Genomic DNA, 144,179 nt, shown 5'->3' with positions numbered 1-144,179 from the left:
GCAGCCCACGTCATCAGAGCGCGCCGGAGCCCTCCATTTTGCGCCTGACAACCGAGCCGACATTTTACACAACTCCAGCGGAGCACGGGAAAATCTCTCCGACGTCGACGACGATCGGGTCCTCCAGCAAAGATTGCCCGCGCTGTCGGCGTTCAAGGCGGATGGGGGCGACTGGGGAGCCTTCCAACGAAGGTTCCTCGCTCATCAGGAGATGTCGGGGTGGTCCGACACCACTGTCCTGCGTGCGTTGCCAGCGATGCTTGACGACGACGCGCTTGCAGCCTTCACATCTGCTGCAAGGTCGTCCCGCTCTACGCTCCAGGCCGCACTACACCTGATGGCGAAGGTGTTCGGGCCGCCCTCCACGTGTCGCCACCAGTTCTACGATCGGCGGAAGGTGGCTGGGGAAACGACGCTAGCCTACCGCACGGCACTACTCGCCTTGGCGGACGCAGCTTTTCCCCGCATGGATAAGGAGGGGAAGGACGCCATGGTGACGGAGCAGCTGCTGGTGTTGGCCCACGAGTTGGGGGTCCCCATCAACGTGGCAGACGAGATGGAGATCTGCTCCCTGGCGATCGCCACGAGCATTCACGCGTACGAGGTCCTCAAACGCAAGCCGGGGGTCGTCTGCAAATGGCCGGGGAACGCGGCACTGGCCGCCACGATCGCCGAACCTCAGCCAGCTGCGGTGCAGGAGCAGGCCTTCGCTGCATCGCGTCCGGGGGAGTGGAGAACGGGAGGTCGTTCGCCCACACGTTCGCCCCGCAAGCTGGAGCAACCGAAAACCTACGACGTCCGTCGTCTGCTACAACTGCGGCCTTCGGGGTCACGTCGCAGCCGGGTGCCGGGCCCCGCGTCAGCGCGCCGCAGGACCACGTCGGGACGACGACCAGGGCCACAAGTCATCCCAACAAAACCCGGCAAGTCGCGGCACCTCACACGTTCGGTCCACAAACACGGCACATTCGGGTCGCCGCTTCGCGGTGGGGGGTTCGCGGCTGGGTGCCGGGGGTTCAATTCGGCGAGGGGGGTCCGTACGCTACCCGCAAGCAGTCGAGTGGTCCGAATTGGCCCACAGGATCGTGGCTGCGTCGGCCGGGTCGTCCGTGGTAACGGGGTTCATTGACGGGGTTGAGGTCCGGGTGCTTGTTGACACGGGTGCGTCGGCCACCATCATCTCGGACCTTATTTATAACATTCTTCCCGTCCAAAGTAGACCCCTTCTGCCGGTAGACGTGCCATTTTATGCGGCGAATGGGGGATCCCTGGGGATCATCGGCCAGATTCGGGCGACTATTAGTATTGGTGACATTAAATTAGCGGGCCCTATTTTTGTATCATCATCGCTGGCCGTTCCCTGTTTGTTAGGTACGGACTTTTTGTCAAAAATGCCCATCAAAATTCTTATAGATCAGGCCTGCATAGAGCTTCCGTCAGGTCGGCGGGTTGCCTTCTTGTCGAGCCCTACCAAAGTGCGCACGGTTTGTGCGACGGTGCAGGCGCTGGCGACTCACACTGTACGGGTGCCCCCGGGATCGCAAATGTTAGTACCCCTTCGGTTCAGGAAGCCACTCGAGGTGGGTGCGGAGGCACAGGGGGTGCTGTTGGGGCCGTCAAACAGAGCCAGTAAGGGCCTCGACTTAGCGGTTGCTCAAACCATGGTGAGAGGGGACAGTGAGCCGTTCGTAATGGTCCTGAATACGGGGTCGCGGCCGGCCGTAATTGCGCAGGGAACGGTGCTGGCTCACGCCGCGCCGCTACCCGTTGAGGAACGGCTCGTGGCTCAAGCAGATTTCACTGTCGAGTCGCATCCTCAAAGTGATGAGGGGACTGAGTGGTTGGACTCGCTGTGTGCGGGTTCAGATAACTTGTCCGGGGTGCAATTGGGAGCATTGAGGGGTTTGCTCATCGAGTTTGCTGACGTGTTCAGCAAACATAAGTACAATATCGGCTGCACTGACCTGTTGCGCCACCACATAGCTACAGGGGACGCGGCCCCTATTCGTCAGAATCCCTTCCGGCTCAGCCCGGCCGAGAAGGAACATGTGCAATCGGCGGTTAATGATATGTTGGCGGCAGATATCATTTCGCCCTCTTCTAGTCCGTGGGGTGCTCCTATTGTCCTAGTAAAGAAACAGGACGGGTCCTTGCGGTTTTGTGTCGATTTCCGCCGCTTAAACAAAATCTCGATGGCGGATGCGTATCCGCTCCCCAGGATGGATGAGTCGCTGGATGCCTTGGCGGGAGCGCAGTTTTTTTCCACACTCGATCTGCTTTCTGGATTTTGGCAATTGCCACTCGATAACGAGTCTAAACCTAAAACTGCTTTCCGAACACCTGGGGGCCTATTTGAATTCAACCGTTTGCCCATGGGCTTACATTCCGCTCCCGCCACGTTCCAGAGACTCATGGAATTGGTTTTGTCGGGGCTCCAATGGGATACCTGTTTGATTTATCTTGACGATATTATCGTCTTTAGTCGGACTTTCGAGGAGCACCTCCAGCGACTGAGAGCGGTGTTCCTCAGGATGCGTTCCGCTAAGCTTAAATTTAAACCGGCTAAATGTTTTCTGCTTCGGGAATCGGTCAGGTATTTGGGCCATATCGTGAGTCGTTCAGGGATCTCGACGGACCCTGCTAAGACGCATTGCGTCAGCTCATGGCCAACGCCAACCTCGGTCACGGAGGTTCGTAGTTTCATTGGTTTTGCCTCCTATTACCGTCGTTTTGTCAAGCAATTTGCCACCATAGCCAAGCCCCTGCACGCTTTGACGGCTAAGGGTGTGAGGTTTCACTGGGGGGCGGAAGAGGAGGCTGCGTTCTGCTCCCTCCGTGACGCTTTGGTGCAGGCTCCCCCCTTGTGTTACCCCGATTTCACACAACCGTTTTTGCTTGACACGGACGCCAGCAATACGGGTATCGGGGGGGTGCTCTCACAGGTGGTCGGGGGGGTTGAACGGGTGGTCGCCTACGGTAGTAGGGTTCTTTCCCCCGCAGAACAACGCTATTGCGTAACTCGTCGTGAATTGTTAGCCATTGTGGTTTTTACACAGCAATTCAGGCCGTATCTTTACGGCCGTCATTTTACGGTCCGGACGGACCATGCGGCTCTACAATACGCTATGCGCGTGGCACAGCCATCGGGCCAATTGTCCCGATGGTTGGAGGTCCTTCAAGACTACCAATTCACGACGATTTACCGAAAGGGGTTGCGGCACTCAAACGCGGACGCCTTGTCGCGGTTGCCGCCGTGCACGGACTGCACATGTTTGTTGGGATCAGCGCGGTGCAAACCCCCGGTCGCCGGCACGCCGGGAGTTGCGCTCGCCGCCACTGACACCCCGGGAGAGGACGCCCCCACGGGGAGGGATTCGCTGTTGTCGTTGCCCCTCATTGAGTGGGGCCGCCTCCAGATGTCCGACAGCTCCCTACTTACGCTGCGTCGGAAAGTTGGCGCTCCCGAAGAAGGGGAGGCGCGGGTCGGTTCCTGGGTGTGCAGACAGGGCCTTTTAATGAGGTGGGACAACATGTCCCGGCGTCACGTGCTCGTTGTGCCTGTTGCTATGCGGGGTAGGGTTGTTCTGGCAGCTCATGAACGGCTCATGCATCTGGGTTTTCACAAAACGCTCGCCCTAATCCAGCGAGACTATTATTGGCCGGGGATGGGTAACGACGTGGCGAATATTCTTAAGGGATGCGTAGGGTGCGCCAAAAGGAAACCGCCACCATTGGCAGCTAATCCACCGCTGCAATCCATTCAGGTTTCGCGTATAAACGAATTGGTAGCGTTGGACATCTTGGGGCCCTTTCCGGTTACACCAAGGGGAAATAGGTTCCTGCTGGTTGGCGTGGAATACTTCACCCGATGGCCTATGGCATGGCCGCTCGCCAACCAGTCGGCTGCGGCGGTGGCGGACGCCTTTGTCCAGGGTTATGTGTTGGACAAGGGCGCCCCCGAACGCTTGCTGACGGATCAAGGGAAGAATTTTTCGAGCGTTTTGTTGCGCGAGGTGTGTGACCTGTTGGGTACAAAGAAAGTGCGTACTTCCCCCTACCACCCGCAGACTGACGGGATGGTTGAGCGTCTGAACAGGACGATTACGTCTATGTTGTGCCAACAGGTCTGCGACGATCAGGTTGATTGGGACTTACAGGTGCCGGGGGTACTCGCGGCCTATCGAATGGCCCCTCACGCGGCGACGGGGTTTTCCCCATTTTTTCTTATGTTTGGGCGGGAGGCCGATCCGGCCATGGACGTCCAACTGGGGATTTCCCAGCCACGTGCAAAATCTAAATTGGCAGACCACATCAAATTTAATATCGCCAAATTGACTGAAGCGAGGGAGGCGGCAAGGTTGAATTCGCGGTCGCGGCAAATTGCAAACGAGAAATTGCATGAGCGGAGGGTGCATACGCATGATTGGAAACCAGGCGATAAGGCCTGGCTGCATTGTCCACATGCACCGTTGGCTACGTCCCCCAAGTTGTTGAGACCTTGGAGGGGACCGGTGGAAATTGTGCGGGTTGCACGACCCCAGAGTATACAGATTAAATGGGGGAAACGCCGTTGGTATGTGCACCCCTCCCGACTGAAGCCCTATGCGGCACCGTGTGACCCCGTTCTGTGCCGTGACGACCGGGCGTGTGATGTGACCGTCGACTCGGGGAGGGAGGTGTCGCAGGCTGCTCCTCACGTGTCTCCACCTGACCCACCCCCAGGTGCCTCGGGCTTGACGGCTGCTGACCGTCGGGAGCCTGAACCCCGGGGCGCGCACGAGTCCTCGATGCCTGGCCGATGTCTTCCTGAACCGCCGGCACCACCGGACGTTCAACCGCGTCTGGTGCCGTACGACGGACCGGCAAGGCGGACTCGGGCTAGGTCTCAACAATTTTCATGAAGACGGTTTTTTTGCTCTACACCGAGCTCGCCCGGTGTTCCCCTCTGCCGGGGTAATGTCCCGTTGTAGGGACGCTCGGAAGAAAAGGGGACACTGCACGAGTCGAAAGAAAAAAAAAAAAATTTCCATTTATTTTTTTTGCATACACATTGCTATTGTCACTCGCCGGTTTGTATATATTGTTCTATTGTCGCGGTGGCATTGGTTGAGGGTTGCGGATGGTAGTGTTCGCGTCGTGTTGTGTTGTTAGCTTAGTTGTTGTTCTTGTTGTTGTGTTGTGTTACGGGGCACACAGGGGGGGTTTGTATATTTTTATAGCAGCCGGGGCGGCTGCGAGCTATGTGGTAGGGGGTGATGTAGTGGTGGTATTGACGTGCGCCGACTGTGACAGTGATGGATCACGGGGCGGCGCGGGGTGCGGGGTTGGGCACGCGTTGTGGGCGTGGTGTGGACGCGCGCGCCGGGAGTGACAGATGACGGGGCGGCGCGGAGTGAGTGGTGAGGCACGATGAGATGTGGGAAAAGAGGATCGTAGCCAGCGCCCGGCGATTGGTCGAATAAGTGGGGGCTCGCAGCGACGTCCGCAGGTGGGGTATAAAGGGGGACGCGCGAGAGCACTCGGGGAGAGTTACCCAGTTGAAGACCCGAAGACGGAGCTGACGACCTAGTGCATCCGAGTAGCTCAGTGGCGTTAGTCGCCGAGTAGCTAAGTGGATGTTGGTCAGCCGAGTAGCTCAGTGGCGTTAGTCGCCGAGTAGCTAAGTGGATGTTGGTCATCCGAGTAGCTCAGTGGCGTTAGTCGCCGAGTAGCTAAGTGGATGTTGGTCATCCGAGTAGCTCAGTGGGCGTTAGTCGCCAAGTAGCTAAGTGGGTGTTTGTCACCCGAGTACTAAGTGGATGTTGGTCATCCGAGTAGCTCAGTGGGCGTTAGTCGCCAAGTAGCTAAGTGGGTGTTTGTCACCCGAGTACTAAGTGGATGTTGGTCATCCGAGTAGCTCAGTGGGCGTTAGTCGCCAAGTAGCTAAGTGGGTGTTTGTCACCCGAGATACAAAGTAGGTGTTAGTCACCTGTAACCAAGTTTGATAAAATAAAGAGTGTGTTACCCGTGAAGTCGTCTCCCGCCGAGTTACTACATTACACATACATAGACTGAACAAAAGCAACCGCCATTCGCCACTAAGTGGCGGTAACATCACAACAACGCTTGTGCCAGGCAATGTGCACCTTGAGGCCACGTGAAGTGTCGAACGCCTGCTGGCAAGAGGTCACGGGGCAAACCCAGATGACACAGGTCGACTGAGACGACTGGCTGATGCACCACCTGTGGCCCCTACTGTGGCAACTTTCTGTGCTTTAGCCACCCGGCGCTCCGCTCGTTGTTGTGAGCGTCGCTCCTCCGCCCTCCGTTGTTGTTGGAGGGTGACTGCCTCCAACTGGCCAGTAGCGTCCTTCAGGAGCCTCCTCCACAGTGGCCGATCTTGACACGGCTGGTACCAGTCATCCGCAAGTGGACTCAGCTCCAAGTCCTCCTGTAGCACATGACTCCATGTCTTCTCCAGCCCGTGCCGCGCCCGTTTAGCCCCCTCGATCCGGCGGAACAAAAGCTGTTTAGGCATGCAGTGGCTGGCCATGCGGGCTACATGACTCAGGCAACGCAGCCTTGCCTGCCGGAGGTCACCGATTGGACTTTGTCCACATATTTCAAGGATTTGTGAGCTCATCACACAATGCAGCCTGGTTCAACCCAGGATGGATCGTAGGCAGGCAAGCCTAACTGTTTCTAACCGGCGAAGATGTTCCATTAGGGGGGTCCAAGTTTCGCAAGCGTAGAGAGTTGAGGGAATGACTGTGGCCGAGAAGACCTGAAGCTTCTTACCGAGTGATAGACCAGGTAGCTTCCACACAGCGTTACGCAGCCAATGAAAAGATACTGCAGCTCGACTGATTCGGAGTGAGACCACTGCTGTTAAACCGGAGCCGGTCATTAGCACACTGGCCAGGGAAACTCCCCACTGTCTCCACAACTGCCCCATCACCAATTGGGAGTTGTGGGGGTGGAGTGTCCGATGGTATAAAATAGGCAGGCAGGTGCTTAGCTTTGGTTGGCCTGATGGTAAGGCCCCACCTGTTGGTGGCAAGCTCCAGGTTCAGAAACAGCACCTCGAACTCCTCCTCCGAGTGAGCAGCCATTAGCAGATCATCAGCATACATAACGTGGTTGAGCAATAGGGAGCCATCCCTTGACCGCACCCGGGCATTGATCAGCCTCCCATTGTATCTGTAGCAGATGGGAATTCTTCCGGTAGAAGCATTGAAGGCTTGACGAACTACGTGGTCCAATGTGGAAGCCAGAGGACATCCCTGTTGCACCCCAAGGTGTAAAGGGAATGGCTCTGACTCACGGCCACGTAGTTAAGACGCGGGGCCTATCACCATCATGAAGGTCCTTAAGGATGGTGATGAGTGGGTTCAGGACTCGGAAAGCACGAAGAGCAACCCCGAGGCCAGGCCTACTGATGGTATCATAGGCCTTGAGCAGGTCAATATAGCACACGCATGGACTAAGATGCACACATGGACCTACAGACACGCAAAGAAATGGAGTTACACTGACTAACATGGAGGTATGCACACACAGCGACTAACACACACACACATGGACTGAGACACACACATATGGACTGACACACACAAACATCGACTTACAGACACACACACATATGGACTGACACATACATAGACATTCACTTGAGATACGCACACATGGAGTCACACACACATATCGACGTACACACATGCAGCGACACACACACATACATAGAGTAACACACACATTGCCGTACACACACATACACATTTGGACTGTCACACAGACATCCACTTGAGATATACACACATGGAGTTGCACTCACATATATGGACGTACACACATACAGCGACTCACACACACACACACCGACTCGCACACAGCAATACGTGGAGTAAAACACACATTGACGTAAACACACATATGTACTTACACACACACATATGGACTAAGACACACACACATGAACTTACACATACATAGACTGACACACACATAGCCCTACACACATATGGACTGTGACACACAGATATCTACTTTAGATACACAGACATGGATTAACACACATATGGACTCACACACAGACGCATTGACTTACACACACACATCGAGTGACACACACATGTATAGACTTACACACATGTGGACTAACATACACATATATGGACTGACATACACATCGACGTACAGGCACACAGATCGACTGACACACACACATGGACTAACACACACACATAAACACTTTGACGTTGTCCGTTCGAAAAAGACACCCACATGGAGTTCAAGACACGCATGGCTGTACACGCACACACATGGACTTAAAGACACACACATGGACTCACACACACATCGACGGGCACAGCAATCCCCGATGATGGCACAGCTATCAGTATCGCAGTACTATGTATGAGTAAATAGCGTGACGTGAGCGATGGAAACAATAGAAATGCATTGAAGAAATAAGCAGAAATCACAGACTGGCAGTAGACCGTGGCAGCGTTATAAAAGCGCAGCAAAAAAAGGGGAAATAGAGCAACCCAAAAATCCAAAAATAGTTTTGTGTACGCAAACATAATTATTGTAACATGTCAACTTGTTTCATAATGGTAAACAATGAACCTGAGTTGTTATCTTCACAAAAACATAATTATTGTAACATCTGTGAACTTGTTTAATAATGTTGAACAATGAAGCTGAGTTTTTATCTGCACACAAACATTATTATTGTAATGTTTGTCAACTAATGTGTTTATGAATAGTAAACAATGGACTTGAGTTAGCGTAAGAAGCAAGGAACTATGTACTTACCATGGGCGTGTTGAGGCCTTGTGCCACGCGTAGCCCCCGTCCTGGCCTACATTGGCGAGGCACGGAGTTGGCACTTTGGCAGGCTAGGGGCTGGGCCGCTACCCCCCCTCCCCAGCATCCCCTGCCCGTGCAAGAATAATGCTATGTAAGCAGTAAAATATTATTATCTACGGAGTCTGTAGTATCAACTGGACGCATCGTGTTGGGGGGGGGGGGCGAAGAGGACATGACACTGAAGAAATATCCGCAGCGTCATGTGTGTATGTATTGGCTGTTAAACGCGTGAAAGGAAATGTCCCCGTGAGCTGCAGCGAACGCTCGTCACTTGGCAGGGTCCGTCCCCCCCACGCAATTGGCGTCACTTGGTACGGTCGACGTCGTGCAATAAGTAAATAATGAATAATAGAAACGGTACAAATGTGTTAATTAAACTACTTTAAAGTTTACGGATGGGAAAACATAATAGCCTATTCCCACCACAGGGCTTAGGGCATGCCGCCTGGCAAATTATTTCGGTCTTAAGCCCCACCGTCCGAGAGCCAAATCCCCCGCAAGCGCGAGCGCGCGGAGACTTTTATATATAAAATAGATAAACCTAACATTAAATTACATACTGTATTGCTATAAACCACCCTATACCTTGTACAAATTCACCGGTCAGGTGGTGTTTGTCAGAAATGCCATGGCATTTCTGACAAACACCACCTGACCGGTGAATTAAGACATGTACATCGGGCCCTCAGGATGAACGGATACTCTGACCGTACTATCCGCCAAGCTGTCTCTCCCACCACACAGAAACAGCCACATGAAACTCCGACCAAAACCATCACGTTACCATACATAGCAGGCGTGACCAAAAAGATCTCCAAAATTCTAAACAAACATAAGATCCAAGTCCGATTCAGTACAGTGCATAAAATCCGTGATCTGATTCCATCTGTGAAGGATGTCGTTCCTGATTTACAGTATCCTGGAGTCTACAAATTGAGTTGCATTTGTGGTGATTGCTACATTGGAGAAACGAAACGTCATGTTTCTGATCGTGTCCGCGAGCACAAGTCAGATCTGAAACACGGCAGAACTGATTCTTCTGCCGTTGCCGATCATTGCTACAACTCGGTGGGCTCTCATGAAATTGTCTTTTCCGAGACCAAGGTTCTCTGCAAACCTCCCGGCTACCATCAAAGGTTTGTACACGAAGCCATACAAATATACAAACACAGACATAATTTCAACCGTGATGATGGGTACAAACTTAGTAATCATTGGAAAGATGTTATCAACCACGCAAAAAAGACTTAATTACAAAAAAAATAAAAATTTTGGACCATCTTGTCTGACAGGCACTATTTTACCTTACTTTGCTCTCTTCATTGGTCAGCCAGCATTGGTATAAACATGGGCATTTTCGTTCTTTTGTCTATCATGTGTATTCAGACCTCCCCTAAACCTCTTTGTCCATTGTGTTGTCGTGTGCAGTAGTTTGTCGCTTGCGCACAATCGCTTCCACGCCGTCGCCCTCCCCTCCCCCTCTCTGTCCAATGCGTTGGCGTGTGCGGCGCTTTCGCGCCGTAGATCACATCGTCTAGCACATCCTTTTGGCCCCGCCCCCCTCCCCCTCCCGATGCGTTGTGCCTGGCGCCCCTCTCCTTCCCCCGCCCCCAACTTGCTTTTAAGGGATTGCATCTTGAATCATTGCCTCACTTGATGTAGCTAATCTGGCTGTGACGGTCCCACCTGATGACGGAGACTTGTGTTGCCTCCGAAACGTCGTGATTTTTTGTTTTTTATTTTATTTTATTTTCATTAATTTTGATGTTCTACCTACGTGACTTTACCGAAAAAACCTAAGAATATGATTCCTTGCAGTCACGAAAGCTTCAAATCTAGAATTCAAATCTAGAATTATACCTTAGTTTTCTACGTGGTTGTTTAGTAACTGCAGCTACATATCATTAACATTCCTTTCCTTTGTTAATGCTACTCCCTGCACCCCCCCCTTGGTGCGGCTGATCCTGCATAATGCATGGGCATAATATGACTTTGAAACCCCACCTCCTACGCATTTCCCATGAATATGCAAAATTCCTCTTCATATGCACATTCCTTTTGTTAAGGCGCTCTTCCACCTCCAACCCAGTTTATATATAAGCTCCTAGCTTGTAGTGTCTCATTCTTCACCTGAAGACGGCTGCTTGCGTTGTAGCCGAAACGTCGTGAGAATTGTTTTATTATGTTTTATTTTTATTATTTTATTACTTCCCTTCTACGTGTCTTTACCGAAAGAACCAAGAAGATGAAAGGAGACAGCCTAAGAAACAGTGGAAGAAAGCCTCGGAAGTGGAAAAGGAGGGCATAGAGGCACTTCAGGCTGACATCAAAACCCGGTTGGCATCCCTCCGTAGAGCAGAAAACCTACGGAAGCGCAGAAGGAAGAAAGAACAAACCAGAACTCGATTCTATAAAGATCCCTTCAAGTTCCTTTAAAGTCTCTTCACGAAGGAAAAAAGTGGAGTTCTAAAAACAACAAAGAAAGACCTAGAAGAGCACCTGAGAACAACAAACTTTGACTCAAAGCAACATGAACATCTGGCCATCCCATCAGATATCCCACCCATTGAACCCCCGGAACATCATATTGAGACCAGCCCTCCGACATGGAAAGAGGTGGAAAACACAGTTCGAAGGGCAAGAACAGCATCAGCGCCGGGGCCAAATGGAGTCCCGTACAAAGTGTATAAGAACGCACCAGACGTCCTGAGGTACCTCTGGAGGCTTATGAGAACAGCTTGGCAGAAGAAGATAATACCCAAAGTGTGGCGTAGGGCAGGCGGAGTCCTGATCCCTAAGGAGAAGGATGCAGTGAACATCAGCCAATTCCGCCCAATCTCCTTACTGAATGTCGAGGGTAAAATCTTCTTTAGGGTCATTGCCCAGAGGATGGCCGAGTACCTGCAAAGGAATGCGTACGTCGATACATCTGTACAGAAGGCAGGAATATCAGGGTTCTCTGGCTGCTTGGAACATTCCAGCATGATCTGGCACCTGATCCAAATGGCCAAGGTGGAGAAAATGGACCTCCATGTAGTCTTCCTCGACCTCGCCAATGCATTTGGCTCTGTGTCCCATGAACTCCTGTGGTCTACCTTCAGATTTTTCCACATACCGGACACCATCACAACCCTGGTGAAGTCGTACTTTCAGGATCTGCAGTTCTGCTTCACCACCTCAGAGTTCACCACCTCATGGCAATGCCTGAATGTAGGTATAATGGCGGGATGTACCATTTCTCCATTGGCATTCATAATGGCAATGGAGGTTATCATCAGATCCTCAAAATGGGTTGCTGGTGGACAGCGAGTCGACTCTGGTTTTCGCCTCCCTCCACTCAGAGCCTACATGGACGACATTACAACATTGACCACCACTGTCCCATGCACCAGGAGACTGCTCAAAAAACTCGAGGAGAACATCAGCTGGGCCCGTATGAAGATTAAACCATCCAAGTCACGCAGCATCTCGATTGTGAAGGGAGTACTCTGTGACCTGAAATTCTTCATCGGAGATGACCAAATCCCAACAGTGTCTGAGCAGCCGGTAAAAAGCCTTGGAAGGTGGTATGATGCAAGCCTGAAGGACAAAGACCAGGTGCAACAGCTGCGCAAAGACATCCGTAGTAGCCTACAGTCCATCGACAACACCCAGCTACCTGGAAAGTTAAAGGCCTGGTGTCTGCAGTTTGGTCTCCTACCCCGGGTGTTGTGGCCCCTAGCAGTGTATGAGGTTCCAATCTCAACAGTGGAGAAGATGGAAAGAGGAGTCACGAGCTACTTAAAGAAGTGGCTCGGAGTTCCACGATGCCTTACCACCATAGGCCTCTATGAAGATGGTGTCCTCAAGCTGTCCCTCACCAGTCTAACCGAGGAATTCAAGTGTGCAAAAACCAGGCTCCAAATGACACTGAATGAATCTCGAGACCCAGTGGTGAGCAACAACGCGCCGACCTTGGCAACTGGGCGCAAATGGAGGCCAGGAAAAGCAGTCCAGGAGGCAACAGCAGCGCTCAGACATGCTGACATTGTGGGTCATGTTCAGCAAGGGAGAGGAGGCCTTGGACTAACTAGCCGTGCTGCTTGGAGTAAGGCTACTGCACCAGAGCGGCGGAAGATGGTAGTGCAGGAAGTACGCCATCAGGGGGAGGCTGCAAGGTGGGCCAAGGCAGTCTCTCTTGCCAAACAGGGACAGTGGACTCGATGGGACAGTGTGGAGAAGAGGAAGATCAGCTGGAAGGATCTGTGGGCCATGGAAGCGAGGCGGTTGAGCTTTTCCATCAGAGCAACATATGACATCCTTCCAACACCAGTTAATCTTCACCAATGGTATGGTAAAGATCCGGACTGTGCCCTCTGTTCCATGCCAGCCAACCTCAGGCACATTCTCACAGGGTGTAAAACAAGCCTCACCCAAGGACGCTACACTTGGCATCACAACCAAGTCCTTAAAAACCTTGCGTCCGCCCTGGAGGACAAGCGAGCTGCCACCAACTCCCTACCACCCCCAGCAGCATCACACCCCTTACGGACGACCTTTGTCCGCGAAGGGGCTAAACCACCGAAGAGCGGCTCTACACCAATAGAGCGAGACCAGCTGCGCTTGGCCCGCGACAGGAAAATGCTAGCTGACATTGGCCGGCAACTTGTGTTTCCTCCGGAGATCGCAACCACCACCCTAAGACCTGACATGGTGCTCTGGTCCCGTTCGCTCAAGAAGGTCTTCATCATTGAGCTCACAGTACCCTGGGAGGACTCAGTAGATGAGGCTTATGAGCGAAAACATCTGCGCTATGCCGATCTAGCTGCCGAAGCATGGCATCATGGCTGGAACACAGAAGTCCGACCAGTGGAGGTGGGCTGCAGAGGTTTTGTGGCAACATCTACAACCAGACTGCTTAGAGACCTGGGAATTAAGGGCCAGAGCCAGCGTTCGGCAATCAGAGCTGTATCGGAGGCGGCAGAAGGCAGCAGTCAGTGGCTCTGGATGAAGAGGAAAGACCCCAGCTGGGCCCCAAAGTGAGAGGGCCAGGAGGTATGCAGTCAACAATGCTTGACTCAGGGAGGAGGACACCCCTGCCATGCATAGTCCCATGGGATGTTGGCTATCAACAACAAGGCAACTCCTATGACTAATTGGGAATGGGACGCAAGCGTAGGATTGATCACCCTGTCGCTGGCCGCCTTTGGGGAGGGTGTATAGTATGAAAGGCCGAAACACCCTAGGAACCAAAGGTTCACTACTGACGATGCGCTCCCCAAATTTCACCAGGCTCACTGTTCATGAACTCTTGGAAGTGCTTGCACAAAGGATAGTAACATCTCATCCTGTGTTCTTTGGAATCATCTATTACAACTTGAATCGTGCTGTTTGTTGCTGGCCGCTTTGCGTTATTGGCCATTGTGCCTGCACTTGGCAACCGCGACTTAAGACAAAATGCCGATTTGTTTTTGGCTATAAAGTAGTCTCACCCTCACACTGTGTGAGTGTGTGAACTGTTATACGTGTAGGTGTGTATGCGTTTGACACGTGCACGGTTATAAATTCCCCCACGTGCACAGCTCACGACTCCAGTGCAAAACCACTCCTGTTGTAATCGTTACATTTTTACCCCAAGTTACATCGCATGCATTGCTATTTAAATCCTTCTGTACTCTCCCAGATCAATGTCGTTCAACTCGCTGTTTTTATATCTTTCAAAAAGTTTCCTCGCGACGTCCAGTTGCTGCTCGCGGTGCTGTACATCGCCTGTTTGGGCACTGTAATAGTGTCCCCAATAATTTTAAGATCATTATGGGAATTTTACATTTCAAAATAAATGTTATTCTCATTAATATATTAATATCGTATATATGTATATATGCCGGGTTCTTAATTGTGCTATGATGTTATTGTTTTTATGTTAGGTTAGTAAGACGTAGGTTGTGCTGCTCTCCAGTTGACTGGTTGATAAGTGGGATATTTTGCCAAATCCTATTCAGAGGCCTCAAACTTATATATATATATGGACTAAGAATTAGTCACTGAATCAGAATATTTATTTTTACTGCAGGAATCCGATGAGCTATCAAGCTCTTTTTCACAGATGTGTGTGCAATTGTGGTGACTCATTGCAAACACAGAACGTTGCAACAACAATCCCAAAACATGATAGGAGTGCAAAGTATAAAAAAAGATAAATACCTCCCTGTAAAAATAAATATACACATTCAACTAAACTCTATTATCTTATATTCTTTGGTTCTTTCGGTAAAGTCACGTAGGTATAAAATAAAATAAATCACGACGTTTCGGGCGCAATACAAGCATCTGCCATCAGGTGGGAAAGCTTGGTCTATTTATCTTACCCGGTAAATCGCATTTGTCTATTAGCTTCTTTTTAAGAAGCGACCTGGCCACAAATGATAGCTTAGCAAATTGGCTGATCATGTGGAAATTTATAGCAGCAACAATCTCGAAGGATAGTTTTTAATGTGGAAGGAAAAACAGTAGGACCCTGAGAAAAAAATTCGATCAAACTCCAAATATACAGGCGTCACAGTTGGGATCGAACCCCCAACCTGCTGCATACTCTGCATCCTTGCCGAGCCACAGTGTACGACTTTTTGATGCAAAGAGAGAAGGGAGCATCGCAACGTCTGTCTGATCCACCAACCATCGCTGCTGCCTCAACAGTGCTGGATTACAGGCGGGCGGCACCAAAACAACACATTTCCTACACTGTGTATTTTGTTGTGCGTGTCCTTACGCTGCACACACACATGTTGATCTTTGTGTTTTGCGTGGCCATGGGCACACACATTGCTGACGCTGCTGCTCTCTATGCGGTGTTGCTGGGACGGAATCTCACATTCCAATTTGATTAAAAAAAAAACAATTATTAGTAAAAACATGATCTGAGAAACTTAACTTTTATATAATTCCTCCCCCCCACAAAAAAAAATGTTGACGGATTTTAGTCACTTACACTCCAGAATCTATCAATACCCATGAATGAATTTGTCGAGTGGGAATTTTACGAGAAAGATTTCTTCATTGCCCTTTAGTGTCCATCACTTAGTGTGTTTCTGCAGCCACCTATCAACATCCAAGTCTGCTTATTGAAATGTGGTTTATTATCGCTTTGAGAATTGTAATTGCAAATCCGGTTAATATATGCTTTAATAATTCATTAATTTGCCTTTCCACTAAATGTTGAGTTGCACCCAAGACTAATTATGTGATCCTTTGCGTTATCTGTCGTCCCTTCCTCAGACGAATCTAGACAGCAGAGGGATGCATCCACAGGATGCCTTACTGCTTTCCTCTCAGCACATTCCAGAAGGGCTAGGGCAGCGCTTTCCAGGAGTTCATCAAGTGCTCCCTGTGGAAAGTGTCCTACGCGGTGAATGTCCCTTGGCATTCGCTCACAAATTTACGTCAGTTTCGATTTCACCGCCTTCAATATTCAATAGAGAAGTGGGTAGGAGCAGTTGGGGATATTCCTGCACTCTCCCCACCTAGCAGACTGAACTCATCGAGAGAGGGGGGGGCAGCTTCTCCACTAAGACGCCCTCCCTGTCACCCGCTACCCAAATGCCCCTCGTGCACCTCATCCTCCCCATCCCCTCGTCACGACATCACTTAGCGCTTGTAACTTGGCCGTGCCGTCCTGATTATCACTGCGGGTGTAATAACCATGGCAACACTCCGTGTCCCTCTGCGCTTCAAAGTGGACGTTAAAGATTCCGTGACATCCATCACAAGTGTGGCCATTTTTGGGCAGGCGTCAGAGTTCAATTTAACACGTAGGCTTTCGCGACCAATATTGTTCATAATCAACGATTTTTGGGTTTAGATCGCGTTATTTATAAATGTGTCGTAACCCTCCACCACCCGACACGGCCAATCAGTAAAAAAAGTGTCACGTTGACAAAAGACAAATAGTTCACTGCTTTAGCCCACCGGTGTGTTGAAGCGTGGAACCACAACATTTACAATTTGAGTACGACGTTTCGCTGGTAATTGCATCCAGCATCATCGGGCAATTCGCCAGAATGGTGAGGCTCTGCTGTGTCTCCCGTTCTTATATAGAGCAGCAGCAGGGTGACGTCATCATTAACTCATTAACTCATCAGCAGCAGCAGGGTGACGTCATCATTAACTCATTAACTCATCAGGTTCAAGTTTGTCAATTGAAAAATGTGACACCGCCAGTGACTCAATTGGGATTGTTACACACAGCAGCAATCATCGCTCACTACCGGCAGCAGACCAACGCCATAGACTCAGATTCAAAGGATCAGAGACTCAACGACTCGCATAGATACTGACTCACGCACTCATACTCACATAGACACAGACTCACACGTAGAGACAGACTAACACAGACACTGACTCAAACACTCACATAGACACATAGACTCACACGTAGAGACAGACTAACACAGACACTGACTCACACACTCACATAGACACATAGACTCACACGTAGAGACAGACTAACACAGATACTGACTCACACACTCACACAGAAACATAGACTCACACGTAGAGACAGATTAACACAGATACTGAATCATACACTCACACTCTCATAGACTCACACGTAGAGACAAACTAACACAGACACTGACTCACACACTCACAGAGACAGACTCACACGTAGAGACATACTAACACAGATACTAACTCACACACTCACATAGAAACAGACTCACACGTAGAGACAGACTAACACAGACACCGACTCATACACTCACATAGACACATAGACTCACACGTAGAGACAGACTAACACAGCAACAATTACCCCTGGCATAGCAGACTGATGTCCCAGGTGGCTCTCATAACTTAGTTTATCCTAGTCTCTTGAGTTCTCGCCTGTTCACAAATAAAAATTAAATTGGAACTAAACTTAGACCATTCCTATTTACACGAGCGACCACATTGTCTGTCATTCTCGTGCTGTTATCTCTGTTATTGATTGAAAATACATAACTCGTCTGTCATAAGTTTCCATTCCAAGTAAAACGTGAAAAAAATCTGATAAAAATGATCTCTGTTATAAGTAGCAGCATATTCGAATAAAGAATACATAGAATTAACATAAAGCAAGCACCATAAACTTGCCACAAATGAGCTTCCAGCGCTTATCACGTCTCTCTGTAGAGATCTTTACCGTCCACTCACTCAGACCCCAATCTCCCTCTCGTGCACGGCCCCTCACCCTCTGACTCGCTCACCCTCCTCACCTATTAATTCTCCTCATTAACTCACTCACTCACCTCACCTATTAATTCTCCTCATTAACTAACTCACTCACCCTCCTCACCTATTAATTCTCATTAACTCACTCTCCTCACCTATTAATTCTCCTCATTAACTCACTCTCCTCACCTATTAATTATCCTCATTAACTCACTCACTCTCCTCACCTATTAATTCTCCTCATTAACTAACTCACTCACCCTCCTCACCTATTAATTCTCATTAACTCACTCTCCTCACCTATTAATTCTCCTCATTAACTCACTCTCCTCACCTATTAATTCTCCTCACTAACTCACTCACCCTCCTCACCTATTAATTCTCCTCATTAACTCATTCACTCACTCTCCTCACCTATTAATTATCCTCATTAACTCACTCACCCTCCTCACCTATTAATTATCCTCATTAACTAACTCACTCACCCTCCTCACCTATTAATTCTCCTCATTAACTCATTCACTCACTCTCCTCACCTATTAATTATCCTCATTAACTCACTCACCCTCCTCACCTATTAATTATCCTCATTAACTAACTCACCCACCCTCCTCACCTATTAATTCTCCTCATTAACTCACTCACTCACTCTCCTCACCTATTAATTCTCCTCATTAACTCACTCTCCTCACCTATTAATTATCCTCATTAACTCACTCACTCTCCTCACCTATTAATTCTCCTCATTAACCCACTCTCCTCACCTATTAATTATCCTCATTAACTCACTCACTCTCCTCACCTATTAATTCTCCTCATTAACTAACTCACTCACCCTCCTCACCTATTAATTCTACTCATAAACTCACCCCCCGCCCCCCATTACCCGGCACTCAACACCTCTCCCGTGCCTACAACCACAAACACCACCACCACCACCTCTCCCGTGCCCTCAACCACAAACACCACCACCACCTCTCCCGTGCCTCCAACCACAAACACCACCACCACCTCTCCCGTGCCTCCAACCACAAACACCACCACCACCTCTCCCGTGCCTCCAACCACAAACACCACCACCACCACCTCTCCCGTGCCTCCAACCACAAACACCACCACCACCTCTCCCGTGCCTCCAACCACAAACACCACCACCACCTCTCCCGTGCCTCCAACCACAAACACCACCACCACCTCTCCCGTGCCTCCAACCACAAACACCACCACCACCTCTCCCGTGCCTCCAACCACAAACACCACCACCACCTCTCCCGTGCCTCCAACCACAAACACCACCACCACCTCTCCCGTGCTTTCCAACCACAAACACCACCACCACCTCTCCCGTGCCCCCAACCACAAACACCACCACCACCTCTCCCGTGCCTCCAACCACAAACACCACCACCACCTCTCCCGTGCCTCCAACCACAAACACCACCACCACCTCTCCCGTGCCTCCAACCACAAACACCACCACCACCTCTCCCGTGCCTCCAACCACAAACACCACCTCTCCCGTGCCTCCAACCACAAACACCACCACCACCTCTCCCGTGTCTCCAACCACAAACACCACCACCACCTCTCCCGTGCCTCCAACCACAAACACCACCACCACCACCTCTCCCGTGCCTCCAACCACAAACACCACCACCACCTCTCCCGTGCCTCCAACCACAAACACCATCAGGTATAATGAAATAGCGACATAAAATCTAACCAGAAAACTATAGACAGACATATAAGCAGACAGACATCACCAAGATACATAAGGTACAGAGAGGGGTGATAATCTCTGTGGGGTGGCCTTAAATAGACAGAGGGGGGAGGAGGCAGAGAGAGGGAGGGGTTAGAGAAAAAATGTGCATATCAATGAGTGGCGAAGGACACACTAAAATTAAATAACCTAGTAAAATATCGAAATGTAATGTAATACAACACAGAGGGTCGATCAACACACAATTAACGCATAGCCTGGTTGATTGCGTATTTCAAAGATTGCTAAGTTAGAATGTAAGTGTGAAAATTCCAAAGAGAGGACACAGGCAGAGAGAACAAGTAGCCAGAGATAGAGAAAAAAGATAAGCTTAAAACTTCCCCGTAGAAGTGGTTCAATCTTAATTTTAGAACGTTCGTGACTGCAGGAATTATTATTTGCTTCTTTCGGTTAAGTCACGTCTAAAGATATAATAATAAATTAAATAATAGCATATTACGACGTTTCGATTGCAACACAAGCAATCATCACCAGGTATAATGAAATAGCGACATAAAATCTAACCAGAAAACTATAGACAGACATATAAGCAGACAGACATCACCAAGATACATAAGGTACAGAGAGGGGTGATCATCTCTGTGGGGTGGCCTTAAATAGACAGAGGGGGGAGGAGGCAGAGAGAGAGAGGGGTTAGAGAAAAAATTAGCATATCAATGAGTGGCGAAGGACACACTAAAATTAAATAACCTAATAAAATATCGAAATGTAATGTAATACAACACAGAGGGTCGGTCAACACACAATTAACGCATAGCCTGGTTGATTACGTATTTCAAAGATTGCTAAGTTAGAATTTAAGTGTGAAAATTCCAAAGAGAGGATACATGCAGAGAGAACAAGTAGCCAGAGATAGAGAAAAAAGATAAGCTTAAAACTTCCCCGTAGAAGTGGTTCAATCTTAATTTTAGAACATTCGTGACTGCAGGAATTATTATTTGGTTCTTTCGGTTAAGTCACGTCTAAAGATACAATAATAAATTAAATAATAGCATATTACGACGTTTCGATTGCAACACAAGCAATCATCACCAGGTATAATGAAATAGCGACATAAAATCTAACCAGAAAACTATAGACAGACATATAAGCAGACAGACATCACCAAGATACATAAGGTACAGAGAGGGGTGATAATCTCTGTGGGGTGGCCTTAAATAGACAGAGGGGGGAGGAGGCAGAGAGAGGGAGGGGTTATAGAAAAAATTAGCATATCAATGAGTGGCGAAGGACACACTAAAATTAAATAACCTAGTAAAATATCGAAATGTAATGTAATACAACACAGAGGGTCGGTCAACACACAATTAACGCATAGCCTGGTTGATTACGTATTTCAAAGATTACTAAGTTAGAATTTAAGTGTGAAAATTCCAAAGAGAGGGCACAGGCAGAGAAAACAAGTAGCCAGAGAGAGAGAAAAAAGATAAGCTTAAAACTTCCCTGTAGAAGTGGTTCAATCTTAATTTTAGAACTTTCGTGACTGCAGGAATTATTATTTGGTTCTTTCGGTTAAGTCACGTCTAAAGATAAAATAATAAATTAAATAATAGCATATTACGACGTTTCGATTGCAACACAAGCAATCATCATCAGGTATAATGAAATAGCGACATAAAATGATGATGATTGCTTGTGTTGCAATCGAAACGTCGTAATATGCTATTATTTAATTTATTATTTTATCTTTAGACGTGACTTAACCGAAATAACCAAATAATAACTCACGTGGTAGTGACGCTCACGGCATAGTGACGTCACACGTGTGCGTGTATACACAGTAGTGATGCTACAATCACTACACATGTTTGTGTCAAATCAGCCTCAAATAAGTACCTGGTGTGGCGTGTAAACATCGCCATTAGGAAGATAAAGGCGGCCGGGCGTGGTGTTGGCCACCCAACCCATCGTGTGCCGTGTAGGCCTTCATAGGTGCTCGCTAACAGCACTTGGTTCTACAGTCTGTTAAGGCTACACGAGGGATCGTTGTCTTTGTGTGTGAAAACGCTTGTGGGGAGCGGTGGCGCCGCGGTTATCGCACTGCGCTATGAACCACTCATGTTCGACATTGTTGACGAATATCTGAACTGGTCTTTGGCCTTCTTTAAGTCGACTCAGCATATTATCACAATTGAGGAGCCAAAGGCGGCTGGGCATGGTGCTAGCCAGGTACCCCTTCGTTTGCCTTTCTCTCCTTCATATATACTCACTACTCTATGGGACGTCTGGCAAAATAATACTAAGCTGCATCATTTACAAAACTCTTTGGTACGTGTCGTGACCAGTAGTGCAAGGTCTGACCATGTCTGTCCAGTGCTCGCCGAGCCACATTGGCTTCCTGTTGCCGAACGAATAGATGTAAAGGTCTCACTCATTACACACAACGTGATTGCCACAAATGAACAACAATACCTTGCTGATCTCGTTAAGAGCATAAACTAGCACGCGAATCCCAGTCACCATCGCAGCATCTTTTGACTCGCCATCGAACAAAGATGGTAACTGCTTCGCGCGCTTTTAAATGCGCTTCTGCGGCCGTCTGGAACGCTCTTCCGTCCGATATTGTAACTTTAAATCTAGATTGAACTCTAATTTCTTTAGAACTGCTTTTTGCGTTTAGTTTGGTCTTACGCTGCACCTCCGATTATCATACGGTGCGAAAGAAGTTCAACATATATACATAAATACTCACAAACTGAACTTTAACCAATATCCTGTACAAAACTATATTTGTCTTTTGTGAATGTTTGCGTGTGTTTAAATGAGTGAAGCAGGTGTGCACTTACACCACTTAGTGATGCTTTTCGCGTTGTTAATCATAACTCCTGCCAGACATTTACACGAGACCCACTAAACAGAAGCTCTCGCAGTAACGCTCACTAAACGCCACGGTTATAGTGAGTGTTGTGGAAAACGGAGATTTAAATAGCAATGCATACGATGTAACGTGGGGTAAAAATGTAACCATTACAACAGGAGTGGTTTTGCACTGGAGTCGTGAGCTCTGTACATGGGGGGGGGGGGGAATTTATAACCGCATACACACCTACACCTATAACAGTTCACCACACACTCACACAGAGTGGGGGTGAGACTACTTCATAACCAAAAACAAATCGGCATTTTGTCTTAAATCGAGGTTGCTGAGTGAAGGCACAATGGCCAATAACGCAAAGCGGCCAGCAACAAACAGCACGATTCAAGTTGTAATAGATGCTAGTTAACACATAGACTTGTGTTGCCTCCGAAACGTCGTGATTTTTATTTTATTTTACTTTCATTAATTTTAATGTTTTACCTACGTGACTTTACCGAAAAAACCTAAGAATAGTTAACACGTTTCTAGACATTGACCCATTATGTATCAAAGAACTTGGGACAAAGACGATGGGAGGGAATTTCCAAGTGGAGCAGTGCGAGGGAAGACGTGGACTATGGTGAGGCCACGTTGGTCGAATGCCGACGATATCAGCTGGGATACAAGTTCTGCTTTGTGGAGGCACAACGGGCTCAGATATTCTACATTTAATATTTAGCGTGATTTTAAATATGATAATAATTACATGTTAACTAACTGGCCTGCTATCTCAGTAGAGGAGTAAGCGGCTTCAAAATCAGAATGTTGAGTTCAAACCCTGGTTGGGGTTGACTCATCCCATCATCCTTAATGGGTCGATAAAATGGGCACTACTTTGTGGAGAAGTCCAGTCAGGTGAAGTCAAGTCAGTCTCATTTGCAAGTAGCCCGGGTTCAGAAGAATACTACATTCTTATTGAGCAATGATTGCTACACTGCCGCTGTCTTCCCAGCCATAAAAGCTCCACACGATATCAATGCTGCTTGTCTTGAGAATCAACTCGTCACCGTCATAGGAACGTGGAATAATTATCTCCACTACCGGAACAGGGCTCTAAGCAGGAGATAAGCACCACCTTAATATTTATTTTAGGAACATCACTTCACTTTAGTCAATTATAATGTGTGTCTCAGACTGCATCAGTGCATTGCACGAGTTGCGTGCCGCGTGAGCTGATCACATTGGTGGTTATCGTGAGTTGAGCTCACCGACCAATGACAAGTCACCTGGTGTGGAACTGGCAATCAAAAACACGTTCCTTCGGAGTGGGCAGGTAGGAACTTGGTTGGACAGCGCATTCGTGCACGACAGCCAGATGCACGACAGCCAGACAACTCATACCTGGTGGGCAGTGTGGAACCTGTTGTTCCTACCTGTATAAAAGATGACTTGAGGTAGCCAGGCAGCCAGCCAGGTAGCCAGGCAGCCAGCCAGGTAGCCAGCCCCCTTAACTATCGGCCCCTCCCCCTTGCTTAGGCCCCTCCCATTACCCCCCTCCCTTGACCAACCCCCCATATCCTTAGGCCCCTCCCCTGACCACCCCTCCCTTAGGCCCCTCCTCTAAACCCCTCCCCCCTCAGGCCCTTTTCATGACTCCCCCCTTCCTTAGGCCCCTCCCCTGACCCTCCTCCCTTAGGCACCTCCCCTCTCCGTACCCGGCAGTAGGTCTCCACCAATCAAAGAGCTGTGTGTATTATATATTTATTTATGCACGACAGACAGACAGACAATAAATCCCTGGTGGGCAGTGTGGAACATTGTTCCTACCTGTATAACCAACATTGTCTCAGTACAATTCTAATACTCGCTTAACGAGCGAGATCCGTTCCTTGGAAAATGCTCTAAGCAAACAGTCATACCATGCTAAAAGCTGAGTTACGTTTCAGCCTTAACATGTTCCACTCTTGAGCAACTTTATTATCGTGAGAGATACAAAATATAATTTGTAAAATAAAGTAATAGAACAACAAATGTAACACCACACATAAATAACCACAGTGCTTGCAGAGTTGCAGGTGCCACCGTTCCCCTCTCCCCACCCCTTTCCCGCTCTCCCCACCCCTCCCCAACCCTAACCCCTCCCCTCCCCAACCCTAACCCCTCCCCTCCCCCAAACCCTCCCCCCAACCTTCCCCTTACCCCTCCTCCAACCCCTCCCTCACGCCTCACTCCACCCCTCTCCATCCTGCTGCTGCTGGAGGAGACTGCCACTGACTTCCTGATGCCACAGGGCCTGAGACTGAGAAAGCAGCCACGGGGAGCCGTGCCGCGTTTGCGCGTGTCAGGGGCGAGAGACGCGAGGCGACTCAACACTTCACATTGTGGGTGATTGTGGGGAGTTTGTGGTGTGTGGGGGACGGTGGGTGGTGTGACACTTCACATTGTGGGTGAGTTCAGGGAGTTTGTGGTGCGTGGGGGACGGTGGGTGGTGTGACACTTCACAGCGTGGGTGAGTGTGGGGAGTTTGTGGTGCGTGGGGGACGGTGGGTGGTGTGGTCCAGACTATAAAACTGCCTGTGTAGGCTACAGAGCAAATGTTTTAATTGGCGCATAAATGTATGTGTGTGTGTGGAAGATGGTGTAGCACGTGTGAGTGTGGGCGCGGTGTCTCACGAGCGAGGCCACTGTGTGTGGAACTAAAATGAGTATCTGGGGCGGTGTGTAAATATGACACATTGGGGAGACAAAGGCGGTCCCACGTGGTTCTGAACACCCACCCCATCGTGTGCCATTCCGGCCTTTAAGAGGGGCTCAATAAGGGTACTGCCCCACCAGTCTGTGGAGCTACATGGGGGATGTTTGTGCTGGAGCTCGTGCTGTAGGCGTTGAAGACGCGCGACCGTGGATCCTCTGTAGGGAGCGCGCGTCTTCTGTGGGTTGCGTGGAGCTGCACGAGCGAGACACCGACGCAGATATTCCCTTCGCGAGTCACGAGATACGCGCTGGAAAGCAATCGCGCTGAAGTGTGTGGCTGGGTTGATGAAGCGAGCACCACCTTGGTGTGCTTGGCTTGTATGTTCAGTCGTGATTCATCATTTTCATCCACCATGTCATGGAAGTTTTCAATTTTTCTGTTTTCCTTAATTGCACCTTTTTCTTTAATTTCATAAAATATTTCGCCTGCAAATTTTATTGAGATTGAATGTCTCATGCGCAAGCATGCTCAGGGCATCATGCTAATTTCTCTGCTCCATCAGCTGCCCCAGCAGACCCACCTCTCTCTCTGCTCCCCCCCCCATCTCTCTATTTAAGGCCTCGACACAGGCATTGGGTCTCTGTGTGTCTATGTTGTGTGTCTCTCTCTCTCTGTGTGTCTTTGTATTGTCTCTCTCTCTCTGCTTGTGTGTGTGTCTGTGTGTCTCCGTGTCTGTGTTTTGTTTCTCTCTCAAATTTAGTTCTACCTTATGATGGTTGCTTGTGTTGCAATCGAAACGTCGTATTATATTATTTAATGTATTTACTTTCTACGTTACTTTACCGAAAGAACCAAAGAGTACCATCATTTGTTGCCAGGTAGCTTCTCAAAAATAGCTTAATAGCTCCAGTGGGCTTTACCTGATGAATATACAAAAAACAGGACCCTGCGGGGTGGGCTGGTAGGAACGACTAACCAAAGAATATAAACATAATGTATTATTACACTTGTTTAGCCAGGAAAACCCCAATGAGTCTAAAGGTTTTTGTAGGGTCCTGGCAAGTGTTTGCAGTAGGGGGCGATGTTGCTACACCTAATCGGACGATACGAAGGGAGAGTTTGAGGCCTAATTCTAGGCTTTAGGCCTAGCTGTAGGCTTTAGGCCGATGTGAGTTAATTTTTAATTTAAATGTTTTAATTATTTATGTAAAAGCTTTAAATGTAAATGTTTCTATTTAAAAACATCAGGGAATGTAACATTGTGAAACATTAACTCCCTTTCACACACGCGGGGGTACGATACGAAGGGAGAGTTTGAGGCCTAGTTCTAGGCTTTAGGCCTAGCTGTAGGCTTTAGGCCCCTGTGAGTTAATTTTTAATGTAAATGTTTTAATTAAAAGCTATATCAGGGAATTATAATTTTTAATTATAATTCACTTCGTTCCTACCAGTAATATTCACTCCTCTCCTTTAGCCTTGCTCTCCTATTGCCCCTCTCATCGTTGTCTATTGCCCTCCGTCCTCTCTGCCCAGCAAATAAGGGAGTTTTTCGTCAAACTTCACTCATTATCAGGGCACTTAATCTTCCCTTCTGGCACAATTCTCTGAGCCTGTCTCTCACCATCCACCCACTTCTCCTGTGCCCATGACTGTCTGTTCTCTCTGTATGAATGTATGCAGTCTATGCACGCCTCCTTGTTCCCCATGATGCTTGTCTGATTGTTCTGCACTGAATTTTATTATTCAGATATATTCGAGATGCTCTGTAAATGCACTCTCCATTGTATTATTTTCCACTCTGTTCCCTCCACTGCCTGTGTGTGACAAGGCTGGACGGGCACATCCCGAGCTTGACGCAGATTTAGTTGTTGTGCCTTGGGCGTAAACATCAATGGGTGTCCATTTGACAGTTATCTTTTTTTTCTCAAATATTGTAGACTAGCCCGTTTTCTATCAGACACTCTACTTCCCTTCACAGGCAAGACCTCTTCGGCAGTACTCAACTCAACCCAACTAGTCTCTTTGGTCAAGGACATAGTACTATCTCCTGATGATATCCTCGTTAGTTTTGATGTAGTATCTCTGTTTACCAAAGTTCCAGTGCCTGATACCCTAACAATAATTGAGGACTTGGTCCAACATGGATTGAATTCGGATGTACTTGCGCTGGTTAGGCATTGCCTCACCAACACTTATTTTACCTGGAATGGCACCTTCTACAAACAGAATGAGGGTACCCCTATGGGCTCCCCCTTGTCACCAGTGATAGCCAACATGTTCATGGAAAAGTTTGAATTAGACGCCATCCAGACATCCACCCTGCATCCTTCCCTGTGGAAGAGGTATGTGGATGACACTTTCGTCATTTGGCCACATGGCCTCCCAGCATTGAACCACTTCTTGGACCACATCAATTCCAGACATCCATCCATCAGATTCACCATGGAAGTGGAGAAAGATGGCAAACTACCATTCTTAGATATTCTGTTTGAGAGGAGACCTGACGGATCCTTGGGACATTCTGTTTACAGGAAAGCCACCCACACAGATTCCTACTTGAAACCGGATTCTCAGCACCACCCATCTCAAAAGAATTCTCTCATCAAAACGCTATACCACAGAGCTCATGGCATTTCTGACCAACACCACCGGGCCAGTGAATTAAGACATGTACACTGGGCCCTCAGGATGAACGGATACTCTGAACGCACCATCCGCCAAGTTGTTTCTCCCACCATACAGAAACAGCCACTTGAAACTCCGATCAAAACTGTCACGTTACCATACATAGCAGGCGTGACCAAAAAGATCTCCAAAATTCTAAACAAACATAAGATCCAAGTCCGATTCAGTACAGTACATAAAATTCGTGATCTAATTCCATCTGTGAAGGATGTCATCTCTGACTTGCAATACCCTGGAGTCTATAAACTGAGTTGCAGCTGTGGTGACTGTTACATTGGGGAAACGAAACGTCATGTCTCTGATCGTGTCCGCGAGCACAAGTCAGATTTGAAACACGGCAAAATTGAGTCGTCCGCTGTTGCCGATCATTGCTACAACTCGGTGGGCTCTCATGAGATTGTTTTCTCCGAGACTAAGGTGCTCTGCAAGCCTTCTGGCTACCATCAAAGGTTTGTACACGAAGCCATTCAGATATGCAAACACAGACATAATTTCAACCGTGATGATGGGTACAAACTTAGTAATCATTGGAAAGATGTTATCAACCATGCAAAAAAGATTTAATTACACATTTTTGGACCATCTTATCTGACAGGCACTATTTTACTTCACCGAGTGTTAACATCCCTAACGTTTAACAGTACTCTTTATTGTCAGCCAACACTGGTATAAACATGGGCATTTCCGCTCCTTTTCTATTATGTACATCCACAGTTACTTGCGCAACACGTCCCTGACCACGAGTCCATTCATCCCACTGTGACTTGCGCACAAACAGCATAACAAAGAGCGGCTTAATCGTATCTAATTCATTTACCCACCCAGCAGTATAACAAAAGCAGTAATTGACCACTTCACAACTCCTCCTCCCCCGCTGCCCTTCCTGGCTCCTCCCCCCTTAACCACTATATAAGGTACAGATATTTTGCTGTGACGGTTTCACCTGAAGACGGAAGCTTGTGTTGCCTCCGAAACGTCGTGATTTTTATTGTTTTATTTTTATTAATTTTAATTTCATTTTTTACTTACGTGACTTTACCGAAAGAACTAAGAGTATGAATCCTTGCAGTCACGAAAGCTTCAAATCTAGAATTAAAAAGAATTGGCCACCAAGAATCAGTTTGACGCCTGGTGACAAGAACATCAAGAATGAGCCTCTGGTTGATAGGAATAAAATTGTATTTCCCCCACTGCACATAAAACTTGGGTTAATGAAGCAATTCGTCAAAGCTCTTGGTCACACTGGAGACTGCTTCAGCTATATATATGTTCAACCTTTTCAAGTCTCAGTGCCGAGAAGAAAAAGGCAGGAATATTTGATGGCCCTCAAATAAGAACACTCATCAGGGATCCACACTTTGTTACAACAATGACTGCGGCAGAGGCTAGAGCTTGGAATGCATTCTCTGATGTGGTGCGGAATTTCCTTGGGAACAGGAAAGCGGACAACTATCGAGAGATTGTGGAGGAGCTGCTCTTGAGTTTCCAAGCACTTGGATGTAGAATGAGCATCAAGGTTCACTACTTACATCGTCACTTGGCCCAGTTTCCAGAGAACATGGGTCACGTGAGCGAAGAGCAAGGTGAACGCTTTCATCAAGACATTAAAGTTATGGAAGAACGTTACCAAGGCCGATGGGACTCAAACATGATGGCAGGCTACTGCTGGTCCTTGATGAGAGACATTCCACAAGCTGTACATCGGAGATCGTCAAAGAAGAGGTCGTTTATGCAGATGTAACATCACTATTGTGAATGACCTTTTTGTACATATTTTTCTTATCTTCACAATTCAGTTCTTACATGGTAATATGCATTCACTCACATTGATATGCAGTCACTCTCACAACTTTGTGCTACGGCTCATTAAATTTTTGTTTCATTATTATTGTATATTGTATATTATCTTATTCTTGTATGGATGTCTGTTTAGCTATTCGTATATGAGCATAAATTTGCTGTTTTTATTGAAAATGCAATATTTGATATCTCAAAAACCTGATGTGATAGACAAAAACTGATGCCAGATTTGGAATCAGCACCCCAAAATTACATTAAAACCGTTCGAATACCTTATGCCAGAAAAAGTGTGTTGACCAATGTAATAGAGTAAAGCCCTGCTGGATAATTGGGACCCTATGTCCTGTCTGTCGTGTTGTTTTTTTTACCATACTTCACCACGCTGCCGAGTGCAGGTTGGTGAAGCGAGGGGGGCAGGATTGATTAATTTGTCACTCGCCTCTGGATTTAGTCCATAGGTGTGTAGTGATGTACGGCAAGCACTGTGCAATTGGTCGACCCCACATGCATGCCCTGGGCACCCTATCGCATGAGATATTCAATCTCAATCAATTTTGCTGGTGAAATATTTTCTGGAATGAAAATACAATAAAGGAAAAACGGAAACTGCCATGACATGATGCACAGGTGTGCTCTCTTCATCCACCCAACCATACACTTCAGCGCGATTGTTTTCCAGCGCCTATCTCGTGACACGCTATGGAAATCGCTGCGTCGGTGTCCGCTCGTGCAGGTCCACGCTACACACAGCAGACGCGCGCTCCCCACAGAGGATCCATGGTCGCGCGTCTTCTACGCCTACAACACGAGCTCCAGCACGAACATCCCCCATGCAGCTCCACAGACTGGTGGGGCAAGTGCTGTTATTGAGCCCCTATGAAGGTCAGCATAGTACACGAAATGGTAGGTGGTCAGAACCACGCCCGACCGCCTTTGTCTTCCCAATGTGTGATGTTTACACACCGCACCAGACACTCATTTGCGTTACACACACATTGACCTCCCGACCCACCACCGCACACACACTCACACACTACACCTTCTTCCACACACACACAGACATTTAGGCACCAATAAAAAATCCCCCGTGTAGCCTACACAGGCGGTTTATAGTCTGGACCACACCACCCACCGTCCCACACGCACCACAAACTTCCTACACCCACGCTGTGAGATGTCACACCACCCACCGTCCCCCACGCACCACAAACTCCCCACACTCACCCACGCTGTCAAGTTTCACACCACCCACCGTCCCCCATGCACCACGAACTCCTCACACTCACCCACGATGTGAAGTGTTGAGTCGCTGTATTTGTTCCACCTGAGGACGGTCGCTTGTGTTCCGATCGAAACGTCGTGATCTATTACTTTTCTACCTACGTGACTTTACCGAAATAACCAAAGAGTATGGATTCCTGCAGTAACGAAAGCTTCAAATCAAGAACATAGATAACCCGTATAGTTTGATCAGGATATTGGTGAAAGTTCAGTTTGTGAGTATTTCTGTATATATGTTGAACTTTTTTCACACCGTATGCAGCCAACCCTGATAATTGGAGGTGTGATGTAAGGACAACAAACGAAAAATAAAAAGCAGTTCTAAAGAAATTAGATTTCAATCTAAATTTAAAAGTGCATAGCTCCCAGTGGCTTCATAATATCGCACGGAAGAGCGTTCCAGATGGCCGCAGAAGCGCATATTAAAGCGCACGATGCAGTGACCGTCTTTGTTCGATGGCGAATGAAAAACTACTGCGATGGTGACTGGGGTTCGCGTGTAAGTTTATGCTCTTAACGAGATCAGCAAGGTATTGTGGTTCAATTGTGACCAGCATTTTGTGTGTAATGAGTGCGACCTTATCATCGATTCGTTCGGCAACAGGAAGCCAAATTGGCTCGGCAAGCACTGGACAGACATGGTCAGATCTTGCACTATCGGTCACGACACGTACCAAAGAGTTTTGTAAATGCTGCAGCTTGGTTAATATTTTGCCAGACGTCCCGAAGAACAGTGAGTATATATGAAGGAGAGAATGGCGAACGAGGGGGTTCCTGGCTAGCACCATGCCCAGCCGCCTTTGGCTCCTCAATTGTGATCATATGCTGAGTCGACTTAGGGAAGGCCAAAGACCGGTTCAGATATTCGTCAACAATGTCGAACATGAGTGGTTCATAGCGCAGTGTGATAACCGTGGCGCCACCGCTCCCCACAAGCGTTTTCACACACAAAGACAACGATCCCTCATATAGCCTTAACATACTGTAGGACCAAGTGCTGTTAGCGAACACCTATGAAGGCCTACACGGCACACGGTGGGTTGGGTGGCCAACACCACGTCCGGCCGCCTTTATTTTCCTAATGGCGTTGTTTACACGCCACACCAGGTACTTATTTTGAGGCTGATTTGACACACACATGCACACACACACGCGTTTACAAAGACAACGATCCGCCATTTAGCCTTAACAGACTTCTTCTTGGTTCTTTCGGTAAAGTCACGTAGAAGGGAAGTAATAAAATAATAAAAATAAAACATAATAAAACAATTCTCACGACGTTTCGGCCACAACGCAAGCAGCCGTCCTCAGGCGAAGAATGAGACATTATCAAGCTAGGAGCTTATATAGGTGTAGCGAGGAGGAGCGCCTTAACAAAAGAATGTGCATATGAAGTGGAATTTAGCATACCAATGGGCAATGCGTAGGAGGTGGGCGGAGGGGTTTCAAAGTCCCATTATGCCCATGCATTATGCAGGATCAACAGCACCACGGGGGGGCGCAAGGAACAGCGTTAATAAAGGAAAGGAATGTTAATGATATGTAGCTGCATTTACCAAACAACCATGTAGAAAACCAAAGTAAAAAAAAAACTACATAAAAAACTAAAATATAAACTGATACTTACTATACTCTACAATAAGCTGAGTTACTAACAACAAATAATAAATTACAATTCTACGTCGTAAGAAGTATATAATATACTTCCATCTAAACTTTATTCTCTTAGCATATACAGTACTATATACTGCCATAGATAAACCCAACATTAAATTATATACTGTATTTCTGTAAACCACCCTATACTTTATACATTTTAATATAACACTATGTATTATTCAACTCACCCTAATGTGTATCGAAATGGTTTATTACGTCCTTCCAATGATTGCTAAGCCTGAATCCATCTTCTCGGTTAAAATTGTCTCTGTGTTTGTATATGTGGATCGCCTCATGAACGAATCTTTTATGATAGCCAGATGGCTTGCAGAGAACCTCCGTCTTGGAGAAGTCAATGTCATGTGAGCCCACTGAGTTGTAGCAGTGGTCTGCCACGGTTGAGGTGTTTGTCCTACCGTGTTTTAGATGTGTCGTTTGGTTTCCCCAATGTAACTGCTGCCACAGAGGCAACTTAGTTTGTAGACGCCAGGGTACTGTATGTCTGGAATCACATCTTTTACAGACGGTACCAGATCACGGATTTTATGTACTGTGTTGAATCGGACCTGGATCTTGTGTTTAATCAGGATTTTGGAGATCTTTTTTGTGACCCCAGCAATGTAGGGTAAGGTGATGGTCTTGAAAGGCTCCTCAACAGGATCCTTCTTGATGGTTGGAGTGATGGCTTTGCGGATTGTGTAGTCGGAGTAACCATTAGCCTTAAGAGCTTGGCGTACGTGTTTGAGTTCACTGGAAATGTGTTCATGGTCGGAGATGCATTGGGCTCTATGATATAGAGTCTTGATGAGGGAATTCTTCTGGGATGGATGGTGGTGGGAATCCGGTTTTAGATAAGCATCCGTGTGGGTGGCTTTCCTGTAGACAGAGTGGCTCATTGAACCATCAGGTCTCCTTTTGATTAGGACATCCAAAAAGTGTAGCTTGCCATCATTTTCGACTTCCATGGTGAATCTGATGGCTGGGTGTATGGAATTGATGTGGTCGAGAAATTGGTCTAGAGCAGGCCGGCCATGTGGCCAGATGACAAAAGTGTCGTCTACGTACCTCTTCCATAAGGTCGGGCGTAGAGTGGCAGTCTGGATGGCGTCCGTCTCAAATTTCTCCATGAAGATGTTATCTATGGCAGTATATAGTACTGTATATGCTAAGAGAATAAAGTTTAGATGGAAGTATATTATATACTTCTTACGACGTAGAATTGTAATTTATTATTTGTTGTTAGTAACTCAGCTTATTGTAGAGTATAGTAAGTATCAGTTTATATTTTAGTTTTTTATGTAGTTTTTTTTTACTTTGGTTTTCTACATGGTTGTTTGGTAAATGCAGCTACATATCATTAACATTCCTTTCCTTTATTAACGCTGTTCCTTGCGCCCCCCCGTGGTGCTGTTGATCCTGCATAATGCATGGGCATAATGGGACTTTGAAACCCCTCCGCCCACCTCCTACGCATTGCCCATTGGTATGCTAAATTCCTCTTCATATGCACATTCTTTTGTTAAGGCGCTCCTCCTCGCTACACCTATATAAGCTCCTAGCTTGATAATGTCTCATTCTTCACCTGAGGACGGCTGCTTGCGTTGTGGCCGAAACGTCGTGAGAATTGTTTTATTATGTTTTATTTTTATTATTTTATTACTTCCCTTCTACGTGACTTTACCGAAAGAACCAAGAAGATGAATCCCTGCAGTCACGAAAGCTTTAAATCGAAACCTTAACAGACTGTTGGGGCAAGTGCTGTTAGCGAGCACCTATGAAGGCCGGCACGGCACACGAGGGGGTGGGTGGCCCATATCACGCCCGGCCGCCTTTGTCTCCCTAGTGACGATATTTACACACCGCACCAGGTACTCATTTGAGGCTGAGTCGACCTAGGGGAGGCCCGGGACTGGTTCAGATAATCGGCATTGGTGTTGGCCGTTTACAAACACATACACACACACAACAACAACAACCGCCATTCGCCACTAAGTGGCGGTGACGTCACTACGACGCTTGTGCCAGGCTATGTGCACCTTGAGGCCACGTGAAGTGTCGAACGCCCGCTGGCAAGAGGTCACAGGGCAGACCCAGGTGCCACGGGTCGACTGACTGAGATGGCTGGCTGATGCACCACCTGTGCCCCCTACTGTGCCAACTTGCTGTGCTTTAGCCACCCGGCGGTGATGGTCTTGAAAGGCTCCTCAACAGGATCCTTCTTGATGGTTGGAGTGATGGCTTTGCGGATTGTGTAGTCGGAGTAACCATTAGCCTTAAGAGCTTGGCGTACGTGTTTGAGTTCACTGGAAATGTGTTCATGGTCGGAGATGCATTGGGCTCTATGATATAGAGTCTTGATGAGGGAATTCTTCTGGGATGGATGGTGGTGGGAATCCGGTTTTAGATAAGCATCCGTGTGGGTGGCTTTCCTGTAGACAGAGTGGCTCATTGAACCATCAGGTCTCTTCTTGGTTCTTTCGGTAAAGTCACGTAGAAGGGAAGTAATAAAATAATAAAAATAAAACATAATAAAACAATTCTCACGACGTTTCGGCCACAACGCAAGCAGCCATCCTCAGGCGAAGAATGAAACACCCCAAGCTTGGAGCGTATATTTAAGCTGGGTTAGAGGGGGGGGAGGTGGGAAGAAGAGCGCCTAAACAAAATAATTTGCATATCAAGAGGAATTCAGCATATGGAAAATGCGTAGGAGGTGGGCGGGGGGGGGTTCCAAATCAATACTATGCCCGTGCATTATGCAGGATTAGCAGCATCAAAGGGGGGGGGGAAGTGGGGGAGCATTAACAAAGGAAAGGAATGTTAATAGTATGTAGCTGTAGTTACTAAACAACCACGTAAAAAACTACAGTATAAACTGCATGACAAACTAAAGTATAAACTACATAGCATCATCAGTAAACTTACTATACTCTACAATAAGCTGAGTTACTAACAGTAAGTAATACATGAAAAATTCTACGTTGTAAAAAATTATATAATATGCTTCCATCTAAACTTTATTCTCTTACATCACACGCGTCTATACCGTACTATATACTTCCATAGGCAAAACCAACATTAAATTACATACTGTATTGCTATAAACCACCCTATACCTTATACATTTTTAATATAACACTATGTATTATTCTACCCACCCTAATGTGTATCAAAATGGTTTATTACGTCCTTCCAGTGATTGCTAAGCCAGAATCCATCTTCTCGGTTAAAATTGTCTCTGTGTTTGTAAATGTGGATCGCCTCATGTACGAATCTCTCATGATAGCCAGATGGCTTGCAGAGAACCTCTGTCTTGGAGAAGTCAATGTCATGTGAGCCCACTGAGTTGTAACAGTGATCTGCCACGGCTGAGGTGTTTGTCCTACAGTGTTTCAGGTCAGCTTTATGTTCACGGATGCGGTCCGAGACATGTCGTTTGGTTTCCCCAATGTAACTGCTACCACAGAGGCAACTTAGTTTGTAGACACCAGGGTACTGTATGTCTGGAACCACATCTTTTACAGACGGTACCAGATCACGGATTTTATGTACTGTGTTGAATCGGACCTGGATCTTGTGTTTAATCAGGATTTTGGAGATCTTTTTTGTGACCCCAGCAATGTAGGGTAAGGTGATGGTCTTGAAAGGCTCCTCAACAGGATCCTTCTTGGTGGTTGGAGTGATGGCTTTGCGGATTGTGTAGTCGGAGTAACCATTAGCCTTAAGAGCTTGGCGTACGTGTTTGAGTTCACTGGAAATGTGTTCATGGTCGGAGATGCATTGGGCTCTATGATATAGAGTCTTGATGAGGGAATTCTTCTGGGATGGATGGTGGTGGGAATCCGGTTTTAGATAAGCATCCGTGTGGGTGGCTTTCCTGTAGACAGAGTGGCTCATTGAACCATCAGGTCTCCTTTTGATTAGGACATCCAAAAAGGGTAGCTTGCCATCATTTTCGACTTCCATGGTGAATCTGATGGCTGGGTGTATGGAATTGATATGGTCGAGAAATTGGTCTAGAGCAGGCCGGCCATGTGGCCAGATGACAAAAGTGTCGTCTACGTACCTCTTCCATAAGGTCGGGCGTAGAGTGGCAGTCTGGATGGCGTCCGTCTCAAATTTCTCCATGAAGATGTTGGCTACAACCGGAGATAAGGGGGAGCCCATTGGGGTGCCCTCAATTTGCTTGTAGAAGGTTCCATTCCAGGTGAAGTATGTATTGGTTAAGCAGTGTCTCACCAGGGGGGGTACCCCAGCATTCAGTCCTTGATGAACCAAGTCTTCAATGATTGCGATGGTGTCAGGCACAGGCACCTTGGTGAACAAGGAAACCACATCAAAACTGACAAGCAGGTCGTCTGGGGACAGGGCAATCCCCTTGATTGTTGATACCAGGTCAGTAGAGTTTAGTACTGCAGAGGTGGTTTTTCCAGTGAAAGGCCGTAGGATTTCGGACAAAAAACGAGCCAGTTTGTAAGTCGGGGAGTTGATAGTAGAGACAATGGGACGAAGAGGTGTATCTTCTTTATGTATCTTTGGCAAGCCGTACAATCTTGGTGGCCTGGCTGCAGAAGGTTTCAACGAGAACTGTTTGGTCTGATCAATTAATGCGGTTGAAGCAGAAATGATGTTGTTGGTTTTGGAGACGAGGCTGTTGGTGGGGTCTCTTTTTATTTTTGTATAGCTGCCATCGGTGAGTAGTTCTTGAATTTTGTTGTTGTATTCTATTTTGTCCATGATGACAGTGGCATTGCCTTTGTCGGCTGAGAGGATGACAATGTCATCCTTCTTTTTTAATTGAGCTAATTCAAAACGCTCATCTTTGCTGATGTTGCTAGCTGGCATCTTAGCGTTTTTGAGGGTTACAGAGATTTCCGATCTTGCTACGTCTGCAGCGATGTGACTCAAGCCCTTGAGAGCTACATCTACTCGAGCAATTATATCATTAACTGGTATGTGTCTAGGTGTGACTGCAAAGTTTAGTCCTTTAGCTAAAACGGATTTCAAACCTTCAGAAATAGGACTGTTACTGCGATTAATTACGACTTTGTTAACATCTAGCTTTTCAATGTGTGGGTCCGGTTTCTTGTTTGAGAGGCGGTTGAATTTGGAAATCAAGTTGTCCTTACATTTAGTCGACATAGCGGCAGCTGAAGAGGCAGTCATTTTTTCCACATGTTCCCAATCCGATGTGGACATTGTTGCACTCAAGGATAAGTGTGATTTGTAGAGTGTCTTGTCTAACTGATCTAGTTCGGTGCGCGTAAGTCTGATTTTCTCTGAGATAAGAGCTAAGCTAGTTCTAGACAGAATTCGTTTCGCATTAGAAGAAGTTACAGCAGCAGATGTTAGTGTAAATGCGTTCGGTATTACCTTAGAGTCGCGGCATCTCTTCAGAAAGGTGAGAGACTCGATTAGCTGAGCCTTCTTGTCCCGGAGCTTGTTGAAGGATCTCAAAGTTATGTGGAAACCCTCCCCGTAGAGGCGGTTAAATTTCGATTTAAAGCTTTCGTGACTGCAGGGATTCATCTTCTTGGTTCTTTCGGTAAAGTCACGTAGAAGGGAAGTAATAAAATAATAAAAATAAAACATAATAAAACAATTCTCACGACGTTTCGGCCACAACGCAAGCAGCCATCCTCAGGCGAAGAATGAAACACCCCAAGCTTGGAGCGTATATTTAAGCTGGGTTAGAGGGGGGGGAGGTGGGAAGAAGAGCGCCTAAACAAAATAATTTGCATATCAAGAGGAATTCAGCATATGGAAAATGCGTAGGAGGTGGGCGGGGGGGGGTTCCAAATCAATACTATGCCCGTGCATTATGCAGGATTAGCAGCATCAAAGGGGGGGGGGAAGTGGGGGAGCATTAACAAAGGAAAGGAATGTTAATAGTATGTAGCTGTAGTTACTAAACAACCACGTAAACAACTACAGTATAAACTGCATGACAAACTAAAGTATAAACTACATAGCATCATCAGTAAACTTACTATACTCTACAATAAGCTGAGTTACTAACAGTAAGTAATACATGAAAAATTCTACGTTGTAAAAAATTATATAATATGCTTCCATCTAAACTTTATTCTCTTACATCACACGCGTCTATACCGTACTATATACTTCCATAGGCAAAACCAACATTAAATTACATACTGTATTGCTATAAACCACCCTATACCTTATACATTTTTAATATAACACTATGTATTATTCTACCCACCCTAATGTGTATCAAAATGGTTTATTACGTCCTTCCAGTGATTGCTAAGCCAGAATCCATCTTCTCGGTTAAAATTGTCTCTGTGTTTGTAAATGTGGATCGCCTCATGTACGAATCTCTCATGATAGCCGGATTCCCACCACCATCCATCCCAGAAGAATTCCCTCATCAAGACTCTATATCATAGAGCCCAATGCATCTCCGACCATGAACACATTTCCAGTGAACTCAAACACGTACGCCAAGCTCTTAAGGCTAATGGTTACTCCGACTACACAATCCGCAAAGCCATCACTCCAACCACCAAGAAGGATCCTGTTGAGGAGCCTTTCAAGACCATCACCTTACCCTACATTGCTGGGGTCACAAAAAAGATCTCCAAAATCCTGATTAAACACAAGATCCAGGTCCGATTCAACACAGTACATAAAATCCGTGATCTGGTTCCGTCTGTAAAAGATGTGGTTCCAGACATACAGTACCCTGGTGTCTACAAACTAAGTTGCCTCTGTGGTAGCAGTTACATTGGGGAAACCAAACGACATGTCTCGGACCGCATCCGTGAACATAAAGCTGACCTGAAACACTGTAGGACAAACACCTCAGCCGTGGCAGATCACTGTTACAACTCAGTGGGCTCACATGACATTGACTTCTCCAAGACAGAGGTTCTCTGCAAGCCATCTGGCTATCATGAGAGATTCGTACATGAGGCGATCCACATTTACAAACACAGAGACAATTTTAACCGAGAAGATGGATTCTGGCTTAGCAATCACTGGAAGGACGTAATAAACCATTTTGATACACATTAGGGTGGGTAGAATAATACATAGTGTTATATTAAAAATGTATAAGGTATAGGGTGGTTTATAGCAATACAGTATGTAATTTAATGTTGGTTTTGCCTATGGAAGTATATAGTACGGTATAGACGCGTGTGATGTAAGAGAATAAAGTTTAGATGGAAGCATATTATATAATTTTTTACAACGTAGAATTTTTCATGTATTACTTACTGTTAGTAACTCAGCTTATTGTAGAGTATAGTAAGTTTACTGATGATGCTATGTAGTTTATACTTTAGTTTGTCATGCAGTTTATACTGTAGTTTTTTACGTGGTTGTTTAGTAACTACAGCTACATACTATTAACATTCCTTTCCTTTGTTAATGCTCCCCCACTTCCCCCCCCCCCTTTGATGCTGCTAATCCTGCATAATGCACGGGCATAGTATTGATTTGGAACCCCCCCCCCGCCCACCTCCTACGCATTTTCCATATGCTGAATTCCTCTTGATATGCAAATTATTTTGTTTAGGCGCTCTTCTTCCCACCTCCCCCCCCTCTAACCCAGCTTAAATATACGCTCCAAGCTTGGGGTGTTTCATTCTTCGCCTGAGGATGGCTGCTTGCGTTGTGGCCGAAACGTCGTGAGAATTGTTTTATTATGTTTTATTTTTATTATTTTATTACTTCCCTTCTACGTGACTTTACCGAAAGAACCAAGAAGATGAATCCCTGCAGTCACGAAAGCTTTAAATCGAAATTCCATCAGGTCTCCTTTTGATTAGGACATCCAAAAAGGGTAGCTTGCCATCATTTTCGACTTCCATGGTGAATCTGATGGCTGGGTGTATGGAATTGATGTGGTCGAGAAATTGGTCTAGAGCAGGCCGGCCATGTGGCCAGATGACAAAAGTGTCGTCTACGTACCTCTTCCATAAGGTCGGGCGTAGAGTGGCAGTCTGGATGGCGTCCGTCTCAAATTTCTCCATGAAGATGTTATCTATGGCAGTATATAGTACTGTATATGCTAAGAGAATAAAGTTTAGATGGAAGTATATTATATACTTCTTACGACGTAGAATTGTAATTTATTATTTGTTGTTAGTAACTCAGCTTATTGTAGAGTATAGTAAGTATCAGTTTATATTTTAGTTTTTTATGTAGTTTTTTTTTACTTTGGTTTTCTACATGGTTGTTTGGTAAATGCAGCTACATATCATTAACTTTCCTTTATTAACGCTGTTCCTTGCGCCCCCCCGTGGTGCTGTTGATCCTGCATAATGCATGGGCATAATGGGACTTTGAAACCCCTCCGCCCACCTCCTACGCATTGCCCATTGGTATGCTAAATTCCTCTTCATATGCACATTCTTTTGTTAAGGCGCTCCTCCTCGCTACACCTATATAAGCTCCTAGCTTGATAATGTCTCATTCTTCGCCTGAGGACGGCTGCTTGCGTTGTGGCCGAAACGTCGTGAGAATTGTTTTATTATGTTTTATTTTTATTATTTTATTACTTCTCTTCTACGTGACTTTACCGAAAGAACCAAGAAGATGAATCCCTGCAGTCACGAAAGCTTTAAATCGAAACCTTAACAGACTGTTGGGGCAAGTGCTGTTAGCGAGCACCTATGAAGGCCGGCACGGCACACGAGGGGGTGGGTGGCCCATATCACGCCCGGCCGCCTTTGTCTCCCTAGTGACGATATTTACACACCGCACCAGGTACTCATTTGAGGCTGAGTCGACCTAGGGGAGGCCCGGGACTGGTTCAGATAATCGGCATTGGTGTTGGCCGTTTACAAACACATACACACACACAACAACAACAACCGCCATTCGCCACTAAGTGGCGGTGACGTCACTACGACGCTTGTGCCAGGCTATGTGCACCTTGAGGCCACGTGAAGTGTCGAACGCCCGCTGGCAAGAGGTCACGGGGCAGACCCAGGTGCCACGGGTCGACTGACTGAGATGGCTGGCTGATGCACCACCTGTGCCCCCTACTGTGCCAACTTGCTGTGCTTTAGCCACCCGGCGGTGATGGTCTTGAAAGGCTCCTCAACAGGATCCTTCTTGATGGTTGGAGTGATGGCTTTGCGGATTGTGTAGTCGGAGTAACCATTAGCCTTAAGAGCTTGGCGTACGTGTTTGAGTTCACTGGAAATGTGTTCATGGTCGGAGATGCATTGGGCTCTATGATATAGAGTCTTGATGAGGGAATTCTTCTGGGATGGATGGTGGTGGGAATCCGGTTTTAGATAAGCATCCGTGTGGGTGGCTTTCCTGTAGACAGAGTGGCTCATTGAACCATCAGGTCTCTTCTTGGTTCTTTCGGTAAAGTCACGTAGAAGGGAAGTAATAAAATAATAAAAATAAAACATAATAAAACAATTCTCACGACGTTTCGGCCACAACGCAAGCAGCCATCCTCAGGCGAAGAATGAAACACCCCAAGCTTGGAGCGTATATTTAAGCTGGGTTAGAGGGGGGGGAGGTGGGAAGAAGAGCGCCTAAACAAAATAATTTGCATATCAAGAGGAATTCAGCATATGGAAAATGCGTAGGAGGTGGGCGGGGGGGGGTTCCAAATCAATACTATGCCCGTGCATTATGCAGGATTAGCAGCATCAAAGGGGGGGGGGAAGTGGGGGAGCATTAACAAAGGAAAGGAATGTTAATAGTATGTAGCTGTAGTTACTAAACAACCACGTAAAAAACTACAGTATAAACTGCATGACAAACTAAAGTATAAACTACATAGCATCATCAGTAAACTTACTATACTCTACAATAAGCTGAGTTACTAACAGTAAGTAATACATGAAAAATTCTACGTTGTAAAAAATTATATAATATGCTTCCATCTAAACTTTATTCTCTTACATCACACGCGTCTATACCGTACTATATACTTCCATAGGCAAAACCAACATTAAATTACATACTGTATTGCTATAAACCACCCTATACCTTATACATTTTTAATATAACACTATGTATTATTCTACCCACCCTAATGTGTATCAAAATGGTTTATTACGTCCTTCCAGTGATTGCTAAGCCAGAATCCATCTTCTCGGTTAAAATTGTCTCTGTGTTTGTAAATGTGGATCGCCTCATGTACGAATCTCTCATGATAGCCAGATGGCTTGCAGAGAACCTCTGTCTTGGAGAAGTCAATGTCATGTGAGCCCACTGAGTTGTAACAGTGATCTGCCACGGCTGAGGTGTTTGTCCTACAGTGTTTCAGGTCAGCTTTATGTTCACGGATGCGGTCCGAGACATGTCGTTTGGTTTCCCCAATGTAACTGCTACCACAGAGGCAACTTAGTTTGTAGACACCAGGGTACTGTATGTCTGGAACCACATCTTTTACAGACGGTACCAGATCACGGATTTTATGTACTGTGTTGAATCGGACCTGGATCTTGTGTTTAATCAGGATTTTGGAGATCTTTTTTGTGACCCCAGCAATGTAGGGTAAGGTGATGGTCTTGAAAGGCTCCTCAACAGGATCCTTCTTGGTGGTTGGAGTGATGGCTTTGCGGATTGTGTAGTCGGAGTAACCATTAGCCTTAAGAGCTTGGCGTACGTGTTTGAGTTCACTGGAAATGTGTTCATGGTCGGAGATGCATTGGGCTCTATGATATAGAGTCTTGATGAGGGAATTCTTCTGGGATGGATGGTGGTGGGAATCCGGTTTTAGATAAGCATCCGTGTGGGTGGCTTTCCTGTAGACAGAGTGGCTCATTGAACCATCAGGTCTCCTTTTGATTAGGACATCCAAAAAGGGTAGCTTGCCATCATTTTCGACTTCCATGGTGAATCTGATGGCTGGGTGTATGGAATTGATATGGTCGAGAAATTGGTCTAGAGCAGGCCGGCCATGTGGCCAGATGACAAAAGTGTCGTCTACGTACCTCTTCCATAAGGTCGGGCGTAGAGTGGCAGTCTGGATGGCGTCCGTCTCAAATTTCTCCATGAAGATGTTGGCTACAACCGGAGATAAGGGGGAGCCCATTGGGGTGCCCTCAATTTGCTTGTAGAAGGTTCCATTCCAGGTGAAGTATGTATTGGTTAAGCAGTGTCTCACCAGGGGGGGTACCCCAGCATTCAGTCCTTGATGAACCAAGTCTTCAATGATTGCGATGGTGTCAGGCACAGGCACCTTGGTGAACAAGGAAACCACATCAAAACTGACAAGCAGGTCGTCTGGGGACAGGGCAATCCCCTTGATTGTTGATACCAGGTCAGTAGAGTTTAGTACTGCAGAGGTGGTTTTTCCAGTGAAAGGCCGTAGGATTTCGGACAAAAAACGAGCCAGTTTGTAAGTCGGGGAGTTGATAGTAGAGACAATGGGACGAAGAGGTGTATCTTCTTTATGTATCTTTGGCAAGCCGTACAATCTTGGTGGCCTGGCTGCAGAAGGTTTCAACGAGAACTGTTTGGTCTGATCAATTAATGCGGTTGAAGCAGAAATGATGTTGTTGGTTTTGGAGACGAGGCTGTTGGTGGGGTCTCTTTTTATTTTTGTATAGCTGCCATCGGTGAGTAGTTCTTGAATTTTGTTGTTGTATTCTATTTTGTCCATGATGACAGTGGCATTGCCTTTGTCGGCTGAGAGGATGACAATGTCATCCTTCTTTTTTAATTGAGCTAATTCAAAACGCTCATCTTTGCTGATGTTGCTAGCTGGCATCTTAGCGTTTTTGAGGGTTACAGAGATTTCCGATCTTGCTACGTCTGCAGCGATGTGACTCAAGCCCTTGAGAGCTACATCTACTCGAGCAATTATATCATTAACTGGTATGTGTCTAGGTGTGACTGCAAAGTTTAGTCCTTTAGCTAAAACGGATTTCAAACCTTCAGAAATAGGACTGTTACTGCGATTAATTACGACTTTGTTAACATCTAGCTTTTCAATGTGTGGGTCCGGTTTCTTGTTTGAGAGGCGGTTGAATTTGGAAATCAAGTTGTCCTTACATTTAGTCGACATAGCGGCAGCTGAAGAGGCAGTCATTTTTTCCACATGTTCCCAATCCGATGTGGACATTGTTGCACTCAAGGATAAGTGTGATTTGTAGAGTGTCTTGTCTAACTGATCTAGTTCGGTGCGCGTAAGTCTGATTTTCTCTGAGATAAGAGCTAAGCTAGTTCTAGACAGAATTCGTTTCGCATTAGAAGAAGTTACAGCAGCAGATGTTAGTGTAAATGCGTTCGGTATTACCTTAGAGTCGCGGCATCTCTTCAGAAAGGTGAGAGACTCGATTAGCTGAGCCTTCTTGTCCCGGAGCTTGTTGAAGGATCTCAAAGTTATGTGGAAACCCTCCCCGTAGAGGCGGTTAAATTTCGATTTAAAGCTTTCGTGACTGCAGGGATTCATCTTCTTGGTTCTTTCGGTAAAGTCACGTAGAAGGGAAGTAATAAAATAATAAAAATAAAACATAATAAAACAATTCTCACGACGTTTCGGCCACAACGCAAGCAGCCATCCTCAGGCGAAGAATGAAACACCCCAAGCTTGGAGCGTATATTTAAGCTGGGTTAGAGGGGGGGGAGGTGGGAAGAAGAGCGCCTAAACAAAATAATTTGCATATCAAGAGGAATTCAGCATATGGAAAATGCGTAGGAGGTGGGCGGGGGGGGGTTCCAAATCAATACTATGCCCGTGCATTATGCAGGATTAGCAGCATCAAAGGGGGGGGGGAAGTGGGGGAGCATTAACAAAGGAAAGGAATGTTAATAGTATGTAGCTGTAGTTACTAAACAACCACGTAAACAACTACAGTATAAACTGCATGACAAACTAAAGTATAAACTACATAGCATCATCAGTAAACTTACTATACTCTACAATAAGCTGAGTTACTAACAGTAAGTAATACATGAAAAATTCTACGTTGTAAAAAATTATATAATATGCTTCCATCTAAACTTTATTCTCTTACATCACACGCGTCTATACCGTACTATATACTTCCATAGGCAAAACCAACATTAAATTACATACTGTATTGCTATAAACCACCCTATACCTTATACATTTTTAATATAACACTATGTATTATTCTACCCACCCTAATGTGTATCAAAATGGTTTATTACGTCCTTCCAGTGATTGCTAAGCCAGAATCCATCTTCTCGGTTAAAATTGTCTCTGTGTTTGTAAATGTGGATCGCCTCATGTACGAATCTCTCATGATAGCCGGATTCCCACCACCATCCATCCCAGAAGAATTCCCTCATCAAGACTCTATATCATAGAGCCCAATGCATCTCCGACCATGAACACATTTCCAGTGAACTCAAACACGTACGCCAAGCTCTTAAGGCTAATGGTTACTCCGACTACACAATCCGCAAAGCCATCACTCCAACCACCAAGAAGGATCCTGTTGAGGAGCCTTTCAAGACCATCACCTTACCCTACATTGCTGGGGTCACAAAAAAGATCTCCAAAATCCTGATTAAACACAAGATCCAGGTCCGATTCAACACAGTACATAAAATCCGTGATCTGGTTCCGTCTGTAAAAGATGTGGTTCCAGACATACAGTACCCTGGTGTCTACAAACTAAGTTGCCTCTGTGGTAGCAGTTACATTGGGGAAACCAAACGACATGTCTCGGACCGCATCCGTGAACATAAAGCTGACCTGAAACACTGTAGGACAAACACCTCAGCCGTGGCAGATCACTGTTACAACTCAGTGGGCTCACATGACATTGACTTCTCCAAGACAGAGGTTCTCTGCAAGCCATCTGGCTATCATGAGAGATTCGTACATGAGGCGATCCACATTTACAAACACAGAGACAATTTTAACCGAGAAGATGGATTCTGGCTTAGCAATCACTGGAAGGACGTAATAAACCATTTTGATACACATTAGGGTGGGTAGAATAATACATAGTGTTATATTAAAAATGTATAAGGTATAGGGTGGTTTATAGCAATACAGTATGTAATTTAATGTTGGTTTTGCCTATGGAAGTATATAGTACGGTATAGACGCGTGTGATGTAAGAGAATAAAGTTTAGATGGAAGCATATTATATAATTTTTTACAACGTAGAATTTTTCATGTATTACTTACTGTTAGTAACTCAGCTTATTGTAGAGTATAGTCAGTTTACTGATGATGCTATGTAGTTTATACTTTAGTTTGTCATGCAGTTTATACTGTAGTTTTTTACGTGGTTGTTTAGTAACTACAGCTACATACTATTAACATTCCTTTCCTTTGTTAATGCTCCCCCACTTCCCCCCCCCCTTTGATGCTGCTAATCCTGCATAATGCACGGGCATAGTATTGATTTGGAACCCCCCCCCGCCCACCTCCTACGCATTTTCCATATGCTGAATTCCTCTTGATATGCAAATTATTTTGTTTAGGCGCTCTTCTTCCCACCTCCCCCCCCTCTAACCCAGCTTAAATATACGCTCCAAGCTTGGGGTGTTTCATTCTTCGCCTGAGGATGGCTGCTTGCGTTGTGGCCGAAACGTCGTGAGAATTGTTTTATTATGTTTTATTTTTATTATTTTATTACTTCCCTTCTACGTGACTTTACCGAAAGAACCAAGAAGATGAATCCCTGCAGTCACGAAAGCTTTAAATCGAAATTCCATCAGGTCTCCTTTTGATTAGGACATCCAAAAAGGGTAGCTTGCCATCATTTTCGACTTCCATGGTGAATCTGATGGCTGGGTGTATGGAATTGATGTGGTCGAGAAATTGGTCTAGAGCAGGCCGGCCATGTGGCCAGATGACAAAAGTGTCGTCTACGTACCTCTTCCATAAGGTCGGGCGTAGAGTGGCAGTCTGGATGGCGTCCGTCTCAAATTTCTCCATGAAGATGTTATCTATGGCAGTATATAGTACTGTATATGCTAAGAGAATAAAGTTTAGATGGAAGTATATTATATACTTCTTACGACGTAGAATTGTAATTTATTATTTGTTGTTAGTAACTCAGCTTATTGTAGAGTATAGTAAGTATCAGTTTATATTTTAGTTTTTTATGTAGTTTTTTTTTACTTTGGTTTTCTACATGGTTGTTTGGTAAATGCAGCTACATATCATTAACTTTCCTTTATTAACGCTGTTCCTTGCGCCCCCCCGTGGTGCTGTTGATCCTGCATAATGCATGGGCATAATGGGACTTTGAAACCCCTCCGCCCACCTCCTACGCATTGCCCATTGGTATGCTAAATTCCTCTTCATATGCACATTCTTTTGTTAAGGCGCTCCTCCTCGCTACACCTATATAAGCTCCTAGCTTGATAATGTCTCATTCTTCGCCTGAGGACGGCTGCTTGCGTTGTGGCCGAAACGTCGTGAGAATTGTTTTATTATGTTTTATTTTTATTATTTTATTACTTCTCTTCTACGTGACTTTACCGAAAGAACCAAGAAGATGAATCCCTGCAGTCACGAAAGCTTTAAATCGAAACCTTAACAGACTGTTGGGGCAAGTGCTGTTAGCGAGCACCTATGAAGGCCGGCACGGCACACGAGGGGGTGGGTGGCCCATATCACGCCCGGCCGCCTTTGTCTCCCTAGTGACGATATTTACACACCGCACCAGGTACTCATTTGAGGCTGAGTCGACCTAGGGGAGGCCCGGGACTGGTTCAGATAATCGGCATTGGTGTTGGCCGTTTACAAACACATACACACACACAACAACAACAACCGCCATTCGCCACTAAGTGGCGGTGACGTCACTACGACGCTTGTGCCAGGCTATGTGCACCTTGAGGCCACGTGAAGTGTCGAACGCCCGCTGGCAAGAGGTCACGGGGCAGACCCAGGTGCCACGGGTCGACTGACTGAGATGGCTGGCTGATGCACCACCTGTGCCCCCTACTGTGCCAACTTGCTGTGCTTTAGCCACCCGGCGCTCCGCTGATTGTTGTGAGCGTCACTCCTCCACCCTTAGTTGTTGTTGGAGGGCGACTGCCTACAACTGCCCAGCAGCGTCCTTCACGAGCCTCCTCCACAGAGGCCGATCTTGACACCGCTGGTACCAGTCATCAGCAAGTCCACTCAGCTTCACGTCCTCCTGTACCACATCACTCCATCTCTTCTCTAGCCCGTGCCGCGCCCGTTTAGCCCCCTCTATCCGGCCGAATAAAAGCTGTTTAGGCATGCGGTGGCTGGGCATGCGGGCTACATGACCCAGCCAATGCAGCCTTGCCTGCCGGAGGAGCTCACCGATGGGATTTTGCCCAGATCTTTCAAGGATTTGTGAGCTCCTGACACAATCCAGCCCGGTTAAACCCAGGATGGATCGTAGGCAGGCCAGCCTAAATGTTTCTAACCGGCGTTGATGCTCCGTTAGGGGGGTCCACGTTTCGCAAGCGTAGAGAAGGGAGTTCAAGTTCATGTATTTTGTACTAGCGGTAAATACCCGGCGTTGCTCGGTCGAAAAAGGCAGACACACACATGGACTTACACAAAGACATTGACCGACACACATAGAAACACATCGACTTAGACGCACACACACACACACATATATGGTTAAACCCAGGATGGATCGTTAGCAGGCCAGCCTAAATGTTTCTAACCGGCGAAGATGTTCCATTACGGGGATGCACGTTTCACAAGCGTATAGAAGGGAGGGAATTACCATGGCCGAGAAGACCTGAAGCTTCGTGCGGAGCGACAGACCAGGTAGCTTCCACACAGCGTAACGCAGCCGATGAAAAGATAATGGCGCTCGACTGATTTGAAGTGAGACCTCTGCGGTTAAACCGAAGCCGGTTATGAGCACACTGGGCAGGTATGGGAATCTCGGCAATCTCTCCACAACTGGCGCATCACGAATTGTGAGCTGTGGGGGTGGATTGTTCGATGGTACAAAATACCCAGGCAGGTGCTTAGTTTTGGTGGGGCTGATGGTAAGGCCCCACCTCTTAGTGGCAAGCTCCAGGTTCAGCAGCAGTGAGCAGCAATCACCAGAGCATCGGCATACATAACATGGTTGAGCAATAGGGAGGCATCCGTTGACCGCACCCGGGCATCGATCAGCCTCCCATTGTATCTGCACCATATGGTAATTCATCGGGTACAGCCATTGAAGGCTTCACGAACTACGTGGTCAAAAGATATGTTAAAAAATGTGGAGCCAGAGGACATCCCTGTCACACCCCAAGGTGTAGAGGGAATGGCTCTGACTGACGGCCACGTAGTTTGACGTGGGGCCGCTCACCATCATGTAGGTCCTTAAGGATCGTGAGCCAAGTTTGTGGGACTCCGAAAGCATAAAAAACAACCCAGAGGCCAGGCCTACTGATAGTATCATAGGCCTTGAGCAGGTCAATAAAGCACATACATTTGTAATAAGAGCCTATGTCAGATTCACGTGGTGATCGGCTTTGCCGGTCCCGCTTTACAGCCAATGGGGGGAGAGCCTGGGAGCATGGCCCCGGCATGATCACGGGATGTCAGCTAGGTGATTGGTTTCGTTGGTCTTGGTCTCAGCCAATGGGAAGACAAGTCGGGGGCGTGGTCCCGGGAGTTGATGGGGGATCTGGAACATTCGGCGCAGGCTATTGAGGATTGGCTGGAGTGTACCACGTGACCCAGGCATTAAATAAGGGAAGAGAGGAGAGACACGGGGTCAGACATGGAACTAAGAGAGGGAGAGGCCACGCACGAGTGGGGCTCCAGGTGCCACGTGGTGGTGGGTCTCTGGTGAACTGTCTGCCCGCTTCCCGTTGCCTGCCAGCAACGGGGAGTGTTTGTGAACTGCAAAGGAAGTGAAATAAACACACATGTACAGACACACATGGACTCACACACAGACATGGACCCACACACATAGAATCCCATCGACTTACATGCACACAAAGACATATGGACTCACACACACAGACATCGACTTTAGGGACACACATGTAGTTTCTGCACACAAACATTATCATTGCAATATTTGTAAACTTATTTGTTTAATAATAGTAAACAGTAAACCTCAGTTGTTTGCGAAAGATGCAAGAAAATTGTACTTTACATTGGCGTGGTGACGCATCGTCCCGTGCAGAGCCTGCGGCCTCGCCTAGATTGGCAAGCCAGAGGTGAGACGTTGCCAGGCTGCGAGCTGGGCCGCTACCCCCGCCCCCCCCACCATCCCCCCGCCCGAGGCAGAATAATACCATGTAAGCGTTGTCATAATATTAAATTAATATGTAAGGGCTTTATAGCAGTAACGGCACGCATTGTGGTGGGGGGGGGGGGGGAAGACGACATGACACTGTGAAGAGAAATCGGCAGCGTGATGTGGATATTTATTCCATGTTAAACGCGTAAAATAAAATATCTCCCGTGAGCTGGAGCGAACGCGCTTCACTTGGTAGGGTCCCCCCCCACGCAATTGTCGTGAGTTGGTACGGTCGATGTCGCGCAATAAGTAAATAATGAATAATAGAAACGGCACAATTGCGTTAATTAAACTACTTTAAAGTTTACGGATGGGAAAACGGAATAGCCTATTCCCACCGCGGGGCTTAGGGCGTGCCGCCTGTCAAAAACATTTCTACGTGAAGCCCACCGTCCGAGAGCCAAATCCCCCGCAAGCGCGAGCGCGCGGAGACTTTTATATATAAGATGTGTGTGCTGTATGAGAGAGCTCGTGACTGAGACCACGTCCCTATCCCTCCCATTACATTCTCCCCTCGTACTATTTGACTGCTCAGCAGATCAGCAGAAAATGTCAGTCAACTCTGCATGTCAAGACTTTCTCGAGGCGAATTTTTGCTGGTCAAATCCAGAAGAGTGTGGAGAAGTATGGTCCAACAACCTTTACGACTGCGACGGCATGGGGACGACGGCCTGCAGCAGTGATTTGAAAATACTTCATTATTGTTGTTGTAAGAAGGAATTAACTGATGTACAATATCTCGTTTCAAAATTACAACCAACACCATCAACAGTATAAACAGCACCATAAAAATTATAACCGCAATGAATGATTCTGAATATCGTTATTAATTTCAATTTGTGTGCTTTACTTTTTTTACCATCCGAAGTATATTCCCCATCATAGACACTATAGCAACAATTCATGCTGTCTAACAAGTAACAATTTTCATTAAAAAAAAATCCTTATTCATGTTTGTGTGGGGATATGGAAGTTACATTTACTGTAATTGAAAGTTTGGCTCCTGCATAAGAAAGATATCTAAATTTAAAAGGTTAACATGACTAAAGCTGTGGATTGCATGAGCTCTTTAAAGCGGTATGACACAGCGATTTTGCAACTGGTTGTATAATTACTTCTAAATTGAGAGCAGTGCAATAGCATGCACCTCACTCGACAAACTGGACTAATTAATTAAACATCTGCGCAACAAATATGTTGGTTTGTTTTCAGTTGACCTTTTTACGTTTTTTCTTGAACCCTGAACAAAACAGACGGTAAACAGATTTGTGCACGGGTAACGTGACTAGGAGCCATGCCCTCTGGGTGTTTACGCTCCCCCTAACGGGGGCTGTTTGGGGGTTGTCGTGTTCCTTTCCCTCCTAAAGGTAGCGCTCGAGATCGGGAGAGGAGTATTAGAGGGGGGAGGGGAAGGGTGGGGAGGGATATTCGGGACAGGGGGGTTAGAACCAAATCAATGAATGGGAAAATAAAATAATATAAAGAACAACATAAGTGTGGAGCCTGCTTCTGCCTTTATCCCTCCTGGGGACCACTGTCAGTCAGAGAGTGGTAGAGTGGTGTGATTCCTGTCACCCATTCCTCTTCCTCACCCGCCGCCCACTGGTTACTGTCTTTCCTCATCACATCCAGAAGTTTTATGTTACGTGGGATTCTGAAGGAATAGGGTACATATCGCCTCATGTAGTATTTTTTTTCTTCCTCCCTTAATCTTGTAGCTGAGGTGCTCCATCACTCCAAATGCATATAGAGATCTATAACAAGGCCTCCAGTTTCCCAGGACAGTTTGTATTACCTTGGTATCGAAGGCTTGGAGCAATGTGTGTTGGTGTGTGGATACCCCCAACAGTTTCATGCCCCAGAGGGATGAATCCACTTAAGGGCCGACCTTGGTGCCACAGATCGAGTAGAAGTAGGTGGCGATGTTCCGGTAGAAATCGGCAATGTCTGAGGATATCCACAAGGCATGCAAACATGCCTGTGTAGTGCTTTGTGGACATCTGAGGCAGTCTGGGTAGGAGATTGAGGTTTTATATTGGATCACTTTCAATGGGAGCGACGTAGAATCAGCTGTCCATGCTCACCATATCCCTGCCCCCCCTTTTTTTTTGGGGGGGGGGGGCGGGATGAGATGTCATACCCCAGCAGTGCTTCCCACAGTTTATTTGCTTTTAGTCTGATCCACTCTTTGCCTGAGTCGAGGAGATGGCACGCTTCTGCTCGTTTGTACGTCTCCTTTTTCTCCACGAGACAGTCCACAATGGGGTGGGTGCTCTGGGCAAAGTTTTTGGTTGGTTAACTCATGATGATGGCGTCCCTGATGTGTAGATAATTGTAGAAGTGTGACTGTGTGACTGTGAGACATCGTGACGTGCCTGTATCTGATGGAAATAATAAATGTGCCCTTCTTCGGTCAACAGGTCCCCTATCTTGTCAATATTAGCAGATGTTCCATGCTGGCAATAAATTAATTGACTCTCTATTTTAAGGGATGCATTGCCCCATACTGGCTATGCAGAGAGAGAGAGAATGGGATCTGTCGATCTTTGCAGACTCCGAGGATGGTGGAAACGGTCCAGTGTGGCTTGAGGCCCCGTGGTTTATCTTTGGAGGATGCAAGAGAACAATCCCGGCGAGCGACCAGAGACTAATGGAAAATGCTCCCCACTTCTTCCATATCCCCCTCTTTTCTGAGTTAATCCAGTGTTTGATGTTCAGTGTTATCCTTAATGCATATCGGCAAGTGGTTATTTGATTAAGAATCCCATTAGAAATCTCGGAGAGCATTTACGCATGTATGTATGTTGAACTTCTTTCGCAACATATGTAGCCAACCGTGCTAATCAACAAATCTTGTGGTAGAGAATGGCAGCACAAGAATTTCCACCGATCATCTTCTGGAAACCGCTCAGGGTGACCTTACTATCCGTACCCACGAGGGACCACACTTCCCCACACTCTCTGCTGGGAGATCGGTACTCATCACATGGTAAAAAAAAAAAACACATCACAATATTTTATCTAACCTATATAATTCATTTTTTGTCTATCTGTCTGTCTATCTGTCTCTCTGTCCGTCCGTCTGCGTACGCTCCCTTGCGGGGGATGTAGCTCTCGGACCGTGGGGTTCGCCGAGATTAAATTTTGCAGGTGGGCACGCCCCCGGCCCCGCGGTAAACTTAGGCATTTCCGATTTTTCGTCTCTAAACTTTAAATGGGACCGATTATCGATTTAGTGCGATTTCTCTTTATTTATTTATTTTAGATTGCCGACCGGCGCGGACCACGGCGGTTGCCCCTGGCAACGGGTAGCAACGCGTTCGCTGCGGGGTGGACGCCATTTTGAATTCCCGTTAAAAATATGCGCACGCATTAACACGCGACTCTGAGGTAAATTCATCAAAGTTTCACGTCCTCTTCACTCCCCCCCCACCCCAATGTGTGCAATTACTATGATAGGGTCGGTAGATAATAAAATTATAGCGATTAGACAGTATTATTGTAGCGCGGGGGGGGGGGGGATAACGGCCCCAGTACCCAACCTCAGCTGGGTAGGCAATCTAGGCGAGGCCGGAGGCTCTGCACGGTACTAGGCCTCGACACCCCACCCGTGTCAAGCGACGACTTTGTGGTATAAACTCGATATACCCGGCGTTGCCCGGGGGTAAAATACATTTAAAATCTTCTGAAAACTTTAAAACATTACATACCAATGAAAATACAACTGTGTAATTACTTTTAAACCCGACGCGCCAAGAATCGATTCTCTGAATCGCGCAAAAGAATCGAAGGTTGTAGATTCCTTTATAATCGGACGATTTCAGTTTACTATAAGTTGGTTATAGTCGATATATACTGCTACGAACGGGAAATATCCGGCGTTGACCGGGGCAAAAATGTAATTAAAAACTCCTGAAAACATTAAAACATAACATTCCAATGAAAATAAAACTCTGTCATTCAAAATGTAAACCCCCAACATGCCAGGAATCGATTCTTTGAATCGCACAAAGGACTAATCGAAGGTTGTAGATTACTTTACGAATGGGAAATATCCGGCGTTGACTGAGGCAAAAATATAATGGTGAGGGTGTGATTGGTGAGGGTGAGTGGTGAGCGTGAGTGGTGAGGGTGAGTGGCGGTTGTGAGTGGCGATTGTGAGTGGTGATTAGTGAGTGGTGAGGGGAGGTTGAGTGGTGAGGGTGAGTGGTGAGGGTGAGTGTTGAGGGTGAGTGGTGAGGGTGAGTGGTGAGGATGAGTGGTGAGGGAGAGTGGTGAGGGAGAGTGGTGAGGGTGAGTGTTGAGGGTGAGTGGTGAGTGGTGATTGGTGAGGGTGTGATTGGTGAGGATGAGTGGTGAGGGAGAGTGGTGAGGGTGAATGGTGAGGGTGAGTGGTGAGGGTGAGTGGCAAGTGGTGAGGGTGAGTGGTGATTGGTGAGGGTGTGATTGGTGAGGATGAGTGGTGAGTGGTGAGGGTGAGTGTTGAGGGTGAGTGGTGAGGGAGAGTGGTGAGGGTGTGATTGGTGAGGATGAGTGGTGAGGGTGAGTGGTGAGCGGTGAGGGTGAGTGTTGAGGGTGAGTGGTGATTGGTGAGGGTGTGATTGGTGAGGATGAGTGGTGAGGGAGAGTGGTGAGGGAGAGTGGTGAGGGTGAATGGTGAGGGTGAGTGGTGAGTGGTGAGGGTGAGTGGCAAGTGGTGAGGGTGAGTGGTGATTGGTGAGGGTGTGATTGGTGAGGATGAGTGGCAAGTGGTGAGGGTGAGTGTTGAGGGTGAGTGGTGAGGGAGAGTGGTGAGGGTGTGATTGGTGAGGATGAGTGGTGAGGGTGAGTGGTGAGCGGTGAGGGTTAGTGTTGAGGGTGAGTGGTGATTGGTGAGGGTGTGATTGGTGAGGATGAGTGGTGAGGGAGAGAGGTGAGGGAGAGTGGTGAGGGTGAATGGTGAGGGTGAGTGGTGAGGGTGAGTGGCAAGTGGTGAGGGTGAGTGGTGATTGGTGAGGGTGTGATTGGTGAGGATGAGTGGTGAGTGGTGAGGGTGAGTGTTGAGGGTGAGTGGTGAGGGAGAGTGGTGAGGGTGTGATTGGTGAGGATGAGTGGTGAGGGTGAGTGGTGAGCGGTGAGGGTGAGTGTTGAGGGTGAGTGGTGAGTGGTGATTGGTGAGGGTGTGATTGGTGAGGATGAGTGGTGAGGGAGAGTGGTGAGGGAGAGTGGTGAGGGTGAATGGTGAGGGTGAGTGGTGAGGGTGAGTGGCAAGTGGTGAGGGTGAGTGGTGATTGGTGAGGGTGTGATTGGTGAGGATGAGTGGTGAGTGGTGAGGGTGAGTGTTGAGGGTGAGTGGTGAGGGAGAGTGGTGAGGGTGTGATTGGTGAGGATGAGTGGTGAGGGTGAGTGGTGAGCGGTGAGGGTGAGTGTTGAGGGTGAGTGGTGATTGGTGAGGGTGTGATTGGTGAGGATGAGTGGTGAGGGAGAGTGGTGAGGGAGAGTGGTGAGGGTGAATGGTGAGGGTGAGTGGTCAGGGTGAGTGGCAAGTGGTGAGGGTGAGTGGTGATTGGTGAGGGTGTGATTGGTGAGGATGAGTGGTGAGGGAGAGTGGTGAGGGAGAGTGGTGAGGGTGAATGGTGAGGGTGAGTGGTGAGTGGTGAGGGTGAGTGGCAAGTGGTGAGGGTGAGTGGTGATTGGTGAGGGTGTGATTGGTGAGGATGAGTGGTGAGTGGTGAGGGTGAGTGTTGAGGGAGAGTGGTGAGGGAGAGTGGTGATGGTGAATGGTGAGGGTGAGTGGTCAGGGTGAGTGGCAAGTGGTGAGGGTGAGTGGTGATTGGTGAGGGTGTGATTGGTGAGGATGAGTGGTGAGGGAGAGTGGTGAGGGAGAGTGGTGAGGGTGTGATTGGTGAGGATGAGTGGTGAGTGGTGAGGGTGAGTGTTGAGGGTGAGTGGTGAGGGTGTGATTGGTGAGGATGAGTGGTGAGGGAGAGTGGTGAGGGAGAGTGGTGAGGGTGAATGGTGAGGGTGAGTGGTGATTGGTGAGGGTGTGATTGGTGAGGATGAGTGGTGAGGGAGAGTGGTGAGGGAGAGTGGTGAGGGTGTGATTGGTGAGGATGAGTGGTGAGGGTGAGTGTTGAGGGTGAGTGGTGAGTGGTGATTGGTGAGGGTGTGATTGGTGAGGGAGAGTGGTGAGGGTGAATGGTGAGGGTGAATGGTGAGGGTGAGTGGTGAGTGGTGAGGGTGAGTGGTGATTGGTGAGGGTGTGATTGGTGAGGATGAGTGGTGAGGGGTGAGTGGTGAGCGTGAGTGGTGAGGGTGAGTGGTGAGGGTGAGTGCTGAGTGGTGAGGGTGAGTGGTGAGAGAGTGGTTAGTTTTGAGGGTGAGGTTGAGTGGTGAGGGTTAGTGGAGAGTGGTGAGTGGTGATTGGTCAGTGGTGATTGGTGAGGATGAATGGTGAGTAGTGAGGGTGAGGTTGTGTGGTGTGGGTGAGTGGTGGTTGTGACGGTGAGTGGTGAGGGTGAGTGGTGAAGGAGATTGGTGAGGGTGAGTGTTGAGGGTGAGTGGTGAGGGTGTGATTGGTGAGGATGAGTGGTGAGGGAGAGTGGTGAGGGAGAGTGGTGAGAATGAGTGGTGAGGGAGAGTGGTGAGGGAGAGTGGTGAGGATGAGTGGTGAGGGAGAGTGGTGAGGGAGAGTGGTGAGGGTGAGTGTTGAGGGTGAGTGGTGAGTGGTGATTGGTGAGGGTGTGATTGGTGAGGATGAGTGGTGAGGGAGAGTGGTGAGGGAGAGTGGTGAGGGTGAATGGTGAGGGTGAGTGGTGAGGGTGAGTGGCAAGTGGTGAGGGTGAGTGGTGATTGGTGAGGGTGTGATTGGTGAGGATGATTGGTGAGTGGTGAGGGTGAGTGGTGAGGGTGTGATTGGTGAGGATGAGTGGTGAGGGAGAGTGGTGAGGGAGAGTGGTGAGGGTGAATGGTGAGGGTGAGTGGTGATTGGTGAGGGTGTGATTGGTGAGGATGAGTGGTGAGGGAGAGTGGTGAGGGAGAGTGGTGAGGGTGTGATTGGTGAGGATGAGTGGTGAGGGTGAGTGTTGAGGGTGAGTGGTGAGTGGTGATTGGTGAGGGTGTGATTGGTGAGGGAGAGTGGTGAGGGAGAGTGGTGAGGGTGAATGGTGAGGGTGAGTGGTGAGGGTGAGTGGTGATTGGTGAGGGTGTGATTGGTGAGGATGAGTGGTGAGGGGTGAGTGGTGAGCGTGAGTGGTGAGGGTGAGTGGTGAGGGTGAGTGCTGAGTGGTGAGGGTGAGTGGTGAGAGAGTGGTTAGTTTTGAGGGTGAGGTTGAGTGGTGAGGGTTAGTGGAGAGTGGTGAGTGGTGATTGGTCAGTGGTGATTGGTGAGGATGAATGGTGAGTAGTGAGGGTGAGGTTGTGTGGTGTGGGTGAGTGGTGGTTGTGACGGTGAGTGGTGAGGGTGAGTGGTGAAGGAGATTGGTGAGGGTGAGTGTTGAGGGTGAGTGGTGAGGGTGTGATTGGTGAGGATGAGTGGTGAGGGAGAGTGGTGAGGGAGAGTGGTGAGAATGAGTGGTGAGGGAGAGTGGTGAGGGAGAGTGGTGAGGATGAGTGGTGAGGGAGAGTGGTGAGGGAGAGTGGTGAGGGTGAGTGTTGAGGGTGAGTGGTGAGTGGTGATTGGTGAGGGTGTGATTGGTGAGGATGAGTGGTGAGGGAGAGTGGTGAGGGAGAGTGGTGAGGGTGAGTGATGATTGGTGAGGGTGTGATTGGTGAGGATGAGTGGTGAGGGTGAGTGTTGAGGGTGAGTGGTGAGGGTGTGATTGGTGAGGATGAGTGGTGAGGGAGAGTGGTGAGGGAGAGTGGTGAGGGTGAATGGTGAGGGTGAGTGGTGAGTGGTGAGGGTGAGTGGCAAGTGGTGAGGGTGAGTGGTGATTGGTGAGGGTGTGATTGGTGAGGATGAGTGGTGAGGGGTGAGTGGTGAGCGTGAGTGGTGAGGGTTAGTGGAGAGTGGTGAGTGGTGATTGGTCAGTGGTGATTGGTGAGGATGAATGGTGAGTAGTGAGGGTGAGGTTGTGTGGTGAGGGTGAGTGGTGGTTGTGACGGTGAGTGGTGAGGGTGAGTGGTGAGGGAGATTGGTGAGGGAGATTGGTGAGGGAGATTGGTGAGTTGTGAGGGTGAATGGTGAATGGTGAATAGTGAGTGGTGAGTAGTGAGGATGAGTGGTATGGGTGAGTTGTGAGTGGTGAATGGTGAGGGTGAATGATGAGTACAGTCAATATGCACTGCTGTAATCATAGCAGGTACCACCACCACAGAATGTACTGCTGTCACCATAGCAGGTACCACCACTGTATGTACTGCTGTCGTCATAGCAGGTACCAACACAGCAGTATGCACTGCTGTAGTGATAGCAGGTACGACCTCAGTCGGTATACACTGCTGTAGCGATAGTAGATACTGCTATCGAGTTGGTAGATACCGCTATAGTAAATACTAAAACAGTCAGTATATACCGCTACAGTCAGTCAATACTGCTACAGTCAGTATATACTACTATACAGTCAGTACATACTACCACGGTGAGTAGCTACTAGAGTCAGTAGATACTATTATAGAGTGAGTAGATACTGCTATAGATTTTGTAGTTACTACTATAGTCAGTGGATACAACTATAGAGTCAGCAGATACTATACAGTTAGTCGTTACGAGTATATAGTCGGTAGATACTACTGTAGGCCCAGTAAATACTACTATGGTCAGTAGTTATTCCAGTCACTAAATACTACTACACAGTCAGTAGCTACTACTGGCTCAGTAGATACTACGGTACAGTCAGTAGATACTACTACAGAGTCAATAGATACCACTTCCTCTGTTGTATGTGTAATGTAGTAACTTGGCGGGAGACGACTTTACGGGCAGCACACTTTTATTAACACCAAACTTAGTTACACGTATGGCCACTGTAGCCTAAGTTGCGCGGGTTCCCCGGCTACACACCCACAGGCTCTTCCGCCCCGTAGCTTCTCGGGAAACCACCCCAACTGGGGTATCAGTCTCGACCCCTGGGTCCCACAGTCTTGGCCCACATGGACGTCAAGACCGCGGGTCCCACAGTCTCGCCTCTGAGTCGCACAGGGCCCCGGCCCTTACAAGGACAGCGGGACTAGGGGTCCCAGGGCCCTATCTCTTCAACTCCGTCTTCGGTCTTCACTGGTTAACAACTCGCCGAGTGCTCCCGCGCGTCCCCCTTTATAGTCCTCCGCTCCCGGGGGAGGCGGAGCCCATGCGGACGTCGCTGAGAGCACCCACCCCAGTTGCCCAATCACCACGCGCTGTCCCATGATCCTGTTTCCCATCTTGTGTCAGCGCACACAACCGCACACCACGCGCTGCCCCGTGATCCATCACTGTCAGCGCGCATCACCGCTATACCATGTGATGTGACCACCCCCGGCGCGCTCACACACGCGCCCCCGTTGTCCGCGCGTACCGCCACTACATCACCCCTTACCACATAGCTCGCAGCCGGCCCGGCTGCTAAAAATATTTTCCTCTCCGTGTGTGTGCCCCGTAACACCAACAATAAGCATGCAACACAACAACATAAGACAACAACACAACACAACAAGGACTCCGCAAGCCCGTAGGAGTCAGAACACGCCACCGTAACAACAGAACAGTATGTACAAAACCGGCGAGCGACAACAATAAACTATGTACAAAAAAAAAAACCCTGTGTAGCGTCCCTTCATTCCCGATCGCCCCTTGAACGGGACATTAGACCGGGCCGAAGGGGAACGCCACGAAGAAATGCAACCCTGGCACCCTCTCTCTATTCCTCTTTAAAAAAAAAAATTTTCAGGAAAAGTGTTGCGTCTTAGCACGAGTCCGCCTGGCCGGTCCGTCGTACGGCACCAGACGCGGCAGACCGTCCGGTGGCACCGGCAGTCCAGGAAGGCACGGGGCAGGCATCGGAGATCCGCGCGTGCCTCGGGGTTCCGGTTCCCGACGGTCAGCAGCCGTCAGGTCCGAGACACCTGGGAGTGGGTTAGGCGGAGACACGTGAGGATCAGACTGCGACACATCCCTCCCCGAGTCGACGGCCACATCGCACGCTCGGTCGTCCCGGCACAAAGGGAGGCCATGTGGTGCCGCGAAAGGTTTCAGACGGGAGGGGTGTACGTACCAACGGCGTTTCCCCCATTTAATCTGAATACACTGGGGTCGAGCAATACGCACGACTTCCACAGGTCCCCTCCATGGTCTCAACAATTTAGGGGACGTGGCCAATGGTGCATGTGGGCAGTGCAGCCAGCCCTTATCGCCTGGTTTCCAATCGTGCGTATACACCTTCCGTGCATGCAATCTTTCATTAGCGATCTGGCGAGACCTCGAATTCAACCTCGCAGCCTCCCGCGCTTCAGCCAATTTGGCGATATTAAATTTGATGTGGTCGCCCAACTTAGATTTTGCACATGGCTGGGAAATCCCCAGTTGGGCATCCATGGGCGGATCGGCCTCTCGCCCATACATGAGAAAAAATGGGGAAAAACCCGTTGCCGCATGGGGTGCCATCCGATAGGCCGCGAGGACCCCCGGTACCTGTAAATCCCAGTCAACCTGATCGTCAGAGACCTGTTGACACAACATAGAAGTAATCGTCCGGTGGAGACGTTCAACCATTCCATCAGTCTGCGGATGGTACGGGGAGGTACGCACTTTCTTCGTACCCAACAGGTCGCACACCTCGCGCAACAAGACGCTCGAAAAATGTTTCCCTTGGTCAGTCAACAAGCGCTCGGGGGCACCTTTGTCCAGAACATAGCCCTGGACGAAGGCGTCCGCCACTGCTGCAGCCAACTGGTTGGCGAGCGGCCATGCCATGGGCCATCGGGTAAAGTATTCTACGCCAACCAGCAGGTACTTGTTGCCCCTAGGTGTAACGGGAAAGGGCCCCAAGATGTCGAGCGCAACCAATTCGTTCGTGCGCGAAATCTGGATGGACTGTAGCGGTGGATTAGCCGCTACCAGCGGCGGTTTTCTTTGAGCGCATCCCACACACCCCTTGAGGATGTTCGCCACGTCGCTCCCCATACCCGGCCAATAGTAGTCCCGCTGGAGTAGGGCGAGCGTTTTGTGAAATCCCAAATGCAGGAGTCGTTCGTGAGCAGCCAGAACGACCCTACCTCGCATAGCAGATGGCACAACGAGCGCATGATGCCGGGACATATTGTCCCACTTCATCAGGAGGCCCTGCCTGACCACCCAGGAGCCGACCCCCGTCTCCCCTCCCCCGCAACGTGAGTAGGGAGCTGTCCGCCATTTGGAGACGGCCCCACTCAACAAGAGGCAACGCGAGTAACGAGTCCCCGCACACGGGAGCGGCAGGCACGTCGACCCGTGGGGCGTCAGTGGCGGCGAGCAGAATTTCCGCAGGGATGGCGACAGGGGGTTTACACCGTGCCGATCCCAGAAGACATGCGCAATCCGAGCGAGGCGACAACCGCGACAGGGCATCCGCGTTCGAGTGCCGCACACCCTTACGGTAAATGGTCGTGAATTGGTAGTCTTGGAGGACCTCCAACCATCGGGATAATTGACCCGAGGGTTGTGCAACCCGCATCGCATACTGGAGTGCCGCGTGGTCCGTGCGAACAGTAAAATGACGGCCGTAGAGATACGGCCTGAATTGCTGGACAAAAAAAACGACCGCTAGCAGTTCATGACGCGTCACACAGTAGCGCTGTTCCGCAGGTGACAAAACTCCGCTACCATAAGCGACCACTCGTTCGACACCCCCGACCACCTGCGAGAGCACTCCCCCGATACCCATGTTACTGGCATCCGTGTCAAGCAGGAACGGTTGCGTGAAATCGGGGTAACACAAGGGAGGAGCTCGCACTAAGGCGTCCCGAAGGGAGCAGAACGCAGCCTCCTCCTCCGGCCCCCAGTGAAACCTTACCCCTTTAGCCGTCAAAGCATGTAGGGGCCTGGCTATGGTGGCAAAATTTTCAACGAAACGGCGGTAGTAGGAGCTGCGGACCTCAGTGACCGAGGTTGGCGTTGGCCACGAGCTGACGCAGCGCGTCTTAGCAGGATCTGTAGAGATTCCTGAACGGCCAACGATATGCCCCAAGTACCTCACCGATTCCCGAAGCAGGTGACATTTAGCAGGTTTAAATTTTAATTTAGCGGAACGCATCCTGAGGAACACTCCCCTCAATCGTTGGAGGTGCTCCTCGAAAGTCCGGCTAAAAACGATGATGTCATCGAGGTAAATCAAGCAGGTGTCCCATTGGAGTCCTGACAAAACCAATTCCATGAGCCTCTGGAACGTGGCGGGCGCGGAATGTAGCCCCATGGGCAATCGATTAAAATGAAATAGGCCTCCAGGTGTCCGGAAAGCGGTCTTTGGTTTCGATTCGTCATCGAGGGGCAATTGCCAAAACCCCGAAAGCAGGTCAAGCGTTGAAAAAAACCGTGCCCCCACCAAGGCATCCAGCGACTCATCCATCCTGGGGAGTGGATACGCGTCGGCCATCGAGATTTTATTTAGGCGGCGAAAGTCCACGCAAAACCGTAAGGACCCGTCCTGTTTTTTAACAAGGACGATGGGAGCACCCCAAGGACTGGAAGAGGGCGAAATGATGTCGGCAGCCAGCATGTCATTGACAGCCGACTGCACATGCTCCTTCTCGGCTGGGCTCAGCCGGAAGGGATTTTGCCGAATTGGGGCCGCATCACCCGTCGCTATGTGGTGGCGCAACAGGTCCGTGCAGCCAATATCGTACTTATGTCTGCTAAACACATCAGCGAACTCGAGTAGCAGGCATCTCAATGCTCCCAACTGCACACGAGACAGGTTACTAGACCCAGCACACAACGAGTCCAACCATTCTGTATCCTCCTTTGATGGAGGGTGCGGATCAAGGTTAGAATCCACGTGTGCAACGAGCTGCTCATCCACAGGTAACGGCGCCGCGTGAGCAAGCACAGTGCCCTGTGTAATGACAGCCGGTCGCGACCCCGTGTTCAGAACCATAACGAACAGATGGCCGTCCGCCCGCACCACGGTTTGAGCTACCGCTAAATCGAGGCCCCCAACAGCTCGGTTTGACGGCCCCAACAGAACACCCTGTTCCGCCGCATCCCCCCCAAAGGGTTTCCGCAATCGAAGGGGTACCAGCATCTGCGATCCCGGGGGCACTCGCACAGTCTGAGTTGCCAGCGCCTGGACCGTCGCACAAACCGTGCGTATTTTGGTAGGACTTGTCAAAAATGCAATACGCCGACCCGATGGGAGCTCAATGCAAGCCTGATCTACGAGAATCTTAATGGGCATTTTAGCCAGAAAGTCCGTACCCAGTAAACAAGGAACTGCCAGGGATGATGAAACCAAAATAGGACCCGCCAATTTTATATCGCCAATACAAATTGTCGCCCGAATCTGTCCGACAATTCCCAAAGAGCCCCCATTCGTCGCATAACATGGGACGTCCACCGGGAGTAGGGGTCGACATTGTACGGGGAGGATGTTATAAATAAGGTCGGAAATGATCGTGGCCGACGCGCCCGTGTCCACCAGCACCCGGACCTCAACCCCGTCAATAAATCCCGTTACTACGGACGACCCGGCCGACGCAGCCACTATCCTGTGGGCCAACTCAGACCATTTGACTGCTCCCAGGCCGTGTACGGACCCCCCTCGCCGAACCGAATTCCCGGCCCCAATGCGCGGTCCCTCCACCGCGAAGCGGCGACCCGAGTGTGCCGTGTATGTGGACCGAGCGTGTATGGTGCCGCGACTTGCCGGGTGTGGCTGGGATGACTTTGGCCCTTGGTCATCGTCCGGACGTGGTCCCGTGGCTCGCTGACGCGGGGCCCGGCACCCGGCCGCGACGTGACCCCGAAGGCCGCAGTTGTAACACATGACGAGAGACGCCGCAGGTTTCGGTAGCTCCGGCTTGCGGGACGATCGCATAGGCGAGCGACCTCCCGATCTCCAATCACCCGGTCCCGCCACTGTGAAGGCCTCCTCCCGAGCCGGAACAGGCTGAGGCTCGGCGACCACCGAGGCAGGCGTCGCGATCCCCGCCGATGCACAGACGACAGTCCGCTTTCGCTTGAGGACCTCGTGTGCATGTATACTTGTAGCAACCCCCAAGGAGCAGATGTCCATCTCGTCAGCCGTATTAATGGGGACCCCCAGGTCGTGGGCCAACGCCAGCAACTGCTCTGTCACCATGGCGTCCTTCCCCTCCTCGTCCATGCAGGGAAAGGCGGCGTCCGCCAGAGCGAGCAGCGACGTGCGGTAGGCGAGCGTAGTTTCTCCGTCCCCTTTTCGCCGTTCGTAGAACTGGTGGCGACAGGTCGAGGGTGGACCAAACACCTTAGCCATGAGGTGCAGCGCGGCCTGGAGCGTGGAGCGGGACGATCGCGGGGCGGATGTGAAGGCCGCGAGTGCGTCGTCGTCCAGCGTTGCCGGCAGCGTACGCAGGGCAGTGGCGTCGGACCACCCCGACATTTCTTGATGTGCAAGGAACCTTCGCTGGAAGGCCCCCCAGTCGCCCTTCTCAGCTCAGCCTTGAACGCCGTCAGCGCGGGCAGTCTCTCCGATGGACGATTTTCCCGCGCGCCGCTGTGGTTGAGAAAAATGGCGGCTCCCTCGGCAGGTGCATGGTGGAGGCTTTTGGCAAGCGCTGATGACGCGGGCTGTGTGGAGTGGAGGTCCCCGACCACGTGGTGTCCACGCTTCCCGCCAATCGATGGCGGATCATCAAAATTGGCGCCAATCTCAAAATTTGAGACGCGGAGCGCATTTTGGCGGGATCGTTCGGGCCCCGCTTCCTCCTCCAGCCTCGCCGTCGTCCTCCCGCCTCCAGAAGCCGTGATTTCTGCCAAAATAGAAGCGGCGGCGAGCAGCAACTCCGCCAGGCGGGAGTGTGCATCCTGGAAGCCGTTGTCGGGCCCGAGCGGAGCGTCAGGCATCGCCGCGGGATGCTGCCCCGTCGGCATCTCCTCGTCCTCCCCTCCTGCGGCTTGTAGCCCCGGTAAGTCGTAGTCGTCTTCCCGATCTCCCTCGTGGGTACGGGTAGTCTTCCTTGTATCCATCCTTTTGAAGACAGGTTTACTTCTGACGCCAGTTGTAATGTAGTAACTTGGCGGGAGACGACTTTACGGGCAGCACACTTTTATTAACACCATAACTTAGTTACACGTATGGCCACTGTAGCCTAAGTTGCGCGGGTTCCCCGGCTACACACCCACGGGCTCTTCCGCCCTGTAGCTTCTCGGGAAACCACCCCAACTGGGGTATCAGTCTCGACCCCTGGGTCCCACAGTCTTGGCCCACATGGACGTCAAGACCGCGGGTCCCACAGTCTCGCCTCTGAGCCGCACAGGGCCCCGGCCCTTACAAGGACAGCGGGACTAGGGGTCCCAGGGCCCTATCTCTTCAACTCCGTCTTCGGTCTTCACTGGTTAACAACTCGCCGAGTGCTCCCGCGCGTCCCCCTTTATAGTCCTCCGCTCCCGGGGGAGGCGGAGCCCATGCGGACGTCGCTGAGAGCACCCACCCCAGTTGCCCAATCACCACGCGCTGTCCCATGATCCTGTTTCCCATCTTGTGTCAGCGCACACAACCGCGCACCACGCGCTGCCCCGTGATCCATCACTGTCAGCGCACGTCACCGCTATACCATGTGATGTGACCACACCCGGCGCGCTCACACACGCGCCCCCGTTGTCCGCGCGTACCGCCACTACATATGTAAGGTGTTGTTAGTATATATACCTACGAGGGGTAAATATATTTTTTGAGGGGGGGGGGGAGACCACAATTTTCGGAAACCTTTTGACATCAACTATTTACCCCACACTTTCTACAACTTTTTGGACTTGTGAAAGCCTCTTATATATTTGTTGGTGGAGAAATGTACAAACAGCCCACCGGGCTTTGATAATACCTTAGTATCTGTGTATAGTAAAGTTTTTAAGAAATATATTTTTCACCCGGGCAAAGCCGGGTACTTCCGCTAGTCTATATATAAAAGTTAGTAGTTTTGTGGGTGTGTGTATTTGTCTCATGGTACTCACATCCAAAATGTAACGCCGTTTCTTTTCGGCCTGTTGGTTTGCCAAAACAAAATTCACAATCGGGGATGTTAACACAAATTATTGTTTTCCATTTGAAACATATTTTAAAGTTTCATTACCATAGAGTAAAATAATTTCTACACAATTCCTGTTGTGAAAACCCACGGAGAGGGAAGCCATAATCAACAACAGGTGGGATTTGATTCCATATTTAACAATTTTACAAATAAAACGATTGACATTAGCAAAATGGTAAAGTCAATCGTATTTTAGCAGGAACATTGCTAATTTAAAAGTCACCGTTTTTGTTGTTCAAATTAACTCTTGGCTTCTACCTCCCTGTTCACAGAGATTGTAAATAGAGGCTGAAGTCTGTTACTCACGCCCAGTCCATCGACGGAGCGATAGACCCCCCCCCACTGTCCCCTTCATCCCGTGGTGTTGCCTATGCGACTCGTCGTTATATAAAAGCCTGAGTTCACGTCAATTGAACCGAAACCTCTGTTTAATAATAATACATCAGATAAGTTAGGGAGAGGGTCCGCGATTGCGTGTGTCAGGGACAAAAGAGGCAAGCGACTCAACACTTCACAGCGTGGGTGAGTGTGGGGAGTTTGTGATGTGGGGTAGGGGGGTGAGGTTAGGGGGCCATAATCATAGCCTGGGGCAAGTGGTGTTAGCGAGCGCCTATAATAGCCAGCATGGGGGACGATGGGTGGTGTGGTCCAGACTGTAAACCGCCTGTGTAGGCAACACGAGGGATGTTTTGTTTGTGTATCAATGTCTGTGTGTGTGGAAGATGGTGTAGCACGGGTGGTCAGTGTGTGTGTATGTGTGACTCAAATGAGTACCTGGGGCGGTGTGTAAACATCATACATTGGGGAGACACAGGCGGTCCGGTGTAGTTCTGATCACCTAACCCCGCATGTACCTTGCTGACCTTTATAGGGGCTCAATAACAGCACTTGCCCCACCAGTCTGTGAAGCTACATGGGGGGTGTTTGTGTTCCATCATCATGGCTTGGTTTCGCGAACGAAGATCTAGGAAGGACTCCCACGTCTTCTACAGGCACGCTGGTGGCTGAAGAGGCCTATGTGGGACAAGCAGGTCCTGCCACAACAGCTGCAAGTATAGGTCTGATTTGGGATGGGTGCTGAGGGATCATGGTTCCTCCTCCTTTTGTCCTCCATACGGGCCCTGCGAGTATCTTCGAAGAAGGAGGTGGCCTGGTGGACTGTGTGCCGCCAGGAGTTGCGATCAGCTGCTTGTGTTGCCCACTGACGGTGATCGATGCAGCAAGCAGTGAGGGACTTCTTCAGGGAGTCTTTGTATCGCTTTCGTGGTGCCCCTATGTCGCGATGGCCAGAGGACAGTTCCCCATACAGCACAATCTTAGGTTAGCGGTGGTTCTCCATCCTGGCAATGTGCCCTGCCCAATGAAGCTGTGTCTTGAGGACCATTGCCTCGATGCTGATGACCTCCGCTGACTCGAGGACGTGTTTGTGTTAGAGCTCGTGTTATAGGCGTAGAAGATGCGCGACTGTGGATCCTCTGTAGGGAGCGCGCGTATGCTGTGGGTAGCGTGGAGCTGCACGAGCGAACACCGATGCAGCGATTTCCATAGAGTCACGACGTATGTGCTGGAAAACAATGGCACTGAAGTGTGAAGCTTGGTGGATAAAGCGAACACCATCATGGTGTGCTTGGCCTGTACGTTCAGTTCTGATTCATCATTTTAATCCATTGTATCTTCCACCTATCCACCGTGTCGTTGCACTTTCCAATTGATCTATGTTTCTTCATTGCACTGTCATTTTTTAAATTATATATTTCATCTGGAAATTCCATTGAGATTGAATTCTCATGCGCGGGGATGCCCAGGGCATATGGGGTGGAACAGTTGCACAGCGCTTAGCGCACTGCACTACGAACCCATGGCCGAATATCAGAGGCGAGTGACAAATGAATCGGTCCTGGCGCCCTCGCTTCACCAACCTGCACTGGCCAGTGTGGTGAAGTATCACAAAACAAAACAAGCAACTACGACCGACAGGGAATAGGGTGCCCATTATCTAGCAGGGCTTTACTTTATTATCATATCCAGGTCTGGTTGTGGATGTGATTATTTGTCTATAGTTGTCTCTTTGTTGCATATGTAATGGGTTCCGGAGACACTTGTAGAGGTAACTTCTTTATTAAAATACAACACTCCAACAGTCCTGATACTCTGTTACAGCCTAGGTACACAGCCTAGGTACACAGCCTAGATACACTACTCTGGCTACGCTCTGGGGTCCTCCGGCTACAATTACCCGAGGGGAGGCTAATTGACCGGACCCAGCCAAGGTGCGGGTCTGGACTCGGGCTTCTTCAGAACTCGCCCTTACAAGGACGTAGAGCCGGGAGTCCCAGAGTCCCACCACCGGCCCTCACAGCGTCCCGGCCCTTACAAGGACAAGCGGGACGAGGGGGTCCAGGGTCCTAGGCTGGCTGGCTGGTCTTGGGTCTTGAGCTGCGACTGGCCCCGATGGGCCAGGGAGCTGCTCTTTTATGCCTCGTCCCCAACGAGGGGTGGGGTTGTGTGTGTCCCCAGATATCCCACAGAGCACACACAGCCCCCCCGTTGGTGGCGCCAAGGGGCTTATGCGTCTGGGTTGCCTGGGATCCTAGCCCCTGGCGCCGAGGCTTATCTGTCTAGGATCCCAGAGCCCCAAGCAGCCCCTCCCCTCTTGGGCTGGCACAGTGGCCCCTCTTATGGCACTACACATATACGACTTGGTGAGATGTTCCCTGCTTCATTCTGGTGCATTTACTGTTTTTTTAAATACTGGTGTTTGTCACGTGAGGTCAAAAACAAAGAAAATATTTTATTTACCAAGTAAAATCCACTAAAGAATGGCTCACTTGCGTTTACGAACATGGTGTACAAAACTTGTTATAGTCTTAAGCTCTGCGTGCTGTTGTAAATGCATGTGGTGCATGCTCACTGACGGAGCTGCTTCATTATTATTGATACTAATAAGGATTTTTCTTCATTCATTTATTATGTAAAACAAAACACGTTCTTTCGGAGTGGGCAGGTAGGAACTTGGTTGGACAGCGCATTCGTGCACAACAGCCAGACAACTCATACCTGGTGGGCAGTGTGGAACCTGTTGTTCCTACCTGTATAAAAGATAACTTGACTTGAGGTAGCCAGGCAGCCAGCCAGGTAGCCAGGCAGCCAGCCAGGTAGCCAGGCAGCCAGCCAGGTAGCCAGGCAGCCAGCCAGGTAGCCAGGCAGCCAGCCAGGTAGCCAGGCAGCCAGCCAGGTAGCCAGGCAGCCAGCCAGGTAGCCAGGCAGCCAGCCAGGTAGCCAGGCAGCCAGCCAGGTAGCCAGGCAGCCAGCCAGGTAGCCAGGCAGCCAGCCAGGTAGCCAGGCAGCCAGCCAGGTAGCCAGGCAGCCAGCCAGGTAGCCAGGCAGCCAGCCAGGTAGCCAGGCAGCCAGCCAGGTAGCCAGGCAGCCAGCCAGGTAGCCAGCCCCCTTGCTTAGGCCCCTCCCATTACCCCCCTCCCTTAGGCCCCTCCCCTGACCAACCCCCCATATCCTTAGGCTCCTCCCCTGACCCCCCCTCCCTTAGGCCCCTCCCCTGACCCCCCCTCCCTTAGGCCCCTCCCCTGACCCTCCTCCCTTAGGCACCTCCCCTCGCCGTACCCAGCAGTAGGTCTCCACCAATCAAAGAGCTGTTTGTAAGATTGTAAATAGAGGCTGAAGTCTGTTACTCACGCCCAGTCCATCGACGGAGCGATAGACCCCCCCCCCACTGTCCCCTTCATCCCGTGGTGTTGCCTATGCGACTCGTCGTTATATAAAAGCCTGAGTTCACGTCAATTGAACCGAAACCTCTGTTTAATAATAATACATCAGATAAGTTAGGGAGAGGGTCCGCGATTGCGTGTGTCAGGGACAAAAGAGGCAAGCGACTCAACACTTCACAGCGTGGGTGAGTGTGGGGAGTTTGTGATGTGGGGTAGGGGGGTGAGGTTAGGGGGCTATAATCACAGCCTGGGGCAAGTGGTGTTAGCGAGCGCCTATAATAGCCAGCATGGGGGACGATGGGTGGTGTGGTCCAGACTGTAAACCGCCTGTGTAGGCAACACGAGGGATGTTTTGTTTGTGTATCAATGATCAATGTCTGTGTGTGTGGAAGATGGTGTAGCACGGGTGGTCAGTGTGTGTGTGACTCAAATGAGTACCTGGGGCGGTGTGTAAACATCATACATTGGGGAGACACAGGCGGTCCGGTGTAGTTCAGATCACCTAACCCCGCATGTACCTTGCTGACCTTTATAGGGGCTCAATAACAGCACTTGCCCCACCAGTCTGTGAAGCTACATGGGGGGTGTTTGTGTTCCATCATCATGGCTTGGTTTCGCGAACGAAGATCTAGGAAGGACTTCCACGTCTTCTGCAGGCACGCTGGTGGCTGAAGAGGCCTATGCGGGACAAGCAGGTCCTGCCACAACAGCTGCAAGTATAGGTCTGATCTGGGATGGGTGCTGAGGGATCATGGTTCCTCCTCCTTTTGTCCTCCATACGGGCCCTGCGAGTATCTTCGAAGAAGGAGGTGGCCTGGTGGACTGTGTGCCGCCAGGAGTTGCGATCAGCTGCTTGTGTTGCCCACTGACGGTGATCGATGCAGCAAGCAGTGAGGGACTTCTTCAGGGAGTCTTTGTATCGCTTTCGTGGTGCCCCTATGTCGCGATGGCCAGAGGACAGTTCCCCATACAGCACAATCTTAGGTAAGCGGTGGTTCTCCATCCTGGCAATGTGCCCTGCCCAACGAAGCTGTGTCTTGAGGACCATGGCCTCGATGCTGATGACCTCCGCTGACTCGAGGACGTGTTTGTGTTAGAGCTCGTGTTATAGGCGTAGAAGATGCGCGACTGTGGATCCTCTGTAGGGAGCGCGCGTATGCTGTGGGTAGCGTGGAGCTGCACGAGTGAACACCGACGCAGCGATTTCCATAGAGTCACGACGTATGTGCTGGAAAACAATGGCACTGAAGTGTGAAGATTGGTGGATAAAGCGAACACCATCATGGTGTGCTTGGCCTGTACGTTCAGTTCTGATTCATCATTTTAATCCATTGTATCTTCCACCTGTCCACCGTGTCGTTGCACTCTCCAATTGATCTATTTTTCTTCATTGCACTGTCATTTTTTAAATTATATATTTCATCTGGAAATTCCATTGAGATTGAATTCTCATGCGCGGGGATGCCCAGGGCATATGGGGTGGAACAGTTGCACAGCGCTTAGCGCACTGCACTACGAACCCATGGCCGAATATCAGAGGCGAGTGACAAATGAATCGGTCCTGGCGCCCTCGCTTCACCAACCTGCACTGGCCAGTGTGGTGAAGTATCACAAAACAAAACAAGCAACTACGACCGACAGGGAATAGGGTGCCCATTATCTAGCAGGGCTTTACTTTATTATCATATCCAGGTCTGGTTGTGGATGTGATTATTTGTCTATAGTTGTCTCTGTTGCATATGTAATGGGTTCCGGAGACACTTGTAGAGGTAACTTCTTTATTAAAATACAACACTCCAACAGTCCTGATACTCTGTTACAGCCTAGGTACACAGCCTAGGTACACAGCCTAGATACACTACTCTGGCTACGCTCTGGGGTCCTCCGGCTACAATTACCCGAGGGGAGGCTAATTGACCGGACCCAGCCAAGGTGCGGGTCTGGACTCGGGCTTCCTCAGAACTCGCCCTTACAAGGACGTCGAGCCGGGAGTCCCAGAGTCCCACCACCGGCCCTCACAGCGTCCCGGCCCTTACAAGGACAAGCGGGACGAGGGGGTCCAGGGTCCTAGGCTGGCTGGCGGGTCTTGGGTCTTGAGCTGCGACTGGCCCCGATCTGCCAGGGAGCTGCTCTTTTATGCCTCGTCCCCAACGAGGGGTGGGGTTGTGTGCGCCCCCAGATATCCCACAGAGCACACACAGCCCCCCCGTTGGTGGCGCCAAGGGGCTTATGCGTCTGGGTTGCCTGGGATCCTAGCGCCTGGCGCCGAGGCTTATCTGTCTAGGATCCCAGAGCCCCCAGCAGCCCCTCCCCTCTTGCGCTGGCACAGTGGCCCCTCTTATGGCACTACACATATACGACTTGGTGAGATGTTCCCTGCTTCATTCTGGTGCATTTACTGTTTTTTTCAATGCTGGTGTTTGTCACGTGAGGTCAAAAACAAAGAAAAGATTTTATTTACCAAGTAAAATCCACTAAAGAATGGCTCACTTGCGTTTACGAACATGGTGTACAAAACTTGTTATAGTCTTATGCTCTGCGTGCTGTTGTAAATGCATGTGGTGCATGCTCACTGACGGAGCTGCTTCATTATTATTGATACTAATGTAATGCGGGCGTAAGCGACCTTCCGGATGTGACGTCACGGGGGGTGGAGTCATGTGACGTGGGTGGAAGGTTCGGGTCCTTAAGCGGGTAAACCGGAAGGGGAAGTCAGTCGGGGTGTGAGCGGAAAAGAGTGAGGCCACGCGGGCGAGTGAGAAGAGGGGGGGGCACCGACGGCCATCGGAAGCCAACCCCGAAGAGAAGAGGAAGCTGCGGAGTGGTGTGCAGCTGCAGAGGAGACAGCCAGAAGGGCTGCGTGTTAGAGGCAGCGGTGTGGCTGCCAGGAGGAGCTGCGGAGAGAGAGAGACAGCACGAAGCTGTCACAGCTGCGGAGAGAGAGAGGAGCAGCAGCGAGTACAGCCAAGGGGGGCTGTGTGAGAGAAACAGCAGCGGGGCTGCTGTTGTGGATCGGGCCGACATTGGAGTCAGCACCGTGGAGTTGTCGCTCGGTCACGCAGTGGCGCAAGTTGGCACGGAGAGTCGTCGCGGCCGCTACGGGCTCGTCCACTGTACCGGGGTCTATACAAGGGGTGGACGTACGCATTTTGGTCGACTCCGGCGCGTCTGCGACTATTATTTCGGATGTCATTTTCCATCTGTTGGGCATCCCGCCGGGGGCTGTGCGTCCGGTTTATGGGTCGTGCGTCGCTGCGAACGGGGGTAGCATGGGTATCGTGGGTCAGGTGGATGCTAAGATATCTATTGGGGATGTGTCGGCCTCGGGTGTTGTGTTGATATCGAGATCTTTGGCGGTTCCTTGTTTGTTAGGCACCGATTTTTTGGCTAAGATGCCCATTTTGATCAAAATCAACGAGAATTGTATTGAACTGCCGGGGGGCCGTCAAATCTCGTTTCTGCCGTCGCCCTGGGGGCGACCTGCTTCGGCCGTACAAGTGCAGGCGCTGTCCGTCGCATCTGTGGACATCCCACCTGGTACACAGATGCTTATACCCTTGCGGTATCGGAAGCCCCTGCCTGATCGGCTAGGAGCAGTAGGGGTCTTGTTGTCACCGTCCGCCACGATAACAACCGGGTTGGCGTTAGTGGGGGCACAGACCATCGTCCGGCCGGATCAATTACCGGTTTTACAGGTGCTTAATGCGGGGGGAGAAAACGTCCGTGTCCCGGCCGGTACGGTTGTGGCACATGCCACTACGGCGTTTGCGACCCATGATTGTCCACATAGCCGGGGAGTTGTTGCTGGGGTTTCCGAGCCAAGGAGTTCGGATGATCGTTGGGTTGCTCATTTATGTGACGGAAATTCTTCCCTGTCCATGGAGCAACGTGGTGCGCTGCGTAAATTGTTGTTGACATATTCCGATGTGTTCAGCTCCGATGATTTGGATTTGGGCCGCACTTCGTTGCTTTACCATCACATTGAGACGGGCGATGCTGCCCCTATTCGATTAAATTCGCATCGGATGAGTCCTGCGGAGCGAGAACACGTACGGGGGGCAGTGGAAGACATGTTGGCTGCGGACATTATATCGCCATCTAACAGCCCATGGGGCGCTCCAGTCGTCTTGGTTAAGAAGAAGGATGGCAAATTGCGATTTTGTGTTGATTTCCGCAAATTGAATAAGATATCGGTGGCAGATGCGTACCCCCTGCCGCGTATGGATGACTCCCTCGACGCATTGTCGGGGGCTAAGTTCTTTTCCACACTGGACCTCTCTTCGGGATTTTGGCAGCTTCCCCTTGACGAGTCCTCACGGGAGAAAACCGCATTCCGTACGCCGCAGGGGTTATTTCAATTCAACTGTCTCCCGATGGGATTGAATGCGGCCCCTGCTACATTTCAAAGATTGATGGAGCTCGTTTTGACGGGGTTGCAGTGGGAGACGTGTCTTATATATTTGGACGATATTATTGTCTTCAGCCGCACATTTGATGAACATTTGACGCGGCTGGAGACAGTGTTCACGAGGATGCGTTCTGCCAAATTGAAATTCAAACCGAAGAAATGTCACCTACTGCAACGGTCCGTCCGCTATTTGGGGCACATTGTGAGTGCTGAGGGAGTGTCCACGGATCCGGAAAAGACGGCGTGCGTCCGGGATTGGCCGACTCCGGCCACCGTGGGGGATGTTCGGCGGTTTTTGGGATTTGCCTCGTATTACCGAAGATTTGTGCCGGGTTTTGCGACGATTGCGAGGCCCTTGCATCTCCTTACGGGTAAAGGACGGAAGTTTGTTTGGGGACAGCCGGAGGAGGCGGCCTTTCGGAGTCTGCGTGATCTATTGGCCACGGCCCCGACATTGGATTATCCCGATTTCGATCACCCATTCATTCTTGATACGGACGCGAGTGACACAGGTATTGGGGCGGTGTTATCACAGTCTAAAGGGGGTGTAGAGCGTGTCGTGGCGTATGGTAGCCGAGTCTTGTCTCCTGCGGAAACCCGCTACTGTGTCACTCGCAGAGAACTATTGGCGGTTGTTTTTTTCCTACGGCAATTTCGACCATACCTCTACGGTCGTTCTTTTATTGTGCGTACGGATCATGCGGCCTTGCAATATGCCCTTAAAATTGACCAGCCATCCGGACAGTTGGCACGTTGGTTGGACACGCTACAGGAATTTTCCTTCCAAATTCAACATCGGAAGGGAGTGCGCCATGCGAACGCTGACGCACTTTCCAGATTACCGCGGCGCGCCCCTTGTAAATGTGAGTCGGGGACGCATAGGTGTTCGCCGATTCCAAACCCCCCTCAGCCGCTTACGTTGGCCGTCGAGAAGTCGGACACTCCGATGGAACCGGGACCGGCTGACGGGGTTTTGAATCTGCCGCGGTCTGTCTGGATCCGGGAACAGATGATGGATGAGTCATTGGTGTCCTTGCGGAAGCGGTCTGCTAGGGACAATGGGAGTCCGAGTACGGCTATGGGGCCGCAAACCGCTCTCCGAGATGGTCTGCTTATGTGGCGGGAGGGGTTCCAGGAACGTTGGCGCCTGGTGGTACCAACGTCCTTGCGATTCGAGTTGATTAGAACCCTCCATTGTGACACTCTCTTACATTTAGGGGTGCAGAAGACCTTGTTGACGTTGCAACGTCATTATTTTTGGCACGGCATGGCGACAGATGTCGTAGGGCACGTGCGCGCGTGCCCTGCGTGTGCACGACGTAAGCCGCCGAAACATCCTTACGTGCCGCCTCTCCAGTCGATTCAGGTGTCTCGAGTCAATGAATTGGTGGCACTGGACATATTGGGACCTTTTCCACCATCGGCGAGGGGTAATAAATATTTGCTGGTAGGGGTTGAGTACCTCTCCCGTTGGCCGATGGCCTGGCCGTTGCCCGATCAGTCGGCCGCGGCCATTACCGACGCCTTTTTGTTTGGGTATATTATGGATAAGGGGGCGCCTGAGAGACTCCTCACGGACCAGGGCAGGAATTTCTCTTCTAAATTATTGGCGGAAGTGTGCGCGGGCCTTGGGACTAAGAAAGTACGGACATCCCCATACCATCCGCAGACGGATGGTATGGTTGAACGGCTGAACAGGACATTGTCTGCCATGCTTTGCCATACTGTGAGTGAACAACAATCGGATTGGGATCTGCACATCCCCGGGGTGCTTTCGGCGTACAGGATGACGCCTCATGCGGCTACAGGATATTCGCCGTTTTACCTTATGTATGGTCGGGAAAACGTGCCGCCGGTGGATGTGCAATTGGGAACTGGGGTGAAGGGACCTCGTAAACCACTTCCTGAATACATTCAGGACACGGTTCGCCGAGTCACGGAGGCGCGGGAGAATGCCCGCGTGGCTACGGCCAAAGCCCAGGCCCGGAACGAGCGATATGCGCGACGGTCTGAGGGGGAGTGCCCTTGGAAGGTTGGGGACCTAGCCTGGCTTCATTGTCCACAGGTACGTCCGGGGACCTCGATCGAAATTGCACAAACCCTGGCATGGTCCCGTACGCCTCATTGCGGTTCCCAACCCACAGTCAGCACGCGTCCAGATTGGGTCTCGTCGCTGGGTTGTGCATACGTCGCGCTTGAAACCATATGTTGCTCCCTTACATGATGCGTCATCCCCCAATGTTGCCTTGCCGGGGTCTGTTGCTGCTGACTCTCCCCTGCCTGCGTCCATTGATCTTGCTAGAGCGCCTGTCGTACCTGTTCCAGACAGGCCGGCCGTGACATTGCGGGGGACGAGGGGCCCTGCTCGGAGGACGCCTGCCAGGTCTGCGGGACCTTCGAGCCCTGCAGCCCTTCCGACCCAGCTGCGGGCACGGTCACAGGACAAGCCCAAGACTAACTCTTCAGGGACACGGGACGTCGGTGGACTTCCAGCTGCGACAGGGGGATTACCCCCTGTCATTCCTCGACTTTCATCGCGTTCCCGTTCTGCGAGTGGGCCGCCGACCGTCCGGGACGGGCCGGCGACCCGCACACGTTCCAAATCGCTTACGTTTCGTTGATTGTTGCTGTCTTGTTATTTTTTTTCTTACAGTTGTATTTATTGCATGCTTTTTGTACGTTCGTTGATGTTAATTGCGTTGTTGTTGTTGTTCTTGCTGTTACATTGTATGCTTAGTGTCCTTTAGGGGGGGAAGCTCGGTTCGCCGCATTACGATTTGCTATTGGTCAGCCGAGGTCGGCTGGGATTTTTCTACGGGGGAGGGTGGTGTAATGCGGGCGTAAGCGACCTTCCGGATGTAACGTCACGGGGGGTGGAGTCATGTGACGTGGGTGGAAGGTTCGGGTCCTTAAGCGGGTAAACCGGAAGGGGAAGTCAGTCGGGGTGTGAGCGGAAAAGAGTGAGGCCACGCGGGCGAGTGAGAAGAGGGGGGGGCACCGACGGCCATCGGAAGCCAACCCCGAAGAGAAGAGGAAGCTGCGGAGTGGTGTGCAGCTGCAGAGGAGACAGCCAGAAGGGCTGCGTGTTAGAGGCAGCGGTGTGGCTGCCAGGAGGAGCTGCGGAGAGAGAGAGAGAGAGACAGCACGAAGCTGTCACAGCTGCGGAGAGAGAGAGGAGCAGCAGCGAGTACAGCCAAGGGGGGCTGTGTGAGAGAAACAGCAGCGGGGCTGCTGTTGTGGATCGGGCCGACATTGGAGTCAGCACCGTGGAGAAGCTACAGAGTAAAGACAGCCGTGTGGGTGTACAGCACGAACCGAATAAAGGACACTGAGCCAGACATCGTGGTCCAGTCGTTTATTACACTTTTTCAATGCTGGTGTTTGTCACGTGAGGTCAAAAACAAAGAAAAGATTTTATTTACCAAGTAAAATCCACTAAAGAATGGCTCACTTGCGTTTACGAACATGGTGTACAAAACTTGTTATAGTCTTATGCTCTGCGTGCTGTTGTAAATGCATGTGGTGCATGTGTAGTGGTGGTATTGACGTGCGCCGACTGTGACAGTGATGGATCACGGGGCGGCGCGGGGTGCGGGGTTGGGCACGCGTTGTGGGCGTGGTGTGGACGCGCGCGCCGGGAGTGACAGATGACGAGGCGGCGCGGAGTGAGTGGTGAGGCACGATGAGATGTGGGAAAAGAGGATCGTAGCCAGCACCCGGCGATTGGTCGAATAAGTGGGTGCTCGCAGCGACGTCCGCAGGTGGGGTATAAAGGGGGACGCGCGAGAGCACTCGGCGAGAGTTACCCAGTTGAAGACCCGAAGACGGAGCTGAAGACCTAGTGAAGCCGAGTAGCTCAGTGGCGTTAGTCGCCGAGTAGCTAAGTGGATGTTGGTCATCCGAGTAGCTCAGTGGCGTTAGTCGCCGAGTAGCTAAGTGGATGTTGGTCATCCGAGTAGCTCAGTGGCGTTAGTCGCCAAGTAGCTAAGTGGGTGTTTGTCACCCGAGTACTAAGTGGATGTTGGTCATCCGAGTAACTCGGTGGGCGTTAGTCGCCAAGTAGCTAAGTGGGTGTTTGTCACCCGAGTACTAAGTGGATGTGGGTCATCCGAGTAACTCAGTGGGCGTTAGTCGCCAAGTAGCGAAGTGGGTGTTTGTCACCCGAGATACAAAGTAGGTGTTAGTCACCTGTAACCAAGTTTGATAAAATAAAGAGTGTGTTACCCGTGAAGTCGTCTCCCGTGGAGTTACTACATTACACATGCTCACTGACGGAGCTGCTTCATTATTATTGATACTAATAAGGATTGTTTTTCATTCATTTATTATGTAAAACAAAACACGTTCCTTCGGAGTGGGCAGGTAGGAACTTGGTTGGACAGCGCATTCGTGCACGACAGCCAGACAACTCATACCTGGTGGGCAGTGTGGAACATGTTGTTCCTACCTGTATAAAAGATAACTTGACTTGAGGTAGCCAGGCAGCCAGCCAGGTAGCCAGGCAGCCAGCCAGGTAGCCAGGCAGCCAGCCAGGTAGCCAGGCAGCCAGCCAGGTAGCCAGGCAGCCAGCCAGGTAGCCAGGCAGCCAGCCAGGTAGCCAGGCAGCCAGCCAGGTAGCCAGGCAGCCAGCCAGGTAGCCAGCCCCCTTAACTATCGGCCCCTCCCCCTTGCTTAGGCCCCTCCCATTACCCCCCTCCCTTAGGCCCCTCCCCTGACCAACCCCCCATATCCTTAGGCCCCTCCCCTGACCCCCCCTCCCTTAGGCCCCTCCCCTGACCCCCCCCTCCCTTAGGCCCCTCCCCTGACCCTCCTCCCTTAGGCACCTCCTGTTGTATATGTTGGGTGTGAAAATTTTGATATGTTGTATGCGTGCGTGGGTGAAATTATTATGTTGTATATGTGGGTTATGAATATTCAGTGAAAATAATAATAATCAAATGAAATTTGGCCAAATGTGTAATTATCCGGAAATATGTTAATTTTATGTAATTATGCACATTTAATTATGCCAATTCGAGAGGTAATTGTAGTAATTATGCGAGTGGGGGTAATTATGATAATGCCAGTCGTTATGATAACCAGACCCCGCCTCGGTGACGAGGGTGGGTTATCGATCGGAATAAGGCAATTAATCGTATGCAGTTATGCAGGTGTGGTGTAAGTATGAAAGATTAACTTAGATTAACTCGGCATCGTTGTCTAGGTTCGTCTCATTCTCGCTTATTTAGGTCCCCGGTTCGCCCCGTTATCGCTTTAACATTTACTGAGTATGTGTTAGTGTGTTTATTAAGGTCACCAAGTTCAGATCTCAACGCAGAAGCAGATCTTATGCATAGACTTCAGGAAAGAATCACACAACCACTTCTGTATTAATCAATTTATTACTAATTCAACCTCAACTATGATATAGTATGCGAACTCTCAATCCCGGAACGTCAACACGGCATCAATACAGTATCATCAATGATTGTCTGATTTCACTTGACAACGGCACATGGATCCCGCGTAACGCGATGGTTGTTAGTGAGAGAGAGTCGTTAAAACATGCAAATACTATGCTAAGAAAACCTTAACGTTAATGAATGATTATACTTGAAAGATTGTACGGCGATAAAAACACAATCAAAACAGTTATTACTCTTAAAGGCACCAATCTCAACAGATACATCGCAGGTTATCTGACAACAGAGTGGCTCGGCGGAAGGAGGTGCCAAGAATCAATTCGTATTGATGGATCTGTTGGGAATTTATGCAATTAAGAGTACAGCCCACTAAATATTAAAGATAAAAATTACGAATATTCTTATAAACGACGGATGGCCATCACTCGGTCGTTGGGATGCCTTCACAGCCACGGACGGCTTATGGGTTCGAGTGGGTTTGAGTGGTAAGAGTTGTCTTCAGTAGTCAGTGTTCGGAGTCGGTTCTTATGTCAAGCAGACGCCTGGTAGTCATGTGGTGAGGGGGCGGTGCGCGTCATACGTATTAGTCGCTCCTCTGTCGCCGTGGGGAATTGGTTGGATGCCTGTTGATACGCTGTCGTAGTTCGGAACCCGGTCGGTAGGTGGCGCCCGCAGCTCGCTCGCAGCGCACCGTCGTCCTCTCGTCGCCAGACCGCGACCCTGGCTGCCAGCAGGGGCCTCTGACGCGGCAGGTTGAGCTGTCAAGCGGGTCTTGCCCGCCTGCAGAGGAGACGGGGAGCCGCTCGAGTCGAGCCCCGAGAGCCGGCTGAACTCGGCTGAGTCCCAGAAGCTGAAGAGTCGAGCCGACCCGTTAGTCACAGCTCGCCCTTGAGTCGACCCGCTCGGTCGAGCTGAAGATGAGTCGAGCCGACCCGCTCGGTCGAGCTCGCTCCGGAGCCGACCCGCTGGTCGAACTCGTGATGAGTTGACTCCCCTGGTCGAACTCGGCTGATGAGTCGAGCCGACCCTTCCGGTCGAGCTCGCTCATGAGTCGACCCGTTGGTCGCCCTCGTGATGAGTTGACTCTCCTGGTCCAACTGGTTTCCAATGCTCAGAGTCCTTTCTTTTATGCCGAAAAATCCCTTTGGGTCCTGCCCACAAGGCGGGGTTTCTTTTGATTTACTGTGTCAGGATCTGTCCGTGTGTAGGTGTGTTCATGTGTGTGTCCGTACGTCCGTGTGTCCTTGTGTGCATCACCCATGGTATTTTCCGTTGTCATACTCCCTCCATAAAATCCATGAGCAAACAATCAGATGTTACAAATTGCCTCGAAGTCGTCTCTCTGTCTGGGTGCAATATTATCTCTTGTCTGGCCTCCTTCATGAACCAAAACACAGACGTTACAAATCGTCTCACAGGCGGGTCTGTCCGTGTTGCACGACCTGGAGGGAGGGGCACACTCCCTCCGACCCTCACAGACGCACACAGACATGGTTAAAAAGTTTTAAATTAACATTTGTCCCTTACCATTTCCCAGTTATGATTCTGTATGTAGCCTAAGGTGTGTCGTTTCCCATCGTGGTGCTTGACCCAAGTGGGGGTGCCTCCCCGAGCACATACACACTCCCATCCCGCGCTGCGGGGATACAAAGACGGCCGGGATCTCCCTTTCTCTCCGACCCTGGGTTTAACATCGCTCTTTTATTATGTATTTTATTTCGACCTAGTGGTGATTTATCCCGCTATCCTGGCTTTTCATAAGTTTTACTTTTGTCTTTCATGCATAGGCTTATTATTATTAATTATTCCCGATATCTTAGGTTAAGGGGTAAGTTTCTTGATCCTAGGAATTCGTATTCCTTGGTGTCTGCATGGTTATATAAGCGGAATATAGTTGACGGTGAATAGCGTTAACATTGATGTTATGTACGATATTATGTATTGTGATGTCTTTAACTTAACTTGTTGGTCAGGGCTTCACTGACATGAAGTTGTATTTCATAGACTGGCAGTCTTTGCCTCACTCTGTCTCTGCTCGCCGGTGTTGTTGCTGTCCAGCTGACGCCGTTAACTCAAGGCCTCATTAATTTCCGTCACTCCTTGTAGGTGAGGGCGGTTGAACCTTGGAGTCAGTTCTGGTTTTTGTCTGCTTGCTTTTTCTGATGTCCCCTGACCCCGAGAGTTATTATTCCTACTTTTATGGCCTGTCGAAGCCCGACTCGCTGTTGCTGGCTGGTGTCGCTGGGTTGGTGTCGTTCCCGGCTTTTGCTTACGTTTGCAGTTCGCCGCGCTCTTATTGTTCTTCCCTCTTCAACCTTATATCGACTATTCGCTCCTGTCTGGGTGCGATTCAATTTTGACTTAGGAAGGTTCTGATTGTCATATGCTTTGGGTCGAGTTGTATTTTAAAGTATGGAAATAACATTTCATATTGACTTAATGATGGTGATGGTTCAGTAGGCGTAACTTGTGGCCTGGTTTAATTGGAGTGGGTGTGAATATCAATAACTTTAGCCTACCCTTTTGTTAAATTCTGACTTTAACGTTACTTTAATAGCAATACAGAATAATTGAGCTTTTCGACTTAACTAGGCGAACGCGAACTTTTGGTGACCTCCGCAGCCTTGTTATTCAGCTGGGTCTGCATCCTTGATATACAACGCTCTTATTCGTCTCACTGTGGTCATCCAACCTTCTGCTCTGGGAGTGTTATTCTTAATTTCAGGTCAAAGGCCCCCTCACGTTCAGACGCGCAGGGTTGTTAATCAGCTCCCTCCCCTGTGCACACAGCGTTGCTGACCCACTTCATTTGACCACTCACCCTGGATTTAATAATTTAATTCCTTAAAACCATGCAGGATGGTTGGCTTTTTGCCTTAATTATGTCTGGCTGACTCTCCCACTGTCTCTGCCGCCTGCACGGGTGACATATGCCCGTTCATCAGGCCCCCTCCTTCCTTGAAGCAAGGTTGCAAATTCTGTCATCCTAGCCCTCCTCCAGTTCATTACTTAACAACACCTGGTGTTTTGCAGTTTGCTGCTTTTTGGGGTGTTTTCATTCATTATATATCAATGATGATAATATATAAAAAATATCAAGTTTGGAAGAAGGGTTAGGATACAACATGCCGCCCTTTTAAAAATGACCAGTGGTCAAATGGCCACGGGTTATTTTTAAAAAAAATCTGTATACCCTTCTTCCATCATGAACCATCGATTGTCCTCAAGTTTTGCTGCTATTTCCTTACAACGCGCGCGTACGTGTCACAACTTAACATGGTTATATGTGACAAGAGAGAGGAGGAAAAAAAAATTCTAAAGGAAGGTAACACGATAAGGGAGGGAGAAATTATTCTATTGACTACGTGTTATAGGAGATATCGTTAAAAATATAGTTTCTACGGTTATTCTTGGGTGGCATCATCAGGCCTTGGCTCCCTTCTAGCTTGGCAAGGTACGTTAGCAGGAGGGCTGCCATTCCCTGGAAAACATGTTACACATTATTGTAGTGTGATATGCCCATTAGTTTAGTTCCCCAGAGATTGGTGTTTTATTCTGAGTTAATTTTTTATGTCCTAAGGTTAAGTGTACTATGCACTTAAGCTTCCTGGAATTCGTACTCTTTAGTTTTTATTTTTATTTTTTTTGGAAGGTCGTGTAGGTAGGAAACATATAATAATAAAAAATTATTGTTTGTTGGTTAATTATCTTTGTTAAGTTTCTACTTTTCGGTACGGAAAACGTTAAGAAACGCGAAGTTTCAACCGTTATTTATTCTGCCCTTATCTGTATCTCTAGATGTCTTGGGAGGCTAGTCCATACATCTTTTGTCCATTTGGATGTCCATGACCTCTTTGTGACCGAACTCTCAACACTTTAACCGCCCTCCATGTTTCATGGATTCCTGGTGTTCTTGTGAGGAGAAGTGAGTTGTTTTCATTAATTAATTAAAAAAAAAGGTGTATATATATAAATTAAAAAAAATTATTATATTTTTTTGAATTGTTCTTAATTTAAAAAAATAGACACAACAATCCGGCCGTTTGAATAATTATCAGGGGTCGATTTGGCCACTGGCGAATTTTCAAACCACGTAAATGCCCCTTTCTTTTGTGTTATGAATCTATAAGCCGCCCTCACTCTCGGCAGTTATTTCTTACGACGCGCACATATGTATCACCATCGTAACATGGTTACATTTGAAATAAGCAAAAAAAATAAAACACAACGTTAAACATCGGTACTAATCCATAACGCATTCCTTCCAAAGCGCGCGCATATGTATCACAATCTTAACAAGATTACATTTGAAATAAGCAAAAGAAATAAACTTTAACATCGATATCCCCAGTTACATGGTTCTCATCCCTCATAACTCCGACGGATATTAATTTTTTTTGGTTTTGTTAAATCCTGGGAAACGATAGGTAGCGGTTTCGAACGCATTTTTGCGTTAATTCCCTCCTGTTACATCCTTGCAATCTTTTTACCAAGTTCTGAGTGTCTGGTTTACCACTTATCACTTTGATCATTCGATCACGGCTTTCCGGTTCGTTTTTGTAATTTCCCCTCTCACTCTCTCGCGTCGTGGGAGTGTGGGGTGTAAAATTGTGCTGCCCATAATCAGAATTCGCGCACACAACCAACTTCTCTACTCCGTCATCACTGGCATTCGCTCTCTCTGCGATTACATGCACATTTGCCGAGTCAGTGTGTCGATTTAATTCTGTCCCTCGTAATGTTGCCCTCTTTGCTTTTACGAGTGTGTTGGATTTCAACACCATTCCCGATACGTCATGGACATTCGTCTCCATTTTAGCACTCCGACCCACATAAATTTTGGTTTCCCTTGGATATTTTCCATTCAAAGGCTCATGCCTGCGCTCCTCAGGGCGTGTCCCTGCTGTCGGTTTTTGTACTGTCCGATCACGCTTCAATGCAACCCTGTCCTTGTATTCGATCCGCGCGTCATTTACGGGAGTACTGTCCACGCCTTTGCCCGCCCTGTCACCTGCAGCCTGCCCGTATTTCTCATTGAGTTTCGGGTTTAATATCTCGGCGGGTGGGGCGCGCGTTGGCCGCTCGCTCGCGCTCACTGTGGGTCGTTCATCATGTCTTTGGACCGCATTCTGTGTCATTCCTCTATTCCCTCCTGGTATAGCCGGTGGAGGAATTGGTCGGAATTGGATCAATTGTGTTTGACCTCCCATCCTGCGATTCCTCTGAATGTTCGCATCCATACCTCCGCGGTCTGTGTAACCCCTTCCCGCTGGATGGTTATCTCGCCATCTCTGTGCGTAATTTTGGCCTCGTGTGTGTCGTGGCATGGGGTGTTGATATGGTTCTGTTCTGAACCTCCCCCCCCTACGATTCTCCTGAATGTTCGGCTTTATGCCGCTCTCATTCTCGTGCCAACCTCTCTCCGGGTTATTTTGCCATGTGTGCGTGTTTGTTTGCTCCGTCCTGCATTGTGGGACTGCTCGGTGATTTTTATTCCTCTCTGAGAGGCTGGGTTCTTTATCCCTCTCTCTGTGTTCTGGATCCGAATTATGATTCTTAGCTCTGTATAACCATGCCATGTACGCCTTGCTCTCTATGCGGCGTAAGGATGCGGTTTCTGGATTCACAACCATTCTCACCCTTTCTGTAATCTCTGGGCTCAAGGATTCAAAAACATAATTTTGAACATTTTATCTCCTTCGTGGTATTGATTCACATCGCCTGCGTAATACGCTCTTTTAAATTGTACGAGGTAGTCACGTGGATCTTGGTCCATGCCCTGGGTCATCGATTTTACAGCATAAAACCCCTCAGTGAGTGTCGAATATTCTCCAAACTTCCGAATCACTGCCAGGCTCAGTTGTTTAAAATCATTTCTAACCTTGTGTGGTAGTGACTTTACCCATGTAATAGAATCTTTATTTAAGCTTCGTTTCAACAAACTCGCTTTTTCATCCCGTCTCATCAACCCTCTAATCATTGCCTCCTCTTCCACTGTCGCGATATGTGTGTGGATATCCATAGTCTTATTGTGGGGGTCAAAATCGGGAATTCTGACTAGAGCCTTGTCCATCAATTTAAGGGTTTTACTGTTGAAAAAGTATTCCGAAAGTTGGTCGCCGTCAGCGTCATCATCAAACAAGTTATCATCAGGCAATCTGTCACTTTTATCTGTTCTGTGTGGGGCGTGATTAAGCGGTGTGCATTTTCTGTGTGCGCGCCCAATGCCGTGTCGCTCGTGTTGCCATTTCCCTTCAGTTTTTGCCTCTGCCCTTAGCGGCGCACGTCCTGTCGACTTTACTTTAACATTTTGCTTCCCTCTACCTGTGAAGTTGTCAATCTCACATGTTTTTGTTTGCATATGTATCTCTCCATCCCTTCTCTCGAATGAGTGTGATTTAATGTTACTTCCATATTTATTCTGTGGATCCCCGTCTGTGAGTTTCGCTGGTGTCGCGAGCCCTGATTTCTCCTCCCTTACGATGGTGTGAGGACATTTTTCCTCGTTTATTAGAGACGATTTCTCTCCTGTTTCCTTTCCAAATTTTCCTTTATTCCACCATCCCTGACTGTATGCCTGTGTGAGAAGGAATGAGTCCTGTCCTGCCTTTCCTGTAGTTTTTGCATCGTGTTCGCCTCTGTTACATTTTATCCAGTCAATTAGTTTCCCCCGAGGTGTGTTCGTGTTATCGATACAGCTCCCTCCCCATATGTCTCTCTGACTGTACTGCTTTGTAACAGATTGGTCGGTACGTTTTAATACGAGCTCCCCGTACCCCGTCACCCATTCAAAAATTATTCTTAATCCTATCATCTCAAGTGGCAGGAGTTACTTTGACATTCCTTTTCAGAGTACCTACACACAATTGTATCACAGGATGCGTCAGTTCAACTCGAGCAAATAATTTCAGCCCAGCTGTCTTTGTTACACTCTGCTACTCTGGTATTTCCCTTCAGAGCGCGTTTTGTTTTGTTTTACGCCCGTTTACAATCACAAGGCAACGTCAGTCCACAACACTTTGATTAACACAACAGTGATTCGTTCCTGAATTCATGCATAAACTGTCTGCGAGAAATCCCGGACCCGAGCCCCCATTATGTTGTATATGTTGGGTGTGAAAATTTTGATATGTTGTATGCGTGCGTGGGTGAAATTATTATGTTGTATATGTGGGTTATGAATATTCAGTGAAAATAATAATAATCAAATGAAATTTGGCCAAATGTGTAATTATCCGGAAATATGTTAATTTTATGTAATTATGCACATTTAATTATGCCAATTCGAGAGGTAATTGTAGTAATTATGCGAGTGGGGGTAATTATGATAATGCCAGTCGTTATGATAACCAGACCCCGCCTCGGTGACGAGGGTGGGTTATCGATCGGAATAAGGCAATTAATCGTATGCAGTTATGCAGGTGTGGTGTAAGTATGAAAGATTAACTTAGATTAACTCGGCATCGTTGTCTAGGTTCGTCTCATTCTCGCTTATTTAGGTCCCCGGTTCGCCCCGTTATCGCTTTAACATTTACTGAGTATGTGTTAGTGTGTTTATTAAGGTCACCAAGTTCAGATCTCAACGCAGAAGCAGATCTTATGCATAGACTTCAGGAAAGAATCACACAACCACTTCTGTATTAATCAATTTATTACTAATTCAACCTCAACTATGATATAGTATGCGAACTCTCAATCCCGGAACGTCAACACGGCATCAATACAGTATCATCAATGATTGTCTGATTTCACTTGACAACGGCACATGGATCCCGCGTAACGCGATGGTTGTTAGTGAGAGAGAGTCGTTAAAACATGCAAATACTATGCTAAGAAAACCTTAACGTTAATGAATGATTATACTTGAAAGATTGTACGGCGATAAAAACACAATCAAAACAGTTATTATTCTTAAAGGCACCAATCTCAACAGATACATCGCAGGTTATCTGACAACAGAGTGGCTCGGCGGAAGGAGGTGCCAAGAATCAATTCGTATTGATGGATCTGTTGGGAATTTATGCAATTAAGAGTACAGCCCACTAAATATTAAAGATAAAAATTACGAATATTCTTATAAACGACGGATGGCCATCACTCGGTCGTTGGGATGCCTTCACAGCCACGGACGGCTTATGGGTTCGAGTGGGTTTGAGTGGTAAGAGTTGTCTTCAGTAGTCAGTGTTCGGAGTCGGTTCTTATGTCAAGCAGACGCCTGGTAGTCGTGTGGTGAGGGGGCGGTGCGCGTCATACGTATTAGTCGCTCCTCTGTCGCCGTGGGGAATTGGTTGGATGCCTGTTGATACGCTGTCGTAGTTCGGAACCCGGTCGGTAGGTGGCGCCCGCAGCTCGCTCGCAGCGCACCGTCGTCCTCTCGTCGCCAGACCGCGACCCTGGCTGCCAGCAGGGGCCTCTGACGCGGCAGGTTGAGCTGTCAAGCGGGTCTTGCCCGCCTGCAGAGGAGACGGGGAGCCGCTCGAGTCGAGCCCCGAGAGCCGGCTGAACTCGGCTGAGTCCCAGAAGCTGAAGAGTCGAGCCGACCCGTTAGTCACAGCTCGCCCTTGAGTCGACCCGCTCGGTCGAGCTGAAGATGAGTCGAGCCGACCCGCTCGGTCGAGCTCGCTCCGGAGCCGACCCGCTGGTCGAACTCGTGATGAGTTGACTCCCCTGGTCGAACTCGGCTGATGAGTCGAGCCGACCCTTCCGGTCGAGCTCGCTCATGAGTCGACCCGTTGGTCGCCCTCGTGATGAGTTGACTCTCCTGGTCCAACTGGTTTCCAATGCTCAGAGTCCTTTCTTTTATGCCGAAAAATCCCTTTGGGTCCTGCCCACAAGGCGGGGTTTCTTTTGATTTACTGTGTCAGGATCTGTCCGTGTGTAGGTGTGTTCATGTGTGTGTCCGTACGTCCGTGTGTCCTTGTGTGCATCACCCATGGTATTTTCCGTTGTCATACTCCCTCCATAAAATCCATGAGCAAACAATCAGATGTTACAAATTGCCTCGAAGTCGTCTCTCTGTCTGGGTGCAATATTATCTCTTGTCTGGCCTCCTTCATGAACCAAAACACAGACGTTACAAATCGTCTCACAGGCGGGTCTGTCCGTGTTGCACGACCTGGAGGGAGGGGCACACTCCCTCCGACCCTCACAGACGCACACAGACATGGTTAAAAAGTTTTAAATTAACATTTGTCCCTTACCATTTCCCAGTTATGATTCTGTATGTAGCCTAAGGTGTGTCGTTTCCCATCGTGGTGCTTGACCCAAGTGGGGGTGCCTCCCCGAGCACATACACACTCCCATCCCGCGCTGCGGGGATACAAAGACGGCCGGGATCTCCCTTTCTCTCCGACCCTGGGTTTAACATCGCTCTTTTATTATGTATTTTATTTCGACCTAGTGGTGATTTATCCCGCTATCCTGGCTTTTCATAAGTTTTACTTTTGTCTTTCATGCATAGGCTTATTATTATTAATTATTCCCGATATCTTAGGTTAAGGGGTAAGTTTCTTGATCCTAGGAATTCGTATTCCTTGGTGTCTGCATGGTTATATAAGCGGAATATAGTTGACGGTGAATAGCGTTAACATTGATGTTATGTACGATATTATGTATTGTGATGTCTTTAACTTAACTTGTTGGTCAGGGCTTCACTGACATGAAGTTGTATTTCATAGACTGGCAGTCTTTGCCTCACTCTGTCTCTGCTCGCCGGTGTTGTTGCTGTCCAGCTGACGCCGTTAACTCAAGGCCTCATTAATTTCCGTCACTCCTTGTAGGTGAGGGCGGTTGAACCTTGGAGTCAGTTCTGGTTTTTGTCTGCTTGCTTTTTCTGATGTCCCCTGACCCCGAGAGTTATTATTCCTACTTTTATGGCCTGTCGAAGCCCGACTCGCTGTTGCTGGCTGGTGTCGCTGGGTTGGTGTCGTTCCCGGCTTTTGCTTACGTTTGCAGTTCGCCGCGCTCTTATTGTTCTTCCCTCTTCAACCTTATATCGACTATTCGCTCCTGTCTGGGTGCGATTCAATTTTGACTTAGGAAGGTTCTGATTGTCATATGCTTTGGGTCGAGTTGTATTTTAAAGTATGGAAATAACATTTCATATTGACTTAATGATGGTGATGGTTCAGTAGGCGTAACTTGTGGCCTGGTTTAATTGGAGTGGGTGTGAATATCAATAACTTTAGCCTACCCTTTTGTTAAATTCTGACTTTAACGTTACTTTAATAGCAATACAGAATAATTGAGCTTTTCGACTTAACTAGGCGAACGCGAACTTTTGGTGACCTCCGCAGCCTTGTTATTCAGCTGGGTCTGCATCCTTGATATACAACGCTCTTATTCGTCTCACTGTGGTCATCCAACCTTCTGCTCTGGGAGTGTTATTCTTAATTTCAGGTCAAAGGCCCCCTCACGTTCAGACGCGCAGGGTTGTTAATCAGCTCCCTCCCCTGTGCACACAGCGTTGCTGACCCACTTCATTTGACCACTCACCCTGGATTTAATAATTTAATTCCTTAAAACCATGCAGGATGGTTGGCTTTTTGCCTTAATTATGTCTGGCTGACTCTCCCACTGTCTCTGCCGCCTGCACGGGTGACATATGCCCGTTCATCAGGCCCCCTCCTTCCTTGAAGCAAGGTTGCAAATTCTGTCATCCTAGCCCTCCTCCAGTTCATTACTTAACAACACCTGGTGTTTTGCAGTTTGCTGCTTTTTGGGGTGTTTTCATTCATTATATATCAATGATGATAATATATAAAAAATATCAAGTTTGGAAGAAGGGTTAGGATACAACATGCCGCCCTTTTAAAAATGACCAGTGGTCAAATGGCCACGGGTTATTTTTAAAAAAAATCTGTATACCCTTCTTCCATCATGAACCATCGATTGTCCTCAAGTTTTGCTGCTATTTCCTTACAACGCGCGCGTACGTGTCACAACTTAACATGGTTATATGTGACAAGAGAGAGGAGGAGAAAAAAATTCTAAAGGAAGGTAACACGATAAGGGAGGGAGAAATTATTCTATTGACTACGTGTTATAGGAGATATCGTTAAAAATATAGTTTCTACGGTTATTCTTGGGTGGCATCATCAGGCCTTGGCTCCCTTCTAGCTTGGCAAGGTACGTTAGCAGGAGGGCTGCCATTCCCTGGAAAACATGTTACACATTATTGTAGTGTGATATGCCCATTAGTTTAGTTCCCCAGAGATTGGTGTTTTATTCTGAGTTAATTTTTTATGTCCTAAGGTTAAGTGTACTATGCACTTAAGCTTCCTGGAATTCGTACTCTTTAGTTTTTATTTTTATTTTTTTTGGAAGGTCGTGTAGGTAGGAAACATATAATAATAAAAAATTATTGTTTGTTGGTTAATTATCTTTGTTAAGTTTCTACTTTTCGGTACGGAAAACGTTAAGAAACGCGAAGTTTCAACCGTTATTTATTCTGCCCTTATCTGTATCTCTAGATGTCTTGGGAGGCTAGTCCATACATCTTTTGTCCATTTGGATGTCCATGACCTCTTTGTGACCGAACTCTCAACACTTTAACCGCCCTCCATGTTTCATGGATTCCTGGTGTTCTTGTGAGGAGAAGTGAGTTGTTTTCATTAATTAATTAAAAAAAAAGGTGTATATATATAAATTAAAAAAAATTATTATATTTTTTTGAATTGTTCTTAATTTAAAAAAATAGACACAACAATCCGGCCGTTTGAATAATTATCAGGGGTCGATTTGGCCACTGGCGAATTTTCAAACCACGTAAATGCCCCTTTCTTTTGTGTTATGAATCTATAAGCCGCCCTCACTCTCGGCAGTTATTTCTTACGACGCGCACATATGTATCACCATCGTAACATGGTTACATTTGAAATAAGCAAAAAAAATAAAACACAACGTTAAACATCGGTACTAATCCATAACGCATTCCTTCCAAAGCGCGCGCATATGTATCACAATCTTAACAAGATTACATTTGAAATAAGCAAAAGAAATAAACTTTAACATCGATATCCCCAGTTACATGGTTCTCATCCCTCATAACTCCGACGGATATTAATTTTTTTTGGTTTTGTTAAATCCTGGGAAACGATAGGTAGCGGTTTCGAACGCATTTTTGCGTTAATTCCCTCCTGTTACATCCTTGCAATCTTTTTACCAAGTTCTGAGTGTCTGGTTTACCACTTATCACTTTGATCATTCGATCACGGCTTTCCGGTTCGTTTTTGTAATTTCCCCTCTCACTCTCTCGCGTCGTGGGAGTGTGGGGTGTAAAATTGTGCTGCCCATAATCAGAATTCGCGCACACAACCAACTTCTCTACTCCGTCATCACTGGCATTCGCTCTCTCTGCGATTACATGCACATTTGCCGAGTCAGTGTGTCGATTTAATTCTGTCCCTCGTAATGTTGCCCTCTTTGCTTTTACGAGTGTGTTGGATTTCAACACCATTCCCGATACGTCATGGACATTCGTCTCCATTTTAGCACTCCGACCCACATAAATTTTGGTTTCCCTTGGATATTTTCCATTCAAAGGCTCATGCCTGCGCTCCTCAGGGCGTGTCCCTGCTGTCGGTTTTTGTACTGTCCGATCACGCTTCAATGCAACCCTGTCCTTGTATTCGATCCGCGCGTCATTTACGGGAGTACTGTCCACGCCTTTGCCCGCCCTGTCACCTGCAGCCTGCCCGTATTTCTCATTGAGTTTCGGGTTTAATATCTCGGCGGGTGGGGCGCGCGTTGGCCGCTCGCTCGCGCTCACTGTGGGTCGTTCATCATGTCTTTGGACCGCATTCTGTGTCATTCCTCTATTCCCTCCTGGTATCGCCGGTGGAGGAATTGGTCGGAATTGGATCAATTGTGTTTGACCTCCCATCCTGCGATTCCTCTGAATGTTCGCATCCATACCTCCGCGGTCTGTGTAACCCCTTCCCGCTGGATGGTTATCTCGCCATCTCTGTGCGTAATTTTGGCCTCGTGTGTGTCGTGGCATGGGGTGTTGATATGGTTCTGTTCTGAACCTCCCCCCCCTACGATTCTCCTGAATGTTCGGCTTTATGCCGCTCTCATTCTCGTGCCAACCTCTCTCCGGGTTATTTTGCCATGTGTGCGTGTTTGTTTGCTCCGTCCTGCATTGTGGGACTGCTCGGTGATTTTTATTCCTCTCTGAGAGGCTGGGTTCTTTATCCCTCTCTCTGTGTTCTGGATCCGAATTATGATTCTTAGCTCTGTATAACCATGCCATGTACGCCTTGCTCTCTATGCGGCGTAAGGATGCGGTTTCTGGATTCACAACCATTCTCACCCTTTCTGTAATCTCTGGGCTCAAGGATTCAAAAACATAATTTTGAACATTTTATCTCCTTCGTGGTATTGATTCACATCGCCTGCGTAATACGCTCTTTTAAATTGTACGAGGTAGTCACGTGGATCTTGGTCCATGCCCTGGGTCATCGATTTTACAGCATAAAACCCCTCAGTGAGTGTCGAATATTCTCCAAACTTCCGAATCACTGCCAGGCTCAGTTGTTTAAAATCATTTCTAACCTTGTGTGGTAGTGACTTTACCCATGTAATAGAATCTTTATTTAAGCTTCGTTTCAACAAACTCGCTTTTTCATCCCGTCTCATCAACCCTCTAATCATTGCCTCCTCTTCCACTGTCGCGATATGTGTGTGGATATCCATAGTCTTATTGTGGGGGTCAAAATCGGGAATTCTGACTAGAGCCTTGTCCATCAATTTAAGGGTTTTACTGTTGAAAAAGTATTCCGAAAGTTGGTCGCCGTCAGCGTCATCATCAAACAAGTTATCATCAGGCAATCTGTCACTTTTATCTGTTCTGTGTGGGGCGTGATTAAGCGGTGTGCATTTTCTGTGTGCGCGCCCAATGCCGTGTCGCTCGTGTTGCCATTTCCCTTCAGTTTTTGCCTCTGCCCTTAGCGGCGCACGTCCTGTCGACTTTACTTTAACATTTTGCTTCCCTCTACCTGTGAAGTTGTCAATCTCACATGTTTTTGTTTGCATATGTATCTCTCCATCCCTTCTCTCGAATGAGTGTGATTTAATGTTACTTCCATATTTATTCTGTGGATCCCCGTCTGTGAGTTTCGCTGGTGTCGCGAGCCCTGATTTCTCCTCCCTTACGATGGTGTGAGGACATTTTTCCTCGTTTATTAGAGACGATTTCTCTCCTGTTTCCTTTCCAAATTTTCCTTTATTCCACCATCCCTGACTGTATGCCTGTGTGAGAAGGAATGAGTCCTGTCCTGCCTTTCCTGTAGTTTTTGCATCGTGTTCGCCTCTGTTACATTTTATCCAGTCAATTAGTTTCCCCCGAGGTGTGTTCGTGTTATCGATACAGCTCCCTCCCCATATGTCTCTCTGACTGTACTGCTTTGTAACAGATTGGTCGGTACGTTTTAATACGAGCTCCCCGTACCCCGTCACCCATTCAAAAATTATTCTTAATCCTATCATCTCAAGTGGCAGGAGTTACTTTGACATTCCTTTTCAGAGTACCTACACACAATTGTATCACAGGATGCGTCAGTTCAACTCGAGCAAATAATTTCAGCCCAGCTGTCTTTGTTACACTCTGCTACTCTGGTATTTCCCTTCAGAGCGCGTTTTGTTTTGTTTTACGCCCGTTTACAATCACAAGGCAACGTCAGTCCACAACACTTTGATTAACACCACAGTGATTCGTTCCTGAATTCATGCATAAACTGTCTGCGAGAAATCCCGGACCCGAGCCCCCATTATGTTGTATATGTTGGGTGTGAAAATTTTGATATGTTGTATGCGTGCGTGGGTGAAATTATTATGTTGTATATGTGGGTTATGAATATTCAGTGAAAATAATAATAATCAAATGAAATTTGGCCAAATGTGTAATTATCCGGAAATATGTTAATTTTATGTAATTATGCACATTTAATTATGCCAATTCGAGAGGTAATTGTAGTAATTATGCGAGTGGGGGTAATTATGATAATGCCAGTCGTTATGATAACCAGACCCCGCCTCGGTGACGAGGGTGGGTTATCGATCGGAATAAGGCAATTAATCGTATGCAGTTATGCAGGTGTGGTGTAAGTATGAAAGATTAACTTAGATTAACTCGGCATCGTTGTCTAGGTTCGTCTCATTCTCGCTTATTTAGGTCCCCGGTTCGCCCCGTTATCGCTTTAACATTTACTGAGTATGTGTTAGTGTGTTTATTAAGGTCACCAAGTTCAGATCTCAACGCAGAAGCAGATCTTATGCATAGACTTCAGGAAAGAATCACACAACCACTTCTGTATTAATCAATTTATTACTAATTCAACCTCAACTATGATATAGTATGCGAACTCTCAATCCCGGAACGTCAACACGGCATCAATACAGTATCATCAATGATTGTCTGATTTCACTTGACAACGGCACATGGATCCCGCGTAACGCGATGGTTGTTAGTGAGAGAGAGTCGTTAAAACATGCAAATACTATGCTAAGAAAACCTTAACGTTAATGAATGATTATACTTGAAAGATTGTACGGCGATAAAAACACAATCAAAACAGTTATTATTCTTAAAGGCACCAATCTCAACAGATACATCGCAGGTTATCTGACAACAGAGTGGCTCGGCGGAAGGAGGTGCCAAGAATCAATTCGTATTGATGGATCTGTTGGGAATTTATGCAATTAAGAGTACAGCCCACTAAATATTAAAGATAAAAATTACGAATATTCTTATAAACGACGGATGGCCATCACTCGGTCGTTGGGATGCCTTCACAGCCACGGACGGCTTATGGGTTCGAGTGGGTTTGAGTGGTAAGAGTTGTCTTCAGTAGTCAGTGTTCGGAGTCGGTTCTTATGTCAAGCAGACGCCTGGTAGTCGTGTGGTGAGGGGGCGGTGCGCGTCATACGTATTAGTCGCTCCTCTGTCGCCGTGGGGAATTGGTTGGATGCCTGTTGATACGCTGTCGTAGTTCGGAACCCGGTCGGTAGGTGGCGCCCGCAGCTCGCTCGCAGCGCACCGTCGTCCTCTCGTCGCCAGACCGCGACCCTGGCTGCCAGCAGGGGCCTCTGACGCGGCAGGTTGAGCTGTCAAGCGGGTCTTGCCCGCCTGCAGAGGAGACGGGGAGCCGCTCGAGTCGAGCCCCGAGAGCCGGCTGAACTCGGCTGAGTCCCAGAAGCTGAAGAGTCGAGCCGACCCGTTAGTCACAGCTCGCCCTTGAGTCGACCCGCTCGGTCGAGCTGAAGATGAGTCGAGCCGACCCGCTCGGTCGAGCTCGCTCCGGAGCCGACCCGCTGGTCGAACTCGTGATGAGTTGACTCCCCTGGTCGAACTCGGCTGATGAGTCGAGCCGACCCTTCCGGTCGAGCTCGCTCATGAGTCGACCCGTTGGTCGCCCTCGTGATGAGTTGACTCTCCTGGTCCAACTGGTTTCCAATGCTCAGAGTCCTTTCTTTTATGCCGAAAAATCCCTTTGGGTCCTGCCCACAAGGCGGGGTTTCTTTTGATTTACTGTGTCAGGATCTGTCCGTGTGTAGGTGTGTTCATGTGTGTGTCCGTACGTCCGTGTGTCCTTGTGTGCATCACCCATGGTATTTTCCGTTGTCATACTCCCTCCATAAAATCCATGAGCAAACAATCAGATGTTACAAATTGCCTCGAAGTCGTCTCTCTGTCTGGGTGCAATATTATCTCTTGTCTGGCCTCCTTCATGAACCAAAACACAGACGTTACAAATCGTCTCACAGGCGGGTCTGTCCGTGTTGCACGACCTGGAGGGAGGGGCACACTCCCTCCGACCCTCACAGACGCACACAGACATGGTTAAAAAGTTTTAAATTAACATTTGTCCCTTACCATTTCCCAGTTATGATTCTGTATGTAGCCTAAGGTGTGTCGTTTCCCATCGTGGTGCTTGACCCAAGTGGGGGTGCCTCCCCGAGCACATACACACTCCCATCCCGCGCTGCGGGGATACAAAGACGGCCGGGATCTCCCTTTCTCTCCGACCCTGGGTTTAACATCGCTCTTTTATTATGTATTTTATTTCGACCTAGTGGTGATTTATCCCGCTATCCTGGCTTTTCATAAGTTTTACTTTTGTCTTTCATGCATAGGCTTATTATTATTAATTATTCCCGATATCTTAGGTTAAGGGGTAAGTTTCTTGATCCTAGGAATTCGTATTCCTTGGTGTCTGCATGGTTATATAAGCGGAATATAGTTGACGGTGAATAGCGTTAACATTGATGTTATGTACGATATTATGTATTGTGATGTCTTTAACTTAACTTGTTGGTCAGGGCTTCACTGACATGAAGTTGTATTTCATAGACTGGCAGTCTTTGCCTCACTCTGTCTCTGCTCGCCGGTGTTGTTGCTGTCCAGCTGACGCCGTTAACTCAAGGCCTCATTAATTTCCGTCACTCCTTGTAGGTGAGGGCGGTTGAACCTTGGAGTCAGTTCTGGTTTTTGTCTGCATGCTTTTTCTGATGTCCCCTGACCCCGAGAGTTATTATTCCTACTTTTATGGCCTGTCGAAGCCCGACTCGCTGTTGCTGGCTGGTGTCGCTGGGTTGGTGTCGTTCCCGGCTTTTGCTTACGTTTGCAGTTCGCCGCGCTCTTATTGTTCTTCCCTCTTCAACCTTATATCGACTATTCGCTCCTGTCTGGGTGCGATTCAATTTTGACTTAGGAAGGTTCTGATTGTCATATGCTTTGGGTCGAGTTGTATTTTAAAGTATGGAAATAACATTTCATATTGACTTAATGATGGTGATGGTTCAGTAGGCGTAACTTGTGGCCTGGTTTAATTGGAGTGGGTGTGAATATCAATAACTTTAGCCTACCCTGTTGTTAAATTCTGACTTTAACGTTACTTTAATAGCAATACAGAATAATTGAGCTTTTCGACTTAACTAGGCGAACGCGAACTTTTGGTGACCTCCGCAGCCTTGTTATTCAGCTGGGTCTGCATCCTTGATATACAACGCTCTTATTCGTCTCACTGTGGTCATCCAACCTTCTGCTCTGGGAGTGTTATTCTTAATTTCAGGTCAAAGGCCCCCTCACGTTCAGACGCGCAGGGTTGTTAATCAGCTCCCTCCCCTGTGCACACAGCGTTGCTGACCCACTTCATTTGACCACTCACCCTGGATTTAATAATTTAATTCCTTAAAACCATGCAGGATGGTTGGCTTTTTGCCTTAATTATGTCTGGCTGACTCTCCCACTGTCTCTGCCGCCTGCACGGGTGACATATGCCCGTTCATCAGGCCCCCTCCTTCCTTGAAGCAAGGTTGCAAATTCTGTCATCCTAGCCCTCCTCCAGTTCATTACTTAACAACACCTGGTGTTTTGCAGTTTGCTGCTTTTTGGGGTGTTTTCATTCATTATATATCAATGATGATAATATATAAAAAATATCAAGTTTGGAAGAAGGGTTAGGATACAACACTCCCCTCTCCGTACCCGGCAGTAGGTCTCCACCAATCAAAGAGCTGTTTGTAAGGTCTCCACCAATCAAAGAGCTGTGTGTATTATATATTTATTTATGCACGACAGACAGACAGTCAGACAGACAATAAATCCCTGGTGGGCAGTGTGGAACATTGTTCCTACCTGTATATAGGGAGGCGTTCATCCAGCGGAGAGAGACAATGGCTGCTAATGATGATGTAACGTGCTGCTTATTTTGAAGGACTCCTAAGAGACGGTGTAGGTGGAGATTCAAAGGCATAGGAAGGTGGCTGCATAGACACCTGTACCACTGCTGTCCTGGATAAGTGATTTATTTAACATAATGAACATCACCGTAAAATTGACGCTGCCTCATGTGTGTACTTTAAGTTTTGGCTTCCCCACACAAACACACTGTACCTCTGCAATGATCATGTTCACTAATTTCCGTGAAGCGTTTGTGATGCCATACCACTGCTAGACAACCTCAGAGCACCCTCTACCCATACATTGAGAGCATGGGAGTGCCCACTACATGGGGACCACCCAAGATCAAACCTGGGTCCCACCCTCTGCCATTCCACCTCCATCCTAATCGACACTCAACTAGAGGTGACGCTATCCCGATCATTGCACATCACAGCGCAATTCGCCGTCTGCGTGGCATCACGGTGGTCGTGGCAGTGAGCACGTGGTGTCAGGCAGCTGCTTAATCTGCTAAACCTGTGTGGTGTTTTGAATTAGGTTTACATTTTACTTTTTTTGTCGTAGTGTTGTGTTCATATGAATGTTCATATGCTTGTACTGAAGAGTGTTTTGAGATGCCTAAGGTGTTTCGATGCTATTTAATGTATTTCCATAAATTCCAATAACAATTTGAAATTTAAATTACAATTTAAATATCTCAATGTATTCACAATCAAATACCTAAAGTTACAATTGTACCTAACCGAGACCTCTCAGATTTTAGTAGCAGAATTTTATTATAATAATTATTATTCTTTCCCGTACCTGGCTAAAATTACACGACTATGCTTACAGGTGACACGTGGTTTGTTTTCATTTTCTTCAGGTGACTTGATGCATTTGTCGTGATGGCATCAAAAGATCCTGCATATGAGATCATTAGAACCAACAAAGTGAAACTACAGGAATACCTCCAGGCGAAGTCTTTAGAAGTGCTTGACCATATCTATCAAAAACAGATAGTCCTGAAGGATGAATACGTGTCCCTCAAAAGCGAGAATAACCCCATTGCACGAACACGGAACCTGGTTGACCTGGTGCTCGACAACAGAGAACAAGTCTGCATGAGATTCATTGAAGATGTGCTGGTGCCACTGAGATCCCAAATCCCTCTCTTGGATCAGTGGATATCACAGCATGAGCAGCAGCTCAACGTGATGGGTGTCGATCTGATCAGTACTGCAGGCAAAGCCATCCCTGGAGCAACTTCTCGTGAGTGATGCTAACTTCACTTACCCATTCGCATGTCTTGGGCAAGTTTAGGTAAAGGAATTGCTTTGAACTGATATGAATTATCATTTGATATTCGCAAACTGCACCACTCTTGCATGACAACATCCCTCAGGAGGAGGACATTAATATTCCATTCCATAGCAGGGTATGTACAAGCGATCAGCAATTGGGAGGAAAGGATTGATGGATAATAGAAATGTGTCAGTATCAAAACATTACATCCACACTGGACCCCAACATTCCTGAATTTCTGTCCTATCCTACACCTCCCTTTCCTTGGAAAAGACTTAAACATGGTGATTTTCTCTCACCTCTTCAGACACAGACATTTTATTTAAGCTGGAAGAATATAATGAGCTATGAAGCTCTCTTTCAAGTGTCAAGCCCAAGATGTTTGGCCATGGCAGCAAATCCATCTGCTGCCATGGTCTCCATAACTTGGTACAATCTGGATTCCACCAGGGCCATGTCAATGAAACTTCCCCTATGCATGGTGAATGACCACTTCTGTTAAACTATAGATGCTGCTTCTAGTTCTTGACCTTTGGGCTGCTTTTGACACCACACACCGCTCCATCCTCTTGAATCGTCATGGCTATGCAGGTCTTGTCTGACAAATTTCTCTTCTGGTTCTGCTTAAACCTCTGAAATTGATTCATATTGTTCCATGCAAGGGCTGCCTTCTGTTCAGAAGCCCCAATTCTGTGGTGTTCCACGTGGCACAGTCCTTGGCCATCTGCATTTCTCAGTACAATCTCCTCCTTTTGAGAAATAATTATACATTTTTATTATCGACTATAACTGATATTTCTAATGACACCCGACCTTATATTGCCATTGACTCATATAAAGGAACCTACTTTCCTCTTACACCCTGACTTGGATTGGTTATAACTTCCTCCAGATAAAATGTCATTTTTAAGCCCTCGACGATTATAAAAAGTACACTATTTCATGACTCGAAGTATTTGATTACGGAGATATTTAACACTGTCAAAGTTATGAGCCACTGGGTTCAATGTTTCCTTGGGAAGCCGATGGAAGTTGTTGAGCAAATTTGTCATAGGAAATCGCCAGTCTCCCAAATGTAGTGAATGCCACAGTGCTTGCTGATGATGCAGTAGCCAGATTAGTTGAAGTTCAAGTGAACCTACGATGCATCACGTGGGATGCTACGAGTTGTGTGATTCATGTGGCTGTTGTTGTGGTGCACGCGCTGCATCTTCTCTGCCTGCAGAGGACCGTGCCTGGTGTACTGCACTCCACCACAGTGTAGCCCCCGTGCTACGTGGTGTAGGCCAGCTTGAGATGGGACAGGAAAAACGGCCCAATACCAGTGAAATATAAAAAGTAAAATTCAACATCCTAAACAACAAAAAACAATAATTGTAGGACAAGGCAGCAGTGACTTTTACACACAGATTTATAGAATTAGGTTGTGATGATTTGATGAATGCTAAATTAGGTGATACTATCACCTAATTTAGATAACCCTGGTGATGATTACAGAAAATTCTTGCTGAAGCTGACATCATTAACACGAAACTACGATGCACGACCTGGAGAACCTGCAGTGTTTTTGCTGGGGAGGATAGTGAAGCCAATTCTGGTTCCCTACTACCACCAACAAAAAACCAAGGAGCACGAGTTACTAGCGAGAGGAAAGTAGCACGAGGAGCTAATGAAGAGAGCACAGAGAGAAGGGATGACTTACAAAAAGCTCTTTGATCCCATTGATTCCACTGAGAAAAAAAATACATCCCCGACTGGCTATTATAGTGGGGACTCCAGGCAGCGGTAAAACCATGTTGAGCAAATTCATTGTGCACAACCTGCTGTCAGGTGAGAGAGTGTTTGCACAACGCTTTGAGCACATTGTGCTCATAATGTGCTGGGAGATAAATCATGTTGGAGAGGTGTCACTCGCATAAGCTGTTTTCTGTGCTGCACTCATGTTTGGGAAACAAAGCGGATGAGGTTTTCGCAAACCAAGAGAGAACCCTTTTTGTTATGGATGGGTTAGACGAGTTTGGAAAGTGCCTTCACTATGCCAATGCTTGCACTGATCCACGTAAGACTGCAACAGTAGAAGCCATCATTGCTGCCCTAGTGAACGGAAATCTCTTGCCCAAGGCCTCGGTCTTGATAACGACCAGACCCATTGCCATGGAGCAGCTGAGTGGAGTGAATGTTGATCGAGCTGTTGAAATCACTGGGTTTTCCAACGAAGATAAAATAGCATTCTTTAATCAATTTTACCAAGATAGTAGTCTAGCAGAAAGGGCACTCAAGCTCCTGAAGGAAAATGAAACAGTGAATACATTGTCCCAGAACCCGTCATTCTGCCATATAGCAGCCATTACACTGAAGGAACATTTTAAAAAGTCTGAACATTCTGAGATTATCCTCAAATCAATGACCGACCTCTTCACACAATACGTGTTTGGGCTCATAGTACACCATGGACGTGGCAGCCGCGGAGCCAAGGAAATTGTATCGTCTCTTGCCAATATGGCTCTGAAGGGGGTTCAGCAAAACATCCAGGTGTTCAGCCACAAAGATCTAGAAGAGTGTGTTGTTAGTTCTTTCGAACTAGGAAGTACATTCATCAACAAAGTGTTCACATGTGAGGGCATTAAACAAGGGAGTTGTTATTCATTCTCACACTTGACAATGCAGGAATTCTTTGCAGCAATAGCCGTGCATCTGTCACATTCAACACGGCCAGTGAGTTACATCATCGAAGCTATTGAGGACAGCAAAGATGGGAGGTTTGATGTGTTTCAGAGGTTTTTTTGTGGACTAGCATCAAGCACTCCATGGACGTTTTTTGAGAGTATCTTGGATCCTCCATCTGCAGATTCTCAAAAGGAAATAATCGAGTGGCTCAATCGCAGCATAGAGACTCAGAGGGTTGACAAACACAGGCTCATCAGTCTCCTGCACTGCGTGCACGAGCTGCACGACAGCAAGTCCCTGAGTGATGCCACTCGGTCCATGACTGAGATAGACCTGTCAAAGACATGGCTGTCCTTGCCAGACTGCGCTGCCCTCTCCTGGATCCTGCAGCATCAAGAAGAACTTGTGGAGACACTCAACCTATTGGACTGTGGCATCGGCACTGAGGAAATGAAGAGACTTCAGCCTGGACTGCACAGATGTAAAAAGCTAGAGTAAGACTTGCACACCTCGCATTCACTACTTCACAAATTGTGCGTGCATATGTGTGTGTGTGTGATATCAACTTGTCTTCAAATGAGTACCATGTGCAGTGTGTAAAACATCGCGACTCAGGAGACAATGGCGGCCGGGCGCGATGCTGGTCACCCTCCCCATCATATGCCATGCCGGCCTTCATAGGTGCTCCCTAACAGCACTTGCCCCAGCAGCCTGTTAAGACTATATGGCGGATTTTTTCTATAAGAATCCTCACTTAATAACTGTGCACGCACAGAGTGCAATGTAACCCCATACTTGCGTAAACACTCGGACATGCATAGCCGATGCATGAACACAACTTTTGACAATATTTCCCCTCGCCACTGCAATTAGTCTTCACTCCTCACTTCACTCCTCTCCCCGCACTCCACGCTCACCCCTCCCCTTAACCCCCAAATCCCCCAATCTGCTCCTGCTGTCACTTTTCCCATAACTCAACCCCTCCCTTGCCCATCCCTTCACTCTTCTCCCCCCATACTCACGCCCACTCATCCATTGAGGGATAATGTTTGGTGAGTGAATGCGTGCCTGATTGAGTTGGTGGGTGACTTGGTGGGTGGATCGATGAGTGAATATGTTGAGTTAGGTGAGGATGTGAGTGAGTAGGTGGGTCAGTGGTGTGTGAGTGGGTTGGTGGATGAGTGAATTAGTGTGAGTGGGTGAGTAAATGTGGCCTGATGCACACACACTTATATAAGTACACCTAAACAAATATATATACACACATGTGGACACAAATTACAGTATTACTACTATAATAGCCCATAAATGTGTAACGCGCGTGACGTCACTCCACATGTCACACTCCCCCCCCACCACCGTCAATAATAATAAAATAATCATGAGCGGGAGGATTTTTACACTCACGCAGGTTGAGCGAAATTTTTTTTACGAAAATTCGCTTTAAATTTGACTTTTCTTTATTGAAAGCTAACCAAATAAATAACTCTACGCAGACGTTTATTTACAGGTGAGGGGGGGGAGCTCCATGTGGAGTGACGTCATTCGCTCTTGATTGTTAATGAGGGGGTGGGGGCGGGGTCCACAAGGGACGTCATTCGCTCTTGATTATTAATGAGGGTGGGGGGCGTGGTCCACATGAGCGACGTCATCAGCTCATGATTATTGAAGAGGGGTGGAAGCTCCATGTGGAGTGACGTCATTCGCTCATGATTATTGAGGGAGTTGCGTCCCGCGCGTGACGTCACTCCACATGCCGCACCCCCCGTCATTAAGGTCGAGCGGAAATATATATTTCGCAAATTCGCTTTAAATTAGACGTTTTTTTTATTGAAAGTTAATCTAATAAATAATTCTACGCAGCAACAAAGTGGATTTGGGGTCTTTATTTTTTCTTCAGCACTTGAAACAAAAGGTAAGTCTAATTTATGCTTCTACATTTTAGTTAAATAGACATTTCTCGGTGATTTTCCAGATATTGTATTGCAATCCAATTTATTCGAACTCCAGCAACCGAAAGCAGAAGAGAATAAAGTATAAGAGCAGTGAATTTGAACAAATTTAAGCTCAGTTATATACAGTGCTACAGTGAAATGCAGTGAAGTGTTTTATGACAAACTTTCGTGCAAGATTCACTGCCATTCCATTAACACAATATACAATTATACTCTGCTCATTTTTGTTCGTAAATATTACAGCTTCCTTCCTAGGACGGGCTAATAAGCAAGTAGCATAATGTTGTATTTTAACGTCTTTTATACCTTTCTTTTTTATGCACTCATCAATTAAGTTATTAGCCACACTTATTCCAGCACTTTTAACCACTATTAAATGACAATACAATTACAATTGTCACATTACCTACTCTAAACAATGATATTGTTTCAAACTATATTGTGTTAATACAGTAGATCATCGATTATATCCAGCGGCTTCGGAGGGAAGGGGGCACTGGATTTTCAAAAACACCAGATAATCGCGTCATCATTTAAAATAGCTTATTTTTGCACATTATTGAATAAGATGTTTATAGGTGCTCTGTATATATTTAGTGTTTTAAATAGTTTACGATATGAAAATCGCTTACGTAAATATACAAATAGACTAAATAAATATCCTGCTGTAAAAAGTGACTGTATTTACTGTACCGCACTCACCACTCCAATATCGAAGACTCTGCATGGGGTGATGTGCGTACTACGCTCTTGTTCAACAACTTGTGTTTGACGACAACTTGTGTTTAACAACAACTTGTGTTTGACGACAACAACTTGTGTTTGACAACAACAACTTGTGTTTGACGACAACTTGTGTTTGACAACAACTACTTGTGTTTGACAACAACTTATGTTTAACAACAACTTGTGTTTGACAACAACTTATGTTTAGCAACAACTTGTGTTTGACAACTACTTGTGTTTGACAACAACTTGTGTTTAACAACAACTTGTGTTTGACAACTACTTGTGTTTGACGACAACAACTACTTGTGTTTAACAACAACTTGTGTTTGACAACAACGACTTGTGTTTGACAACAACTTGTGTTTGACAATCGTCTGACTGATGCAGCCTTCAGATCGGTGCTCTGGCGAACGCCGAATTGCACGCAATTTTTGCCGGATCGCACTGTATATTTTCTGTTTCTGTCACTGTAGTTATTAGTCATGAAACATTTATACACGTGCAGTGTTTGCATTAAGTTGTATGTAGTGTGTAATGTACTGTATATATTATTTGACACAGAAATAGAGCACAGCTACTTGTTTTGTCACGCACATAGTACCAATCGCCGGACTGGTACAGCCTTTGCAGCGGTTTTACCGGATGTTGGAAGCCAGATAAGCACGCTCTGGATATAATCGATGGTCATCTGTATTTAACGTCATAGATAAAATTTTGTTTCAAAACTTTCGTGATTTCAGGAATTAATATTATTGGGTCTTTCGGTAAAGTCACATAGATAGGTTCAAATAAAATAACAAAAAACTACGACGTTTCGATCGCAACACAAGCGATCGTCATCAGGAGATAGAGCGGGGAAGCTTCTGAGGCAGGCTGTTTTAAAGGTTTGAAATGGGTGCAGTGCAAGGGTCATATGGGTGACTACACCCATTTCAAACATTTAAAACAGCCTGCCTCAATAGCTTCCCGCTCTTTTTTCTCCTGATGACGATCGCTTGTGTTGCGATCGAAACCTCGTAGTTTTTTGTTATTTTATTTGAACCTATCTACTTGACTTTACCGAAATACCCAAGACTCTGTGCACAGTCTCCACAAACACGACCCTCAACCACTGTACCGTCAACCACCGCCACCTCTCACCATCCCCCACTCTGTGCCCAGACCCTCCACCCATCCTCTCTGCCCCCACTCACCGTCGCTTCTAGCTCTGCAGCCTGTTTCAGTGTTCACTGACGGACAAGTCGGGTTCCTCTCTCAGTGTCATCCTCAAGGCCAACAGAGGATTGAAGAATCTCTGGTAAGTTCTGCTGTTCGTTTCTCACATGTGTTCTGTGCACGAACTGTGCTAATTGTTGGTGCAACGCGTCGTGAAGTAAACATTTAAATGTGAACACATTTAATCTTGCTGTCCCGCGTAATCGAGTCCACTTTCAAAATGTTTTACTGTAATCTTAACACATTTGTTTAGTTTAACACGTAGGCTAAAGCAATATTCACATTGTTAGCAGATACATTAATTAATTGTAAACATCTCCCTGTGTTCCTCGATGAAAATGTACTTGTGTGACCCTCTGTTGTAATTTTGTGTTGAGAAAACACAAACACATGTTTACATTATAAAGGTACAGTGCAGAATAATTGAATGGATGATTGTGAGTAAACTGATATTTGTGAAAGCCACCTGTTATATATAAAATGTATAACACAGAAGCATTAAACAATGAGCAGCTTTGCTTGTGAACGTGTGTGCTGTGGTCATGTTCACCACCATTGTGAGTGTCCCTCACTCACCGCGTGTTTGACTCCGCGGTTCCCGTGGGCTCAGTGAGTCAGCGCTGTCCCTTCTCCCGTCCACGCGGGTTTAGTCTGAATTTTAACGAGATCGGAGACAGCGGACTGCGACTTTTAGCGGACGGGATGTTGGGGAGAGAAGGGAGATTGGAGATGTTATAGTGAGTAATGTCCTGATGCACACACACTTATATAAGTACACCTAAACAAATATATACACATGCGGACACAAAACACAAAGATACTCGGTATAGCATAGTAATGTTGTACAGTATTTTAACATCTATTATACCTTTCTTTCGTGTGCATCAATTAAGTTATTAGCCACACTTATTACGGCACTTTAAACCACTATTAAATCACAATACCATTACAATTGTCATGTTACCTATTCTAACCAATGATATTGTTTCAAACTATATTATACAGTAGATCATCGATTATCTGGCGGCTTCGGGGGGAAGGGGGGGCCGGATTTTCAAAAACACTCGATAATCGCATCATTGTTTAAAATAGCTTATTTTTGCATATTCTTGAAAATCATATTTTTAAGTGTTCTGTATATATTTAGTGTTGGTTTGCGATGTGAAAATCTCTGAAATAAATCTACAAATAAAAATAAATATCCTGCTGTTAAAAGTGACTGTATTTACTGTACCGCACTCACCACTCCAATATTGAAGACTCCGCAAGGGCTGATGTGCGTACTACGCTCTTGTTCAACAACTTGTGTTTGATGACAACAACTTCTGTTTAACAACAACTTGTGTTTGACAACAACTTGTGTTTGACAATCGTCTGACTGATGCAGCCTTCAGATCGGTGCTCTGGCGAACGCCGAATTGCACGCAATTTTCGCTGGATCGCACTGTATGTTTACTGTTTCTGTAGTTATCAGTCATGAAACATTTATATACGTGCAGTATTTTCATTGTTTAAGTTGTATGTAGTGTGTAATGTAATGTATATATTATTTGGCACTGAAATAGAGCACAGCTACTTGTTTTGTCACGCACATGGTGCCGATCGCCGGACTGGTCCAGCCTTTGCAGCGGTTTTACCGGTTTCACTGGATGTTGGAAGCCAGATAAACATGAACTCGATTTAATCGATGATCATCTGTATTTAACGTCATAAATTACATTTTGACTTAAAACTTTTGTGATTGCAGGAATTCATATTCTTGGGTCTATCGGTAAAGTCGCGTAGATAGGTTCAAATAAAAAAACAAAAACTACGACGTTTTGATCGCAACACAAGCAATCGTCATCAGGAGAAGTAACATTTAAAAATACTTTTTTTAAAAATACGCTTTAATGAAATGTACTGTAATCGTAATGGCAGAACTCCACGACTCCAGGAAGTGGTCGCGAGGCTGCCACAACGTAAGGGGCCGTGGTGATTTACAGCCAACGTGAGTTGAGCGTGGACAATTAGACCCCAGCCGAAACATAACATATAAAATAAAAAATAAATTAATGATAGAATATAGTATTGTTATCAGTAAGACATAAGTATACCAAGTTTACAGTCGATACCACATTGGGAAGTGTGTTAAAATTGAGTTACAAGATTTGAGGATACGACAACAACAGAGTTAATAGAAAGCTTGTAATTAAAAGAGCAGGGAAGCTGCTGAGGCAGGCTGCTTTAAAGGTTTGAAATGGGTGTAGTCACCCATATGACCCTTGGACTACACCCATTTCAAACCTTTAAAACAGCCTGCCTCAGCAGCTTTCCCGCCCTTTTTTCTCCTGATGACGATCGCTTGTGTTGCGATCGAAACGTCGTAGTTTTTTGTTATCCTTGTTATTTTATTTGAATCCAGCTACTTGACTTTACCGAAATACCTAAGAATATGTGCACAGTCTCCACAAACACGACCCTTAACCGCTGTTCCGTCAACCACCACCACCTCTCACCATCCCTCACCATCCCCCACTCTGTGCCCAGACCCTCCACCCATCCTCTCTGCCCCCACTCACCGTCTCTTCTCTCCCTACAGCCTGTGTCAGTGTTCACTGACGGACAAGTCGAGTTCCTCTCTCAGTGTCATCCTCAAGGCCAACAGAGGATTGAAGAGTCTCTGGTAAGCTCTGCTGTTCATTTCTCACAAGTGCTCTGTGCACGAACTGTGCTAATTGTTGGTGAAACGCGTCGTGAAGTAAACATTTAAATGTGAACACATTTAATCTTGCTGTCCTGCTTAATCGAGTCCACTTTCAAAATGTTTTACTGTAATCTTAACACATTTGTTTAGTTTAACACGTAGGTTAAAGAAATATTCATATTGTTAGCAGAAACATTAATTATTTGTAAACATCTCCCCGTTTTCCTCGATGAAAATGTACTTGTGTGCGATCCTCTGTTTTAACTTTGTGTTGAGAAAACACAAACACTTTTTATATTATAAAGGTACAGTGCAGTATAATTGAATGGATGATTGTGATTAAACTGATATTTGTGAAAGCCACCTATTATATATAAAATGTCTAACAGAAGCATTAAACAATGAGCAGCTTTACTCGTGAACGTGTGTGCTCTGGTCATGTTCACCGCCATTGTGAGTGTCCCTCACTCACCGCGTGTTTGACTCCGCGGTTCCCGTGGGCTCAGTGAGTCAGCGCTGTCCCTTCTCCCGTCCACGCGGGTTTAGGCTGGGTGGCAACAAGATCGGAGACAGCGGACTCCGACTTTTAGCGGACGGGATGTTGGGGAGAGAAGGGAGTTTGGAGACGTTATTGTGAGTAATGTCCTGATGCACTCACACTCATATAAGTACACCTAAACAAATATATATACACACATGTGGACACAAAACACAGTATTACTACTATAATAGCCCAGACATGTGTGTAACGCGCGTGACGTCACTCCACACCCCCCCCCACCGTCATTAATAATAAAATAATCATGAGCGGGTGGATTTTTACACTCACGCAGGTCGAGCGGATTTTTTTTAACGCAAATTCGCTTTAAATTAGACTTTCCTTTATTGAAAGTTAACCAAATAAATAACTCTACGCAGACGTTTCTTTACAGAAGGTGAGGAGGGGGGGGGGCTCCATGTGGAGTGACGTCATCCGCTCTTGATTATGAATGGGGGTGGGGGGCGTGGTCCACATGAGTGACGTCATCAGCTCATGATTGGTGAGGGTGGAAGCTCCATGTGGAGTGACGTCATCCGCTCATGATTATTAAGGAGGGAGTTGTCCCGCACGTGACGTCACTCCACATGCCGCACCCCCCCCCGTCATTAAGAAGGTCGAGCGGAAATATATATTTTTCGCAAAATTCGCTTTAAATTTGACATTTTTTTTATTGAAAGTGAATCTAATAAATAATTCTGCGCAGCAACAAAGTGGATTTGGGGTCTTTATTTTTTCTTCAGCACTTGAAACAAAAGGTAAGCCTAAGTCTAATTTATGCTTCTACATTTTAGTTAAATAGACATTTCTCGGTGATTTTCCAGATATTGTACTGCAATCAATTTTATTTGAACCCCAGCAACCAAAAGCAGAAGAGAATAAAGTATCAGAGCAGTGAATTTGAACAAATTTAAGGTCAGTTATATACAGTGCTACAGTGAAATGCAGTGAAGTGTTTTATGACAAACTTTCGTGCAAGATTCACTGCCATTCCATTAACACAATATACAATTATACTCTTCTCATTTTTGTTCGTAAATATTACAGCTTCCGTCCAAGGACGGGCTAATAAGCAAGTAGCATGATGTTGTATTTTAACGTCTTTTATAACTTTCTTTTTTATGCACTCATCAATTAAGTTATTAGCCACACTTATTCCAGCACTTTTAACCACTATTAAATAACAATACAATTACAATTGTCACATTACCTACTCTAAACAATGATATTGTTTCGAACTATATTGTGTTAATACAGTAGATCATCGATTATATCCAGCGGCTTCGGAGGGAAGGGGGTACAGTACTTGATTTTCAATAACACCAGATAATCGCGTCATCATTTTAAATAGCTTCTTTTTGCACATTATTGAATAAGATGTTTATAGGTGCTCTGTATATATTTAGTGTTTTAAATTATTTACGGTATGAAAATCGCTTACATAAATATACAAATAAACTAAATAAATATCCTGCTGTAAACAGTGACTGTATTTATTGTACCGCACTCACCACTCCAATATCGACGACTCAATTTGTGTTTGATAACAACTTGTGTTTGACATCAACAACTTGTGTTTGACAACCACTACTTGTGTTTGACAACCGCTACTTGTGTTTGACAACTAGTGTTTAACAACTTGTGTTTAACAACAACAACAACAACTTGTGTTTGACAACAACTGTTTAACAACTACTTGTGTTTGACAACAACTACTTGTGTTTGACAACAACTTGTGTTTAACAACAACAACTTGTTTGACAACAACAACTTGTGTTTGACAACAACAACTTGTGTTTAACGACAACAACTTGTGTTTAACAACAACTTGTGTTTGACAACAACACCTTGTGTTTGACAACAACAACTTGTGTTTGAGAATCGTCAGACTGATTCAGCCTTCAGATCGGTGCTCTGGCAACCGCCGAATTTCACGCAATTTTCGCTGGATCGCACTGTACGTTTTCTGTTTCTGTTACTGTAGTTATCAGTCATGAAATATTTATATACGTGAGTATTTTCATTGTTTAAGTTGTATGTAGTGTATAATGTACTGTATATATTATTTGACACTGAAATAGAGCACAGCTACTTGTTTTGTCACGCACATGGTGCCGATCGCCGGACTGGTACAGCCTTTGCAGCGGTTTTACCGGATGTTGGAAGCCAGATAAACATGAACTCGATATAATCGATGATCATCTGTATTTAACGTCATAGATACAAAATTTTACTTAAAACTTTCGTGATTGCAGGAATTCATATTATTGGGTCAATCGGTAAAAGTCGCGTAGATAGGTTCAAATAAAATAAAAAAAAAACTACGACGTTTCGATCGCAACACAAGCAATCGTCATCAGGAGAAATAAGTAATATTTAAAAATACAGTTTTTTAAATACGCTTTAATGAAATGTACTGTACTCGTAATGGCAGAACTCCACGACTCCAGGAAGTGGCCGCGAGGCTGCCACAACGTAAGGGACCGTGGTGATTTACAGCCAACGTCAGTTGAGCGTGGACAATTAGACCCAAGCCGAAACATAACATGTATAGAATGTTTAAAAAATAAAAAATAAATTAATGATAGAATATAGTATTGTCATCAGTAAGACATACGTATACCAGGTTTGCAGTCGATACCACATTGGGAAGTGGGTTAAAATTGAGTTACAAGATTTGAGGATACGACAACAACAGAGTTAATAGAAAGCGTGTAATAAAAAGAGCAGGGAAGCTATTGAGGCAGGCTGCTTTAAAGGTTTGAAAAGGGTGTAGTCACCCATATGACCTTTGGACTACACCCATGTCAAACCTTTAAAACAGCCTGCCTCAGCAGCTTTCCCGCCCTTTTTTCTCCCGATGACGATCGCTTGTGTTGCGATCGAAACGTCGTAGTTTTTGTGATCTTTGTTATTTTATTTGAACCTATCTACTTGACTTTACCGAAATACCCAAGAATACGTGCACAGTCTCCACAAACACGACCCGCAACCGCTGTCCCGTCAACCACCACCACCTCTCACCATCCCTCACCATCCCCCACTCTGTGCCCAGACCCTCCACCCATCCTCTCTGCCCACACTCACCGTCTCTTCTCTCCCTGCAGCCTGTTAGGGTGTTCACTGACAGACAAGTCGGGTTCCTCTCTCAGTGTCATCTTCAAGGCCAACACAGGATTGAAGATTCTCCTGTAAGCTCTGCTGTTCGTTTCTCACATGTGTTCTGTGCACGAACTGTGCTAATTGTTGGTGCAACGTGTCGTGAAGTAAACATTTAAATGTGAACACATTTAATCTTGCTGTCCTGCTTAATCGAGTCCACTATCAAAATGTTTTACTGTAATCTTAACACATTTGTTTAACTAAACATGTGTTTAGTTTAACACGTCGGCTAAAGCAATATTCATATTCACAACATATTGTTAGCAGATATATTAATTGTCAACATCTCCCTATATTCTTCGATTAAAATGTACTTCACTTGTGTGTGATCCTCTGTTGCAACTTTGTGTTTATATAAACGCAAACACTTTTCATATTATAAAGGTACAGTGCAGTATAATTGAATGGATGATTGTGATTAAACCGATATTTGTGAATGCCACGTGTTATATATGAAATGTATAACACAGAAGCATTAAACAATGAGCAGCTTTGCTCATGAACGTGTATGCTCTGGTCATGTTCACCACCATTGTGAGTGTCCCTCACTCACCGCGTGTTTGACTCCGCGGTTCCCGTGGGCTCAGTGAGTCAGCGCTGTCCCTTCTCCCGTCCACGCGGGTTTAGGCTCAGTCGCAACGAGATCGGAGACAGCGGACTGCGACTTTTAGCGGACGGGATGTTGGGGACAGAAGGGAGTTTGAAGACGTTAGCGTGAGTAATGTCCTGATGCACACACACTTATATAAGTACACCTAAACAAATATATACACACATGTGGACACAAAACACAGTATTACTACTATAATAGCCCAGAAATGTGTGTAACGCGCGTGACGTCACTCTACATGTCACACTCCTCCCCCCCCCCCCCCGTCATTAATAATAAAATAATCATGAGAGGGTGGATTTTTATACTCATGCAGGTCGAGCGGAATTTTTTTTACGCAAATTCGCTTTTAATTAGACTTTTCTTTATTGAAAGTTAACCAAATAAATAACTCTACGCAGACGTTTATTTACATGTGAGGTGAAGGGGGGGGGTAGCTCCATGTGGAGTGACGTCATCCGCTCTTGATTATTAATGAGGGAGTTGCGTCCCGCGCCTGACGTCACTCCACATGCCGCACCCCCCCCCCCGTCATTAAGAAGGTCGAGCGGAAATATATATTTTTCGCAAATTCGCTTTAAATTAGACGTTTTTTTTATTGAAAGTGAATCTAATAAATTATTCTACGCAGCAACAAAGTGGATTTGGGGTCTTTATTTTTTCTTCAGCACTTGAAACAAAAGCTAAGTCTAATTTATGCTTCTACATTTTAGTTAAATAGACATTTCTCGGTGATTTTCCAGATATTGTACTGCAAATCCAATTTATTTGAACCCCAGCAACCGAAAGCAGAAGAGAATAAAGTATCAGAGCAGTGAATTAGAACAAATTTAAGGTCAGTTATATACAGTGCTATTGTGAAATGCAGTGAAGTGTTTTATGACAAACTTTCGTGCAAGATTCACTGCCATTCATTTAACACAATATACAATTATACTCTGCTCATTTTTGTTCGTAAATATTACAGCTTCCATCCTAGGAAGGGCTAATAAGCAAGTAGCATAATGTTTTATTTTAACGTCTTTTATAACTTTCTTTTTTATGCACTCATCAATTAAGTTATTAGCCACACTTATTCCAGCACTTTTAACCACTATTAAATAACAATAGAATTATAATTGTCACATTACCTACTCTAAACAATGATATTGTTTCAAACTATATTGTGTTAATACAGTAGATCATCTATTATATCCATCGGCTTTGGGGGGAAGGGGGTACTTGATTTTCAAAAACACAAGATAATCGCGTCATTATTTAAAATAGCTTATTTTTGCACATTATTGAATAAGATGTTTATAGGTGCTCTGTATATATTTAGTTTTTTAAAATTGTTTGCGATATGAAAATGGCTTAAATAAATATACAAAGACAATAAATATCCTGCTGTAAAAAGTGACTATTTACTGTACCGCACTCACCACTCGAATATCGAAGACTCTGCATGGGGTGATGTGCGTACTACGCTCTTGTCAACAACTTGTGTTTGACAACAACAACAACAACTTGTGTTTGACAACAACAACTTGTGTTTGATGACAACTACTTGTGTTTGACAACAACTCGTGTTTGACAACTACTTGTGTTTAACAACAACAACTTGTGTTTAACAACAACAACTTGTGTTTGACAACAACAACTTGTGTTTTACAACAACAACTTGTGTTTGACAATCGTCTGACTGATGCAGCCTTCAGATCGGTGCTCTGGCGAACGCCGAATTGCACGCAATTTTCGCTGGATCGCACTTTGTTTACTGTTTCTGTTACTGTAGTTATCAGTCATGAAACATTTATATACGTGCAATATTTCATTGTTTAAGTTGTATGTAGTGTGTAATGTACTGTATATATTATTTGGCACTGAAATAAAGCACAGCTACTTGTTTTGTCACGCACATGGTGCCGATCGCCGGACTGTTACAGCCTTTGGAGCGGTTTTACCGGTTTCACCGGATGTTGGAAGCCAGATAAACATGAACTCGATTTAATCGATGATCATCTGTATTTAACGTCATAAATTAAATTTTGACTTAAAACTTTTGTGATTGCAGGAATTCATATTCTTGGGTCTATCGGTAAAGTCGCGTAGATAGGTTCAAATAAAAAAACAAAAACTACGACGTTTTGATCGCAACACAAGCAATCGTCATCAGGAGAAGTAACATTTAAAAATACTTTTTTAAAAATACGCTTTAATGAAATGTACTGTAATCGTAATGGCAGAACTCCACGACTCCAGGAAGTGGTCGCGAGGCTGCCACAACGTAAGGGGCCGTGGTGATTTACAGCCAACGTCAGTTGAGCGTGGACAATTAGACCCAAGCCGACACATAACATTTATAGAATGTTTAAAAAATTATTTTTTTGAATGATAGAATATAGTATTGTCATCAGTAAGACATAAGTATACCAAGTTTGCAGTCGAAGTGGGTTAAAATTGAGTTACAAGATTTGAGGATACGACAACAACAGAGTTAATAGAAAGCGTGTAATTAAGAGCAGGGAAGCTGCTGAGGCAGGCTGTTTTAAAGGTTTGAATTAGGTGTAGTCACCCATATGACCTTTGGACTGCACCCATTTCAAACATTTAAAACAGCCTGCCTCAGCAGCTTTCCCACCCTTTTTTCTCCTGAAGACGATCGCTTGTGTTGCGATCGAAACGTCGTAGTTTTTGTGATCTTTGTTATATTATTTGAACCTATCTACTTTACTTTATCGAAATACCCAACACTATGTGCAGTCTCCACAAACACGACCCTCAACTGCTGTCCCATCAACCACCACCACCTCTCACCATCCCCCACTCTGTGCCCAGACCCTCCACCCATCCTCTCTGCCCCCACTCACCGTCTCTTCTCTCCCTGCAGCCTGCATGAGTGTTCACTGACGGACAAGTCGGGTTCCTCTCTCAGTGTCATCCTCAAGGCCAACACAAGATTGAAGAGTCTCTGGTAAGCTCTGCTGTTCGTTTCTCACATGTGTTCTGTGCACGAACTGTGCTAATTGTTGGTGCAACGCGTCGTGAAGTAAACATTTAAATGTGAATACATTTAATCTTGCTGTCCCGCGTAATCGAGTCCACTTTCAAAATGTTTTACTGTAATCTTAACACATTTGTTTAGTTTAACACGTAGGCTAAAGCAATTTTCACATTGTTAGCAGATACATTAATTAATTGTAAACATCTCCCTGTGTTCCTCGATGAAAATGTACTTGTGTGTGATCCTCTGTAACTTTGTGTTGAGAAAACAAACACTTTTCATATTAGAAAGGTACAGTGCAGAATAATTGAATGGATGATTGTGAGTAAACTGATATTTGTGAATGCCACCTATTATATATAAAATGTATAACACAGAAGCATTAAACAATGAGCAGCTTTGCTCGTGAACGTGTGTGCTCTGGTCACGTTCACCGCCATTGCGAGTGTCCCTCACTCACCACGTGTTTGACTCCGCGGTTCGCGTGGGCTCAGTGAGTCAGCGCTGTCCCTTATCCCATCCACGCGGGTTCAGGCTGCGTGAAAACAAGATCGGAGACAGCGGCCTCCAGCTTATAGCGGACGGGATGTTGGGGAGAGAAGGGAGTTTGGAGACGTTAGCGTGAGTAATGTCCTGATGCACGCACACACACTTATATAAGTACACCTAAACAAATATATACACATGCGGACACAAAACACAAAGATACTCGGTATAGCATAGTAATGTTGTACAGTATTTTAACATCTATTATAACTTCCTTTTGTGTGCATCAATTAAGTTATTAGCCACACTTATTACATCACGTTAAACCACTATTAAATCACAATACCATTACAATTGTCACGTTACCTACTCTAACCAATGATATTGTTTCAAACTATATTATGCTAATACAGTAGATCATCGATTATCTGGCGGCTTCGGGGGGAAGGGGGTGCCGGATTTTCAAAAACACTCGATAATCGCATCATTGTTTAAAATAGCTTATTTTTGCATATTCTTGAAAATTATATTTTAATGTGTTCTGTATATATTTAGTGTTTTAAAATAGTTTGCGATGTGAAAATCTTTGAAATACATATACAAAGAAAAATTAATATCCTGCTGTAAAAAGTTACTGTATTTACTGTACCGCACTCACCACTCCAATTGTGTTTAACAACAACTTGTGTTTGACAACAACTTGTATTTGACAATCGCCGGACTGATGCAGCCTTCAGACCGGTGCTCTGGCGAACGCCGAATTGCACGCAATTTTCGCCAGATCGCACTGTATGTTTTCTGTTTCTATGACTAGTTATTAGTCATGAAACATTTATATACGGGCAGTATTTTCATTGTTTAAGTTGTTTGTAGTGTGTAATGTACTGTATATAGTATTTGATCCTGAAATAAAGCGTAGCTACTTGTTTTGTCACGCACATGGTGGCGGTCGCCGGAATGGTACAGCCTTTGGAGAGGTTTTACCGGTTTCACCAGATGTTGGAAGCCAGATAGGCACGCTCTGGATATAATCGATGATCATCTTTGTTTAACGTTATAAATTAAAATAATGAATTTAATATAACGAACGGCTGCAAGCTTGACATTAATTGCCCACCCATACGTTTACATTAATAACACAACAACATGATCCTTATTAAAGCCATAAAGTCACCAATGACTCTTATACGCCGACCCTATACATTTTAACATTCTTTTTATCCTTACCCAATATACAGTTTAAACCAGCCTTGGCCTCGTAATGGGTAGCGGGGGCTTCTGTGATAATGAGCTTTATTTCTTTTCAGATTCTCCAATTTAATATTCAGATTTTGATTCTGACTTCCTGTATCTACAGTGTCCTTTCATGGACCAACGCAATGTTTAATACAATATATCGCACAGGCAGACCTCGCCGAATGCGAGGTGTTATGTTCCTGGAAAATGCCGTGTTGGACAAAGCCGCATTAAACAAATAATAGACAAGTAGGGTTATGTTGCTGGGTCCGCAATGATCACTCCCTACATCTTTGTTTAACTGATATTACGAGATTTACTCCCTTGTAATTGTATTGAAGGATGTTGAGTTGCTCTCCATTTCTTGCGAGTGTACACTTTTTATTTTCCAATTTTACCCCACTCGGTGCCTCCTCTCCCTGTAGTCTGCAGGTCTGCTCACTGACGGACAAATCGATCCCAGCTCTTCATGACATCATGATCACCAACAAAGCATTGATGGAACTCTGGTAAGCTCTGCTACTCGTGTCTCACATGTGCTCTATTGCTACAGACAAATAACTTAGATATCCAATTTAAAGCTTTCGTGACTGCCGGGATTCATATTCTTGGTTCTTTCGGTAAAGTCACGTAGAAGGGAAATAATAAAAATAAAACATAATGAAAATAATTAAATAAAGCATTCCAGTAATTGTTTTATTTTAATTATTTTATTATTTCCCTTCTATGTGACTTTACCGAAAGAACCAAGAATACAACTTAGATTCGTTAATAACACTGTGGCCTTAACAGAACAAATATGGAAAAGGCAACGTTTTTGGCAATGGGCCTCCTGCACATGACGTTTATGTGCTATCAGAGCCATTGTCAGAAGTGGGATTAGTAGTGAATGTATTCCAGTGCATGTGTAATGTAGTAACTCCACGGGAGACGACTTCACGGGTAACACACTCTTTCTTTTGTCAAACTTGGTTACAGGTGACTAACACCTACTTTGTATCTCGGGTGACAAACACCCACTTCGCTACTTGGCGACTAACGCCCACTGAGTTACTCGGATGACCAACATCCACTTAGTACTCGGGTGACAAACACCCACTTAGCTACTTGGCGACTAACGCCCACTGAGTTACTCGGATGACCAACATCCACTTAGTACTCGGGTGACAAACACCCACTTAGCTACTTGGCGACTAACGCCCACTGAGCTACTCGGATGACCAACATCCTCTTAGCTACTCGGCGACTAACGCCACTGAGCTACTCGGATGACCAACATCCACTTAGCTACTCGGCGACTAACGCCACTGAGCTACTCGGCTTCACTAGGTCTTCAGCTCCGTCTTCGGGTCTTCAACTGGGTAACTCTCCCCGAGTGCTCTCGCGCGTCCCCCTTTATACCCCACCTGCGGACGTCGCTGCGAGCACCCACTTATTCGACCAATCACCGGGTGCCGGCTACGATCCTCTTTTCCCACATCTCATCGTGCCTCACCACTCACTCCGCGCCGCCTCGTCATCTGTCACTCCCGGCGCGCGCGTCCACACCACGCCCACAACGCGTGCCCAACCCCGCACCCCGCGCCGCCCCGTGATCCATCACTGTCACAGTCGGCGCACGTCAATACCACCACTACATCACCCCCTACCACATAGCTCGCAGCCGCCCCGGCTGCTACAAAAATTACAAACCCTCCCTGTGTGCCCCGTAACACAACACAACAACAAGAACAACAACTAAGCTAACAACACAACACGACGCGAACACCACCATCCGCAACCCTCAACCAATGCCACCGCGACAACAGAACAATATATACAAACCGGCGAGTGACAATAGCAATGTGTATACAAAAAAAATAAATGGAAATTTTTTTTTTTTCTTTCGACTCGTGCAGTGTCCCCTTTTCTTCCGAGCGTCCCTACAACGGGACATTATCCCGGCAGAGGGGAACACCGGGCGAGCTCGGTGTAGAGCACAAACAAAACCCGTCCTCATGAAAATTGTTGAGACCTAGCCCGAGTCCGCCTTGCCGGTCCGTCGTACGGCACCAGACGCGGTTGAACGTCCGGTGGTGCCGGCGGTTCAGGAAGACATCGGCCAGGCATCGAGGACTCGTGCGTGCCCCGGGGTTCAGGCTCTCGATGGTCAGCAGCCGTCAAGCCCGAGGCACCTGGGGGTGGGTCAGGTGGAGACACGTGAGGATCAGCCTGCGACACCTCCCTCCCCGAGTCGCCGGTCACATCACACGCCCGGTCGTCACGGCACAGAACGGGGTCACACGGTGCCGCATAGGGCTTCAGTCGGGAGGGGTGCACATACCAACGGCGTTTCCCCCATTTAATCTGTATACTCTGGGGCCGTGCAACCCGCACAATTTCCACCGGTCCCCTCCAAGGTTTCAACAACTTGGGGGACGTAGCCAACGGTGCGTGTGGACAATGCAGCCAGGCCTTATCGCCTGGTTTCCAATCATGCGTATGCACCCTCCGCTCATGCAATTTCTCGTTTGCAATTTGCCGCGACCGCGAATTCAACCTTGCCCCCTCCCGCGCTTCAGTCAATTTGGCGATATTAAATTTGATGTGGTCTGCCAATTTAGATTTTGCACGTGGCTGGGAAATCCCCAGTTGGACGTCCATGGCCGGATCGGCCTCCCGCCCATACATAAGAAAAAATGGGGAAAACCCTGTCGCCGCATGAGGGGCCATTCGATAGGCCGCGAGTACCCCCGGCACCTGTAAGTCCCAATCAACCTGATCGTCGCAGACCTGTTGGCACAACATAGACGTAATCGTTCTGTTCAGACGCTCAACCATCCCGTCAGTCTGCGGGTGGTAGGGGGAAGTACGCACTTTCTTTGTACCCAACAGGTCGCACACCTCGCGCAACAAAACGCTCGAAAAATTCTTCCCTTGATCCGTCAGCAAGCGTTCGGGGGCGCCCTTGTCCAACACATAACCCTGGACAAAGGCGTCCGCCACCGCCGCAGCCGACTGGTTGGCGAGCGGCCATGCCATAGGCCATCGGGTGAAGTATTCCACGCCAACCAGCAGGAACCTATTTCCCCTTGGTGTAACCGGAAAGGGCCCCAAGATGTCCAACGCTACCAATTCGTTTATACGCGAAACCTGAATGGATTGCAGCGGTGGATTAGCCGCCAATGGTGGCGGTTTCCTTTTGGCGCACTCTACGCATCCCTTAAGAATATTCGCCACGTCGTTACCCATCCCCGGCCAATAATAGTCTCGCTGGATTAGGGCGAGCGTTTTGTGAAAACCCAGATGCATGAGCCGTTCATGAGCTGCCAGAACAATCCTACCCCGCATAGCAACAGGCACCACGAGCACGTGACGCCGGGACATGTTGTCCCACCTCATCAACAGGCCCTGTCTGCACACCCAGGAACCGACCCGCGCCTCCCCTTGTTCGGGAGCGCCAACTTTCCGACGCAGCGTAAGTAGGGAGCTGTCGGACATCTGGAGGCGGCCCCACTCAATGAGGGGCAACGACAACAGCGAATCCCTCCCCGTGGGGGCGTCCTCTCCCGGGGTGTCAGTGGCGGCGAGCGCAACTCCCGGGGCGCCGGCGACCGGGGGTTTGCACCGCGCTGATCCCAACAAACATGTGCAGTCCGTGCACGGCGGCAACCGCGACAAGGCGTCCGCGTTTGAGTGCCGCAACCCTTTTCGGTAAATCGTCGTGAATTGGTAGTCTTGAAGGACCTCCAACCATCGGGACAATTGGCCCGATGGCTGCGCCACGCGCATAGCGTATTGTAGAGCCGCATGGTCCGTCCGGACCGTAAAATGACGGCCGTAAAGATACGGCCTGAATTGCTGTGTAAAAAACACAATGGCTAACAATTCACGACGAGTTACGCAATAGCGTTGTTCTGCGGGGGAAAGAACCCTACTACCGTAGGCGACCACCCGTTCAACCCCCCCGACCAACTGTGAGAGCACCCCCCCGATACCAGTATTGCTGGCGTCCGTGTCAAGCAAAAACGGTTGTGTGAAATCGGGGTAACACAAGGGGGGAGCCTGCACCAAAGCGTCACGGAGGGAGCAGAACGCATCCTCCTCCTCTGCCCCCCAGTGAAACCTCACACCCTTAGCCGTCAAAGCGTGCAGGGGCTTGGCTATGGTGGCAAATTGCTTGACAAAACGACGGTAATAGGAGGCAAAACCAATGAAACTACGAACCTCCGTGACCGAGGTTGGCGTTGGCCATGAGCTGACGCAATGCGTCTTAGCAGGGTCCGTCGAGATCCCTGAACGACTCACGATATGGCCCAAATACCTGACAGATTCCCGAAGCAGAAAACATTTAGCCGGTTTAAATTTTAGCTTAGCGGAACGCATCCTGAGGAACACCGCTCTCAGTCGCTGGAGGTGCTCCTCGAAAGTCCGACTAAAGACGATAATATCGTCAAGATAAATCAAACAGGTATCCCATTGGAGGCCTGACAAAACCAATTCCATGAGTCTCTGGAACGTGGCGGGGGCGGAATGTAAGCCCATGGGCAAACGGTTGAATTCAAAAAGGCCCCCAGGTGTGCGGAAAGCAGTTTTAGGTTTAGACTCGTTATCGAGTGGCAATTGCCAAAATCCAGAAAGCAGATCGAGTGTGGAAAAAAACTGCGCTCCCGCCAAGGCATCCAGCGACTCATCCATCCTGGGGAGCGGATACGCATCCGCCATCGAGATTTTGTTTAAGCGGCGGAAATCGACACAAAATCGCAAGGACCCGTCCTGTTTCTTTACTAGGACAATAGGAGCACCCCACGGACTAGAAGAGGGCGAAATGATATCGGCCGCCAACATATCATTAACCGCCGATTGCACATGTTCCTTCTCGGCCGGGCTGAGCCGGAAAGGATTCTGACGAATAGGGGCCGCGTCCCCTGTAGCTATGTGGTGGCGCAACAGGTCAGTGCAGCCGATATCGTACTTATGTTTGCTGAACACGTCAGCAAACTCGATGAGCAAACCCCTCAATGCTCCCAATTGCACCCCGGACAAGTTAGCAGAACCCGCACACAGCGAGTCCAACCACTCAGTCCCCTCATCACTTTGAGGATGCGACTCGACAGTAAAATCTGCTTGAGCCACGAGCCGTTCCTCAACGGGCAGCGGCGCGGCGTGAGCCAGCACCGTTCCCTGCGCAATTACGGCCGGCCGCGACCCCGTATTCAGGACCATTACGAACGGCTCACTGTCCCCTCTCACCATGGTTTGAGCAACCGCTAAGTCGAGGCCCTTACTGGCTCTGTTTGACGGCCCCAACAGCACCCCCTGTGCCTCCGCACCCACCTCGAGTGGCTTCCTGAACCGAAGGGGTACTAACATTTGCGATCCCGGGGGTACCCGTACAGTGTGAGTCGCCAGCGCCTGCACCGTCGCACAAACCGTGCGCACTTTGATAGGGCTTGACAAGAAGGCAACCCGCCGACCTGACGGAAGCTCTATGCAGGCCTGATCAATAAGAATTTTGATGGGCATTTTTGACAAAAAGTCCGTACCTAGCAAACAGGGAACGGCCAGCGATGATGATACAAAAATAGGGCCCGCTAATTTAATGTCCCCAATGCAAATAGTCGCCCGAATCTGGCCGATGATCCCCAGGGATCCCCCATTCGCCGCATAAAATGGCACATCTACCGGCAGAAGGGGTCTACTTTGGACGGGAAGGATGTTATAAATAAGGTCCGAGATGATGGTGGCCGACGCACCCGTGTCAACAAGCACCCGGACCTCAACCCCGTCAATGAACCCCGTTACCACGGACGACCCGGCTGACGCAGCCACGATCCTGTGGGCCAATTCGGACCACTCGACTGCTTGCGGGCCGCGTACGGACCCCCCCCGCCGAATTGAACCCCCGGCACCCAGCCGCGAACCCCCCACCGCGAAGCGGCGACCCGAATGTGCCGTGTTTGTGGACCGAACGTGTGAGGTGCCGCGACTTGCCGGGTTTTGTTGGGACGACTTGTGGCCCTGGTCGTCGTCCCGACGTGGTCCTGCGATGCGCGGACGCGGGGCCCGGCACCCGGCTGCGACGTGACCCCGAAGGCCGCAGTTGTAGCAGACGACGGACGTCGTAGGTTTCGGTTGCTCCAGCTTGCGGGGCGAACGTGTGGGCGAACGACCTCCCGTTCTCCACTCCCCCGGACACGGTGCAGCGAAGGCCCGCTCCTGCACCGCAGCTGGCTGAGGTTCGGCGATCGTGGCGGCCAGTGCCGCATTCCCCGGCCATTTGCAGACGACCCCCGGCCTGCGTTTGAGGACCTCGTACGCGTGAATGCTCGTGGCGATCGCCAGGGAGCAGATCTCCATCTCGTCTGCCACGTTGATGGGGACCCCCAACTCGTGGGCCAACACCAGCAGCTGCTCCGTCACCATGGCGTCCTTCCCCTCCTTATCCATGCGGGGAAAAGCCGCGTCCGCCAAGGCGAGCAGTGCCGTGCGGTAGGCTAGCGTCGTTTCCCCAGCCACCTTCCGCCGATCGTAGAACTGGTGGCGGCACGTGGAGGGCGGCCCGAACACCTTCGCCATCAGGTGTAGTGCGGCCTGGAGCGTAGAGCGGGACGACCTTGCAGCAGATGTGAAGGCTGCAAGCGCGTCGTCGTCAAGCATCGCTGGCAACGCACGCAGGGCAGTGGTGTCGGACCACCCCGACATCTCCTGATGAGCGAGGAACCTTCGTTGGAAGGCTCCCCAGTCGCCCCCATCCGCCTTGAACGCCGACAGCGCGGGCAATCTTTGCTGGAGGACCCGATCGTCGTCGACGTCGGAGAGATTTTCCCGCGCTCCGCTGGAGTTGTGTAAAATGTCGGCTCGGTTGTCAGGCGCAAAATGGAGGGCTCCGGCGCGCGCCGATGACGTGGGCTGCGCTGCGCGGAGGTGTCCGGCCACGTGGCGTCCGTCTTTCCCGCCAATCGGTGGCGGCCCCCCAAAAACGGCGGCAACTTCCAGGCTTTTGGCGCGAAGCGCCCTTTGGCGGGAATCCTCCACCGTCGCTTCCTCCACGACCCCCGCAGCCGTTTTTCCGCTCGCCGGAACGGAGATGTCGGCCAAGACAGCGGCGGCGGCGAGTAGCAACTCCGCCAAGCGGGCGTGCGCGTCCTGGAGGCCGGTGTCGGAGGCAAGCGGAGCGTCGGCCATCACCGCGAAGTGCTGCATCGGCGGCAACTCCTCGTCCTCTACTCCCGAGGTCGGTGTCCCCGGTACGCAGTCGTCATCCCGACCTCGCTCGTGGGTACGGGTAGTCTTCCTTGTGTCCATACTTCTTGAAGACAGGTTTACTTCTGACGCCAGTTGTAATGTAGTAACTCCACGGGAGACGACTTCACGGGTAACACACTCTTTCTTTTGTCAAACTTGGTTACAGGTGACTAACACCTACTTTGTATCTCGGGTGACAAACACCCACTTCGCTACTTGGCGACTAACGCCCACTGAGTTACTCGGATGACCAACATCCACTTAGTACTCGGGTGACAAACACCCACTTAGCTACTTGGCGACTAACGCCCACTGAGTTACTCGGATGACCAACATCCACTTAGTACTCGGGTGACAAACACCCACTTAGCTACTTGGCGACTAACGCCCACTGAGCTACTCGGATGACCAACATCCTCTTAGCTACTCGGCGACTAACGCCACTGAGCTACTCGGATGACCAACATCCACTTAGCTACTCGGCGACTAACGCCACTGAGCTACTCGGCTTCACTAGGTCTTCAGCTCCGTCTTCGGGTCTTCAACTGGGTAACTCTCCCCGAGTGCTCTCGCGCGTCCCCCTTTATACCCCACCTGCGGACGTCGCTGCGAGCACCCACTTATTCGACCAATCACCGGGTGCCGGCTACGATCCTCTTTTCCCACATCTCATCGTGCCTCACCACTCACTCCGCGCCGCCTCGTCATCTGTCACTCCCGGCGCGCGCGTCCACACCACGCCCACAACGCGTGCCCAACCCCGCACCCCGCGCCGCCCCGTGATCCATCACTGTCACAGTCGGCGCACGTCAATACCACCACTACACATGTAATATTTATTATATCAGATGCAGGCACATGGCCAAACCACTGGGAATGCCCCCGATCTCAAATCTGCAAAGTAAGCCTGGATAGTGCTTAGATGGTTGACCACCGCACATGACCACAGGTGTTATAGGCATCAGAGCTAAGTTGCGGGCAACAGACTGCGGTGTGCAGCACAATCTACCCTTGAACTATTCTACGATCATAGATTTGCAGTCCTTCCCATCACAGACCTGCACTGACCTGTGTGATGAAGTATAGTAAAGCAGCTCTCATGGCATGGGGAGACGTTCATCCAGCGTGGTTGTTGTGGGGGCTACGTGGGTCTCGAACTGTGGGGAGCTGCCCGAGTCTCCGTGTGAACCCGCATCAGCGTGAACCTCTCTCTGTGCTGCAGGTTGAGGAACAATGACTTCAGTGCGGAGGGGAAGCAGGAGCTGAGGAGCAAATGGAGTAACCGAGGAGGCCTGCGTATTTATGTTTAAGCTGAGAGGCGACACTGACGCTGCAGCAGACAGAGCTGCCCCACTTGCGACTCGCACAGCAGCCCAACGCATTTCACCTCCACGGCTCCGATTGCTGGCACCGACTCTGAGACGACAATGAGCGGGGGAGCTCTTTGTGAGCTCCACACGGAGCCGATAGGTAAACGCGGCTCCAAAATGCTGATGAGCGTGATGATTCTGATGTGTAAGTGTATTTAACACGTTCCTTCGGAGTGGGCAGGTAGGAACTTGGTTGGACGGCGCATTTGTACGATCCGTGTCACGCGGCGCAAGTTGCGTGGGGCGGCGCATCACATGGTACTGAGCCCGCCCGAAGCGCTCTATGAAATACAAATCGAGGGCGTGGCTATGCACGACAGACAGTCAAATAATCCCTGGTGGGTAGTGGGGAACTTGTTCCTACCTGTATGAATGTGGTATATAGAAACGATGTTGGGGGTTGTGGGGGAGGGGTGGTGGGGGGCATGCGGGCGGGGGGGGGGTTTAAATGGTCTGGCAGCTCACCATGGTTTCCCTGAGTAGGAAAGTTTTTCATAAATGTGCGTACATAGTGGTGTGTATCACACTCATGCACATATCCTAGTCTATTTATGACTTCAATAGTCACCCTATATCTGTTTAAAATGCATGTATTTTAACTTTCAATTGCGTTATGATCGGTCTAAAAATAATCTTCCAAGTCGACTTTAGCTAGAAGGAATTTATGAATGATTGTTTGTGCAATGTTGTCGATTTCTTGCATAAAAGTTGTTTTTGCTCTGAATTCTCTTTCATTGCTCTAATTTATTAGTTTTCGATTTTGGTGTCTCTAATTACACTTGCAAATGAACTATCCAGGTTAAAAACCTGGCTAAATAAATACACTTGATATTTCTAATCTTTCCGTATACATATATCTGTATACCAAATAACAGCACTTCAACAGCCTCGGAATGCTTAACATATCAATAATTCAATTTTAATGTACAATTTTATTGGGAGACTGTCATTGTCTGGGTGTGATCTGGGAATGTTTATTGCTGTTGTTTTACTGCCTTTCCCAAGCTTGGGAATTGATGCAAGTAGAACTTGCATTCTTTTATGTATTTATTTAAGTGACACCATGGTGGTGTGATGCTATCTTCCTCGCCTGGTATGCAAGAGTTTGGGGGTTGGATCCCGACCCTGACACCTGCTGTATAGTTGGAGTGTGCATGTTCTCTCCGTGGACGCTTGTATTTTATCTCTGGGTTCTCCAGATTTTCTCTCCACATTTAGAAACATCCAATTAGATTATTTTACTGCTATACATTTTCACGTGATAATCCAGTTCCTCGAGCTATTATTTGTGGTCAGCTCGCTTCAGAAAAATTAGATAATAGCTCTGGGCCTTACCTGGGAAGATAAAAAAAGAGTTTAGTTTTATTTGTATATTTTAAGTAATTTGTTCACTTTCACTATACTTTGCACTCTTATCGTGTATTTGTATTGGTTGTAACTTCCTGTCCTGTCTCTGCTGCACTCATTGGATTTTACTCCAGTATAAATATTCAGATTCTGCGATTAGGTGTAGCTTTGTATTTGCATATTCAGCCTTAACTGAATATCCATCGCAGTGTGTAAACATCAGCACTGGGGAGACAGGTGGCCAAGCGTGGCACTGACCGCACCACACAGTCGTGTGCCATGTCAGCCTGAATAGGTGTTCACTAACTGCACTTTCCCCAACTGCCTGGGTATGCTACATGGAAAATCTGTGTTTCCTTGTGTGTGTGTACTGTATATGGGGGATTTGTGTTGTAATTGTGTGTGGGGGTAGCCGTGGTGTATGTGATGATGATGAAACATGGGAACAGAGAAGAGGCTCCCAGTGATAGCACTCCTCCCCTCCCAGTGTCAGCGCGTTGAGCTTTTGGTGCAGGAGTTTTAGGAAATTTCCATTTGGCTCACTCCACTTGCTTCTCTTGCTTGTCAAGCATTCTAACTTATCGCATGGACTACGAGCTGGAGAATACAAACTCAATATAACTCACGAGGAATCTCCTGATTACTCATGCGGCGTTGCAATGTAAATGTTTCAATGTTATTTAATAGTTTTGATACTGTACCCAATGCTATCATCGACCGTACTAATGGTGTCACGAGACTGATAATATATTCTAGATTGAAACTTTCGTGACTGCAAGGATTCATATTCTTAGGTTTTTTCGGTAAAGTCACGTAGGTAAAACATTAAAATTAATAAAAGTAAAATAAAATAAAAATCACGACGTTTCGGAGGCAACACAAGCTTCCGTCTTCAGGTGGAACCGTCACAGCCACGACAGCTGTATCAATTAAATGAGAGATTGCAGGAGCTACCACTCCGTTTATATAATATAATGGTTGGAGAGGGGGGGAAGGGGTAAGTGCAGCACACTTTTTATTCATATAGTAACAGACAACGAGACAAGAAGTCACAGCTTCTCGAGACGCTGGCCTTCCTCAAGAGATGCCGAGATAACAAGGTAATACCCATCACTTTCACACTCACATCCTCTGCTGTGTCCTCACCGAACTCTAAACAGATCTTATTTAAAGCTAGCCTATCACTAATCTCGGAGAGAATAAAGTTACTCCGATCTGAACTCGATAATTTAGACAAGACTCTTACAAACACATGTAATGTTAACACAAAAAATGTCACCTTCCGATTGGAACCACGTTGATAACATGACTTCTGTTTCTGCTGACTCAATGTCAGCCAAATGCAAAGCTAACCTGATTTCTAAATTCAACCTCCTATCTAAGAAGAAACCAGAGCCACACATCGCAAAGCTGGATGTTAACAAGACCGTGATTAATCCGAGTAACATCCCAATTTCTGACAATCTAAAAACGGTACTGGCCAAAGGACTAAATTTCGCCGTCACCCCTAAATATATACCAGTAGAGGATATGATTTCTCAGATTGATGTAGCCCTCAGAGGCATAGGACACATCCATGCGGATGTAGCAAGAGCTGAAATAGCTACTATTCTTAAGAATGCTAAGAAACTCACCAGTAACATCAGCAAAAACGAACGCTCTGAACTTGCGGACCTTAAAAAGAGAGATGATATAGTCATCCTCTCGGCAGACAAGGGCAATGCCACGGTCATCATGGATAAAGATTCATACAACAACAAAATCCTGGACCTTCTTAATGATGGGAGTTACTCCAAAATTAAAAACGATCCCACTAAAAGCCTAACGACAAAAACCAACAGTATCATAACGAGTTCGACTTCCCTAATCGAATCCAGCAAACGTCCCTCTCTAAAACCATCGGCGGCTAGACCTCCCAGATTCTATGGTCTTCCCAAAATCCATAAAGAAGGCACCCCGCAACGACCCATCGTGTCGACGATAAACTCTCCTACGTACAAACTAGCCCGTTTTCTATCAGATACTCTGCTCCCCTTCACAGGCAAGACCTCTTCGGCAGTACTCAACTCAACCCAATTAGTCTCTATGGTTAAGGACATGGTACTATCTCCTGATGACATCCTCGTCAGCTTTGATGTAGTATCTTTGTTTACCAAAGTCCCAGTACCGGACACCCTAACAATAATTGAGGACTTAGTCCAACATGGATTGAATTCTGATGTACCTGCGCTGGTTAGGCATTGCCTCACCAACACCTATTTTACCTGGAATGGCACCTTCTACAAACAGAATGAGGGTACCCCTATGGGCTCCCCCTTGTCACCAGTTATAGCCAACATGTTCATGGAAAAGTTTGAATCAGACGCCATCCAGACATCCACCCTGCGTCCTTCCCTGTGGAAGAGGTATGTGGATGACACTTTCGTCATCTGGCCACATGGCCTCCCAGCATTGAACCACTTCTTGGACCACATCAATTCTAGACACCCATCCATCAGATTCACCATGGAAGTGGAGAAAGACGGTAAACTACCATTCTTGGATATTCTGTTTGAGAGGAGGCCTGACGGATCCTTGGGACATTCTGTCTACAGGAAAGCCACCCACACAGATTCCTACTTGAAACCGGATTCCCACCACCACCCATCTCAAAATAATTATCTCATCAAAACGCTATACCACAGAGCCCATGGCATTTCTGACCAACACCACCTGGCCGGTGAATTAAGACATGTACATCGGGCCCTCAGGATGATTGGATACTCTGACCGCACTCTCCGCCAAGCTGTTTCTCCCACCACACAGAAACAGCCACATGAAACTCCGACCAAAACTATCACGTTACCATACATAGCAGGCGTGACCAAAAAGATCTCCAAAATGCTAAACAAACATAAGATCCAAATCCGATTCAGTACAGTGCATAAAATCCGTGATCTGATTCCATCTGTGAAGGATGTCGTTCCTGACTTACAGTATCCTGGAATCTACAAATTGAGTTGCATTTGTGGTGATTGCTACATTGGAGAAACGAAACGTCATGTTTCTGATCGTGTCCGCGAGCACAAGTCAGATCTGAAACACGGCAGAACTGATTCTTCGGCCGTTGCCGATCATTGCTACAACTCGGTGGGCTCTCATGAAATTGTCTTTTCTGAGACCAAGGTTCTCTGCAAACCTCCTGGCTACCATCAAAGGTTTGTACACGAAGCCATACAAATATACAAACACAGACATAATTTCAACTGTGATGATGGTTACAAACTGAGTAATCATTGGAAAGATGTGATTAACCATGCAAAAAAGATTTAACTACACTTATTTGGCCAATCTTATTTGAGAGACAACTATCACAGGTTTACCATGTTTAGTTTCTCCTTTTCACACTATTGTTAGGTAGGCCAGGTTGAGTCACAAACCGTACCTCTCCATAACAAAGGCTCACCCTTTTAAGCCTCACCTTACTATATGAATAAAAAGTGTGCTGCACTTGCCCCTTCCCCCCCTCTCCAACCATCATATAAACGGAGTGGTAGCTCCTGCAATCTCTCATTTACTTGATACAGCTGTCGTGGCTGTGACGGTTCCACCTGAAGATGGAAGCTTGTGTTGCCTCCGAAACGTCGTGATTTTTATTTTATTTTACTTTTATTAATTTTATGTTTTACCTACGTGACTTTACCGAAAAAACCTAAGAATACTGATAATATAATCTGTTTCGATATATCACGTTGCAGTGCAAGCATTTGTGTTCAATAGTGGCCCACAAAAGTGGATATCACAGCTACCAGTCAAATACCTTCCAATGACACTCGGTTTCAGACAGACCCATAAACTCACAGATATCAGCAGACTCACATTGAGTAATAAAGACTCAATAGACACAAAAAGACAAGCAGAAATGTACTCACAATGAGCTAGAGACTTACAGGTGTAAGGACAGTACGGGGTGATGTAGGGACAGTGGCTCCCCGTGGTCATGGTTACTAATTAACGTAAGAGAAACAGACAGGGTCACTTTGGGGTAATGTGGGACCTACGTGGTTGCTAATAATAAATGATGAGACATTTTGACAGGGTCGCATGAGGGGAGGCACGGGACCTAACGGTCGTAAATTGTAATAAGGGCAGAGACAGGGCCAGGTGTGGTGAGAGAGGGTTCGGGAATAGGGGCGTTGCCGGGTCGTGAGGGGGATAAGAGTCGGCTCAGACCAGGGCGCTCTGGGCTGCTGTTGTGGGGAATTGCTGTTGCCGCCGTCACCTTGGAGCGGAGTCGTCTTCATCATCCTGGAGTGGGCACCTTGTAGTCTTGAAGAATATAGTTATCTAAGTTACGCAAGTGTATATAGTCACTCGCGGTTACTCGTTAAGTTATCAATGAGTCGGCGGACTTTATTCATAATAAATATACATATAACTCATCTCCTGCCATGTCCCCTCTCATCCTCTCCATTCCCAATCTTCTCTGTCTCTCTGTCCCTCAGTCTCCCTATGCCCAATCCTTCTCCCTCCCTGCAGACCTCCACTGGAACAACCTTCCCCAGCACATTAAGCAGTCCCCCTCCCTAAAGTCCTTCTGTTACTCTCTTAAAGCCTCACCGCTTCTCCATTTCCCATTATCTACCTCTCCCTATTCCTCCCCTACCATTTCGTCTTCTTTCGCATGGCTGATGTAGAAGCAGAGCAACAAGCAGGGCCAGATCATGATCCCGTGATGCCCCTGGGCGCATGTCTTTTGCAGTCCCCCCCCCCGCTTTCCTATATTGATGTCTTGCCTTCCTCTTTGCAAAACCATCCACTAGTTTGTCAAAATCTAGCCATCTGATAAGGTCTAACTATTGACATAAGTGACAATGAGCTGAGGCGTGTTTGGCACATGCTACTCCGCAGCTCTTTTTTTATTCTGCCTAAAAAGGAAACAGTCTACTCACCCTGGCAATTTGTCACTGGCAAAGTTAGAAAAATCCAAAGTGCCACGAAAACATTGGGGAACACTGACTGCAGATTAAGTGCCTGCAACGTCTCAAAAAATTTAGTTGGGCACTTCTCGCTCTCATAGTCAGACATAAAGACTTGAATTTGATGAGTTAATTGGCAAAGTTCATGTCCAGGTTTGTATATTCAGCGGAGAGCGCATTTAACCTTTTCCACTGACATCACTGTTAGACACCTGATCTGACATTAACAGAACTCCAAAGAGACTGGTCAAACGCTTGTAAGCGTCCAAGCGATGTTCAAGGCATGCCACTTGCTTATCAATGACCACATACATTGTTTTTATTTTGAACTTCTCCCTCCCCTCAAGTGTCACACCTGGCTCTGAGCTCTCATCTGCAAATGTGTTTGGAGCTCCTGTTCGAAATTGGCTTTAATGTGACTTAAGGCAAGCACCTGGTCGCAACAATTTCGACCAGTTCTAAATCCTGCTTGTTCGTGGGGAAATATTTCCTCAAGCGTGGGCATCAGCCTTTTGAGCATTAGCCACTCCGTTAGTTTATAGTAGGCAATGAGTAGGGAGATAGGGTGGTAGTTTTGAGCGTCCGATGCATCCTTGCCTGGTTTCAGAATAGCTATTATGTTTGCCTCTTTCCACTCCTTCGGAATGATGCTTGTGGAATGGATGTCAGTTAAGAATGTGGCTAGCCATTTTATCGCTATTGGTCCCAAGTTCTTGATGAATTCTGGATAAATAAAGGCTTATCTGCATTTCAACTGGGCAATACTGGCATCTACTTCCTCCACTGAGAATGGACGGGATAATTGAGAGGTTCTTGGCAGTTATCTATTGTACAATAAAGTTATTTGTAGACTTGCCGTCTTGTGTTTTTGTCGATTAAAGTTTGTGAATTGTTGATAAGTTGCCTAGAAATCTCGTCAGGACTGACTTGCGGAGGTTTGTAGGCTGGCATCGCGGCTGTTCCCATCAACCTCAGGAGGCGCCAGGCTTTACGACTCGATTTTGCAAAGTCAAGTGACTCAACTGTTTCGTGCCACCTTTCTCAAAGTCAAGGGAGGTGTGGACTTCCACTACTCAACACGCTGCCACAGCCATCACCACCCTCAACAGCAGAAGTGGATTGAGAAACGAACAAACAATAACAGCGGGTCTTAACGAGATTTCTCATTTATTCACTATGCCTTGAGACACTTTGTCCAATGATGCGAATCAACCAGTGGCAGACAATATCTTCTTAATAACCAAGTACAACTACTCTTTGGTGCTAAAGTCACGTACAAAGAAATTAAATAATAATACGATACGACCTTTCGATTGCAACACAAGCAACAATTATCAGGTACAAGTAAATGAGAAAACAAACGGTAAACTTAGAAATATAATGCAATACAACACAGTCGACCAACACAACAGTCAACACCCCACCTGGTTGATTACGTTCTTTCAAAGATTTCTAAATTTGAGAGAGACAAAACACGCACAGACAGACAAGCAGAGAGAGACACACACATAGACACAGAAAGACAACATCTCTGTGTCGAGGCCTTAAATAGAGAGAGAGGGGGAGTTGTGTGGAATTCCTGCCCATAGCAGACGGACGAGCTGGACACTGGACTTCTAAACACACAGGGAGCGTTGTGTGAAATTCTTGCCCATAGCGGCTGGAGGAGAGAATGGACTTATAAACAAGCACGGTATAAAGCAAATTTTGTAAAATTAGGAAGTGTAATGCAATGCAACACACATTACGTTCTTCCAAACATTGCTAAATTAGAAGTTGTGTGAAACAAACACGGCAAACCCTCCCCATAGAGGTGGTTCAAACTAGATTCGAAGTTTGACTGCAGGAATTCCTCTTTGGTTCTTTCCGTAAAGTCATGTATAAATAAATTAAATAATAATAAAATACGACGTTTCGATTGCAACACAAGCAACCATCAGGTACAAATGAATGAGAAAATAAACATAGTAAACTTAGAAATATAATGCAATACAACACAGTCGGCCAACACAACAGTCAACACCCCACCTGGTTGATTAAGGTTCTTCCAAATATTGCTAAATGAGAGACAAAACACAGACACAAGCAGAGAGAGACTCACACAAACAGAGAGACACACACATAGGCACACAGAACCAAAGAGTAATTCCTGCAGTCACGAAAGCTTCGAATCAAGTACAACTTCAAACTTCTAGAAACCCGAACAAAGCACATCTATGGAACGTTCCCTTCGCGTAGGCAGTTACAGAACACCGAGTACAACCAGCTCAACAATAGTGACTTGGTTTTTATTTGCAACTGCGCTCTTGATGTATTCACTCAAAAGGCAGACTATGTACTTGGTGAAAGCCTCCAACCACCACGTTGAACAGCTCGGTGCAGCTGTAGTCGTGGTCACGAAGTTTACGCTGTCAATAGCGCTCGAGAGACTCAACGTGGCGACAGTCTCGGGACTTGGCTAGCGCCTCCAACCGCTATGTTGACCACGACTGCAGTCTGGGTCCCAGAGCCACCCGCCCGGCAGTCGTAGCTGGTCTTCTCTGGGAGTCCCTTGATCGTGGTGGGCATCGATCATCTCTTTCTTCCTCCCAGTGGCGTTCATTTTAACATACACATTTAATCCAGACCTCATTATTTATCTCTCTCTCTCTCTGGCTGCCCTCCCTGGCAGCCAATCAGCTGCCTGTTGCTAGGTGGTATACCTCTTGTCTCTTGCCCTCGTCTCCTGCCAATTAACTTAGCATGTGCAGCGTCCTCCAATCGGAAGCTCGGAAATTCGTTACATTAAACCAGATTTTTTTGTTTTGGCCACACTTGCCACCAATCACGCAAAGCCCCGTCGACTGCCCCTCACCCACACTACCTGGCTTGTCCTGACTCGCCAATTTGCGTCCCGCTCTCAATTAATGCTAGACTGTGAGTAGCGCCGTTGCGTTCAGAAGGGGGTGGGGTTAGGGGGGAGATTCTCCCCCCTAACCCCCCCACCTCATGTAAAATCGGTCACCTTGGCTCACCCCAGAGCGATAGCGCTTACCCACACCATTACACCAATAACTGGTACCAGTGGATGTCAAGATCGGCCTCTGTGGCGGAGGCTCGTGAAGGACAATACTGGGCAGTTGGAGGCAGTCCCCCTCCAGCAACAATGGAGGGCAAAGGAGTGACGCTCACAACAATGATCGGAGAGCCAGGCCGCTAAAATGCAGAAAGTTGGCACAGTAAGGCAGGGCCGTATTATCCAATAGGTACAGTAGGCACTGTGCCTAGGTCCGATGAAAACTAAAGGGGCAACGATTTTTTTTGTTATCGATGAAAATGAATATCATTTTTTAGCTGTGTCATCTGATATGATAATCATAGTTAAACATTTGTTGAATATATTTTCGCTTTTTTATATTTTTAGGATTGACACTTAGGCTTTCAAGACCAGTATTATTCATAATAGAGGTTTTTAGCTTAGATCGTGCAAGTATAAATGCGTCGTTACTCGCCACCACCCAACACTGCCAACCAGTAGGGTTCTTCACATAAACAAAACGTGCTAATTAGTTACCAGTGAAACGTCGTACTCAAATTGTAAATGTTGGTGCTTTACTTTCCAACACACCGATGGGCTGAACTAATAATTGGCACGTTTTGTTTACGTGACAAACTTTACTAATTGGCTTTGTCGGGTGGTAGCGGGTTTCGGCACATTTCTACTTATGTGATCGAACCCAAGAAGCTTTACTATGAATCATATTTTTAGGCTTATCTTCTTTTTTCTAAAAAAAATTTCAAGCTAAATCTGCTCATCTGCGGCACACATCACGCCTCCATCGAATTAGGACACAGAATAAATCATGAACATATCAGCAGTAACGAAATCTGAACCTTATGGCAGGACCTCGGGGTCCCATAAGCCCCCGGCTCTTGCATAAACTGCGTTGCAATGTCATTTAATGACTGTTGAAGGCGAACGATACGGCAATCTATTCCTCTCGACGAGCTCTACACGGTCGCGCTAATAAAAGTTTCAAAGTTTTGTTTATGACTATGACAATTTTGGCAACGATGGGTGCTTGGTAAAGAACGAGAGGATTGATTTCTGGTGGATCGTGGCGTTTATGTGCGCGGTGGGACGGAGTCGCCAAAAATAAATGAATTACGATTTTGATTTCCGTTAATTTGGGACCCCGGGGTCCTGCCATAAGGTTAATCTGTTCAGCGCCTGGAAGCAGTACCGCATGAAACAAGCGGCAGTAGTAACATGGGGCAGCAGCAGCACCAACTGTAGAGAGTTATCACTGAAGGTCTATGAAACAGGAGTGCTTAGGGCCTACAAGAACCTTAATCCGGCCCTGCAGTAGGGAGGTACAGCTGGTATATCTGTCAGTCATCTCAGTAAGTCAACCCATGGCACTTGGGTCTGTGAGTGTGTGACTGTGTATGAGTGAGTGTGTGAGTGAGGAGATGAGTGTGTGTGAATGTGTGTGAGTGAGTGTTTGAGCGTTTGCGAGTGTGTGATTGAGTGTGTGAGGGAGGAGATAAATATGTGTGTTAATGAGTGTGTGACTGTGTGTATGAAGCTTGTGCTGGAGGCCCTGGAGGGACAGGCATCTATGATGTCTCCTGGCCAAACCCGATTTGGCGGAGCGAGAAGACTGAATCCTTACACTCGGCGTTCCTCCAGAAATAGCAAAAAGCCATTGAGGGTGGCCACGTACAATTTTAGAATGCTCACTGTGGAGAAGAGGCTGCCCCTCCTCTATCAGGAGCTCAACCGGTACCGCCTGGATCTCTACAGTATTCAGGAGGTCTGTCTGACTGGCTCTGGTTCCTGCAACCATGAGGGGTGGACATTCCTCTACTCGGGGCAGGAGATTGCCAAACAACAGGGAGTGGCTTTTCTGAACAAAATAATGAAGGGGGTGTGGACGTGTGGCGCGAGGTGTGGGAAACCGTAAGTTCCAGGCTACTGTGGGCTAAACTTCCCATCAACCAGAGGTGATGAGTCTTGGTCATGGTTACTTATGTTCCCACTGAAAATGAGCATCAGTGGAGGGATACAGCCAAGGCCAATGAGGCAGATACCTTCTATGACCTGTCACAAGGGCGAGCTAAAGTGACCACCTGTCTGATAGAGGAGGTGTTCCGGCTGGCTGAGAAAAAGTGACAGGTTCACACTCACCGTCTACAGGATCCCATGTCAGAGAATAAGGAGGATTCGCTCGAAGGTTTGGAGAGCCGTGCGGCGCTGCAAGAATGGGTAGTGGTCACGGGTTGCTGAGGAGATGGAGTCTGCGTCAAATCACTCTTCAACTCCATCAAAAAAGTAACCTGCATTGCCACACCTATAATAATCATGGGAAAGAAAGGTGATCCAATATCCGACCCCCAAGAACAAGTTTGCAGATTTGCTGAATATTTATTGGGGGGAGGGGAAATTTTTCAGACTGCAAAAACATCATGGGACAAAGTGGGGGTGACACTGCTGAGGCTGCTGTGCCTCAACTATTGGAAGAAGTGTAATAAAGGACTCTGCAGGCGATGTAGGTCTCCGTTCATCCTTTATTGGGTTCTTGTCTCGCACCCCGCGCGTCCACTGTCTGACCCGCGCCTCTTCTGCCGTGCACCCCGCGCACGCTTCGTGTGCCCCACACACCCCGCAGCCACACCACTGCTCCGTGTGCCCCGCACACTCCACCAGCCACTCACTAGCTACGCGTGCCCCGCACACTCCGCTAGCTCCTCACACTCCGCTAGCTCTTCACACTCCGCTAGCTCCTCACACTCCGCTAGCTCCTCACACTCCGCTAGCTCCTCACACTCCGCTAGCTATGGCTACCCCACGTACACCACTGGCTGACGGTGCCATGGACTCCGACCACGTGGCAAAGGCGCCACTCCTCCGCCACTGCCCAGAGTGGCTTCCCCCTATTTCCACTCTCTTCCAACTCCCAGATCTCTTCCGGCTCTCTCCCTATATCCTCCCTATCACGTGACCCTGACCCCTCCTTCCCGTACTGTCCCCGTCTCCGCCCCCGCTCACCCCGACTCCCATTGGAGCCCAGGTGAGCAGTGGCTCCTCCCACATGCTCCGTCAACCAGGCTTCGCCCCCCAATACTCCGGCCCGCGTGAGTGGCACGGAGGCCAGCACCCACCCTGTTCTTGCTCGCATTATATGACCCCCCCCCTGATGAAAAACCCAGCCGTCCCCGGCTGCAATAGAACAATAATAATGCGAGCAACAACATGACAATCAGGTATCACAAGACAAACGGAGATTATAATAACAACAATTAATGAAAGGGAAGGGACTTAGAACGAGTGCGGGTCGCCGGCCCGTCCCGTACGGGGGGCGGTTCCCGCACAGACCGTGACCGTGACAGGGTTTTAGGAGAGGCGGGATCGGAACCGCCCGCCGCTGTTGGAGGCCTGTCAATTCCAGCGTCCCGTTCCCCAGAGAGGCCCGTCGTCGGGGCCTCCTGCAACTGCGTCCGCGGCGGGGTTGGAGGGGCAGCGGGGCCAAGTGTCCCCGTCGCCGTGGTAGGCCCACCCGGAGCAGGAATCACTGTGTCCGGCTGGATCACAGCCGGTCCGTCTGTCGTGGGTGATCTTGCCGCGTCGCGTCCGTGACCGGGGCCTCCTGCTGGAGCGGTGGCCGAGAGCGAGCCCAACACTCCCTGGTGAAGTGCCCCCGACGGCCGCAGCGGAAACACAACAAATCGGCTCGTCGTGCAGCACCCCCTCTGTCTTGGCGCTCCCGCAACGGCAGCCCCGAGCGCAACCCCGCTCCCCCTCGAATAGGCCACTGGGTTGATGCTGCCGCCAGCTCCTCAGGCCCCCTCTCGTCCCGTACGTAGACAGCTTTGGACGGATCCCACCCTGTGGCACCGCCTTCGACGGTGGGGCTCCCCGTCCAGGCCGTCACCTGCTTCCACCGGCGCAGGTTGAATTGCGTGTCCAGGCACTTAGCCGCTATCCGGGACGTCAGCTGTTCGTGGCCGCACACTGGCATGGGGATGCCCAAATCCCTGGACAACTCCAACATCTTGCCCAATATCAAAGGCTCCAGCAAGTCAGGCTCCGTGTCCGAATATGCGGCCATAGCCAGCTCCAACACTGCGCCCCGGAAAGCCACTGGCGATTCTCTCTGGTGCCCGTTGCCATTGCACGAATCTGCGATGTGCGTCGTCCGGGGGCTCATAAGCCTCCGCCATTTCCTCGAACACTCCTTTCAGCGTCGTCTTCTTCGTGGCCTTGATGGAGCGGAAGAACCTCACGGACTCGTCGTCCAGGAGCGTTGGTAAGACCTCCAAGGCTTCAGCATCCATCCACTTGGTGGATCGGACGGCCGCCTCAAACCGGCAGGCGAATGCACTCCAATCCCCGCCGATCGAGGACTCCTTGACCGTCGTCAGCCGATGGCTGCGGGTCCCCACGTCGCGGTCTCCCGCTGAAGGTGTTCCACGCGGTGGCGACAAGATGGCGTCTCCATGCGACGGGGTCAAGATGGCGGCTTCCCGCGGTGGAGGCAGCAAGATGGCGGCTTCCCGCCGTTCGTCCCCAACCACGCCCAAGATGGCGGCGTCGTGCCGCGTGTTGGAGAGGGCGGGAAGCATCGGCAAGGCCCCAATGGTGGACGGCTCGGCCCCACTCGAAGGCTCCCCGCTTGGCCACTCCGGCCGCATCATCGTCGTCACCAGGGCGAATAACTGCATCAAAACAGCCCTCAGTGAATCAAGTTGGGCCGCCACGTGTCGCCATCCCTCCTCGGTGCCCGCCGATGCAGACGGCCCAGCCGCCCCGATAACATCTTGCACTCCCGGTGCGTCGCCCGTCCCTGCGTCGCCTCCGCCTTCCATCGTCGGGAGCGCCACCGCCGGAGGAAGATCGTCGTCGTCTTCAGAAGATGGTGCAGGTATGTTATTTTTCTTGAGATGTTTCGACATCCCGTTCCACTTCTGACTCCAGGGTAATAAAGGACTCTGCAGGTGATGTAGGTCTCCGTTCGTCCTTTATTGGGTTCTTGTCTCGCACCCCGCGCGTCCACTGTCTGACCCGCGCCTCTTCTACTGTGCACCCCGCGCATGCTTCGTGTGCCCCGCACACCCCGCAGCCACATCGCTGCTCCGTGTGCCCCGCACACTCCACCAGCCACTCACTAGCTACGCGTGCCCCGCACACTCCGCTAGCTCCTCACACTCCGCTAGCTCCTCACACTCCGCTAGCTCCTCACACTCCGCTAGCTACGGCTACCCCACGTACACCGCTGGCCGACGGTGCCGTGGACTCCGACCACGTGGCAAATGGCGCCACTCCTCCGCCACTGCCCAGCGTCGTTTCCCCCTATTTCACTCTCTTCCAACTCCCAGATCTCTTCCGGCTCTCTCCCTATATCCTCCCTATCACGTGACCCTGACCCTTCCTTCTCGTACTGTCCCCGTCTCCGCCCACGTTCACCCCGACTCCCATTGGAGCCCAGGTGAGCAGTGGCTCCTCCCACACGCTCCGTCAACCAGGCTCCGCCCCCCAATACTCCGGCCCACGTGAGTGGCGCGGAAGCCAGCACCCACCCTGTTCTTGCTCGCATTACAGAAGTAGTGAGTGGCTGGCTGAAATGCCATCTGTTGAGAAAGTATAGAAGGCAATCAAAAGTCTGAGACCAGGAAAGGTACCGGGCTGAGATGATCTCCTAAGCGAAATGATGAGGCAGAGTACCGTTTGTGCACAGACTGCCCAACATGACATCATGACAACAGTCTGGACCACTGGATGGGTTCCGCAGGATTAGAAGGATGCCCTGGTGGCCCCCCTCTTTAAGAAGGGGGACCGCACAGACTGTAACTTCTACAGGGGTGTCTCACTCCTCAGTGTGCCTGGAAAGGTCCTCACAAGGATTATTCAACATCGCCTTGCTAGGCACGCTGAGCAGAGGCTTGCGGAGCCCCAATGCGGTTTCAGGAAAGGGCGGTCCTGCACAGATGCCATATTTTCTGTCCGTCTGCTACAGCAAAGGTATAGGGAATTTCAACAAGACCTACATCTCTGCTTTATTGACCTGGTCAAGGCGTATTATATAATCAGTAGGCCTGGGCTCTGGGTTATTCTTCGTGCTTTTGGAGTTCCTGACCCTGCGACAGGGATGTCATCTGGCTTCCACATTATTTAACATAATCTTTGACCACATAGTTCGAGAAGCCTTCAATTGCTGTACCGGAGGAATTTTCATCTGGTACAGATACAATGGGAGGGTGATCGATGCCCAGGTGTGGTCAAGGGATGGCTCCCTATTGCTCAACCATGTTATGTATGCCGATGATCTGGTAATTGCTGCTTACTCAGAGGAGGAGTTGGAGGCACTGCTGCTGAACCTGGAGCTTTCTGCTAAGAGGTGGGGGCCTTACCATCAGCCCCACCAAAACCTAGCACCTGCCAGTGTATTTTGTACCATCAGACACTCCACCCCCCACAACTCCTAATTGGTGATAGGGCAGTTGTGGAGGGAGTGGAGAGTTTCCCATACCTGAGCAGTGTCCTCATGACTGGCTCCGGTTTAACAGCAGAGGTCTCACTCTGAATCAGTCGTGCGGCATTATTTTTTCATCGGTTGCGTAATGCTATGTGGAAGCTACCTGGTCTGTCACTCCGAACAAAGCTTGAGGTCATCTCGGCCACAGTCATTCCCTCCCTTCTCTATGCTTACGAAACGTGGACCCCCCGAATGGAACATCTTCGCCGGTTAGAAACATTTAGGCTGGCCTGCCTACGATCCATCCTGGATTAAAACAGGCTGGATTGTGTGAGGAGCTCACAAATCCTTGAAAGATCTGGACAAAGTCCCATTGGTGAGCTCCTCCGGCAGGCAAGGCTGCGTTGGTTAGGTCATGAAGCCCGCATGCCCAGCCACCGCATGCCTAAACAGCTTTTGTTTGGCCGGATCGAGGGGGCTAAACGTGCACGGCACGGGCTAGAGAAGAGATGGAGTGATGTGGTACAGAAGGATGTGGAGCTGAGTGGACTTGCCGATGGCTGGTACCAGCGGTGTCAAGATCGGCCTCTGTGGAGGAGGCTCGTGAAGGATGCTACTGGGCAATTGGAGGCAGTCGCCCTCCAACAACAACGGACGGCGGAGGAGCGACGCTCACAACAACGAGCAGAGCTCTGGGGGGCTAAATGTACAACAAATTGGCACAGTAGGGGGCACAGGTGGTTCATCAGCCACTTATCTTAGTCAGTCGACCCTTGGCACCTGGGTCTGCCCCGTGACCTCCTGCCAGCGGGCTTTCGACACTTCACGTGACCTCAAGGTGCACATAGCCTGGCACAAATATCGTGGTGACATCACCGCCACTTAGTGGCGAATGGCGGTTGTTATTGGGTGAATGAGTGTGTGAATAAATGTGTGACTGAGTCACTTTGTGTGAATCTTGATTTTAAACTTTCGTGACTGCATAAA

General features: G+C 47.9%; 1 protein-coding gene and 1 long non-coding RNA gene across 3 annotated transcripts; both read left to right on the top strand.

The window, feature by feature from the left end:
* Positions 1–24,867: 24,867 nt before the first annotated feature.
* Positions 24,868–78,538, top strand: LOC144738255 (uncharacterized). Of its 2 annotated transcripts, none has more exons than XR_013589201.1 (3): positions 24,868–24,997; positions 30,530–30,678; positions 77,530–78,538. It is a non-coding gene; the product is annotated as an uncharacterized LOC144738255 (long non-coding RNA). The 2 variants fall into 2 exon arrangements; XR_013589200.1 differs by having other exon boundaries at positions 77,526–78,538.
* Positions 78,539–99,924: 21,386 nt separating this feature from the next.
* On the top strand, positions 99,925–127,829 carry LOC144738247 (ribonuclease inhibitor-like). Its single transcript, XM_078621238.1, has 13 exons — positions 99,925–100,535; positions 103,597–103,729; positions 107,081–107,099; positions 107,131–107,216; positions 107,785–107,871; positions 109,716–109,799; positions 110,367–110,453; positions 113,466–113,549; positions 114,148–114,234; positions 117,000–117,083; positions 117,648–117,734; positions 119,261–119,344; positions 127,285–127,829. Exons 1-13 carry the CDS (start codon positions 100,172–100,174, stop codon positions 127,370–127,372), a joined length of 1,374 nt encoding a protein of 457 aa, XP_078477364.1. The 5' UTR covers positions 99,925–100,171; the 3' UTR covers positions 127,373–127,829.
* The last annotated feature ends 16,350 nt before the right edge of the window (positions 127,830–144,179 follow it).

The sequence above is a fragment of the Lampetra planeri genome, chromosome 79, assembly GCF_965212315.1.
Source record: "Lampetra planeri chromosome 79, kcLamPlan1.2.h2, whole genome shotgun sequence".
Classification (NCBI taxonomy): domain Eukaryota; kingdom Metazoa; phylum Chordata; class Hyperoartia; order Petromyzontiformes; family Petromyzontidae; genus Lampetra; species Lampetra planeri.
Note: the sequence above shows the minus strand (reverse complement) of the source record. Positions and strands in the feature narration are given on the sequence as shown.

Bases quoted from the DNA above. Each gene is read 5' to 3' on its own strand.
- LOC144738247 (XM_078621238.1), top strand. From the start codon at position 100,172: ATGGCATCAAAAGATCCTGCATATGAGATCATTAGAACCAACAAAGTG. The intron at 110,454-113,465 runs GTGAGTAATGTC...CTCTCCCTGCAG, and splicing joins GGGAGTTTGGAGACGTTATT to CCTGTTAGGGTGTTCACTGA. The intron at 114,235-116,999 runs GTGAGTAATGTC...CTCTCCCTGCAG, and splicing joins GGGAGTTTGAAGACGTTAGC to CCTGCATGAGTGTTCACTGA.